Source organism: Ranitomeya variabilis, chromosome 6 (assembly GCF_051348905.1).
Source record: "Ranitomeya variabilis isolate aRanVar5 chromosome 6, aRanVar5.hap1, whole genome shotgun sequence".
Classification (NCBI taxonomy): domain Eukaryota; kingdom Metazoa; phylum Chordata; class Amphibia; order Anura; family Dendrobatidae; genus Ranitomeya; species Ranitomeya variabilis.
In genome coordinates, this window is record NC_135237.1 from 367,744,432 (window position 1) to 367,888,610 (window position 144,179).

The following is a 144,179-nucleotide window of genomic DNA, read 5'->3' on the forward strand; positions in this document are numbered from 1 at the left end:
AAAAAAAGATTTTTTATTTTCACGGCTCTGCGTTATAAACTGTAGTGAAACACTTGGGGGTTCAAAGTTCTCACAACACATCTAGATAAGTTCCTTGGGGGGTCTAGTTTCCAATATGGGGTCACTTGTGGGGGGTTTGTACTGTTTGGGTACATCAGGGGCAAATGCAACGTGACGCCTGCAGACCAATCCATTTAAGTCTGCATTCCAAATGGCGCTCCTTCCCTTCCAAGCTCTGTCATGCGCCCAAACAGTGGTTCCCCCCCACATATGGGGTATCAGCGTACTCAGGACAAATTGGACAACAACTTATGTGGTCCAATTTATCCTGATACCCTTGTGAAAATACAAAACTGGGGGCTAAAAAATCATTTTTGTGAAAAAAAAAAGGAATTTTTTATTTTCACGGCTCTGCGTTATAAACTGTAGTGAAACACTTGGGGGTTCAAAGCTCTCAAAACACATCTAGATAAGTTCCTTAGGGGGTCTACTTTCCAAAATGGTGTCACTTGTAGGGGTTTTTAATGTTTAGGCACATCAAGGGCTCTCCAAACGCAACATGGCATCCCATCTTAATTCCAGTCAATTTTGCATTGAAAAGTAAAATAGCGCTCCTTCCCTTCCGAGCTCTGCTATGCGCCCAAACAGTGGTTTACCCCCACATATGGGGTATCGTCGTACTCAGGACAAATTGCACAACAACTTTTGTGGTCTAATTTCTTCTCTTACCCTTGGGGAAATAAAAAAATGGGGGCGAAAAGATCATTTTTGTGAAAAAATATGATTTTTTATTTTACGGCTCTGCATTATAAACTTCTGTGAAGCACTTGTTGGGTCAAAGTGCTCAACACACATCTAGATAAGTTCCATAAGGGGTCTACTTTCAAAAATGGTGTCACTTGTGGGGGGTTTCAATGTTTAGGCACATCAGGGGCTCTCCAAATGCAACATGGCGTCCCATCTCAATTCCAGTCAATTTTGCATTGAAAAGTCAAATGGCGCTCCTTCCTTTTTTTCTCCTGTTACCCTTGGTAAAATAAAACAAATTGGAGCTGAAATAAATTTTGTGTGAAAAAAAAGTTAAATGTTCATTTTTATTTAAACATTCCAAAAATTCCTGTGAAACACCTGAAGGGTTAATAAACTTCTTGAAAGTGGTTTTGAGTACCTTGAGGGGTGCAGTTTTTAGAATGGTGTCACACTTGGGTATTTTCTATCATATAGACCCATCAAAATGACTTCAAATGAGATGTGGTCCCTAAAAAAAAATGGTGTTGTAAAAATGAGAAATTGCTGGTCAACTTTTAACCCTTATAACTCCGTCACAAAAAAAAATTTTGGTTCCAAAATTGTGCTGTTGTAAAGTAGACATGTGGGAAATGTTACTTATTAAGTATTTTGCATGACATATGTCTGTGATTTAAGGGCATAAAAATTCAAAGTTGGAAAATTGCAAAATTTTCAAAATTTTCGCCAAATATTCATTTTTTTCACAAATAAACGCAAGTTATATCGAAGAAATTTTACCACTATCATGAAGTACAATATGTCACGAGAAAACAATGTCAGAATCGCCAAGATCCGTTCAAGCGTTCCAGAGTTATAACCTCATAAAGGGACAGTGGTCAGAATTGTAAAAATTGGCCCGGTCATTAACGTGCAAACCACCCTTGGGGGTGAAGGGGTTAAGATAAAATACAAAATATTGAAAATACTGTATTCATTGGAAGATTTAGTGTAGCTTGTATTTTATATATTTAAACATCTGTTTATTCTGACCCTAAGAGTCCAGTGGGTGGTCCTATTCAGTGATTTGCAGATTAATATCAATGAGTAACACCACCCACTGGACTCCTAAGGCAGAGATTAAAATGAGTAAAACATATATTTTCTAATATTACTGTATGTTAATGCGATAATGTCTTACTTCATAGCATGCTGCCAATACGTTGAGCTCCATTTTCATAGTGATGGGTTCCCTTTAACCCCTTCATGACCTTGGGATTTTCCATTTTTCCGTGTTCGTTTTTCGCTCACCTCCTTCCCAGAGCCATAACTTTTTTATTTTTCTGTCAATTTGGCCATGTGAGGGCTTATTTTTTGCGGGACGAGTTGTACTTGTGAACGACATCATTGGTTTTACCATGTTGTGTACTAGAAAACAGGAAAAAAATTCCAAGTGCGGTGAAATTGCAAAAAAAGTGCAATCCCACACTGGTTTTTTGTTTGGCTTTTTTGCTAGGTTCACTAAATGCTAAAACTGACCTGCCATTATGATTCTCCAGGTCACTATGAGTTCATAGACACCTAACATGACTAGGTTATTTTTTATCTAAGCGGTGAAAAAAAATTCCAAACTTTACTTAAAAAAAAAAAAATGCGCCATTTCCCGATTCTCATAGCGTCTCCATTTTTCATGATCTGGGGTCGGTTGAGGGCTTATTTTTTGCGTGCCGAGCTGGCGTTTTTAATGATACAATTTTGATGCAGATACGTTATTTTGATCGCCCATTATTGCATTTTAATATCGTGGCGACCAAAAAAACGTAATTCTGGCGTTTCTAATTTTTTTCTCGATATGTTGTTTAGTGATCAGGTTAATGCTTTTTTTTATTGATAGATCGTGCGATTCTGAATGCTACGATACCAAATATGTGTAGGTTTAATTTTTTTTTTATTGATTTATTTTGATTGGGGCGAAAGGGGGGTGATTTAAACTTTTACATTGTTTTTTTTTTTTCACATTTTTTTTTACTTTTTTTTTTAACTTTTGCCATGCTTCAATAGCCTCCATGGGAGGCTAGAAGCAGGCACAGCGCGATCACCTCTGCTACATAACAGCGATCATCAGATCGCTGCTGTGCAGCAGAAATGCAGGTGTGCTGTGAGCGCCGACCACAGGGTGGCGCTCACAGCTACCGGTGATCAGTAACCATAGAGGTCTCAAGGACCTCTATGGTTACTATTCTGAAGCATCGCCGACCTCCGATCATGTGACGGGGGTCAGCGATGCGCTCATTTCCGGCTGCCCGGCCGAAAGCGCCAGTTAAATGCCGCTGTCTGTGTTTGACAGCGGCATTTAACTAGTTAATAGCGGCAGGTGAATTGCGATTTCACCCGCCGCTATTGTGGGCACATGTCAGCTGTTCAAAACAGCTGACATGTCCCGGCTTTGATGCGGGCTCACCGCGGAGTCCTGCATCAAAGCGCGGTATCTGACCTCGGACGTACTATCCCGTCCGAGGTCAGAAAGGGGTTAAGCTCTGTAAGTTGTAAGGTGGAGTTTCCTGGAATCAGACTTCTTTTTCCTGCACATTCCACAGATGCACAATTTGATTAAGATTGAAGAAATTTAATTTTGTCATTTGAGTAATTTTGAGCAATTACTGTCATGCCTTTGTATAAATGCATATGATCAGTTTCACTATGCTTTGTAATAGTATTGCATTGTAGTGTATTGTAATAACATATCAGCACGATCTGTTGACAATGTTGTCTCATTTACAGCTTGTTTATTTCCTGCTTTATTGGTTACTGTGCAATTTCACCTTTGCTCATCAACGCTTCTGTAGTTTCCCATCAGCCTCTGCACTAGCCTTGCCCCTTCTTCTTCAGCAGCCATTTTGACCACATGGATTCTGACATGCTGATTATTTCCCTCTGATTTTCAGCCCATCCAGTTGTTTACATCCATATAGCACAGTTGTTGAGTTTTTATTTCCCCCTTGATAGAGCTCACCATATTGTATGATGTAGCTACTCTGTTCTACATGTTTATTATCTACGGAGTCTTCTGCTATTATAGCTGTTTACACTATTGTTCTATAATCATACCTCCCAACTTTTGAAGATGGGAAAGAGGGACAAATTTTAGGCCACGCCTCTGACCACACCCATTCATAATTAGTCACACCCATATCCACGTCCCAAGCACACCCATTTAGCACTGCTGATCACACTGTTTCATATACAATAGTTATAAACAAAAAAATATGGCCACACAGTGCTCCATACTGTATAATGACCACACATGATGCCCCATACTGTATAATGAACACACATGACGCTCCATACTGTATAATGACCGCATGCATACTGTATAATGGCCGCACATGATGCTCCATACTGTATAATGACCGCACATGATGCTCCATACTGTATAATGACCGCACATGATGCTCCATACTGTATAATGGCCGCACATGATGCTCCATACTGTATAATGACCGCACATGATGCTCCATACTGTATAATGACCGCATGCATACTGTATAATGGCCGCACATGATGCTCCATACTGTATAATGAACGCACATGATGCTCCATATTGTATAATGACCGCACATGATGCTCCATACTGTATACTGGCTGCACATGATGCTCCATACTGTATAATGACTGCACATGATGCTCCATATTGTATAATGACCGCACATGATGCTCCATACTGTATACTGGCTGCACATGATGCTCCATATTGTATAATGACCGCACATGATGCTCCATACTGTATAATGACCGCACATGATGCTCCATACTGTATAATGGCCGCACATGATGCTCCATACTGTATAATGACCGCACATGATGCTCCATACTGTATAATGACCGCATGCATACTGTATAATGGCCGCACATGATGCTCCATACTGTATAATGACCGCACATGATGCTCCATATTGTATAATGACCGCACATGATGCTCCATACTGTATACTGGCTGCACATGATGCTCCATACTGTATAATGACTGCACATGATGCTCCATATTGTATAATGACCGCACATGATGCTCCATACTGTATACTGGCTGCACATGATGCTCCATACTGTATAATGACCGCACATGATGCTCCATACTGTATAATGAACACACATGATGCTCCATACTGTATAATGGCCACACATGATGCTCCATATTGTATAATGACCGCACATGATGCTCCATACTGTATAATGACCGCACATGATGCTCCATACTGTATACTGGCCGCACATGATGCTCCATACTGTATAATGACCGCACATGATGCTCCATACTGTATAATGACTGCACATGATGCTCCATACTGTATAATGGCCGCACATGATGCTCCATACTGTATAATGACCGCACATGATGCTCCATACTGTATAATGACCGCACATGATGCTCCATATTGTATAATGACCGCACATGATGCTCCATACTGTATACTGGCTGCACATGATGCTCCATACTGTATAATGACCGCACATGATGCTCCATACTGTATAATGACTGCACATGATGCTCCATACTGTATAATGACCCCACATGATGCTCCATACTGTATAATGACCGCACATGATGCTCCATACTGTATAATGACCCCACATGATGCTCCATACTGTATTATGGCCACAGTTCTCCATACTGTATAATGACATACAGGCACGCAGCTCACACACATGCAGCATCACACACACAGTATCACACATACACACGCAGCATCACAAACGCAGCTCACAAACACATGCAGCTTTGACACAAATGCATCACACATGCAGCCATCACACACACACAGCCATCACACACACACAGTCATCACACACACACACGCAGCCATCACACACACACACACAGACATCACACACACACGCAGTCATCACACACACACGCAGTCATCACACACACGCAGCCATCACACACACACGCAGCCATCACACACACACACGCAGCCATCACACACACATGCAGCCATCACACACACACGCAGCCATCACACACACACGCAGCCATCACACACACGCAGTCATCACACACGCAGTCATCACACACACGCAGCCATCACACACACACGCAGCCATCACACACACACACGCAGCCATCACACACACATGCAGCCATCACACACACATGCAGCCATCACACACACACACGCAGCCATCACACACACACGCAGCCATCACACACACACACACATCACACACACACGCAGCCATCACACACACACACGCAGCCATCACACACACACACACACACACACGCAGCCATCACACACATGCAGCCATCACACACACACACAGCCATCACACACACCCAGCCATCACACACACACCCAGCCATCACACACACACACACACACACCCAGCCATCACACACACACACACACCCAGCCATCACACACACACACTCAGCCATCGCACACACCCAGCCATCACACACACAGCCAGCCATCACACACACACACCCAGCCATCACACACGCACCCAGCCATCACACACACACACCCAGCCATCACACACACACACCCAGCCATCACACACACCCAGCCATCACACACACACCCAGCCATCACACACACCAGATACCTCATACACACATGACACACACACAAATGCAGCATCACACATCTCACACACACACACACACACAATCTCCTCTGTGGTGCAGGGGCGGCTGATCAGTCCATGTGCACTGCAGCTCTTCAGTTTCTCCGGCTGCTCACAGCTCTGCACTGTCCCGGCACCTCCCCCGTCTCTCCTTCTCTGCCGGGATAGCAGCTAAGAGCAGGAGAAGCCGGAGCTCCGTGCACACACAGGAGGAAGTGAGTTGCTGACCTCTCATCTTGATCACTGCTGGCTCTCTTCCTCAGCGTGGCAGCGCCGCACACACAGGGGGCGGGGGGGGGGCGGGTTCGGTCGGGAGGAGACCCAGCATGTATAAGAAAAAAAAAACAGCCACAAACCTAAGCTACTCAGGTGCCGCCCCCTGCATTGTCCCTGCCCTAGGCACGGGACATTAGTGTCCCGCCCGGGATCCCGGGGCTGGCTGTCAAAATCAGGACAGTCCCGCGGGATCCGGGACGGTTGGGAGGTATGCTATAATTACGGTGTGAATGTTCTGTACCATATATAATACTTTATGTACTTTTGTACCTTAGATATGTTGTATGCCTTGCACTGAGTATTTTCATTTTTCTTGTTATTTTACACTGATCCTATCAATAAAAGTTGTAAAGGGCCCCCTGCATCTACCTCAATGCATCGATAGGAAAGAGTTTACCTGTCTGTCAACTCGCTTTTCTTAAGCACAAAGTTGAGGGTGCCAGAACAAATACTTAGAACACTTTGTCATGTTCCTCAAATAATTCCTGAATAATTTTGCAGTGTGGCAGGGCACATGGTAAGATTTGGTAAAAGTCATGTCTGACCAAACATATCAATTGAACAAAGCGCTCGCCAGGTAGCAAAAATCATTATTTCACCTTATAAGTAAAACCCCTTCCCGCCGCAGCCCTTTATCGTTTTTGCGTTTTCGTTTTTCGCTCCTCTCCTTCCCAGAGCCATAACTTTTTTATTTTTCCGTCAATATGGCCATGTGAGGGCTTATTTTTTGTGGGACGAGTTGTACTTTTGAATGACACCATTGGTTTTACCATGTCTTGTACTAGAAAACGAGAAAAAAATTCCAAGTGTGGTGAAATTGCAAAAAAAGTGCAATCCCACACTTGTTTTTTGTTTGGCTTTTTTGCTAGGTTCACTAAATGCTAAAACTGACCTGCCATTATGATTCTCCAGGTCATTACGAGTTCATAGACACCAAATATGTCTAGGTTATTTTTTATCTAAGTGGTGAAAAGAAATTCACAACTTTGCTAAAAGAAAAAAAAAAGCACCGTTTTCTGATACCTGTAGCGTCTTCATTTTTCATGATCTGGGGTCAGGTGAGGGCTTGTTTTTTGTGTGCCGAGCTAGCGTTTTTAATGATACCACTGCAGATATGTTCTTTTAATCGTCCGTTATTGCATTTTAATGCAATGTCGCAGCGACCAAAAAAACGTAATTCTGGCGTTTCAATTTTTTTTCTCGCTACGCTGTTTAGCGATCAGGTTAATGCTTTTTTTTATTGATAGATCAGGCGATTCTGAACGTGGCGATACCAAATATGTGTATGTTTGATTTTTTTTTTATTATTGTTTTATTTTGGATGGGGCGAAAGGGGGGTGATTTAAACTTTTATATTTTTTTTATTTTTTTCATATTTTTATAAACATTTTTTTTAAACTTTTGCCATGCTTCAATAGCCTCCATGGGAGGCTTGAAGCTGGCACCACTCAATCGGCTCTGCTACATAGCAGCGATCATCAGATCGCTGCTATGTAGCTGAAATGCAGGCTTGCTATGAGCGCCGACCACAGGGTGGCGCTCGCAGCAGGTCGGCATCAGTAACCATAGAGGTCTCAAGGACCTCTATGGTTACCATCCTGATGCATAGCCGACCCCCGATCATGTGACGGGGGTCGGCGATGCGCTCATTTTCGGCACGCAGCCGGAAGCGGTAGTTAAGCGTTTGACAGTGGCATTTAACAGGTTAATAGCGGCGGGTGAATCGCGATTTCACCCGCCACTATTGCACGCACATGTCAGCTGTACAAAACAGCTGACATGTCGTGACTTTGATGTGGGCTCAGCGCCGGAGCCCACATCAAAGGGGGAGACACGACATGCGCAGTGCTAGTACTGCGCATGTCGTGAAGGGGTTATTGTTTCAATCTATGCAGTCTTTTTCAAGCTGCCATAAAAACATCATGATGCAATCTTATATACTGTATGCATTACATGTAGCAATTAGCCAATCATAAAATAGATACTACCACACAAATTCAGCAGATTATAAATACTCCACATAATGGACTTCAGTGCAAAAAAAAATTAATATAGATATGAATAAATATCTACTGTCATGGCCGAAAGTATTGGCAATCTTGAAATTGTTTCAGAAAATGAAGTGTTTTTGCCAGAAAATTATTGCAATTACGCATGTTTTGTTATATACATGTTTATTTCCTTTGTGTATATTGGAACAACACAAAAAAACAGAGAGAAAAACTAGTAAACAACTTTGTTTCAAGCATGTGATGCTCATTCAAACTCACCTGAGACATAAAAAAGCTGGACTACAGTTTCCCAAAATGTACTTGAGAAAGCAAATTTCTTCTGGGAAAGCGTCTTGTGAACAGATGAGACCAAGGTAAAACTTTTGGTGAAGCACATCATTCTACTGTTTACTGAAAATGGAATGAGGCCTACAAAGAAAAGAACACAGCACCTACAGTCAAATATGGTGGAGGTTCAAAGATGTTTTAGGGCTGTTTTGCTGTGATTCTGTGCAATGCATAATGAACAGTATTGCCACCAGGATTTTCAGGGCCCCATACTGACAACATTTTTGGGCCCTCTTGACACTTTGCCTACGTTTCACTTCACCTCTGCTTCCACCCCTTGAACTTTCTACAGTCCCACCACCCACTCTTGGAAAGAATCCACTTCTGCATCAAGTCCTCACTAATCACACATTAACTGTTCCCATCAAACACCATATCACATAGATAGCCATCAGCTTTTGTTTTGGCCAAAAGATTTTTTAAGCCTGCCACCATGGCAATGTAGATTCTTTGGGCAGGGCCTTACTCTACTCTGATTAAAAATTTCTTAAAATACCCAATACTCTTTATCACTGGTAATGTAATAGAGGGGAGATATGTGTCACTGCGCTTAATCGCGTCAGTAATATGAAACCAGAGTGTTTTTCTCCGGCACACTATGTGTTATGAGGGTTAAATTAAAGTTTAATACATGGGCTGTTTTTTTTTTGTGGACATTTATAGAGTGGGGAGATGTCCACCTTATCTTCACCTGCACCGCTGTGTTCTGACAGGACCTGTGTGAGGTCACAATCATGTAGTCACATGATGGAAAGAGTCACATAGTCTGAGGTTTAAACAACTGGGCTCTAGAGGCAGTCTTTGGTCAGCAAGACTGGAGAGAGGATTCTCCAGTGGTTTGTGTTTTGTGGAGGAAGGCTGCAGAGATCCACAGCTCAGGTGGGAGAATCTAGCGAGAATCTTAAGGACAACTATTAGTCGTATACTCCATAAATTTGGCTTTATTGGAGAGCAGCAAGAAGAAAGTAATTTTTTAAAGTAAGCCATAACAAGTCTCTTGTTGCAGTTGCAAAAAGTCAAGCACAGCTAGAATGTGGAAGAAGATGCTCTGATCAGATGAGACCAAAGTAAAAAATTGTGGACTAAATGCAAAATGCAATATCTGATGGAAAACTAACACTGCCCATCACCCTGAAATCATCATCCCCCCCCCATCAAACATAACTGCAGCAGCATCATGCTGTGGGGATGCTTTTCTTCAGCAGGGACAGGGAAGCTGGTCAAAGTTGATGAATGGAGATAAATACAGAGCAATCCTAAAGGAAACCCTGTTATAGGCTGCAAAAGACTTGGCAGGTTAACCAACAACTCTAAACATACTGAGCTACATTGGAGTGGTTTAGATCAAAGTATATTCATGTGTTTGAATAGCCCAGTCACAGTCCAGACCTAAATCCCATTGAGAATTTGTGGCAAGACTTGAAAATTGCTGTTCACAGACGCCTCCATTCAATCTTACTGAGCTAGCGCTAGTTTGCTAAGAAGAATTGGCAAAAATGTCAGCCTTGTGAAGTGCAAAGCTGGAAGAGATATACCGCAAAAGACTTGCAGCAAAAGGTGGTTCCAGAAAGTATTGACTCGGGCGTTGAGTTGTATACAAATGCATGTTATAATTTTCAAATTTATATTTTTTAAAAATTTAGAAAACCATGTATCATTTCCTTAACATTTCACAAATACTTGCTACTTTGTGTTGTGTGGTGAAACGCTACCTGAGTGGGTTGGGGAACATTCGCTTGGCACGGGATTTAAGCACTCAGGCACGGTTTCTCCACATAAACAGTCTTATTCGGTTTATTAGACATCATAAACCGCATCACAAACAGTTCATTACATAGATCAACGGAACACATTTACCATCGACAGCCTGTTCCAATGGCAGATCCGTGTCTGTCCATAACCCCTTCTTACCTGGAGTTACCTTACAGGAGCTCCGGCTCCACACACTGACTCCTGCCAGTGCTGGTTCACAGGGGAAAGCTGCCTCACTGGGATCACCATCCTTGTGACCAGGGCACCTTGGATAGTCCAGACCCACAGTAGGAATTGTAGCTTCCCCAACACAGAAACCGTCTCAGGCTCTGTAGATGCAGCCTCTCCATGCGCTTCCAGGAAGTCCAACCACAGGCACTTCCAACACACAGGCCATCAGTCCAAGGTCTCACCAGGTGCTTGCAGGACTCCAGTCCATCTCAGGACAATCCAACACCCTGACTGTTCCAGGACTTACACTCTCACCAGGTGCTTGCAGGACTCCAGTCCATCCCAGGACAATCCAACACCCTGAGCGTTCAGGACTCACACTCTCACCAGGTGCTTGCAGGACTCCAGTCCATCCCAGGACAATCCAACACCCTGAGCATTCAGGTCCACAGTCTTTCTAGGTGCTTCCAGGACGTCTCCACTCCTTGGAGACTCCAACACCGACCACCAGGTCCACGGGCTCTCAGGTGCTTCCAGGAAGACTCCACTCACAGGAGCTTCCAACACCGACCGTCCAGGACCTTGCACATGGACCAAACAGATCCATTCACTCTGACCATGTGACCAGACCACAGTTACATTATATGGTTGTAACCACTCCCCTAGATGGGAGTATGTGTGGTTACCCAGTCCTGCCCAGCTCACCAGCTAGCCCTATAAGCCCGTCCTTATAAGTAAACACAACAAACTCTTGTGGAACTATAAGTCCCAGCATACCCATATCATTTTGGGCGTACAGCGCAGAGCACCTCTGCGACACATACCGGCCATTTACAATCCTGCTGGACTTTGTCTCATCACCATAATTATGCCTCCAAGCGCATCCTGAAGCACACACACAGCACCCCCTGGCTGTAACATGGGTTACCGCACCACAGTTGGTACATCACATAAAATCCCAATACATTTAAGTTTGTTGGTGTAAAGTGAAAAAATGTTGAAAAGTTCACAAGGTATGAATACTTTTTCAAGGCACTGAACACTTATTTTATTTTTGTAGCTGAGTATGCTTGGATATTTTATATGTTCATACAAGAATAATTTTTACATAATTTCCTGGAATCTAGTTTACTAATATTATAACTATGCCGGAACAGTGATGGAGAGTGCATGCACTGATACATTGTAGAAGACCTCAGGGTCTGTACGATCAGCGATGCTAGGTAGGGAGAGACACTATCCCCAATTTATGTGGAACAAACATGCATACTTAGCCATCATAGACACCAACTTAGAAGCGATGTGATTACTGCTGCTGGGCAGGGAGACGCTATTCCTCTTTCATGTGTAACAAGCATGTACAATCAGCCAGTACGGATACCGGCTTTGGGATGGATGTTCATGGTAGTATCGTTATTTATATAATTCGATTATGATTCATCTCTCATCACAGATCATAGATATTCATTGATATCAATGTAATATTGATTGTACCAAGGTCCATTATGTGGGGTATTTATAATCGAATTTGTGTTGGCATATACAGCTCTGGCAAAAATTAAGACACCACTGCAAAATGTTCAGTTTGTCTGATTTTTCTCTTTTTTGGTATATTTTTGAGTAAAATGTAAATTGTTCTTTTATTCTATAAACTTCTGACAACTAGTGATGAGCGAGTGTACTCGTTGCTTGGGTTTTCCCGAGCACGCTCAGGTGACCTCCAAGTATTTGTTATTGCTCGGAGATATAGTTTTCATCACCTGCATGATTTACGGCTTCCAGATACGCTGAATACATGTGGGAATTCCTTAACAAACAGGCATTCCTCACATGTATTCAGCGTATCTGGAAGCCGTAAATCATGCAACTGAGGCGATGAAAACTATATCTCCGAGCAATAACAAATACTCAGAGGTCACCCGAGCAACGAGTATACTCGCTCATCACTACTGACAACATGTTTCCGAATTTCCAAGCAATAAAATGTTGTATTTTTTTCTGACAAAGAAAAATGGTCAAAATAAAAAAAAACAGTGCTTTGAGACCTCAAATAATGCAAAGAAAACAAGTTCATAATAATTTAGAAACAACAACACTAATGTTTTAACTCCGGAAGAGAAATCAATATTTTGTGGAATAACCATGATTATTAATCACAGCTTTCATGTGTCTTGGCATGCTTTCCACCAGTCTTTCACACTGCTTCTGGCACAAAAATGTAAGCAGTTCTTCTTTGTTTGATGGCTTGTGACTATCCATCATCCACTTGATTACATTCCAGAGGTTTTCAATGGGGTTCAGGTCTGGAGATTGGGCTGCCCATGACAGGGATTTGATGTGGTGGTCTCTTAATTTTTGCTAGAGCTGTATAGTCTATGATTGGCTAATTGCCATACTTAATGCCTATGTAAGATTGTATCTGTATGCTTTTTGTCAGCTTGAAAAAGACCACATAGGTTGAAATTAGCTGTTTTAGTTTTATGGAGAAATAAATTTATTTTTTTTGTTACTTCCAGGTGAACACTATCTCCAATTGATATATGTGCATCAGTATTTAGGGGATTTGTAAAGTTTTCAGAAAAAATGGCACTCCATAAAATCAATTTCTTTATTTGAAAAAAATTAAAAATAGATAGATGTCATGCGCGGTGTGAGTGATATGCACTCTTAAATGGGTTGTTCACTACTGGGGCAAGCCCTTCTCATACCTCATGTTTGGAAAAAAAACACTTATATTCACCTCCCGTGTCAGCACTCACGTTCCTGGGGCTCACATGATGTTGTTACGTCACGCGAGTCCTACACCCAATCAGCACTGGCGTCACTGTCCCCGCCTTCAGACAAATAGAACATCAAGAAAAAGTCAGTGCAGTGTAGAACTTGGTTTTATGGAGTTCCAGATTTTCTGAGAACTTTACATTATTTGAATTGGAGATAACAAGGAATCCAGAGCACCCATGACACAAAGGTCACAGTCTCACCTCTATGGACATAACATGCAGTGATAAGTTCCTTTTTCTTATTCTTATCAACGGATCTGTTGAGCGTATTTGGACTTTTTGCCTCCTTGAGCACTAAGTATGCTGAGGACAAACCATTTTTTGCTAGTCAAGTCTACCAATGATCTCGCAAAGCTAACTGTAGGCAGTAAATGTGCAGGAGTAGAACAGTGGAGCTTTGCATCTATCCCAGGCATCACGGAATAAGGGCCTTATACCCGGCATAGATGTGGAGTACTGTATGTCACAAGCACTGATTGAAATTCAAAGGAATGGAGCACACTCAGCAAATCATGTGGTGCAGGCTGTACTTGGGAAGAACCCAATACCAGTCAAATAAGCGAGAAAACAGCCGCACTCTCTCGGGTTATAGCTTGCAAAGTGGTGTATTTATTCACATGTGTTTGACATTCAAATATATGTACACATACAGCAGGATAAGAAAAAAAGTGACGTTTCGACCCAGTTCCGGGTCTTTCTCAAACTGCAAGTAAACATAAAATACAATTAGTGTTTATGTACATAGAGCATAATGCGTGAAATTAATATTTACAACTATATATACAACTGTAATCACTAATAAAAATTCCATGAGTCCCCTTGAGGTGAAGGATCTTTTTGAAGGTACAATAGATGCACTGCAAGTCCTTTCCCTGGATTGCCAGTGGATATACACAGTATATGGATGGTTTTGTACCGCGAGATTTAGGACCAGAGACATAATAGTGGAGAGAGTTTGTGTGGTCAAAATGAATAATCTAGGTTGCCCAGTGGTGAACTAAATGCATAGTGGTATATAGTGGATGAAGTGGATGAAAACCTAGTGCACTGACCTGAGTAGCTGATGCTGTTTGAAAATTTGAAATTAGGTCCCAAAAGGGGCTGCGGGTAGAAAAAGGGGGGATAAGAGGGGGAATCCTTAGTAAGGAGAAACGAGGTCTGTGTGGTATGAAGGGAAATATAGATTGTGGGCAAGTTACCAACCTCCTCTTGGTGTGGCGCTGGGGTATCCTGCTTCCTGGAAGTGTGTGGGCTAATGTGAGCATTGTAGCTCCATTTATAATGCCTGCTGGCCATAAAGTGAGGTCATGTCAGGGCGAGCTGTGGAGCACAGAGTGCGAGCTGCATGGATTGTGTCTAGGAGTCAGATGTGATGTAATGGCTGGGTTGCCTGCATAATGCTGCTCATACTTATAAGAAAGGCCCAGAGTGTGTCGGGAGTCCACCTGGGTAAACTGCTAATGTGAAACCCCATAGGAAATGCATATTGAATATAAATAAAAAAATAAAAATAATAATAAACAATAAAAATGGAAAAATGGGAATAAATATACATAGACTGTGGGATGGAAAAAAAACCTGAATAAGCCCCAGTGTAGTCCATATTGGAATAGAAATATAGATTTATGTCTATAAAGGGGTACCAAAGCTAATAATTTCGTAAACAAGAGAAGGGGAGTGCTAAACTTATGGAGCGAAATAAAACAATAAGAAAAAATAAGAAAAATAAGAAAAAATAGGAAAATTGATAAATGAAAAATAAGGGGATTTGAAAAAATGAAAAAAAGAGAGATGGAGCTTTCTATAACTTACCCAAGGCGGGTGTTAGGAATATTTAGTCAGGTCAGTGTGTCTGTAAGAATAAGTGAAAGGTTAGAACTTAGAACCAAAGCAATAGCTCTAGGATATTTTGACCACATACGTCAACTACTAAATACATTTTCTACATGTAGATTTCCACATAAAAGAACAGTTCAATTTTCAAAATCACGAATCACATTACAGAGTATAACAGACACGGCAGTTCAACCCTGTGTATTAAGATAGTAAGTCTAACTCCCTGTTGAGTCCCTTTGGCGTGAGGGTTTGCAATGTGTGTATCCAATAGGATTCCCTTTCTTTAAGTAATCTGTTGTGGTTGCCGCCTCTCCTTGGTCTCTCAACCTGTTCCACAACCTGGAATCTCAGTTGTGAAACTGAATGATTAGCTGTTGCAAAGTGTTCTGGAATGGGTAACCAAGTTTTTTTGCATCTGATTGTAGATTTATGGCTGGATATGCGGTCACGAACGTGTTGTGTTGTTTGGCCTATATAAATAAGGCCGCAAGGGCATTTAACCAGGTATACCACAAAATTGGATTCGCACGTAAAGAAACCCCTTGTCTTATACCTCTTCCCAGAGTGGGGGTGAATGACATCCTCCCCTCTGATAACGTTTGAACAGCATGCACAACTAAGACATGGGTAAGTCCCCACCCGTTTTGAGCCAATGAAACTCTGTTTGGGTTGTTTTATTAGGCTACCTATGTCCGCCCTCACCCATTGGTCCCTAAGGTTTGGTGGTTTTCTTTTGCACATGAGTGCTGGATTTTTGAAGGCTTCGATGTCGGGGTATGACCTATGGAGAAGTGGCCAGTGTTTATTAATGATGTTGTAGAGTTTAGGCATTATCGGGTGGTGGGTATGTACAAAAGGAATGCGTTCGGGTTTAACTAATGTGGTACGGGAGGGTGTAGTTTCAAGGGCTCTCAGTTTCTCGGTGATCAAGAGTTGTTCGGGATACTTCCTATCTCTAAATTTGTCGGACATCTCATTAAGGCGAGTTTCAAGTAAACTCTTATCAGATACAATTCTTTTAACCCTTTGAAATTGGGAACGAGGCAGACTATTTTTTGTAGATTTTGGATGACAGCTGGTGTATAATAAAAGGTTATTAGAATCCGTAGGTTTAGTGAAAATATCCGTCTCTAGTTTACCTGTGTCGTTCTTTATGACCATTGTGTCCAGAAATGAGATTCTAGTCAAGTCCCAAGTCAGGGTGAACTGGAGTTCAGGTCTAATAGAGTTGATAAAGTCATGGAAAGAAGACAGGCTTTCAGGGGTGCCTTCCCATAGACAAAAAATATCGTCTATGAATCTGATCCAGCTCTTAGCATGAGTTCTGAAAAGTTCACTAGTGTAAATGTAGGTGCATTCAAATGCATCCATATATGAGTTTGCGTAAGCGGGCGCCACGTTCGCGCCCATGGCGGTCCCGCAGGTCTGCAAATAATACTGGTCGCCAAAAAGAAAAAAGTTGTTACATAAGACAATTGTCAATAGGTCTAGACAAAACCGTTGTGAGTTATGTGATAAGTCAGAAGTTTTGAGGAGGTCCTGCACTGCTTGGAGGCCTAGGGGATGCTGTATGGATGTGTATAGGCTTTTAACATCAAAAGTGGTCAGGATACATTGTGGCGAAAGGTTATGAAATCCTGCAATAATCTCCAGAAAGTGGCTTGTATCCAGAATAAAGGATCTGGTTTGTTTTGTGAGAGGTGTTAGAATCTTCTCTAGAAAAACGGACAGTGGGGACAGAATGGAATCTGTGGAAGCCACTATTGGTCTGCCAGGGGGATTTGTGAGGGACTTATGTATTTTTGGCAGGATATAGAAAACGGGGGTTACAGGGTGTTGATTAGTTAGAAAAGTTGCCGTTTTTTGGTCTATTGTGTTTGAAGTCAAGTATTTGTTTAATGTAGATTCTATTTTCTTCTTAATGTCACTAGTAGGATCGTGGGGGATTTGTCTGTATGTCTCTGTGTCAGACAGTTGGTTCCTGATTTCCCTGATATAGTCTGTTTGATTCATGATAACTATAGCCCCTCCTTTGTCTGCAGGTTTAATAGTTATAAATTTATTGTTTTTGAGTGACTGTATGGCTTGTTTCTCTAAGTCTGAGATGTTTTGGCGTGTCGGGAAGGCCCCCTTGTTGTGTTGTTCTAATACCTGGTTGATGTCTCTTTTGATCAGGTCTATGTATGCCTCTGTAGCGTGGTAACCTCGTGGTGGGTTGAAGCTGCTTGCATTTCGTAGCCCTACCATAGAGATGGAGAGTTCAGGAATCTGTGGTGTGGCATCCCTTGCTGGTGGGTCTTGTTGAAGTCCGAAATATGTTTTTAGACGAATGCTACGGAAAAAGCGCTGTAAGTCCTGATCAAGTCTGAATTTATCCCACGAAGGGGTGGGGCAAAAGGAGAGCCCCCGTTGGAGAACAGTCAGTTCTGATGGGTTTAGCGTATAGTCGGAAATATTGACAACTGAGTTGAGAGTCCTACCTGTGATCGTGTTGTCATTCGTTCTGGAGCGGTTGTAGTGGCCCCTCCTGGTCGGTCTCCTCCTGTCGTTCGAGGGTTGTATCTCCTGGGCTGACGTCCTGATAAAAAACGAGCCTGTTGATGGCTGCTGGTGGATCCTTCGCTGTCTGAACTGTAGGAATCTGTTCTTCTGTTGCCATAGTTTCCACGTCTGTAGCCCCCGCTTGGTGAATTGTTCCATCTATACACACGGTCCTGTTGGTAATCGTCCGAATCCCTCTGAAACTTTGCTCTCTTCTTCTCTTGTAGACTCTTTCGGTTGTCTTCGATGATTTTGTCGGTTTTGCTTTTCAAGGTTTGCCAATCTGTGGTAGATAAAGTGGAAGTTAGCTGTTCTTCAATCGCGGACACCTTTTTCTCAGTTTCACTGATTGCTGTATAAAGAGAGTCAATAGTTAATAGGATGATATCCAGTGAGCATTTATTCAGTATCTGTTTAAATTTTTCACAATAATCCGGGTTATCTGAGAAAATCGTGGGGCGCAGATGGCATCGGAGCCCCCTAGGTATCCTGCTCTGCCTGTAATACTCTGCCAAAGTAATAGAGTGCAGGTCATAGGACATCAGTTTTCTTCGTTCTTTTTCGTAATCTCTGGTTCTAATTTCGTGGGCGGGAACTTTTAGAAAATCGCCCGGGTTCGTGACCTTAGAAAGGATTCTTGTAGCCGTTGATTCATCGAATGCAAAGGTCTGGGTTGTCATCGGGGTGCAGGTGCTGCTCTCAATTTAGACGTAAATTCAAAGGAATGGAGCACACTCAGCAAATCATGTGGTGCAGGCTGTACTTGGGAAGAACCCAATACCAGTCAAATAAGCGAGAAAACAGCCGCACTCTCTCGGGTTATAGCTTGCAAAGTGGTGTATTTATTCACATGTGTTTGACATTCAAATATATGTACACATACAGCAGGATAAGAAAAAAAGTGACGTTTCGACCCAGTTCCGGGTCTTTCTCAAACTGCAAGTAAACATAAAATACAATTAGTGTTTATGTACATAGAGCATAATGCGTGAAATTAATATTTACAACTATATATACAACTGTAATCACTAATAAATCCTAAATCCTGGTCCTAAATCTCGCGGTACAAAACCATCCATATACTGTGTATATCCACTGGCAATCCAGGGAAAGGACTTGCAGTGCATCTATTGTACCTTCAAAAAGATCCTTCACCTCAAGGGGACTCATGGAATTTTTATTAGTGATTACAGTTGTATATATAGTTGTAAATATTAATTTCACGCATTATGCTCTATGTACATAAACACTAATTGTATTTTATGTTTACTTGCAGTTTGAGAAAGACCCGGAACTGGGTCGAAACGTCACTTTTTTTCTTATCCTGCTGTATGTGTACATATATTTGAATGTCAAACACATGTGAATAAATACACCACTTTGCAAGCTATAACCCGAGAGAGTGCGGCTGTTTTCTCGCTTATTTGACTGGTATTGGGTTCTTCCCAAGTACAGCCTGCACCACATGATTTGCTGAGTGTGCTCCATTCCTTTGAATTTACGTCTAAATTGAGAGCAGCACCTGCACCCCGATGACAACCCAGACCTTTGCATTCGATGAATCAACGGCTACAAGAATCCTTTCTAAGGTCACGAACCCGGGCGATTTTCTAAAAGTTCCCGCCCACGAAATTAGAACCAGAGATTACGAAAAAGAACGAAGAAAACTGATGTCCTATGACCTGCACTCTATTACTTTGGCAGAGTATTACAGGCAGAGCAGGATACCTAGGGGGCTCCGATGCCATCTGCGCCCCACGATTTTCTCAGATAACCCGGATTATTGTGAAAAATTTAAACAGATACTGAATAAATGCTCACTGGATATCATCCTATTAACTATTGACTCTCTTTATACAGCAATCAGTGAAACTGAGAAAAAGGTGTCCGCGATTGAAGAACAGCTAACTTCCACTTTATCTACCACAGATTGGCAAACCTTGAAAAGCAAAACCGACAAAATCATCGAAGACAACCGAAAGAGTCTACAAGAGAAGAAGAGAGCAAAGTTTCAGAGGGATTCGGACGATTACCAACAGGACCGTGTGTATAGATGGAACAATTCACCAAGCGGGGGCTACAGACGTGGAAACTATGGCAACAGAAGAACAGATTCCTACAGTTCAGACAGCGAAGGATCCACCAGCAGCCATCAACAGGCTCGTTTTTTATCAGGACGTCAGCCCAGGAGATACAACCCTCGAACGACAGGAGGAGACCGACCAGGAGGGGCCACTACAACCGCTCCAGAACGAATGACAACACGATCACAGGTAGGACTCTCAACTCAGTTGTCAATATTTCCGACTATACGCTAAACCCATCAGAACTGACTGTTCTCCAACGGGGGCTCTCCTTTTGCCCCACCCCTTCGTGGGATAAATTCAGACTTGATCAGGACTTACAGCGCTTTTTCCGTAGCATTCGTCTAAAAACATATTTCGGACTTCAACAAGACCCACCAGCAAGGGATGCCACACCACAGATTCCTGAACTCTCCATCTCTATGGTAGGGCTACGAAATGCAAGCAGCTTCAACCCACCACGAGGTTACCACGCTACAGAGGCATACATAGACCTGATCAAAAGAGACATCAACCAGGTATTAGAACAACACAACAAGGGGGCCTTCCCGACACGCCAAAACATCTCAGACTTAGAGAAACAAGCCATACAGTCACTCAAAAACAATAAATTTATAACTATTAAACCTGCAGACAAAGGAGGGGCTATAGTTATCATGAATCAAACAGACTATATCAGGGAAATCAGGAACCAACTGTCTGACACAGAGACATACAGACAAATCCCCCACGATCCTACTAGTGACATTAAGAAGAAAATAGAATCTACATTAAACAAATACTTGACTTCAAACACAATAGACCAAAAAACGGCAACTTTTCTAACTAATCAACACCCTGTAACCCCCGTTTTCTATATCCTGCCAAAAATACATAAGTCCCTCACAAATCCCCCTGGCAGACCAATAGTGGCTTCCACAGATTCCATTCTGTCCCCACTGTCCGTTTTTCTAGAGAAGATTCTAACACCTCTCACAAAACAAACCAGATCCTTTATTCTGGATACAAGCCACTTTCTGGAGATTATTGCAGGATTTCATAACCTTTCACCACAATGTATCCTGACCACTTTTGATGTTAAAAGCCTATACACATCCATACAGCATCCCCTAGGCCTCCAAGCAGTGCAGGACCTCCTCAAAACTTCTGACTTATCACATAACTCACAACGGTTTTGTCTAGACCTATTGACAATTGTCTTATGTAACAACTTTTTTCTTTTTGGCGACCAGTATTATTTGCAGACCTGCGGGACCGCCATGGGCGCGAACGTGGCGCCCGCTTACGCAAACTCATATATGGATGCATTTGAATGCACCTACATTTACACTAGTGAACTTTTCAGAACTCATGCTAAGAGCTGGATCAGATTCATAGACGATATTTTTTGTCTATGGGAAGGCACCCCTGAAAGCCTGTCTTCTTTCCATGACTTTATCAACTCTATTAGACCTGAACTCCAGTTCACCCTGACTTGGGACTTGACTAGAATCTCATTTCTGGACACAATGGTCATAAAGAACGACACAGGTAAACTAGAGACGGATATTTTCACTAAACCTACGGATTCTAATAACCTTTTATTATACACCAGCTGTCATCCAAAATCTACAAAAAATAGTCTGCCTCGTTCCCAATTTCAAAGGGTTAAAAGAATTGTATCTGATAAGAGTTTACTTGAAACTCGCCTTAATGAGATGTCCGACAAATTTAGAGATAGGAAGTATCCCGAACAACTCTTGATCACCGAGAAACTGAGAGCCCTTGAAACTACACCCTCCCGTACCACATTAGTTAAACCCGAACGCATTCCTTTTGTACATACCCACCACCCGATAATGCCTAAACTCTACAACATCATTAATAAACACTGGCCACTTCTCCATAGGTCATACCCCGACATCGAAGCCTTCAAAAATCCAGCACTCATGTGCAAAAGAAAACCACCAAACCTTAGGGACCAATGGGTGAGGGCGGACATAGGTAGCCTAATAAAACAACCCAAACAGAGTTTCATTGGCTCAAAACGGGTGGGGACTTACCCATGTCTTAGTTGTGCATGCTGTTCAAACGTTATCAGAGGGGAGGATGTCATTCACCCCCACTCTGGGAAGAGGTATAAGACAAGGGGTTTCTTTACGTGCGAATCCAATTTTGTGGTATACCTGGTTAAATGCCCTTGCGGCCTTATTTATATAGGCCAAACAACACAACACGTTCGTGACCGCATATCCAGCCATAAATCTACAATCAGATGCAAAAAAACTTGGTTACCCATTCCAGAACACTTTGCAACAGCTAATCATTCAGTTTCACAACTGAGATTCCAGGTTGTGGAACAGGTTGAGAGACCAAGGAGAGGCGGCAACCACAACAGATTACTTAAAGAAAGGGAATCCTATTGGATACACACATTGCAAACCCTCACGCCAAAGGGACTCAACAGGGAGTTAGACTTACTATCTTAATACACAGGGTTGAACTGCCGTGTCTGTTATACTCTGTAATGTGATTCGTGATTTTGAAAATTGAACTGTTCTTTTATGTGGAAATCTACATGTAGAAAATGTATTTAGTAGTTGACGTATGTGGTCAAAATATCCTAGAGCTATTGCTTTGGTTCTAAGTTCTAACCTTTCACTTATTCTTACAGACACACTGACCTGACTAAATATTCCTAACACCCGCCTTGGGTAAGTTATAGAAAGCTCCATCTCTCTTTTTTTCATTTTTTCAAATCCCCTTATTTTTCATTTATCAATTTTCCTATTTTTTCTTATTTTTCTTATTTTTTCTTATTGTTTTATTTCGCTCCATAAGTTTAGCACTCCCCTTCTCTTGTTTACGAAATTATTAGCTTTGGTACCCCTTTATAGACATAAATCTATATTTCTATTCCAATATGGACTACACTGGGGCTTATTCAGGTTTTTTTTCCATCCCACAGTCTATGTATATTTATTCCCATTTTTCCATTTTTATTGTTTATTATTATTTTTATTTTTTTATTTATATTCAATATGCATTTCCTATGGGGTTTCACATTAGCAGTTTACCCAGGTGGACTCCCGACACACTCTGGGCCTTTCTTATAAGTATGAGCAGCATTATGCAGGCAACCCAGCCATTACATCACATCTGACTCCTAGACACAATCCATGCAGCTCGCACTCTGTGCTCCACAGCTCGCCCTGACATGACCTCACTTTATGGCCAGCAGGCATTATAAATGGAGCTACAATGCTCACATTAGCCCACACACTTCCAGGAAGCAGGATACCCCAGCGCCACACCAAGAGGAGGTTGGTAACTTGCCCACAATCTATATTTCCCTTCATACCACACAGACCTCGTTTCTCCTTACTAAGGATTCCCCCTCTTATCCCCCCTTTTTCTACCCGCAGCCCCTTTTGGGACCTAATTTCAAATTTTCAAACAGCATCAGCTACTCAGGTCAGTGCACTAGGTTTTCATCCACTTCATCCACTATATACCACTATGCATTTAGTTCACCACTGGGCAACCTAGATTATTCATTTTGACCACACAAACTCTCTCCACTATTATGTCTCTGGTCCTAAATCTCGCGGTACAAAACCATCCATATACTGTGTATATCCACTGGCAATCCAGGGAAAGGACTTGCAGTGCATCTATTGTACCTTCAAAAAGATCCTTCACCTCAAGGGGACTCATGGAATTTTTATTAGTGATTACAGTTGTATATATAGTTGTAAATATTAATTTCACGCATTATGCTCTATGTACATAAACACTAATTGTATTTTATGTTTACTTGCAGTTTGAGAAAGACCCGGAACTGGGTCGAAACGTCACTTTTTTTCTTATCCTGCTGTATGTGTACATATATTTGAATGTCAAACACATGTGAATAAATACACCACTTTGCAAGCTATAACCCGAGAGAGTGCGGCTGTTTTCTCGCTTATTTGACAAGCACTGATTGCACATAACAGCTCTTATCTCACAGCATGAAAGCATGTGAGATGAGAGCTGTAGTGTGTCACATGCAGCTCTCTGCATCAGTTACAGGTCCTGGCGCATTATTCCCCAATACCTGGGAGAGGTACATAGATCTGTATGCGGTAAAGGCGCTTCACACACACTACAGCTCTCATCTCACAGAGCTGTCATGCCGTGAAATTAGAGCTGTTGTATGCAGTCAGTGCTTGTCACATAAGGCACATAAATCACTCTGCATCTATAATGGGTACAGGAGCATTATTCGTGGGCACCTAGGATAGATGAAGAGCAATTTTTGTATTGACATATAGCTCCTCTCTTACCCTGCAGAGTAATCGGCAGCAGTGAGACCTGTGTGACCTGCTTAGACATGAACCTTACCATATCACACAGTGACAGACAGTTCTGACATTGTCCAGGTGGAGGGGGTTTAGGGGATTGTTTGGGATTTCTACCTGCATGACACCTCCTGCTTATGATGATTGGGTAACACCATGCAGGTGAAAAATTGCACGCACCCATAGAAGAATGTCTGCAAAGCTTTAGCAAATAAACTTTACAAATTAATGCCTTGGAGCCAGAGATGAAAAATAAAAAAAATGTTTTATTCAGAACTTCAGTCAGGTCATCATAATGTGGCCAATAATGTGTTTTTTGTGGAACTGTAACTCCAGATGAGCTAAAAGCCAGTACTGCATTCAGCAGTAGCTCATAGTCACTGTAATTCTCGTGACTGTAACTTTTACCATAGTGAGAATACAGCTCAGTATACCTGATCTATGCAGCCAGTCTGTTATAGTAGACATATGGCAGTGACACCAGCCAAACAATAGGACTTGTGATAAGGCTGCCTGGACTTTACCCTGCAGCATATGCCACAGCCGCACACTGCCTGCTGCAAGCAACAAGTGTCAGAGGAGGAGGCAGAGGAGCTCTATATAGAGCAGAGGACAGAGGACAGAGGACAGAGGACAGAGGACAGAGGACAGAGGACAGGGAAGGCTCCGCTCTGCGCACGGACACAGCAGCACCAGGAGCAGCAGCAGCACCAGGACCATGGACAGCGGCTTTCTGAAGCTGGACGCCGCACAGTTCTTGGAGATATGGCAGCGCTTTGACTCAGATGGTAAGAAGCAGAAAATTCACAAATAGCATTAACTGCAGGTTATTAGTGCAATGCACACAGCAGAAAAGTAGAGAAAAGTACTCTGTACACACAGAATACACGGATAGTGGATACATTCATATAAAACAGATGATAAAGAGATAGAGAGATATGAGATAGATAGATATATGAGATAGATAGATAGATATGAGATAGATAGATAGATAGATAGATAGATAGATAGATAATAGATAGCGATATATAGATAGATATATGTGTGATACAGAGATAATTAGATAGAGATATGATATATAGATAGATAAGTTATAGATAGATGTAGATAGATAGTGAGACAGAATAGAGCAATAGTTAGAATACAAAGATGTGTGATAGATATGTAGATAGATAGATGTAATAGATAGATGATAGATAGATAGATAGATATCAGATTGATAGACACATACATAGATAAATAGATGATAGATAAGTGATACATATATGGATAGGTAGATAAATTGATATATAGATACATTATAGATAGATAAATAGATGATAGACTTAGATTGATAGATGACAGATACATATGTACATAGATATGTGATAGATAGATAGATAGATAGATAGATAGATATGGGATAGATAGGGGATCGATAGATAGGGGATAGATAGATCCATAGATAGCTTGGACTTACTGAAGAATGACCTAACTTTGGAAACACGGTTGATTCAACTCTCTGCAGTAAGATTATGAATTCCATTATCTGCAATACCTTCTCTGGGTTTTCTTCATTAAAGTGACTTTGACATTTCCTTTCCCAGGCAGATAAGGAAATCACATCTGTAACGAGATATTTTCTTTTGCCAAAGTCACATGTTTTCCATTTACAAGGAAATTGCTTTCAGATTAATTTTATTGAGGAAATAAGTTTAGGATCCTGGGACCTATTAGCCAAATGCCTGACCTGATGTGACCCTGAAGATCTGACCTGTAAGAGCCTAGACGTTTTTATACAGCAGATCAGCAAACATTAGTTATAATCTGTTAATCAGTTTTATGTCACACTTCTGACTATAGCTTCTGTTGTAGAATAGGTTGTTAGAGCCAGGGGACCTTACATCTTGTGTATGGAGCTAAGGGATAGATTAAAAGGTATTATCTTTATGTTTAGATAATGGCTATATTGAGGGTAAGGAACTCGATGACTTCTTCTGCCATCTTCTCAAGAAATTGGGCACGGTGAGTAAATATTTTTATTATTATGATTAATAATGATGTGAAAATAATGATTACATTCTTTCAGCCTATATTATTATATGTACAACTTTACAATGTGAACGTAGCATTACGGGTTACACTTACACGCTGTGTGTGCATCCCACTCATCTATAATATCTGAATAATCTAAATTCCCTATTTCAGCCATACATGCACTCTAGGATTTGACACACATCATTATTATTCCATATTTCTCTTTTAGAAAGTTAATTGTTCTTTACAGAAAAAAAAAGTTTGCTATACAACAATATTCATATTCTAGCCCCCCACTGCACATTGATAAATGAACTAGCCTTCCCATGCCTATAATAGTAGTACATAAGGCAGTTGATCTAGGACCTGGGGCCGGACACCCAAGGGCAGCAACATTTATAAAGGTAATCCAGCAACCAGACTTGTTTTCTCTTGTCACTCTGTGTGTGATGAGTCAAATAAAGCTAAACTATGCTATGTATGCTTTGTAGAAGGAACAGAAGTTTGCCATTTTGGTTTCAGCCCCAGGCAGGGTCTTACGTAAAAAAAACCATTTGGGCCCCATAACAGAAGTCCTAACTGCGCCACCGACTCCACCCAAAAAAAAAAAAATTCAGTAGAGTAGGCTAGATCGTTACAAATACACGCTGTCACAGAAGGGCATACCTCCTATTTTTTACAGACAAGGTGATGGACATGTGTTGTAGCATGTTCATAGTAATTGTGCCCCTACTGATTTCACTTAGCATTCTCACCCAGTTCCCTACCGCTGTCATGGTACCCATAGACTATGATGCCCCACAAAATGCTCATCCCACAAACAGTATGAAACCACCACTGTAAATTCACACCAAAATTTAGCTTCCACAGTATACTTTCAAGCACAGTATGACCTAAGAGTAAACCCAGCAAAGTATGATGTCCCAACTGTGCCCCCACACAGAATGATGACCCCAGAATATACCCAGCAAAGTCAAATGCCCCAACAGAGTATAATGTCCTTACAGGTTCTACTCACAGTATGATGTCCCCACAGTGACCCTCCACAGTCAGTATAATGCCACCACAGTGAGTCCCTTTACAGTATGATGTCCCCAGACAACCCCCACAGTATAATGTCCCCAGACAACCCCCCACACAGTATAATGCCTTTACTGCTTTGCAACTCCCCTATGCACAATATGATAGCCTTTACAGCTCCCTTGTACAGTATCATAGCTGTCACAGCCCCCACACACGTTACGATGCTTGCACGCACCCCTATTCACAGCGTGATGCCTGCACAGTTCCTCTATACACAGTATGATGCTCTTGCAGCCCAACAAACAGTATGATGGCCTCCACAACTCCCTTTTCACAGTATGATCACCTTAGAGCTCTCTTGTACACAGTATGAAGCTCTTATAACTCCCTTATACACAGTATGAGGTTCTCATAGCTCTCCTATATGTGTTTTACTCATACAGCTCCTATATGCATAGTAGTACAGTCCCACAGCTCTCCTATACACAGTATACCTAGCCTTGTTTTCCCAATGTGCTGCTCAGCTCTGTGCAGCATGTGGTCTAAGGCTCCGCACAGCAGGCATGATCTAATAACATCATCGTGACAACCGTGTCCAGCCTAGGCACTTAGGCTTAATGGTAGATTACAGAGCCTAGGGCTCTCTTCTACCCCATTGTATTTAATTGTACCTGTATCATGAGGATGCAGATACTGCTGAAATCCTGACACTTGGGGAATGGGGGCCCAGTGTCATTCTGTACTGGTCATCCCTGACTCACGGGTTCCAGAGCGGCTTCATAATCTACTTCTATGAGCGCTATGACATTGGCCCCAGCTACAAAAGAATAGCATAATACATCACTGTCATAATTAAGAGTTAAAGTAATCAAACATTCCTTATTCTTGATCTGAATTATATGTTGGAAAGTTATTGTTTAACGAAACAGAAAATAGATCTGTATAGAAGAAAATATCTAATATTGTGCATATTATGTGAATTCCCAACAATGACAAAGTATAATAAATGACAATTATGTTTGCGAATGATGCGTAAGGTCACGATATAACCAACAGGTCAAAGCCAGGACCTCAGTAGAATAAAACATCCAGTTATCTTGTAATAAACTGTACACAGTGTACACAATCAGTCTAAGGCCGGGGTACACTAGCGTATAACGCGGACGAGTGCTATGCGAGAAAACATCGCATAGCACTCGGACCAGTGTTAATCTATGGGGCAGATCACATCGGATACCATACACTAGTATGACCCCGGCCTAACAAAGACTCCATGAATATTGAACCTCAATGTTCACAAGTCTATAGACGACAGTAATTTATCTAGAAGCCCTTACATCTTTATGAATGCTAACATCTGACAGATGATCAAATGAAAAACCACCACAGTGCTAAAATAGCAATATTATTTTTTAAAATATTTTTAAAATGTTTACTTCTGTAGCTTGCATGTATTCTCATACATTCCAGGCTGTTCAGTTCTATTCAGTATGAAAGTCATTAGAAGAGATCTCTGACCGCTTGGGCTGTAACTCCTCTGACTTCTCTCCTGAATCTTCCTAAAGCTGACATCCCTTTTGATTTAAGTGTAGTGTATTTGGTTTTGAAGGTGCCAGCTTAGAGAAGAAGAATATATACAGGCTAGAGAAGACAAACATGGACTTTATTTTAATGAAACACGTTTGCAAAAAGGATTTTAGGCCAAGCCATAAATTAATCTCAGCAAAAAAATGTCCCCAAGGATGTGTATAGTCTTTAAAAGGGTTGTCCACCATTCTGTCAACCCCTTCTGAATATCTATGTTGTCCCCAGTAAAATAATACCAGTTATACTGACCTCTGATGTTGGCACCATTCCAGCAGTGTCAGCACTGGCTCTCCTGCTGCCTGCATTACCTTGTTATGTCATGCAATCACTGCGGTTAATCAGCGCTGGCTTCACTCTCCCCTCCAGACAAATCAAGACTATTCAATTCGTAGGAGACGAGAGTGAAGTCAGTGATGAGTGGCCACAGGAATCATGTGACATGAAAATGTCACACATTCTCCAGGAAAGCCAGTGCCAACAGCGCTGGAACAGCGCCGGCACTGGAAGTGAGTATGTGTTATTATTTTATGGGGGGAAGTCTAGGGATTCAGAAGAAGTTATCCGAGTAGTGGACAAGCCCTTTAAGTTTAAGTTCATATGTGTTTGTTTCAATGTTACTTTAGAAAATAGATTTGTGCACAATTTCATAATGGGCCAGAATTCAGTGAACCAAAAAGGGTGTCGTACATGGCATACAACCATCTGAAAAAGTGTGGAAAATTGTGCTATGTTTGCTATATTGATTAATTGTCTGAGCAGAGTGGTCTTTAGATTTCAGAAGATAAGATTTAGCATGTTTGCTTTCAAATGTAAATGGATTGTCCAGAATTATATTATCGGTGAAGTTTCTTTCAGATATGACCTCAATATCTGATTGCTGGGGGTCCAACAAGCCACCAATCCACAAGCAGTACAAGTACAGTGTACAGAGCGTGAACAGCGCATCTCCGTGCACTGTATAGTGGCCCCAATTACTTCAATAGTACCTGAGCTATAATTTCCAAGAATGATCCATAGATAACTATATCTGAATCACAGGTGTTGGGAACCTAATATCGGCCGATTAGTGGTGGTGCCTGACTTCTACAATCTGATCTTGATGACGTATCCTAAGTATGTCATCAATATCATAGTCTTACACAACTCCTTTAACTAAGAAATGCAACACGTATCACTGTCCTACATATTCGTATAATTATTCTCTGCTAATAACAGCTGAGTATACAGTATATATAGTATAAAGCAGAGACATTTCCAAATCCATTCCTCATCTCACCAACAGAGTATGATTCACAAAGGGACAATGACGCAAACCAAGCACGCTTCCATCCCCTTTTACAGTACTTCAAGTCCTATAAATAGCGATCTTCGAGGCTTCTAAAAGGCCACCAGATAATAGTAGGTTAAAATATTATAGAAAATTGTAAGAAGAGAAGAACTTAAACATATAATGTAACAGAGCACAGAAAATTACAATTTCATTAGTAGACTTTTTATTAATAATGACCATGACCTGCCTGGTAGAATGAGCTATCCTAGTAATAGCAGCGCCATCCATCCACCTGTCTACATTAGAGCTTACAGTCTCTATTCTGTGCATTGCCTTATCTGGTGGCTGTGTGTTCTGCAGTGATTCTTATTCATAGAGCTTGAGAATAAAATATACAATAATAGGATTTTTTCTTAAATGATGCCATGTTCTGGCACACTACTGTGTGCTTGTTAAACCATGTTCTGCAGTTTTACTTTGGTCTAGATTGCATATTCATGATCCACGTCCTAGATGAACTGCAACTCTTGTTACCATTTCAAAGGCCTAATATTGTACAGCTTGTTCTGTACCAGCACACATACAAATGGGAACATCCTAGATGATTGGCCAATTAATATTTAATACATGATTCAAATGTGTCTGCAATTCAATTGACCACATCTCAGTCTGTAAAGAGAAAATAGAAAGTGCCAAACAAACAGGAAGCTGCTTGATCTGACCCATTATCTATGGTAATACTCTAAACAAATTCCCCATTGATTTTTTAAATGGATTGAGAAAGGTTGGCTACTTTCAATTTAATTCCGCAACAAACACTGCATAACTGAAATATAATAAATTATAAGAGCAAATGAGCTACAAAACACTTTATCATTTTAAGTAGTAATAGAAAAACATCAAAAGTAGTGAGATTGCAAATATGTATCACATGCATCAGTATCGTGGGAGCTTCTAATGGCAGCTTTTATGGCTTACAAACCCTATAAATCATAACCGATAAGTGCGAAAATGGCCAAAAGGGGTGGTTCGAAGTCCAAATGAATTTTCCTCCTAAATCCCTATCTATTTAGTGCCATGATCTAAACTATTTTGTAATATACTTGAATTAAAAATGCCCCATCCGTCCCTAGCTACACTGCTTTTCTTTTTTTTCCACTTTGTTTTTGAAGACGCTTTGAGAATCCCAATGAATGCAGTGTCACTGCTGCAGCCCCTGCAACACTCCCTGAAAGTCATCATTGATGCTCTTTTGGGGGCTGTGCTAGGTGCACTCTGGGTCGTGCACAATGACCACGCACTGTCTGTTGGCAACTCAGATCGGCAATATCAGCAACAGAGCACGTTATCAGAATTCCGGCGAGCAGAGATCACTGACGTTACTTACTGGGGTGTCACTGGTTTTTGCACGCCAAATATTCTAACACTGCCTACTAACAGTGCACTTTGCTCTGGTGCCAGCTCATTACGGCTGAACTGAGCTGGCAACAGAGAGTGCGCTGTCATTGTGCGCAGTGCACATAGCGCAGGGACTAGATTAGCCCCTGAAACAAGCAACAACTCAACATTAGTCTTATAAGACTATAACATGCCTTCTCTCATGCTTTTGGTAGACTTGATGAACATTTTGGCAAAATATACCAAGGCTTGGATGTTTTTCCTTGTAAGAAACGACTTCCGTCTTATCAGTCTACACCACAGGCCATTATATGAAGCATACAGGAGATTGTTGGCCCATGCAGTACACAAACAGTACTTGTCGGAAATTCCTGTAGCTCCTTTAATGTTGATTCAGGCTTCTTATGAGCCTCCTGTATCAAGTTTTCAGGGATGTCCAGTTCTAGGCAATGTCACTGTTATGCAAAACTTATGCCACTTTTTGAAGACCATCTTCGCTGTTTTCCATGGCAAATCTAATGCCTTGTAAAAAAATTTCTACCTTTCTACTGACTGATAACTTTCAACAGTAAGATAAGTTTGCTGTGTTGTAAGCTGTTTACAGACCATGTCCTTTGTTGTGAAATGTAACTAAGAAAATGTCAGTAAAATTCTACTAAAACACCTAAACTTTATATAATAATAATAATAATTTTTATTTATATAGCGCCAACATATTCCGCAGCACTTTACAATTAAGCGGGGACATGTACAGACAATAAATTCAATACAAGTTAAGACAATTTAAACAGTGACATTAGGAGTGAGGTCCCTGCTCGCAAGCTTACAATCTACAAGGAAATGGGGGGACACAATAGGTGAAAAGTGCTTGTTATTTCTGGTCTGGCAATTATAATAAATAGGGATTTTCATACAAAGCAGCATGATCCGGTCATCAGCCCGTGTGTTTAAGTGCAATAGTCAAGTATCAAGTGCAGTTATCATGTCCATGGAGGGTGTGGAGACAGATGAATAGTAGGGTGCAGATTAAGAATAATATTTGGAAGGAGAGAACAGGGCAAAGTTAGTTTGAAGATATGGGCTTTCAAAGCGCGCTTGAATAGGTCGGGGCTAGGTATCAGTCTGATCATCTGGGATATACAGTTTATATATATATATATATATATATATATATATATATATATATATATATATATATAAGAGAGAGAGAGAGTTAATCAGAACTACCTGTAAATGATGGCAGCTGTGAACTGACCACTATTTAACATAAGTTTAAATGTGATTGACTAATTCTGAAAACAACCACATTCCGAATTATGCACTTATGCAACTACATTATTGTAGTTTTTATATTTTTATTTCCACCACTCTAAAATGATTTGTTTCTCAATGGATTTGTACAGATTATGGGTGACATTAAAAGTAGAAAAGTTTTGAAATTATTTTTCTGGGAATTAATTTTTTACATGACAAAACCTGGTATTTTAACAGGCTTGTGCAGACTTTTTATATCCATTGTTAATGCTAGCTATCGGTAAGGATTACGAGGCCCATTAGAGTCATTGGGCATTGCTAATAGATAGCAAAGGATCAGTCAAATTGATCTAACATATCATTAGCAAAATCTGTGATTTTCAGAATGCTATATAGGGTAAATATTGTAAGCGCCTTGGCATTGCTTACAATAATCTAGTCACAGCATTTCAGGTATAGGGACTTTCTAACCAATAGGGATTTGTCTAAAACTAAGTAATAAAATAGTAATTAAATAGTGTCAAAGGGCAACTGAGTTCTCTAATAAAGACCTCATTTATTTATGGAAATCAGTGTTCTGAAGGCACAGACCTTAAGATTTCCTTTCAACTATTCAGTTTCACAATGGCCACTGAGGCTATTCTAGAATCATACTTCTGTTTTTAGGAGATTCCTATGCACAGTCATGGCCAAAAGTGTTGGCACCATTGAAAATGTTCCAGAAAATGCATTATTTCTCCCAGAAAATTACTGCAAATACATATGTTTTGTTATACACGTTTATATCCTTAGTGTGTATTGGAATAATACAAAAAAAATAGAAAAAAGGCAAATTGGACATAATGTCACACAAAACCCCCAAAATGAGCAGAACAAAATTGTTGACACCCTCAATTTAATATTTGACTTCACACTATTTGGAATAAATAACTGCAATCAATCACTTCTTATAATCATCAACAAGCTTCTTACACCTCTCAACTGGAATTTTGTACCTCTTTTCTTTTGCAAACTGCTCCAGGTCTCTCATATAAGAAAGGTGCCTTGTCCCAATAGCAACTTTAATATCTCTCCACAAGTGTTCAATGTGATTTAGATCCAGACTCATTGCTGGCTACTTCAGAACTGTCCAGGGCTTTGTTTGCATTCATTTCTGGGTGCTTCTTGAAGTATGTTTGCGGTTATTGTCTTGCGGGAAGATCCATGACCTAGGACGCAAATGCAGCTTTCTAACACTGACACTACATTGCGACCCAAAATCCTTTGGTAATTTTCAGATCTCATGATCTTGCATACAGTTAAGGCACCCAGTGTCAGAGGCAGCAAAGTAACCCTAAACATCTTTGAACCCCCACCATATTTGACTGTAGGTTCTGTGTACTTTTCTGTGTAGGCTTCATTCAGTTTTCGGTAAACAGTAGAATAATGTCCTTTACCAATAAGCTGAACCTTGGTCTCATCTGTCCACAAGAGGTTTTCACAGAAGGACTTTGGCTTACTTACATACATTTTGGCAAACTGCAGTCTAGCTTTTTATGTGTGAGCAGTGTTGTCCTCCTGGTCTCCCGCCATAGCGTTTCATTTAATTTACATGCCAACAGATATTTCACGCTAACACCGATGCACCCAGAGCCTGTAGGACAGCTTCAGTTTCTTTGTGTTGCAACCTTTCAGTAATTTTTCTCTGTCGTCTACATCCAGGGAGATTAGCTACAGTGCCATAGGTTGTAAACGTCTTGATTCTGTTGCATACTGAGGACAAAGGACTTGTAACCTTGAGATTGTTGATATTTTTTAACAATTTTGCTTCTCAATTCCTTGGACAATTCTCTTCTCGTCTTTCTGTTCTCCATGCTTAGGGTGGCACACACAGATACACAATGCAAATATTGAGTCAACTTCTCCCCTTTTTATCTGTTTTCACGTGTGATTTTCATATTACCCACACCTGTTACTTGCCACTGGTGAGTTTGAACAAGCATCACCTGCTTGCAACAAAGTTGTCTACCCAAATTTTTGGAAAGGTGCCAACAATTTTGTCAAGTCCATATTTGGGGCTTAGTGTGAAATAATGTCCAATTTGCCATTTTTCTTTGTTTTCCTGTGTTGTTCCAATACACGCAAAGGAAAGAAACATGTGTACAATAAAACATGTATAATTGCTATAATTTTAGGGGAGAAATACTTCTTTTTCTTGAACAATTTCAAGGTTACCAACACTTTCGGCCAAGACTGTACATCAGTTGCAATAGACTCAGATCCTATATTTTGTATTGAAGCATGAATTGAGCATTTGTAAAGGTCAATATGAAAGGAGGGGTAGCAGAGTAAGCCGTGACATCCCCTATTGTGATTGGTAGATCCAGTGTTTTCATGATATCAAGAATGCTGAAAATGTTCCTGTAATGAACAGAATGTGTGAGCACAGAATAACACCTGTGTGAAAATAAAATTCTCATGTTATTTAATACAGATTGTACTATGAAAGAAACATTGTGCATTTTTCAAATGCACAACACAAAAATCTAAATTTAAACAATAGGTTATTTTGCTCCCTAAAAACTAAAAAAATTTGTTGTTTTTTTCAAATTTAGCATTACGTCACTCACCACATACATTAAATGACGTTCTAAATTTAATCTGTGGATCAGCACAATTGAGGAGACACCATTTTTTTTATGTCTTCTCACTAAATTAGAATATCATCAAAAAGTTAATTTATTTCAGTTCTTCAATACAAAAAGTGAAACTCATATATTATATAGAGTCATTACAAAAAGAGTGATCTATTTCAGTTGTTTATTTCTATCAATGTTGATGTTAATGGCTTGACTGCCTGAAGTCTGAAAGCCATGGAAGTCACCAAACGCTGAATTTCCTCCTTTGTGATGCTTTGTCTGTCCCTCACTGCAGCTGAGTTCAGTTGTTGGTGGTTTGTAGGTCTCTCTGCCTTAAGTTTTGGCTTAAGCATTTGAAATGCTGCTCAATGGGGTGGAGATCTGGTGATTGACTCGGTCATTGCACAACATTCAACGTCTTTCTCCTGATTTGCTTTCACAGTTGTGAAGCACTGTACAATCAAACTTGCTACAACTGGTTGCATATGAGCTGAAAGTGTCGCTCTTTACACTTCAGAAATCATCCTCCAGCTTCTGTGTTCAGTCACATCATCGATACGCACTATTGACCCAGTGCCATTGGAAACCATGCATGCCCATGTCATCACCTGCATCCACCATGTTTTTCAGAGGATGTGGTGTGCTTACGATCATGAGCCATTCCAAACCTTCTCCATACTCTCTTCTTCCCAACTTTCTGGTACAGGTTGATATTTGTTTCCTCTGTCCAATTAATTATCCAGAGCTGGTCTGGTTTCTTTAGATTTTTTTTTTTGGCAAAGGCTAATCTGGACTTTTTGCTTTTTAAGTCTGATTAATAGTTTGCACGTTGTGGTGAACCCTCTGTATTTGTTCTCATGATATCTTCTTTTTATGGTAGACTGAGATAATGAAACACCTACAGTGGCATGTAAAAGTTTGGGCATCCCTTGTCAAATGTACTTGCAGCGCCCCAGAGTCCTGGTCGTTGCAGTACTGTGGCGCCGCCACTATGGGGAGCTACGGTGCATCCGATGGCACTGAAGGAGTTCATCTGAGCAGGTATCACAGACACCAATACACTTCACAGCTGGGCCTCCGGGGGGAGCTAAGGGTGCTATTCATTAGGCCACTCCCCACCATAGTGGGTAAACTGGGGGTCAGGCAGGAAGTTAGATCAGAAAGCTGACTGGATTGGACGAAGCAACACCTGGTGGCAGAGGGTGTTGTGGAGGAAGAGACAGTAGGGTCTCTGTCAGGGGTGGGATCCTGACAGAGGCTTGGCATTGGAAAGAACGTAACGGGTCCGCGCCTGCTCCGGGAAGCGGCGGTGCCCAAGAAAGGACTAGAAGCGAGATAGATTGTGCTGAGTGAGAAACGAGATCAAGCGATAGGAGAATACCAGTAGGGGTCGTGCTGTAAGACTGGAGCAACACCCTACTGAGGCGCACTACCGGTGGCCGGAACGCCGAGGGAGTATCATAACATTCAGCTTCAAGCAATACTCTAAACAGCGGCAGGACAGTCAGTCTAAGGCGGGCTGTCTCACACAAATCACCTATGAAGTCTTGGGGGGCACCTTGTGGAGAGGGGCGACTCTAGGGTCCCGGAAGAGCTCCGAGCCTACCCGTCAAACGGGTGCCGTCCCAACCAGAACAACAGGGAGGGACGGAGGATTAGAAGAACATCATTTAATCGAGTTGTGAGGGAACTTAAGAAACAGACACAACGGTTGTGGTGACTTTCCGTAAGCACAGCAGGGGAGGACCGCAACACATAGCGCTAGAAGGAAGGCACCGATTTCCACCTGTGAAGTGAGCTCTAGAGGTGCCATCGGACCGGCCGGACTTGCGCAGCCTGGTGAACCGTATTCTGGACTGAGGACCCAGAGATCTTCAGTAAAGAGGTAAAGAGACTGCAACCTGGTGTCCTCGTTATTTACTGCACCACCACCACTGTCATTTACACGTATTATAGACTGTGCGCCCCACGGCAGGGTCACGGACCGGGGCCTAGCCGCCGTGACAACCCCAGAGCAGAGACTCCGAGGCCCGGTACCGGGTCACCCCTCGGCCCTGCGGCGGTGGGGGCGCTACAACTTGGCGTCACGAACAGGATCTACTTAAGCCTGAAGAATCAGGTCATGTGTGCCTTGGAACTGTGATTTGTTGCGCTTGGACTGTACTTTATTGCAAAGACTGTGCTGCGCCATTTACCGCCAAAATCCGCCGCCATTGCAGTGCTGAAGAGAGGAGGGGCGTGAAGTAGGCGTAGACAAGCTGGAGAGCGCGAACAGCAATGGCCGCCCAGTCTAAGTATTTCTATGTCCTGAGGACGTGCCCGTCAACCGCCGAGGTCCGCCTCCTGATCCTGGTTGGAGGGTGGAGACCATGGGGACGGGGCCGCCCTCGAAAGAGACCGTGGGAAGAGGACATTGGAGAGAAGGCAAAGATGGCGACACCAGGAACTCCGCGTGGGACTGACCCGATCCGGCCTGAGGCTGCGCAACCCGACACAGCCCCAGAAGCGCCGACGCTGCGGGGTCTGACCCTTACGGAACCACCAATGGGCTGACCCCCTTTGCCGCTGTCTGAGGAGTGTGTGGCTGCAGCCGAGGCCCGACAGCTAGCCCGCCGGCTGGAGGCTGATGCCCGCGTGCTTACTCGGCTAGGCCAGCCCACGGAGATCCGTTTGTCCCCAGTGTCCCCTGTTCCCTCCCGCCTGGCCGCGGCTGGAGGTACGCTACAGATGCCGGACCTGAAGATCTTGCCGGACGCCGAACATCTACGGCGTCTGATGGCAGCATGGCGGAGCCAGCCCCAGCCTGCAGCATCGATTGACTTGGTCAGAGCTCCGGAGATCCCGCTGTCCCACTGGGGTGTAGTGGTCTCCTTCAACCCCCGATATGGGTGCGGGGTTATCCAGGAAATCGGGGAGCCGCTACAAATTCACGTGGATCGGGAGGAGGTGGAGCCCTGCAGCGGAAGATTCCCCCGCGACCTGGAGCCAGGTGATGCGGTGACTTACACCAGATGGAGGAGGGCTACGGGAGAGGCTGGCTGGATGGCGCGAGGCGTGCAGCGATGCATTGCCCTCCAGGCTGCTGCCGGAACACCGGAAGAAGATGATCCCGTGGGGAAAGCAGCAGAGCCCGGCCCCGCGGAACCGCGAGAAGCCCGGCCTCGCCGTGCCCCGGAGGAACGTGTGCACCTGCCAGCGAGAAGGGCCTCCCGGCGAGGGATTTTATCGCTGCTGGGACCGGAACCGCTTCCTGGCTCACCAGTGCGATCCGTTGGCCTGGTGAGGCCAGATCGGAGACCACCACAGTAAGATTTTACTGTTCTTTCTTACTTGTAAATAGTTACTGTTTTACTGCTTTTATGTTGCTGCTAAACCCGTTCAGGGTAAACTCTTAAAGGGATCCCTATTGTTTTTGGTTATTTTCTATTTTTTCTACGTTATTTAAAAACTGCTGAAATCATGAACAGTGCATGATCCGAACTTCTTGTATATAGTTTGCACCTTATTAAAGGCGCTCCCTACTGGTTTTACTTCAAAAAGGACTCTTTGCGAAGATACCGCACTGGAACCTTTGCTGAGTATGGACTGGTAGCTTGAGAAGAAACGCTACCTCATAGAGACTTGGTCCCCTCTTAAAGGGGATGTTCATTTGTTATGCTTAAACTGTGATATTGCTTAAGATAGGAAGCAATAATGTCTTGACCAAAGAAAGAGATGATAATGCTTATATGAGAAAAGTTATATGTGTTTTATTAGTTAAATGTGAAGAAATACTGATGATGTGCTCTGAGAAGTAAAAGGTGAAAGATAGAAGAAGGATGCAGTGGACCCGTAGGGATAGACGTGGTGTCCAGCATGCAAGAAAGAAAGATAATGAGAAGGCTTAATGTTCAGAAGAAAATGCTTGATAATGTTGATAGATAGTTAGGATAGAAGGTAAACCCTGAATCCTCATAGGAGTCATGTAGAGATGACTTAGTGCTCTTAAACTGAAAGTAATGTTATGTTCTATACTGTGTATAGTAGTTGAAATGGCAGTAGGCCCTGGCTGAACGGGGCGGTCCTGTAACAGAAAGGAGAGGCAGTAGGTCTGGTGCCGATAGGACAGGCGGTCCTGCAGATTTAAAGAAGGAGAACGAAAAAGTTAAAATACCTTATAATGTGATTATAGGAAGGTCTTTAGTGGATTAAGAGTGTATGTCCTTAAAGGCAAAGTTAAATTATTGTTCAACAATTTTTGCACTTAGTAGAATACCCGGTTGGGTAAGAAAAGTTAATTATAGCATGTTGCTATGATATTTAACCATGTTTGTAACGTTCAAGTGTCCTCACCTCCCATAAAGGGAAGCCTGTTCAAGTATACTTATCGTTATTGCACTCAACAAAATTGTATGTCTTTTTGCTAACTTGTATTGTTGTTTTCTTCCCAGTCCCGGAGTACTGTGTTTAACCAGGGGGGAGTGCAGCGCCCCAGAGTCCTGGTCGTTGCAGTACTGTGGCGCCGCCACTATGGGGAGCTACGGTGCGTCCGATGGCACTGAAGGAGTTCATCTGAGCAGGTATCACAGACACCAATACATTTCACAGCTGGGCCTCCGGGGGGAGCTAAGGGTGCTATTCATTAGGCCACTCCCCACCATAGTGGGTAAACTGGGGGTCAGACAGGAAGTTAGATCAGAAAGCTGACTGGATTGGACGAAGCAACACCTGGTGGCAGAGGGTGTTGTGGAGGAAGAGACAGTAGGGTCTCTGTCAGGGGTGGGATCCTGACAGAGGCTTGGCATTGGAAAGAACGTAACGGGTCCGCGCCTGCTCCGGGAAGCGGCGGTGCCCAAGAAAGGACTAGAAGCGAGATAGATTGTGCTGAGTGAGAAACGAGATCAAGCGATAGGAGAATACCAGTAGGGGTCGTGCTGTAAGACCGGAGCAACACCCTACTGAGGTGCACTACCGGTGGCCGGAACGCCGAGGGAGTATCATAACATTCAGCTTCAAGCAATACTCTAAACAGCGGCAGGACAGTCAGTCTAAGGCGGGCTGTCTCACACAAATCACCTATGAAGTCTTGGGGGGCACCTTGTGGAGAGGGGCGACTCTAGGGTCCCGGAAGAGCTCCGAGCCTACCCGTCAAACGGGTGCCGTCCCAACCAGAACAACAGGGAGGGACGGAGGATTAGAAGAACATCATTTAATCGAGTTGTGAGGGAACTTAAGAAACAGACACAACGGTTGTGGGGACTTTCTGTAAGCACAGCAGGGGAGGACCGCAACACATAGCGCTAGAAGGAAGGCACCGATTTCCACCTGTGAAGTGAGCTCTAGAGGTGCCATCGGACCGGGCGGACTTGCGCAGCCTGGTGAACCGTATTCTGGACTGAGGACCCAGAGATCTTCAGTAAAGAGGTAAAGAGACTGCAACCTGGTGTCCTCGTTATTTACTGCACCACCACCACTGTCATTTACACGTATTATAGACTGTGCGCCCCACGGCAGGGTCACGGACCGGGGCCTAGCCGCCGTGACAACCCCAGAGCAGAGACTCCGAGGCACGGTACCGGGTCACCCCTCGGCCCTGCGGCGGTGGGGGCGCTACAACTTGGCGTCACGAACAGGATCTACTTAAGCCTGAAGAATCAGGTCATGTGTGCCTTGGAACTGTGATTTGTTGCGCTTGGACTGTACTTTATTGCAAAGACTGTGCTGCGCCATTTACCGCCAAAATCCGCCGCCATTGCAGCGCTGAAGAGAGGAAGGGCGTGAAGTAGGCGTAGACAAGCTGGAGAGCGCGAACAGCAATGGCCGCCCAGTCTAAGTATTTCTGTGTCCTGAGGACGTGCCCGTCAACCGCCGAGGTCCGCCTCCTGATCCTGGTTGGAGGGTGGAGACCATGGGGACGGGGCCGCCCACGAAAGAGACCGCGGGAAGAGGACATTGGAGAGAAGGCAAAGATGGCGACACCAGGAACCCCGCGTGGGACTGACCCGATCCGGCCTGAGGCTGCGCAACCCGACACAGCCCCAGAAGCGCCGACGCTGCGGGGTCTGACCCTTACGGAACCACCAATGGGCCGACCCCCTTTGCCGCTGTCTGAGGAGTGTGTGGCTGCAGCCGAGGCCCGACAGCTAGCCCGCCGGCTGGAGGCTGATGCCCGCGTGCTTACTCGGCTAGGCCAGCCCACGGAGATCCGTTTGTCCCCAGTGTCCCCTGTTCCCTCCCGCCTGGCCGCGGCTGGAGGTACGCTACAGATGCCGGACCTGAAGATCTTGCCGGACGCCGAACATCTACGGCGTCTGATGGCAGCATGGCGGAGCCAGCCCCAGCCTGCAGCATCGATTGACTTGGTCAGAGCTCCGGAGATCCCGCTGTCCCACTGGGGTGTAGTGGTCTCCTTCAACCCCCGATATGGGCGCGGGGTTATCCAGGAAATCGGGGAGCCGCTACAAATTCACGTGGATCGGGAGGAGGTGGAGCCCTGCAGCGGAAGATTCCCCCGCGACCTGGAGCCAGGTGATGCGGTGACTTACACCAGATGGAGGAGGGCTACGGGAGAGGCTGGCTGGATGGCGCGAGGCGTGCAGCGATGCATTGCCCTCCAGGCTGCTGCCGGAACACCAGAAGAAGATGATCCCGTGGGGAAAGCAGCAGAGCCCGGCCCCGCGGAACCGCGAGAAGCCCGGCCTCGCCGTGCCCCGGAGGAACGTGTGCACCTGCCAGCGAGAAGGGCCTCCCGGCGAGGGATTTTATCACTGCTGGGACCGGAACCGCTTCCTGGCTCACCAGTGCGATCCGTTGGCCTGGTGAGGCCAGATCGGAGACCACCACAGTAAGATTTTACTGTTCTTTCTTACTTGTAAATAGTTACTGTTTTACTGCTTTTATGTTGCTGCTAAACCCGTTCAGGGTAAACTCTTAAAGGGATCCCTTTGTTGACCCGGGATCCCTATTGTTTTTGGTTATTTTCTATTTTTTCTACGTTATTTAAAAACTGCTGAAATCATGAACAGTGCATGATCCGAACTTCTTGTATATAGTTTGCACCTTATTAAAGGCGCTCCCTACTGGTTTTACTTCAAAAAGGACTCTTTGCGAAGATACCGCACTGGAACCTTTGCTGAGTATGGACTGGTAGCTTGAGAAGAAACGCTACCTCATAGAGACTTGGTCCCCTCTTAAAGGGGATGTTCATTTGTTATGCTTAAACTGTGATATTGCTTAAGATAGGAAGCAATAATGTCTTGACCAAAGAAAGAGATGATAATGCTTATATGAGAAAATTTATATGTGTTTTATTAGTTAAATGTGAAGAAATACTGATGATGTGCTCTGAGAAGTAAAAGGTGAAAGATAGAAGAAGGATGCAGTGGACCCGTAGGGATAGACGTGGTGTCCAGCATGCAAGAAAGAAAGATAATGAGAAGGCTTAATGTTCAGAAGAAAATGCTTGATAATGTTGATAGATAGTTAGGATAGAAGGTAAACCCTGAGTCCTCATAGGAGTCATGTAGAGATGACTTAGTGCTCTTAAACTGAAAGTAATGTTATGTTCTATACTGTGTATAGTAGTTGAAAAGGCAGTAGGCCCTGGCTGAACGGGGCGGTCCTGTAACAGAAAGGAGAGGCAGTAGGTCTGGTGCCGATAGGACAGGTGGTCCTGCAGATTTAAAGAAGGAGAACGAAAAAGTTAAAATACCTTATAATGTGATTATAGGAAGGTCTTTAGTGGATTAAGAGTGTATGTCCTTAAAGGCAAAGTTAAATTATTGTTCAACAATTTTTGCACTTAGTAGAATACCCGGTTGGGTAAGAAAAGTTAATTATAGCATGTTGCTATGATATTTAACCATGTTTGTAACGTTCAAGTGTCCTCACCTCCCATAAAGGGAAGCCTGTTCAAGTATACTTATCGTTATTGCACTCAACAAAATTGTATGTCTTTTTGCTAACTTGTATTGTTGTTTTCTTCCCAGTCCCGGAGTACTGTGTTTAACCAGGGGGGAGTGCAGCGCCCCAGAGTCCTGGTCGTTGCAGTACTGTGGCGCCGCCACTATGGGGAGCTACGGTGCGTCCGATGGCACTGAAGGAGTTCATCTGAGCAGGTATCACAGACACCAATACATTTCACAGCTGGGCCTCCGGGGGGAGCTAAGGGTGCTATTCATTAGGCCACTCCCCACCATAGTGGGTAAACTGGGGGTCAGGCAGGAAGTTAGATCAGAAAGCTGACTGGATTGGACGAAGCAACACCTGGTGGCAGAGGGTGTTGTGGAGGAAGAGACAGTAGGGTCTCTGTCAGGGGTGGGATCCTGACAGAGGCTTGGCATTGGAAAGAACGTAACGGGTCCGCGCCTGCTCCGGGAAGCGGCGGTGCCCAAGAAAGGACTAGAAGCGAGATAGATTGTGCTGAGTGAGAAACGAGATCAAGCGATAGGAGAATACCAGTAGGGGTCGTGCTGTAAGACCGGAGCAACACCCTACTGAGGCGCACTACCGGTGGCCGGAACGCCGAGGGAGTATCATAACATTCAGCTTCAAGCAATACTCTAAACAGCGGCAGGACAGTCAGTCTAAGGCGGGCTGTCTCACACAAATCACCTATGAAGTCTTGGGGGGCACCTTGTGGAGAGGGGCGACTCTAGGGTCCCGGAAGAGCTCCGAGCCTACCCGTCAAACGGGTGCCGTCCCAATCAGAACAACAGGGAGGGACGGAGGATTAGGAGAACATCATTTAATCGAGTTGTGAGGGAACTTAAGAAACAGACACAACGGTTGTGGTGACTTTCCGTAAGCACAGCAGGGGAGGACCGCAACACATAGCGCTAGAAGGAAGGCACCGATTTCCACCTGTGAAGTGAGCTCTAGAGGTGCCATCGGACCGGCCGGACTTGCGCAGCCTGGTGAACCGTATTCTGGACTGAGGACCCAGAGATCTTCAGTAAAGAGGTAAAGAGACTGCAACCTGGTGTCCTCGTTATTTACTGCACCACCACCACTGTCATTTACACGTATTATAGACTGTGCGCCCCACGGCAGGGTCACGGACCGGGGCCTAGCCGCCGTGACAACCCCAGAGCAGAGACTCCGAGGCCCGGTACCGGGTCACCCCTCGGCCCTGCGGCGGTGGGGGCGCTACATACTATTATTGTGAACAGTTAACCAAGTTGAAGATGAAATGATCTCTAAAAAGCCTAAAGTTAAAGATCAAAATATTGTCATCTTTTACATCTTAAAAATTATTAAAAGGAAAATAAGCATATGCAAAAGTTTTGGTACCCTGTATGGTTAGTACCTAGTAGCACCCTCTTTGTAAGTATCACAGCTTATAAATGCTTTCTGTAGTCAAACAAAAGTCCTTCAATTCTTGTCTGTGAGATTCCTGGGTCGTCTTGCATGCCCTGCTATTTTGAAGTCTAGCCACAGATTTTCCATGAAGTTCGGATCAGGGAACTGTGAGGGCCATTGTAAAACCTTCAACTTGCACCTTTTGAGGTAGTCTATTGTAGATTTTGATGTGTGTTTAGGATCATTATCCATTTGTAAAAGCCTTCCTCTTTTCAACTTCAGATTTTGACGGATGGTGTTATGTTTGCATCAAGAATTTATTAAAATTATTTCCCGTGAAATGTTCCCCTTGCCATTGTATGAAAAAAGCATGATTGATCCACCCCCATGTTTAATGGTTGGCAAGATGTTCTTTTCCTGAAATTCTGTTCCCTTTTTTTCTCCACACATACCATGGATCATTGTGGCCAAAGAGTTCTATTTTAAGCTCATCACATCACAGGACTTGTGCATCAGGCTTATTTAGATGTTCTTTTGCATACTTCTGATGCTGAATTTTATGGTGAGGGTGAAGGAGAAGTTTTCTTCTGATGACTCTTTCATGATGGCCATATTTATGCAGATGTCTCAGAACAGTAGGACAATGTACCACAATTCTAGAGTCTGCTAAATTTTTCTGAAGGTCTTTCACAGTCAAGCGGGGGTTCTAATTTGCCTCTTCAGCAATCCTATGAACAGCTCATTGAAATTTTGCTTGGTTTTTCAGGACTTATCTTGACCTCCACTATTTCTGTTAACTGCCATTTCTTAATTTCCTTTCGAACTGAGGAAAGGTCAACTTGAAAACGCTTTGCTATCTTCTTATTGCCTTCTCCTTCTGTGTGGACCTCCACCATTTTCATTTTCAAAGTGCTATGAAGGTGTTTAGAAGAACCCATGGCTGCTGTTTTTTGCATCACTTGGCCTTTCATAGTGACGATAGTGAACAAGCCATAAACCTAACATGCTAATTAAGGTCTCAAACCTTGGTCAAAGTTATCAGAGCATTCAAATCTCCAAGGGTGCTCAAGCTTAAGGTACCTTCACACTCAGCAACTTTACAACAAGAACGACAACGATCCGTGACGTTGCAGCGTCCTGGTTAGCAATCTCGTTGTGTTTGACACGCAGCAGCGATCTGGATCCCGCTGTGATATCGCTGGTCGGAGCTAGAAGTCCAGAACTTTATTTGGTCGTCAGGTCGGCGTGTATCGTCGTGTTTGACAGCAAAAGCAACGATGTCAGCAATGTTTTACATGGAGCTAAAGACCTGTGAGAACGATAAGTGAGTCACCGTTACGTCACAGGATCGCTCCTGCATCGTTCTGGAGCTGCTGTGTTTGACGTCTCTACAGCGACCTAAACAGCGACGCTGCAGCGATCGGCTCGTTGTCTATATCGCTGCAGCGTCGCTAAGTGTGACGGTACCTTTAGTGAACTGTTTGTTTTACCTTTTTCAAGGAGAGCTGATAATATTCCAAGAATAGACTATTAGGCTGCCATCACACTAGCAGTATTTGGTCAGTATTTTACATCAGTATTTTTAAGCCAAAACCAGGAGTGGGTGACAAATGCAGAAGTGGTGCATATGTTTCTATTATACTTTTCCTCTATTTGTTCCACTCCTGGTTTTGGCTTACACATACTGATGTAAAATACTGACCAAATACTGCTAGTGTGACGGCAGCCTTAGAGAATTCAGGATCAATTTTAACTTAAATCATGCAGATATTCTCTATGCTTATGTTCATGCTAGTCATGATTTTCACTACTATCAGAGTAATTATGATAACAGTAATGATCATAACAGATCCCCATAGATACATATTGTGTTTGTCAGGAATATATTTATTTTACGTCTGGCTATAGAAGAGGTATGTAAAGAAACCCAACAGAATATAGTAGTGTGTGACAATAGCATAAGGCTTGACTAACAACATGCTTTCATTTCATTTAATTTCAGAGTCTTTTTCTATAGACTTTTGGGTGTTCAAGTGGTCAACACTCTACAGATACACAATTCTGTATGTTGAGAACAACCCTTAAATAAAGAATATCTGCTTTAGCAATATATTCTTTGGTCATGCCTATAGTTATTGCAGTTCCATCAAGGTTGTAACCTTTATAAAATTCTGTATTACATATATAAATAATCTCACTGGCATGTTATTCAACTTATTTATTTTTATATACAGTAGTCACTTTAACCTCTTGAGAGAAAAGAGCTTCATAGGAGGTATTGGAAACTTGCACACCCATTAAAGAATGAATGTGTTTGTTCAATTGTAGAATCCAATAACTGCAGAAAAAGTACAAAAGGTGAAGGACCGATTTATGTCTGCATATGATGTCACTTCAGATGGACGCCTTCAGATACAAGAAGTAAGTGTGAAAGAGCTGTGCAGTTCTCGGGTAGTATTAGTATAACTTGTCATACTGAAGAACATTGGGCCCATCGGAGGATTTGATTCTGAGGGGCCACCTTTCTCCCCAACTGAAGAGCCCCATAGCAACTGCAAGATTTGCACTATGAACTCTCCTGAAGGAGAAGCCAGGTCCCACCGGAGGATTCTCCGGTTCTCTGGTGGGCCAGTCCAACCATGAGTATAAGTCAAGAAACAAGTATTGAATTCTTATTATACAGGGACATAAAAGAAACCATCAAATGTGAGCTAAATGTATAATAAATAAGTTCACCTATGTGAAACATGGTTTAGCCCCTTACTGACAGGGCCAATTTGCAGCTTAATGACGAGACCACTGTCACTTTATGAGGTTATAACTCTGGAATGCTTTAATTGATCCCACTGACTCTGACATTGTTTTTCCATGACATATTGTACTTCATGTTAGTGGTAAAATTTCTTTGCTATGACTTGCGTTTTCTTTTATGAGAAAAACTGAAATATGGCAAAAATGTTACAATTTTCAAACTTTTAATTTTTATGCCCTTAAATCAGAGATATGTCACACAAAATAGTTAAGAAATAACATTTCCCACATGTCTACTTTACATCAGCACAATTTTGTAAACAATTTTTTTTGTTAGGAAGTTATAAGGGTTAAAAGTTGACCAGCGATTTCTCATTTTTACGACAAAATTTACAAAACCATTTTTTTAGGGACCACATCACATTTGAAGTCACTTTGAGGGGTGTATATGACAGAATATACCCAAAAGTGACACCATTCTAAAAACTGCGCCCCTCAAGGTGCTCAAAACCACATTCAAGAAGTTAATTAACCATTTATGTGCTTCACAGGAACTGAAGCAATGTGGAAGGAAAAATTAACTTTAAACTTTTTTCACAAAGATTTTATTTCAGAACCAATTCTTTTATTTTCACAAATGTAAAAAGAGAAAATGAAACTTTGTTGTGCAATTTCTCCTCAATACGCAAATACCCCATATGTGGGGGTAAACTACTGTTTGGGCGCACAGCAGAGCTCGGAAGGCAAGGAGCATGGTTTGACTATTTCAATGCAGAATTGGCTGGAATTAAGATCAAATGCCATGTCGCGTTTGGAGACACCCTAATATGCCTGAACAGTTGAAATCCCCAACAATTGACACCATTTTGTAAACTAGACCCCCCCAAGGAACTTATATAGATGTGTGGTGAGCACTTTGAACACCCAAGTGCTTCTCAGCAATTTATAACGTAGAGCCATGAAAAAAAAAAAAAATAATAATATTTTTTCCACAAAAATGATCTTTTTGCCCCCAAACTTTTATTTTCCCAAGGGTAACAGGAGAAATTAGACCCCAAAGTTGTTGCGCAATTTGTCCTGAATACGCCGATATCCCATATGTGAGGGTAAGCCACTGTTTGGGCGCATGGCATAGCTCTGAAGGGAAAGAGCGCCGTTTCACTTTTTCAATGTAGAATTAGCTGGAATTGAGTTCGGACGCCATGTCGCGTTTGGAGAGCCCCTGATGTGCCTAAACAGGGGAAACCCCTAAAAGTTACCCTGTTTTGGAAACTAGATCACACAAGGAACTCATCTAGATGTGTGGTGAACACTTTGAACCCAGAATTGTTTCACTAAAATGTATAATGTAGAGCTGTGAAAATAAAAATATTTTTTTTTCCGGAAAAATGATATTTAAGTCTGCAACTTTTTATTTTCCCAAGGGTATCCGGAGAAATTGGACCCCAAACATTGTTGTGCAATTTGTCCTGAGTATGCTGATGCCCTATATGTGGGGGGGAACCACTGTTTGGGTGCATGGCAGAGCTTGGAAGGGAAGGAGCGCCGTTTTGGAATGCAGACTTTGATGGAATGGTCTGCCGGTGTCATGTTGCATTTGCAGAGCCCCTGATGTGCCTAAACAGTAGAACCCCCCACAAGTGACCCTATTTAAGAAACTAGACCCCCAAGGAATGTATCTAGATGTGTTGTGAGAACTTTGAACCCCCAAGTGTTTCACTAAAGTTTATAACGCAGAGCCGTGAAAATAAAAAATATATTTTTTTCCATACAAATGAATTTTAGCCCCCATTTTTTAATTTTCACAAGGGTAACAGGAAAAATTGGACCCCAAAAGTTGTTGTTCAATTTGTCCTGAGGACGCCAATACCCCATATGTGGGGGTAAACCACTGTTTGGACACACGGCAGAGCTCAGAAGGGAAGGAGCACCATTTGACTTTTTCAACGCAGAATTGCCTGCAATTGAGATTGGACGCCATGTCGCGTGTGGAGAGCCCCTGATGTGCCTAAACAGTGGAAACCCCCAATTCTAACTCCAGCACTAACCCCAACACACCTCTAACCCTAATCCCAGCCCTAACCATAACCCTAACCCCAACACACCCCTAACCATAACCCTAACCACAAACCTAACCCTGACACACCCCTAACCCTAATCCCAGCCCTAACCCTAATCCCAACCCTAACCCTAATCCCAACCATAAATGTAATCCAAACCCTAACCCCAACTCTAGCCCCAACCTTAACCCTAACTTTAGCCCCAACCCTAGCCCTAACCTTAACTTTAGCCCAAACCCTAACTCTAACTTTAGCCCCAACCCTAACCCTAACTTTAGCCCCAACCCTAACCCTAATTTTAGCCCAACTCACTTTAGCCCAACTCTAACCCTAATGGGAAAATGAAAATAAATACTTTATTTTATTATTTTTCCCTAGCTCAGGGGAAGATAAAGGGGGGTTGATTTACTATTTAAAATTTACTATTTTTAATTTTGATCACTGTGATAGGGTTTATCACAGTGATCAAAATGAACCAATAGGAAAAATCTCCAATCGTTGCCAAGTGCCAGCCGGCAGATCTCGGCGGGCGCACTGCGCAGTGCAACTGCCATTTTCTTACCGAAAGAAGATGATGGTGGCCATGGGGGGGAAGCAGGAGGACCCAGGGACACCAGGAGGTAGCGGGGGGATCATGGACCCTATTTCTCTATTCATCTAATGTGCGAATCACATCAGAGGAGAGAGAAATTAAATGGCAAATCAGCCTTTTTTTGTGGTCGCCGTTATATAGATAATAATGGCGTGTTTCGGCGGTGCGCCTTCGTCAGGGGGAAAGCGCACCACTGAAACACGTGTAGGGGAAGTGGCACCATTGCATGGTGAGGAAAGATATGTTTATTACATTCATTACATCAATGTAGGATACTATGGTCTTCACATCTATGCTCCAGTGTTCTATCCAATGTGTATTGCAGGCACTTTAGTAATTTTGAGAGTTATGGGAATATAGTCAACTAGATGGCAGCCCGATTCTAAAGAATCGGGAGTCTAGAATCCATATATACTTTATTTATTCAAATGTAAGAATAATACAATTAATAAATAATAGTAAGAAAGAACAAAGAATGGCTGCACTCACCAGCTCTTGACAATTCTTGACAGTACGGCACATTTCTGATTGGTCGCTCGCGGCAGGCGGCAACCAATCAGAAAAGTGCCGCGCACCACGAAGGCATATATCTTTGTCCACCCTGAGCGGGTGTAGGACGCTGGTGACGTCACTTATCTCCGGACATTATCTCCGGACAAAGCCACGGAAGTTGGCACAAATTGCCGGAAGTAGTATTCTAGGCAATTATATATTAGATTTTAATGTTATCAGTGTTTACCTTTGAACGTTTATATTGTATTGTCCTGTCACCAGCCATGTGTACGATTATCGGCCGAAAGCCTCTCTGGAACCAATAATCACCCCATGTAAAGGTATCTTTATAAGTTAAAGATTCAGAATACTATGACTTTTATCATATTCTGAACAGTCAAGTTTTTTATGAACCGTTAAGGTTTTTTGGTTGAAGTAAAAAAAACTCTGAGTGTTTACAGTTTGAAACCATAAAATGTTGAAAAATTATGTCATTCTTGAGTATATCACTCAATGGTGCTCATAAACGTGTAAAATTTGATCTATAATATACTTTAATATACATTACTTTAATCTTTAATATACTTAAGAACAGGGCCCCAGACATCACACAGGGGGTCTGAAACACCGCACAGTGGTCCAAAATATCGCTGTGCTCTGCCTGGGGCCCCATATGCTGCCTGGGGCCCCTGTGCTCTGCCTGGGGCCCCATATGCTGCCTGGGGCCCCTGTGCTCTGCCTGGGGCCCCTGTGCTCTGCCTGGGGCCCCATGTTCTGCCTGGGGCCCCTGTGCTGTGCCTGGGGCCCCATATGCTGCCTGGGGCCCCTGTGCTCTGCCTGGGGCCCCTGTGCTCTACCTGGGACCACTGTGCTCTGCCTGGGGCCCCATATGCTGCCTGGGGCCCCTGTGCTCTGCCTGGGGCCCCTGTGCTCTGCCTGGGGCCACATGTTCTGCCTGGGGCCACTGTGCTCTGCCTGGGGCCCCATAGGCTGCCTGGGGCCCCTGTGCTCTGCCTGGGACCTCTGTGCTCTGCCTGGGGCCCCATATGCTGCCTGGGGCCCCTGTGCTCTGCCTGGGGCCACTGTGCTCTGCCTGGGGCCCCATATGCTGCCTGGGGCCCCTGTGCTCTGCCTGGGGCCCCATATGCTGCCTGGGGCCCCTGTGCTCTGCCTGGGGCCCCTGTGCTCTGCCTGGAGCCCCATGTTCTGCCTGGGGCCCCTGTGCTCTGCCTGGGGCCCCATGTTCTGCCTGGGGCCACTGTGCTCTGCCTGGGGCCCCATAAGCTGCCTGGGGCCCCTGTGCTCTGCCTGGGACCACTGTGCTCTGCCTGGGGCCCCATATACTGCCTGGGGCCCCTGTGCTCTGCCTGGGGCCACTGTGCTCTGCCTGGGGCCCCATATGCTGCCTGGGGCCACTGTGCTCTGCCTGGGGCCCCATATGCTGCCTGGGGCCCCTGTGCTCTGCCTGGGGCCCCATATGCTGCCTGGGGCCCCTGTGCTCTGCCTGGGGCCCCTGTGCTCTGCCTGGGGCCCCATGTTCTGCCTGGGGCCACTGTGCTCTGCCTGGGGCCCCTGTGCTCTGCCTGGGGCCCCTGTGCTCTGCCTGGGGCCCCATATGCTGCCTGGGGCCCCTGTGCTCTGCCTGAGGCCCCTGTGCTCTGCCTGGGGCCCCATATGCTGCCTGGGGCCCCTGTGCTCTGCCTGGGGCCCCTGTGCTCTGCCTGGGGCCCCATGTTCTGCCTTGGGCCCCTGTGCTCTGCCTGGGGCCACTGTGCTCTGCCTGGGGCCCCATATGCTGCCTGGGGCCCCTGTGCTCTGCCTGGGGCCCCATATGCTGCCTGGGGCCCCTGTGCTCTGCCTGGGGCCACTGTGCTCTGCCTGGGGCCCCATAGGCTGCCTGGGGCCCCTGTGCTCTGCCTGGGACCACTGTGCTCTGCCTGGGGCCCCATATGCTGCCTGGGGCCCCTGTGCTCTGCCTGGGGCCACTGTGCTCTGCCTGGGGCCCCATATGCTGCCTGGGGCCCCTGTGCTCTGCCTGGGTGTAGGACACTGGTGACGTCACTTATCTCCGGACATTAGCTCCGGACATTAGCTCCGGACATTATCTCCGGACATTAGCTCCGGACATTATCTCCGGACATTAGCTCCGGACAAAGCCACGGAAGTTGGCACAAATTGCAGGAAGTAGTATTCTAGGCAATTATATATTAGATACACTATATGATTTTTTTCTAATCTCTGGATGCAAGTTTTATTTATGTTGGTACTTATTTGTGTATTTACAATCTTTGACTACGTTGTCTACTAGCATTACTTCTTTCTCTTGCCTGTCATCTGGTGGTGCCACTTGTTTTCTTTGGCACATCACCTTGCACTATATTGGCACTTTTGTAACATTGTTTGTCTTTTAAATTATTTCTAATAAAATATTGTAATTTTATTGTTCATCTTACGCCTGTTCTTATATGCTCTCTCTGTTGTAGCGTAGAACAGCTTTTTATAAAGTCCTATTTGGATGCTAGAAAACTTTTTGTCCCACTGGACCATATAATTATTTTTGATTATTATTAGCATTATTTGCTAGGAATTCAATCTCCTTTTGTTCTGTTCTTTACAACCAGACTCTTAAGTTTTCAATGGCTCCTTGCTTAGAAACATGTGGCATGATATGTCATTCATAAACACAAACTGTGCCTTCTTCTGTGATAAACAATATTGCAGGGATTGTCCAGGACTTTAATATTGATGATCTTTCCTTAAATTACCTATCCTTAACCCCTTCATGACTCGGGGTATTTTCATTTTTTCGTTTTCGTTTTTCGCTCCCCTCCTTCCCAGAGCCATACATTTTTTATTTTTCTGTCAACATGGCCATGTGTGGGCTTATTTTTTGAGGGACGAGCTGTACTTTTGAACCACATCATTGGTTTTAGCATGTCATGTACTAGAAAATGGGGAAAAAAATTCCAAGTGCGGTAAAATTGCAAAAAAAGTGCAATCCCACACTTGTTTTTTATTTGGCTTTTTTTGCTAGGTTCACTAACTGCTAAAACTGACCTGCCATTATGATTCTTGAGGTCAATAGGAGCTCATAGACACTAAACATGTGTAGGTTCTTTTTTATCTAAGTGGTGAAAATAAATTCCAAACTTTGCTGAAAAAATGAAAAAAAATTGCACCATTTTCCGATACCCGTAGCGTCTCCATTTGTCCTGATCTGGGGTCAGATGAGGGCTTATTTTTTGCATGCTGAGCTGATGTTTTTAATTATACAATTTTGGTGCAGATACGTTCTTTTAATCGCCTGTTATTGCATTTTAATGCAATGTTACGGCGACCAAAAAAGTAATTCTTGCGTTTTGAATTTTTTTCTCGCTACGCCGTCTAGCGATCAGGTTAATCTTTTTTTTATTGATAGGTCGGGCAATTCTGAATGCGGTGATACCAAATATGTGTAGGTTTGATTTTTTTATTGTTTTATTTTGAATGGGGTGAAAGGGGGGTGATTTAAACTTTTATAATTTTTTTCATATTTTTTAAAACATTTTTTTTTACTTTTGCCATGCTTAAATAGCCTATGTGGGAGGCTAGAAGTTGGCACAACTCGATCAGCTCAGCTACATAGGAGCGAAGCTCAGATCGCTCCTATGTAGCTGAATTCCTGCATTGCTATGAGCAATGACCACAGGGTGTCGCTCATAGCAATCCGGCATCAACAACCATAGAGGTCTCAAGGAGACCTCTGGTTGTTATGCGGACGCATCGCTAACCCATGATCATGTGACGGGGGCTAGCGATGCGCTCATTTCCGGCCCGATGGCCGGAAGCGCTAGTTAAATGCCGCTGTCAGCGTTTGACAGCGGCATTTAACTGGTTAATAGCGGCGGGTGAATTGCGATTCCACCCGTCGCTATTTCAGGCACATGTCAGCTGTTCAAAACAGCTGACATGTCCCGGCTTTGATGCGGGCTCACCGCTGGAGCCCGCATCAAAGCAGGGGATCTGACCTCAGACATACTATCCCTTCTGAGGTCAGAAAGGGGTTAAATAACTTTAACATTGATGACCTAAGAATCGGTGGGAGTGCGACACCCAGAACCCAAACCGATTGGCTGTTCCCAGTGTCAGCGGTGACCTGAACTGCTCAGTTACGGAGCTGCATAGCATTGACAGCTGTATAGTGACCGCTGTCTGGTACTGCGCATCCGCTGCCTATTGAAAGACAAATGGCTTCAAAGAGTTAAATGTCTTTTCAGTTAAATAAAATCTATATATGCATTACAAAATAATCGACGTATGTTCATATACAGACGCTATGTAGAAATTTCTGTGACGGAATAATCCATGATGTATTTCTGAATTGGGTTCTTTCTGAAAGCCTCTGCATCATGATCATCTTTGAGAGCAGTGGTGTGATACCAGTGGAACACCTATAGCTCAAAGTCTGGATCGTAGCTCAATTTCATGCAATTGCCTTCTCATGGTTTGCGTAGACACTCTATGACTTCTAGTGTTTTGTTACACAATGTGGGCTCACTGGGTGAGATGAATCCTCTAAGCCCAAGGTCCAGGCAGGTACACGGGCGTCAGTGCAGCAGGTAGGTGGAGCACAATGGAGCACGGACAGCTGATGGAGTGTAAATCACTGGTAGACAGAAGGAATGCTGGATGCTGAAAACCACAGGCAAGTGGAACACATCCAGGAGACTACAAGAAAGCAGGTAGACAAGTAGAAGGCAAGCGAAAAGTCTTGCTAAAGTCCTAGAAACCAAAAGCGGACAGGAGAGGTCCTGGAAGCCACAAGAGGACACATAGAAGGCAAACTAAAAGCTAAAAGTCGTAATAACATCCTGGAAGCCAATAAAAGGCAGGCAGGATGCTGGGAACAGCAGGCAGGCGGAAAAAGTCCAGGAGAACGCAGACAAACAGGCTGGATGTTGCAAACCACAAGTAATAGTGAAACATCCAGGAGACCACAGCAAGCAGGTGGGATGCTTATTTAACTAAATAATTTTTTTTAAAAGTTTTTGATAACCAATCAAGCAAAAGCAGACAGCTCCTTTAGATTTGCTGGTTGTCAAAAATGGGTGGGACCCCACAGACTTTTTTTTAAAGTTAGTTATCTAAATAATTTAAAATACAGCATGGGACCCTTCTGATCTTGATAACCAACCTTGCTGACACTGTCAGCTGAGGGTTGCAGTCCCAGCTGTCAGTTTTGCCTGGCTGGTTATCAAAAGTACAGGGGAACCCACGTCATTATTCAAAAAAAATATTTATTCACAGCACAGGCATCGGCAGATGAATACTCCTTTAATCCGCTCCTGCTCTTTCTGATATTAGCAACAGCAGGTGTCGGCTGATGGAAGCAGTAGTCTCATCAGTAGTGTTGAGCGATACCTTCCGATATTCAAAAGTATCGGTATCGGATTGGATCGGCCGATATTCACAAAATATCGGATATCGCCGATAGCGATACCCGATATCAATGCAAGTCAATGGGACAAAAATATCGGAATTAAAATAAACCCTTTCTTTCCTTGCAGGTTAATTCTACATGAAGGAAAACAACTAAGAATAATGTCGGATGTATTGGGGGAGGTGGAGGAGACATTAAAGGCATAAAGGTTTAGGCAAATCAAATGGAATAGCAGGATTTTTTTTTTTTAAGACGTTCGGAGTTACAAAGATATTGACTATGTTAAGATTTTTTATATTTTGTCAGATATTTATGTTTCACTACTTCCATGCTCTTCACCTTCTTTTTTACTTCTCCCACACTTTCTTCTTCATCATCCTCAGCAGCAGCATCTTTTTCATCAACTTCTTCTTCACCTTATTCATCTTCTTCTTCTTCACCTTCTTCCTATTATTCTTTTTTTTTACATTCTTCATATTCTTTTTATTCAACTATTATTCTTCTTCATATTCTACTTCTTCATCTTCTTCATATTCTTCTTCTTCACCATATTCTTATTTGTGACAGGCATTCCTGTAGTTGTTATCTATAAAAGTTTGAAGATTACACCTTCCGTTCTGCCTGTCACAAAAGATTTACAACAGGATTTGTCCGTGTTCAGTTTGGCCTGCAGCAGCAGGTCTTTTCCAGGGGCACCACGAGGAGGAATGGACTCACCATCATACACTGCTTAGTCTTCTGCTTATAATTTAGATAATATATTTTGCTCTGATTTTTAGTCTTATGCTTAATGTTCTTCTGCTTTTTGTTCTGCTGCTTCTTGTTCTTCTGCTTCTCGGTCTTCAGGGTCGTCGTCTCCAAGGTCGTCGTCTTCTTCGGGGTGGTCTTCAGGGTCATTGTCTCCAGGGTCGTCGTCTCAGGGGTCATCGTCTCCGGGGTCCTCGTCATCTACGGGGTGGTCTTCAGGGTTGTTGTCTTTAGGGTCTTGAACTTGGAAATGTAGCAGAAGGTACAAGAAGGCTGAGGAACTGCCGAGAACCAGCTGACGGTACTGGAACTCAGATGGCTACCCAAAGGTACAAGACCAACCAACTCCTATAATTATCCCTAGTAAAGCTGCCGTGAAGGGAGCATACAAAAAACCAAAAAGAAAAAATTCTTCACATGAAGGCAACACCATAAAAAATTAATATAATCTTTATTGAAATACACAACACATGTTGCAATAAAATATTGGCGGGTAGGGTACACAGAACACAGGACAAAAGGTGGGTAACCCAAAATACAGCTCCATAAGTAACTCAATAAAATAAGTAAAAAAGTGCAAATGTGCAGTTACTCATATATGACACACGTCATAAAAGTACATAGCAGTATAACCATTATTACTACTAAGGCAAAGTAGGCCAGTAAAGTGACAGTGTGCAAAAAATAACATATAGATATACTACATAAGAGCAGACAGTGGCATGAGTATTAATATTTACCAGTAGGAGCGTTCCTGGGGACCCACCACACCCGACGCGCGTTTCGCACCGAAATGCTTCGTCTGGGGGTGGTTAGGTGTCTGACAAAGATCTTATTTATATCCAAATAATCCAATAGGATTGATGTTGCCATTAGAATCTGACATAGAACCGCTGTGAGCGCATGCGCAGTGTATGCAGCGCAATTAAAGTAAGGAGCTGGCACCAGATTGTAACTTAATAGTGTGCGCGATTGTGGATCCACAGACCGGATGTTTATGAGGTACCCGGACGTCATATCCGGCTCGACGCTTAGCATGAACAGCCAGGCACAATGCCTAGCAACCAGCGCCTAACGATGACGCCTACAAATGGGCGTGGCAATGCAAGATGGATCCACAGACCGGATGTTTATGAGGTACCCGGACGTCATATCCGGCTCGACGCTTAGCATGGACAACCAAGCCCAATGCCTAGCAACCAGTGCCTAACGATGACGCATATAGATGGACGTGGCAGTGCAAACCACTCGGACGTAACACCTAATCAGGCGCTAACAAGTTCAGTGGTCCGCCCCTCAATTAAGAGCCGTAACCTGGGAAAACATATACAGAGATAACATAGCAACACCATGTGTCATCTAATACGTTCAACATCCGGCCACCACATTAATGGAAACAAATTCCAACCGCACAGGTAAGCCATAACACCCATAACACAACTGATTACACTGCAGAACCTAAACCGCGAAAAAGTCCAAGGCAAGGATATATCCGTTAAACCACTAATAGACTATAAAGAACCGCACAACACAGGAAAAGGGAGTGCAGAGTGAAGGAGGTGCGCAGTGAACAAAAGTGCCTGTAGGAGAAAAGAATTATTTAAACAAAAAATAAATGGACAACTCGATTAAAAAATAAATAAAACAAAAATAAAAATAAGATAAGGAATAAATAAAGAAAAAACTGAATAGATAAATACATACATATACATATCAGGTCACATACTGATTAAAGTGACAAGTGACAATAAATAGTATAAACACATCAATTATTATGAACCATACATGAGTAAATGCACATAATGCACCTAGCAAAAAATCATATAGGTCAGTTATATCCTTATGCTGAGGAGAAATTCGACAGTCCATGCACTTGTGATAGAAAGCATCAATCCTATGGAAGAGATTAAAAATAAAATAAGGGGAAGTTAAAAACACATAAACAAAAAGACACCAATAAAATAAAAAAATAAAAAAATTAACAAAAACAGAATATAAAAGAAAAAGACTGCACCAAGCATTATAAATATCTAACACAATTAAATGTCGCACTGCAAATGAGACTTAGGGGCAAACGCAAGAATTAAGGTCAGTCCAAATTAACATAAGAGGACTGGCGACCCAAATGTGATCAGATTATTTGGGTAGGAAAGGAGAGAAACTATTATACTCATTGAGCCCCAGAGGGGCAAGGGTACTTAGTTTGTAAATCCACCGCACCTCCTTCTGGGCTAGCATCTTTTTCCAGTTGCCCCCTCTAAGTCCAATGAAGACCCTATCAATGCCCCTGACTTGTAGCCCAACTGGGTCGCATCCATGATACACCTTAAAGTGGCGTGGAATCGATTTGAGTTTAGATATGTCCGTTTCAGTGACAGCATCCTCAATGTCCAGTACGTGTTCGCGCACTCTTCTACGGAGCTCACGTGTGGTCATACCTATATAAATTAGGCCACACGGGCACGTGGCATGATAAATGACCGCTTTGGTGGTGCAGGTGATGGTATGTGTGATGCGGTATTGCTTATCTCCATTAGAATTAAGGAAGTACTGGGCTGTCACGATATTGCAGCAGGCAACACATTTGCCACAATTCGAACAACCCCACGCCGGGCCCTTGGCCCCGAAGATGTATTTAGAACTGGGTACCCCGTGGTAACTATGTACCAGTTGATCCCTAAGATTAGGCGAACGTCTGTACGTAATTGATGGATAAGGCCCAATGCAACCCGCAACTGTCCTGTCCATCCGAAGCACTGGCCAATGTTTGATAATGGCCTTTCTAACCTCCTCACTCCTAGAATTAAAGTCTAGGATACAGTGTACCTGATCTTGATCTTTCTTGATTTGACATTTTTGCAAGAGAGTGCTTCTTTGACTGCAATGGGCCCTCTGGTATGACCGACATATAGTTTTCTTGCCATACCCCCGATCTCTGAAACGTGTCCATAGGTCTTTAGCTTGTTGTTCAAAAGATACGTCTTGGGAGCAAATCCTCCTGGCACGCAAAAATTGTCCTGTGGGGATGTTCCTGATTAGATGGCGTGGGTGCTGTGAGGAGGAATGTAACAAAGAATTAACAGAGGTGGTTTTTAGAAACAAATCTGTATGTATGGTACCATTGTCCCCCACTCGTATCGAGACATCCAGGAAGTCAATCTGTTGAGTATTATACTTATATGTCAGTCTGATATTCTTGTTGTTAGAATTCAATATATTGATGTATTCCTCCAAATTCTTTTCAGTCCCCTGCCACACCATCAGAACATCATCAATATACCTCCACCATGATACTACCCCCTCACTTAAGGGGTGGGGGTTCGTTTGAAAGATGTCACGCTCCCATAGTCCTAGGAATAAATTAGCATATGGGGGCGCACAGGACGCCCCCATTGCTGTACCCTGCATCTGGAGAAAAAACGACTCTCGAAACAAGAAAAAATTATGTGTTAATACAAAGTCAAGGGCCCTGATCAAAAAAGAGACCAATTCTTGGTCCAGACCACTACTGGATAGGAAAAAGGAAGCTGCTTCTATGCCATCCTGGTGTCGAATCGAGGTGTATAATGATTCGACATCACAGGTGACCAAAGCCATATTCTCCTCCAATTGTAACCCATCCAGTTTCAATAAGACGTCCGTAGTGTCCTTAAGGAACGAAGGCAATGTTTCCACTATGGGTTTCAGATGGAAATCTATTAATTTAGATATAGGATCACATAGACTATCTACACCAGATACTATGGGCCTACAAATAGTTCATAATAATTGATGTGTTTATACTATTTATTGTCACTTGTCACTTTAATCAGTATGTGACCTGATATGTATATGTATGTATTTATCTATTCAGTTTTTTCTTTATTTATTCCTTATCTTATTTTTATTTTTGTTTTATTTATTTTTTAATCGAGTTGTCCATTTATTTTTTGTTTAAATAATTCTTTTCTCCTACAGGCACTTTTGTTCACTGCGCACCTCCTTCACTCTGCACTCCCTTTTCCTGTGTTGTGCGGTTCTTTATAGTCTATTAGTGGTTTAACGGATATATCCTTGCCTTGGTCTTTTTCGTGGTTTAGGTTCTGCAGTGTAATCAGTTGTGTTATGGGTGTTATGGCTTACCTGTGCGGTTGGAATTTGTTTCCATTAATGTGGTGGCCGGATGTTGAACGTATTAGATGACACATGGTGTTGCTATGTTATCTCTGTATATGTTTTCCCAGGTTACGGCTCTTAATTGAGGGGCGGACCACTGAACTTGTTAGCGCCTGATTAGGTGTTACGTCCGAGTGGTTTGCACTGCCACGTCCATCTATATGCGTCATCGTTAGGCGCTGGTTGCTAGGCATTGGGCTTGGTTGTCCATGCTAAGCGTCGAGCCGGATATGACGTCCGGGTACCTCATAAACATCCGGTCTGTGGATCCATCTTGCATTGCCACGCCCATTTGTAGGCGTCATCGTTAGGCGCTGGTTGCTAGGCATTGTGCCTGGCTGTTCATGCTAAGCGTCGAGCCGGATATGACGTCCGGGTACCTCATAAACATCCGGTCTGTGGATCCACAATCGCGCACACTATTAAGTTACAATCTGGTGCCAGCTCCTTACTTTAATTGCGCTGCATACACTGCGCATGCGCTCACAGCGGTTCTATGTCAGATTCTAATGGCAACATCAATCCTATTGGATTATTTGGATATAAATAAGATCTTTGTCAGACACCTAACCACCCCCAGACGAAGCATTTCGGTGCGAAACGCGCGTCGGGTGTGGTGGGTCCCCAGGAACGCTCCTACTGGTAAATATTAATACTCATGCCACTGTCTGCTCTTATGTAGTATATCTATATGTTATTTTTTGCACACTGTCACTTTACTGGCCTACTTTGCCTTAGTAGTAATAATGGTTATACTGCTATGTACTTTTATGACGTGTGTCATATATGAGTAACTGCACATTTGCACTTTTTTACTTATTTTATTGAGTTACTTATGGAGCTGTATTTTGGGTTACCCACCTTTTGTCCTGTGTTCTGTGTACCCTACCCGCCAATATTTTATTGCAACATGTGTTGTGTATTTCAATAAAGATTATATTAATTTTTTATGGTGTTGCCTTCATGTGAAGAATTTTTTCTTTTTGGTGTTTTCCAAAGGTACAAGAGCCAATGGAACTACCGAGGACCAGCTGACGGTACTGGAACCCGGTTTCTAAGCAGGAGGTACCCGTGCCAGAAAGCACTACCAAGGACCACCAGACGTTGGTGGAACTCGGATACCCAGAAGGAGGCACCTAAGTCAAAGGCTCTGCCCAGAACCAGCTGATGGTACTGGAACCAGGATGTGGAGCAGAAGGTACAAGAGCAAAAGACACTGCCGAGAACCAGCTGATGGTACTGCAACCCTGATGGCTAGCCGAATGTGCAAGAGCCAATGGAACTACCGAGGACCAGCTGATGGTACTGGAACCCGGTTACTAAGCAGGAGGTACCCATGCCAGAAAGCACTACCAAAGACCACCAGACGTTGGTGGAACTCGGATACCCAGAAGGAGGCACCTAAGCCAAAGGCTCTGCCCGGAACCAGCTGATGGTACTGGAACCAGGATGTGGAGCAGAAGGTACAAGAGCAAAAGACACTGCCGAGAACCAGCTGATGGTACTGGAACCCAGATGGGTAGCCGAAGGTACAAGAACCAATGGAACTACCGAGGACCAGCTGATGGTACTGGAACCTGGTTACTAAGCAGGAGGTACCCATGCCAGAAAGCACTACCAAGGACCACCAGACGTTGGTGGAACTCAGATACCCAAAAGGAGGCACCTAAGCAAAAGGCTCTGCCTGGAACCAGCTGACGGTACTGGAACCCAGGGGGACCTTTTCAAGATTGACTTCTAAAGAACCAGCTAATGGTGCTGGAACTCAGATAGTCAGCAGAAGGTCCACATAAAAAAAAATTGCAAGGCCGCGAGCCGGCCAGAGTTACCGAAACCCACAGTCCTACAGGGGGTGCTTGTCCTATTGGCACTACGGAACCAGGCTTCATTGCCAGATACCGCAGCCCACATAAGAAACACCTAAACTGCAGGCACCATAGAGTCAGCTAACCGGACCGCAACACGACAGGACAATGGATTGGTGGCAAATTGACTTGGACACTGCCCGGAAACAGCTGGCGTGCTGGAACCAGGCTGGGCAGGAGGGAGTACCCGTGCCAAAGACACTTCTGAGCCGAAACTGGCGGTGTTGGAGCCCAGGGATTACATGAGAAACAGAGTGTAGGCTGAGGCCTAATTTTAGCAAGTTGAAAGGGAACCTTTAACACCCCCAGGCGTTTGCAACTAAAACAGCCACCTTGTGCAGCACTAATGCTGCACAAGGAAAAGGTGGCTGTTTTAATTATGCTCCTTGAAGTTAACACCTATAAAATGTGTCCCCTCATACCGTGAAACTGTCCCGGAGGCGGCACTTCATACCCCCTTGGCGCCGTGCGACGCCTCCTCAGTGTTGTTTGAATCTGTCCTGGAGACTGCGCTCTCATGTTATCCCTTGGCCATGAGCAGTTAGCGCTGCTTGTCCTCAGACATCATTTGTTGTCAGGCTGGCTGCGGCCGGGGCTGCCGCCCTGCCTGAGATCCCGCCCCGCAGTGTCTTCAAATTTATTCACACTGCGGGGCTGGGATTCCGGGGCATGCGCAGTGCATATCTTGGACTCTCACTCATCTCCTTCCGTCTTCTTCTGACTGTGCAGCATCAGCTGATCCCTAATCGCATGCCACGACCGTGATGCGGCACAGTCTGAGGAAGGCGGAAGGAGATGAGTGAGAGGCCAAGAAATGCACTGCACATGCCCAGGAATCGCAGCCCCGCAGTGTCTTCAGATTTATTCACACTGCAGGGCTGGGATTCCGGGGCATGCGCAGTGCATATCTTGGACTCTCACTCATCTCCTTCCGCCTTCTTCAGACTGTGCGGCGTCAGCTGATCCCTAATCGCATGCCACGACCGTGATGCGGCACAGTCTGAAGAAGGCAGAAGGAGATGAGTGAGAGGCCAAGAAATGCACTGTGCCTGCCCAGGAATCCCAGCCCCGCAGTGTGAATAAATCTGAATACACTGCGGGGCGGGATCTCGGGCAGGGCGGCCACACAGGCTCAGCCAGCCTGACAACAAATGATGTCAGAAGATGTGCAGCGCAAACCGCGCATGGCTAAGGGATAACATAACAGCGCAGGCTCTGGGACAGATTCAAACAATGCTGAGGAGGCGGCGCCTGGCGCCAAGGGGATATGAATGACAGCTGTGCTGCGTCTCATAAAGAAGGAAAGTCCCGCCTCCAGGACGGTTTCATGGTATGAGGGGACACATTTTATAAGTGTTAACTTCAGCATGTGCAAGGAGAATAACTAAAAGAGCCACCTTGTCCAAATGCAGCAATAGTGCTGCAGAAGGTGGCTATTTTATTTACAAACGCCTGGGGGGGGACAGGTTTCCTTTAATTTCTGTAGTAGTGTGAGTGTGGAGGGAGCATGTGAAATTGCCGGATACACAGCAGGGGATCAGCTGACGTTACTGAACCCCAATAACACGGCAGCAAGTGTTGACTCTGCAGACAGCACTTCCGGGCAGCAACTGGCGGTGTTGGAGTCCAGGGATTACAGAACAAAAAGAGTGTAGGCCAAAGCCTAATTGGAGCAAGTTTAATTTCTGAAGTTGTGTGAGTTTGGAGGGAGCAGGAGCAATTGCCGCACACACAGCAGGGGAGCAGCTGGCGTTTCTGAACCCCACTAACACAGGAGCTAGTGATTTTCACTGTGCAGACAGCACTTCCGGGCAGCAACTGGCAGTGTTGAAGCCCAGGGATTACAGAAATAAAAGAGTAGGCCGAAGCCTAATTGGAGCAGGTTTAATTTCTGAAGTTGTGTGAGTTTGGAAGGAGCAGGAGCAATTGCCGCACACACAGCAGGGGAGCAGCTGACGTTACTGAACCCCAATAACAGAGGAGCAACTGTTAACTGTGCAGACAGCACTTCCGAGCAGCAACTGGCGGTGTTGGAGCCCAGGGAAAGCAGGAGGAGCAGACTGGAGGTATTGCCGCACACACAGCAGGGGAGCAGCTGACCTTACTGAACCCCAATAACAGAGGAGCAACTGTTGACTGTGCAGAGAGCACTTCTGAGCAGCAACTGGCGGTGTTGGAGCCCAGGGAAAGCAGGAGGAGCAGACTGGAGGTATTGCCGCACACACACAGCAGGGGAGCAGCTGGCGTTACTGAACCCCAATAACACGGCAGCAAGTGTTGACTATGCAGACAGCACTTCCGAGCAGCAACTGGTGGTGTTGGAGCCCAGGGAAAGCAGGAGGAGCAGACTGGAGGTATTGCCGCATACACAGCAGGGGAGCAGCTGGCGTTACTGAACCCCAATAACACGGCAGCAAGTGTTGACTGTGCAGACAGCACTTCCGAGCAGCACCTGGAGGTGTTGGAGCCCAGGGAAAGCAGGAGGAGCAGACTGGAGGTATTGCCGAACACACAGCAGGGGAGCAGCTGACGTTACTGAACCCCAATAACAGAGGAGCAACTGTTGACTGTGCAGACAGCACTTCCGAGCAGCAACAGGTGGTGTTGGAGCCCAGGGAAAGCAGGAGGAGCAGACTGGAGGTATTGCCGCACACACAGCAGGGGAGCAGCTGGCATTACTGAATCCCAATAACATGGCAGCAAGTGTTGACTGTGCAGACAGCACTTCCGAGCAGCAACTGGCAGTGTTGGATCCCAGGGAAAGCAGGAGGAGCAGACTGGAGGTATTGCCGCACACACAGCAGGGGAGCAGCTGACGTTACTGAACCCCAATAACAGAGAAGCAACTGTTGACTGTGCAGACAGCACTTCCGAGCAGCAACTGGCGGTGTTGGAGCCCAGGGAATAAAGGAGAAGCAGAGTTTAGGCTGAGGCCTAATTGGAGCAAGTCAAAAGGGAACCTTTAACCCCCCAGGCGTTTGTAACTGAAAGAGCCACCTTGTGCATCACTAATGCTGCACAAGGAAAAGGTGGCTCTCTTCGTTATGCTCCTTGCAGACGATGAACTTAACACTTACAAAATGTGTCCCCTCATACCGTGAAACCGTCCCGGAGGTGGGACTTTCCTTTGGAATGAGACGCAGCACAGCCATCATTCATACCCCCTTGGCGACGGGCGCCGCCCTCTCAGCGTTGTTTGAATCTGTCCCGGAGCCTGTGCTGTTATGTTCAACCTTGGGCATGGCAGTTAGCGCTGCCCGTCTTCTGACACCATTTCGTGTCAGGCTGACTGCGCCTGTGCGGCCGCGCTGCCCGAGCTAGCGCCCCGCAGTGTCTTCTGATTTATTCACACTGCGGGGCTGGGATTCCTGGGCATGCACAGTGCATTTCTTGGACTCTCACTCATCTCCTTGCGCCTTCTTCAGACTATGCGGCGTCACGGCCGTGGCATGCGATTAGGGATCAGCTGACGGCACACAGTCTGAAGAAGGGGCAAGGAGATGAGTGAGAGTTCAAGAAATGCACTGCGCATGCCGGGGAATCCAAGCCCCGCAGTGTAAATAAATCAGAAGACACTGCGGAGCGCTATCTCGGGCAGTGCGGCCGCACAGGCGCAGTCAGCCTGACACAAAATGGTGTCAGAAGACGGGCAGCGCTAACTGTACATGCGAAAGGTTGAACATAACAGCGCAGGCTCCGGGACAGATTCAAACAGCACTGAGGAGGCTTTGCCCGGTGCCAAGGGGGTATGAATGATGGCTGTGCTGCGTCTAATTACGAAGGAAAGTTCCGCCTCCGGTACGGTTTAACGTTATGAGGGGCAACATTTTATAAGTGTTAAGTTCATCGTCTGCAAGGAGCATAACGAAAAGAGCCACCTTTTCCTTGTGCAGCATTAGTGCTGCGCAAGTGTCTCTTTCAGTTACAAACACCTGGGGGGGACAGGTTTCCTTTAATTTCTGTAGTAGTGTGAGTGTGGAGGTAGCAGGAGCAACTGCCGGATACACAGCAGGGGATCAGCTGACGTTACTGAAACCCAATAACACTGGGTCATGTGTTGACTGTGTAGATGGCACTTCTGAGCAGCAACTGGCGGTGTTGGAGCCCAGGGATTGCAGTTCAGGTGTTAGAAACATGAACGCAACAGGAGACCTGGATACTGTTGCCAACCAATTATTTAATCTGGAAGGGGAGTGGCAAATTCCTGCAAGATCCAGGCCTTGTTCATTTTCAGAAAAGTAAGCCGGTCAACGTTATCGGAGGATAGTCGCATGCAACGGTCTGTTAGCACACCACCTGCGGCACTAAAGACGCATTCCAATAATACACTAGCAGCAGGGCAAGCCAGCACCTCCAATGCATACTGGCTAAGCTCTGGCCATATATCCAGCTGAGAGACCCAAAACTTGAAGGGGGAAGAGCCGTCTGGGAGTACACCGAGAGGGCAAGACATGTAGTCTGTCACCATCTGACGGAAACATTGCCTCCTGCTGACTGGAGCCATCTGTGATGGTGTAGACATTTGTGGCCGGCACACAAAACTTTGCCACTGTTGGGCCTTCCTGGTCTTGCCTTGTACTGAGGCACTGCTTCTGCTCCCTCTTTGTGCAGAGCTTCCTCCACTGCCTCGAAGCACTGATCTGCTTTGTAATGCACTAGCAGCACTGCTCTCGATTGGACTGGAGAAGATGATGGACTGCGCCAGTGTGTCTTGGTACTCCCGCATTTTATGCTCCCGGTTCAACGGTGTTATGAGGCTTTCACAGTTATTCCGGTAGCGAGGATCTAGGAGGGTGTACACCCAATAATCAGCCGTGTTGAGAATGTGGGCGATGTGGCGGTCGTTTCTTAGGCCAGGCACTGCAGCATGAAATCAACCATGTGCTGCAGACTGCCAACTGGCCAAGAAACGCTGTCCCCTGCTTGAGGCGCGATCTCTGCCTGCTCTGCATCACCCCACTCTCATTCTACATACTGACTACTGGAGATTTGTGTAACTCCCTCCTCTGGATAGATGTCTTCCTCCTTCATTGACTCCTCTTCATCCTCCGCACAAACTGTTCCCTGCCTAGGCCTTTGTGAGGAACCATGTTGCGCAGACTGTCCAAAAGCGGATGGTGTTTGTGACTCCTCAACCTCCACCTCTTCCACAACCTCATCCCTTAGCGCTTGCAGTGTTCTTTCAAGCAGGCAGATGAGGGGGATAGTCATGCTGACTAGTGCATCATCTGCACTCGCCATCCGTGTGGAATTATCGAAGGCACGCAAAACCTGGCAGATGTCCTTCATAGTTGCCCAATCAGTGGTTGTGAAGTCTGAATGGCGCACAGTGCGACTTCTTTGTGCCTGATGCAGCTGGTACTCCATTACTGCTGGCTGCTGCTCACACAACCGCTCCAACATATGTAACGTAGAATTCCACCTGGTGGGTAGGTCACATATGATGCGATGTTCCGGAAGGCGAAATCGGCGCTGCAGAGCCATGCTGGAACGCCGCAAGTGAGCACACTCTAGGCGGACCTTGTGCACCAGTGCATCAAGATCCGGATAGTCCCTCAAAAAACTCTGCATGACCAAGTTGAGCACATGTGCCAGACATGGGATGTGAGTGAGGTTGCCTAGGCCCAGAGCTGCCACCAGATTTCGGCCATTATCACACACTACCATGCCTGGCTGGAGATTCGCTGACACAAACCACATGTCGCTCTCCTGCTTGATGGCCTTCCAGAGCTCCTGCGCTGTGTGGCTTCGATTCCACAAATAAATTAATTTCAATATGGCCTGTTGATGTTTGGCCACAGCTGTGCTCATATCGGTCATAACAGGTAAGCGTTCACGGGTCCAGGTGGAGGTGGACTGTGACGGCTCCTGCAGCGCTGATTCAGAGGAACTTGAGTATGAGGAGTCAATGTGTACAGACTAGATTCCTGCAATCCTTGGAGTTGGCAGAACACGTCCAGCGCCACTCTCACGATCTGTACCCGGCTCCACAACATCAACCCAATGGGCAGTGAGGGAAAGGTATCGTCCCTGTCCATGGTGACTGGTCCACGCATCGGTGGTGAGGTGGACCTTGCTACTGATTGTGTTTAGTAGCGCATGTTTAATGTTTCCCTCCACATGCTTTTACAGGGCAGGGACGGCTTGCCTGCTGAAATAAAAGCGGCTGGGCATGTTGTATTGTGGGACTGTCAATGCCATCAATTAATGGAAGAGATAAGTCTCCACCAGCCTGAATGACAGCATTTCAAGGGGCAGTAGTTTGGAATGCCAGCATTCAGAGCCTGTGCTCGGGGGTGGTTTGCCAAGAATGGCCGCCTTTTCTCCCATGCCTGTGCTACCGATGGCTGTAGACTGGGCTGGGAGTGTGAGGATGACTGGGAACGTGGTGCTGTGGGTGGAATTACACTGGGTCTCTGGACAACACCGAACCAGCTGCGTGTGAGCTGGAGGAAGAGGCTACAACACGAGCTGAAGAAGTGGTATGTGCCGCTGTAGGTTGGCCTAGGTCTTCAGTGTGTTTTTGTAACTCCACCGCGTGCTTGGACCGCACATGTTTCCACATATTTGTGGTATTGAGGTGGCTGACACTTTTCCCTCTTTTGACTTTCTGATGACATACCTTGCATTTGACTAAGCAAATGTCATCTGCAACTGTGTCAAAAAAGGACCAGGCACTGCAAGTCTTGGGAGCGCCTGTTTTGGCTTTTGGAAGAGACATGCTCCTAATGGGTGCCGAAGGGGAGGCTACTGTCACGGGGATACAAGGAGGGCGAGAGCTAATAACCCGGGCCCCTGCAATTTCCCTCAGACTAGGGAATCTCTGTCTGACCCTCTACCTGAAGTTTACACTGAAGGTGTGCATGTTCAGGCCTCCACCCTCACCCTGACTTCTGATTCAGCCCTAGACTGAACACCACCGCCCACCACCCAGTGAATGCAATAGACCAATACCCACAGTTATAACAAACAAGGATAAAGGAAAATATACACCACGCCGCAGTCACTCAGGAATACACTATAAAGGTGCAGGGCAAAATAAATACAAATATAGGAAGGAGTAAATATGACAAGGGAAAATACACCACCAGCAACGATTCTCCAACAACCAGCTCTCCACTCCGGACCGAGATAACTACGGATAAGACAGAAGCTATAATCGGCGACGCCCAAAGATCAGGAGAACCATTGAAAGGAAATGGGCATGGCCCAGCTTCCAATCCGAGGATCAGATAAATTAACCCCGGAGCAGCCAGACGAAAACTAGCCAACGCCAATGAGCAAACAGTGGTCAAACGCGGAATTACCGCTGTCTGTCAGACGACCTGGTCTGAACAGTGTCTGACATGACAGCTACAGGCAACACAGTCTTCCCCCTCCCTCTCCCTCTTTGGGCCATTCGGGGAATCTCTTCCTCAGAGCTGCTCCCACCACCTTCCTGTCCCTCACGCCATGATGGGTCAAGGACCTCATCATCTACACTACCCTCTTCCACCAACTGCTTCTCCTGGGTAGTCTCGGCAGCACATTACGCACAGGAAAGTGGCACCTGAGTCTCATCATTATCAGATGCTTACTGAGGTGTGCAGACCGGAGGCACTGGCCCACCTGCCTCTTCAGATTCAGAGAGACAAAGCAGTTGGGCATCACTGCATACTGGCTCTTCTTCCATTTCTCGAATGCTGCTTGGCTGGCCCCCACTTTCCAAGCCAAGAGATTCAGAGAACAGAAGTAGAGATGGCTCCTGTCCTGGGCTCTATGACTGCCTGGGCAATTTGGCAGGTGGTGAAGAGACAGATGGGTGCTCTTCAGTGCCCTGTGCCTGAGAGGATGTGGCACTAATTGAAGTCGATGCATTAGCTGCCATCCATCCGACAACGGCTTCAATTTGTCCTGCAGCAGCGGGGTACGGCAAGCTCCAACAAAGCTGTGCATGAAGGACTGTTCCCTGCTAAATCTGGGGGATGATGAGTCACCGGTGCCCGCAGCAGGCCCAGAATCCCCATGTCCTCTCCCTGCTCCACCTCCACACCCACGCCCACGCCCACATGCCTTACTCCCTGCCTTCTTCATCTTGGTAGATTGATAAAGATATGCAGAAAAGCACTAATTGCTTAGTGTGCTTATTCCTGAACAGCTGCTAACAGGTATAAGAAACACTAATTTTATCAAGTGTGGACTAGACTTTAATATGAGCTAATGTGGCCTACACAACAGTAAAGTGGAGTGTTTGGTGAACTTTATAAACTTTTTTTTTTTTTTCCCAGAACACACTACAGAGTGAACCGCACTCACACAGAGACCGTGCAGACAGCCGTGAATGATGCTGCAAGGCCAAGAAAAGCTCCTCTATGTAATCCTATATAGTGTTTTTCCACAATCTAGCAGGAAACGGATGGAAAGCCACTAATAGGATAAATTTGAAAAAATGTGCAGCAGGCTGCACTAATTGAAAAAGGACAATGGAACGGTATGAAGCAGTGACGCACCCTGAGCTGACTACAACCGGCTGTGGCGGCAGAACAGACTACAGAGTGAGCTGCACTCACACAGAGAAAGTGCAGACAGCCGTGAACGGTGCTGCAAGGCCAAAATAAGCTCCTCTGTGTAATCCTATATAGTGTTTTTCCACAATCTAGCAGGATACGGATGGAAAGCCACTGATAGGATAAATTTGAAAAAATGTGCAGAAGGCTGCACTAATTGAAAAAGGACAATGGAATGGTATGAGGCAGTGACGCACCCCGAGCTGACTACAACCGGCTGTGGCGGCAGAACAGACTACAGAGTGAGTAGCACTCACACAGAGACCATGCAGACAGCCGTGAACGGCGCTGCAAGGCCAAAAAAAGCTCCTCTATGTAATCCTATATAGTGTTTTCCACAATCTAGCAGGATACGGATGGAAAGCCACTAATAGGATAAATTTGAAAAAATGTGCAGCAGGCTGCACTAATTGAAAAAAGGACAATGGAACGGTATGAGGCAGTGACGCACCCTGAGCTGACTACAACCAGCTATGGCGGCAGAACAGACTACAGAGTAAGCTGCACTCGCACAGAGACCGTGCAGACAGCTGTGAACGGTTCTGCAAGGCCAAAAAAGCTCCTCTATGTAATCCTATATAGTGTTTCTCCACAATCTAGCAGGAAACGGATGGAAAGCCACTAATAGGATAAATTTGAAAAAATGTGCAGCAGGCTGCACTAATTGAAAAAGGACAATGGAACGGTATGAAGCAGTGACGCACCCTGAGCTGACTACAACCGGCTGTGGCGGCAGAACAGACTACAGAGTGAGCTGCACTCACACAGAGAAAGTGCAGACAGCCGTGAACGGTGCTGCAAGGCCAAAATAAGCTCCTCTATGTAATCTTATATAGTGTTTTTCCACAATCTAGCAGGATACGGATGGAAAGCCACTGATAGGATAAATTTGAAAAAATGTGCAGAAGGCTGCACTAATTGAAAAAGGACAATGGAACGGTATGAGGCAGTGACGCACCCCGAGCTGACTACAACTGGCTGTAGCAGCAGAACAGACTACAGAGTGAGTAGCACTCACACAGAGACCATGCAGACAGCCGTGAACGGCGCTGCAAGGCCAAAAAAAGCTCCTCTATGTAATCCTATATAGTGTTTTCCACAATCTAGCAGGATACGGATGGAAAGCCACTAATAGGATAAATTTGAAAAAATGTCCAGCAGGCTGCACTAATTGAAAAAAGGACAATGGAACGGTATGAGGCAGTGACGCACCCTGAGCTGACTACAACCAGCTATGGCGGCAGAACAGACAACAGAGTAAGCTGCACTCGCACAGAGACCGTGCAGACAGCTGTGAACGGTTCTGCAAGGCCAAAAAAGCTGCTCTATGTAATCATATATAGTGTTTTTCCACAATCTAGCAGGATACGGATGGAAAGCCACTAATAGGATACATTTGAAAAAATGTGCAGCAGGCTGCACTAATTGAAAAAGGACAATGGAACGGTATGAGGCAGTGACGCACCCTGAGCTGACTACAACTGGCTGTGGCGGCACAACAGACTACAGAGTGAGTAGCACTCACACAGAGACCGTGCAGACAGCCGTGAACGGCGCTGCAAGGCCAAAAAAAGCTCCTCTATGTAATCCTATATAGTGTTTTCCACAATCTAGCAGGATACGGATGGAAAGCCACTAATAGGATAAATTTGAAAAAATGTGCAGCAGGCTACACTAATTGAAAAAAAGGACAATGGAACGGTATGAGGCAGTGATGCACCCTGAGCTGACTACAACCAGCTGTGGCGGCAGAACAGACTACAGAGTGAGCTGCACTCACACAGAGACAGTGCAGACAGCTGTGAATGGCGCTGCAAGGCCAAAAAAGCTCCTCTATGTAATCCTATATAGTGTTTTTCCACAATCTAGCAGGATACGGATCGAAAGCCACTAATAGGATAAATTTGAAAAAATGTGCAGCAGGCTGCACTAATTGCAAAAAGGACAATGGAACGGTATGAGGGAGTGACACACCCTGAGCTGGCTACAACCAGCAGTGGCTGCAGACCAGACTACAGAGTGAGCTGCACTCACAAAGACACCTTGCAGACAGCCGTGAACAGCACTGCAAGGCAAAAACAAGGTTCTCACACAGCGGTTGCTAAATTAGCCTGGGTAAAGCACAATGAAGCAAATCGCTATCTCTAAACTGGCCCTCAGTCAGAACACAGCATCCTGTCCCTAGCTGAATTCACAGCAGAGTGAACCCAAAATGGCGACTGCGACTTTTATAGTGCATCATGACATAATTTCAGCAGCCAATCACAGCCATGCCAGTAGTTACATGCCTAACATGCAGAACAGGATGTGCCCACACTTCTAATGATACCTCATTGCCTGAATTCTAGCTCTTTGAATTATGGGAACTTCCGATTCCGGTATCCAATATACTGAAAGTATCGGAACTCGGTATCGGAATTCCGATACCGCGAATATCGGCTGATACCCGATACTTGCGGTATCGGAATGCTCAACACTACTCATCAGCTGACACCGGTGACCAGAGGTAAACTTTATACATCCGATCACAGCTGCAGCTCACACTGTCATTTGACAGCATGGAACCGCGGCTATCTGACTGGTGGTGATTTTACCACCGATCAGAAGTGGTTTTTGCCACGCTGTCATGCGCATGACAGTGCGACAAACACCTGGTGTTCAGGGGGCCGAACCCGAATAGTACCATGGACTTCCTGGTGAAGTTCGTGCTTGGTGTCCTTGAAGTAGGTGTTTGGTACGGATGCGGAACTATAATGTTCGGGTTTGCTTATCTCTAGTAAAGACCCTTCCTTATGGGACTGTTTTGGGAAGAGACTTGCCCCTCTTCTGGTCTCTGGTTGTCAATAATGGGGGGTAACCCCACTCTGTTTTTTTAAATTATTCATTTAAATAATTTAAAGATACAGCTTGGGGACCCCTCTATTCTTGATAACCAACCTTGCTAAAGCTGACAGCTGAGGGTTGCAGTCTATTTCTCCAAAATGTCCTTGGAGCTGTTTTTCAACATGACAATGCCAGGCTGCATGTTGCTTGTGCTATGTGGGCAGCCTGGGTGGACTAAAAGTGCTTCCAAGGCATGCAGCACTGCCAGACTTGTCAACCATCGAGCACATATGGGACGTCATTGGTCGGCAATTGAAAAGGGAGCTACCAGTAACGGATATTGAAGATTTGCATGCTCAAGTACATTAAGTGATGAACATTCATCAACCCTTAGTAACATCCTTGATAGTAGCCAAGGCGTGTAAGTGTGTGCATATATCTGAATTAGTGGAGATTATTTGAAGATTTAGTTTCCATTTTGTTCATCATTTGGTTATTATTTAAATTACTATAGATTCCGTGATTTTTCATTCTTAGCATTACAATTTCAATGTTGAGGAGTGTATTTTATAATGCTTTTAAAAAGTCATTCTTCATATGTGATCTTATTAAATCTGCAAGTCATAACATAGTTTACAATCTAATTCAAAATATACAAGCGTAGCATTCATATAACCTGAGCAATATGAACCAGTATTCACTTATTGCAACTAATAGAAGTGCAATAAAGTCCAAGTTGGGTTGGATATCTCATATGCTATGCCTGTTCACTTCTTAACCTATAAATTCTGGCTAATGCCAAGCAAATGTCCTTTCTCTCTCCACAAAAGACCCTATCACTAGAATCTCAGAGGGTGGCCAGTGAGCTGAGAAAGCAGGTGCTGGCAGCACCTGGGTTGTTAACTAGACCAATGAAGGACCATGGATTTCAGAGGTCTAAGAATAATGTTGCATGTCTGAGAAATCAATCCAGTTCGAAGAAGCATGTTTGTTTAGCCCTTTTTTTTAAATGTTCTTCTTCAGTTCTGATGAAGGTCTATATGTAGGACCAAAACATTAACAACTTTAAGAATTGCCAAATAAATTTGTTTTCTTTGGATTTGAGCTAAGCATGGAAATTGAAGCTCTGCATGAAACAGAATCTCTGTATATACAGGTGCTTCTCACAAAATTGGAATATCATCAAAAAGTTAATTTATTTCAGTTCTTCAATACAAAAAGTGAAACTCATATTATATATAGTCATTACAAACAGAGTGATCTATTTCAAGTGTTTAATTCTGTTTATGCTGATGATTATGGTTTACAGGCAATGAAAACCCAAAAGTCATTATCTCAGTAAATTAGAATACTTACCAAAAAACACCTGCAAAGGATTCCTAAGCATTTAAAAAGGTCCCTTCGTCTGTATCAGTAGGCTCCACAATCATGGGGAAGACTGCTGACTTGACAGATACCCAGAAGGCAGTCATTGACACACTCCAAAAGGAGGGTAAGCCACAAAAGGTCGCTGCTAGGTCTCCAAGCATTTTAGTGGAAAGGTGATTGGAAGGAAAAAGTGTTATAGAAAAAGGTAACAAGCAACCGGGATAACCACAGCCTTGAAAGGATTGTTAAGAAAAGGCCATTAAAAAATTAGGGGGAGATTCACAAGGAATGGATTGCTGCTGGAGTCATTGCTTCAAGAGCCACCACACACAGACGTATCCAGGACATGGGGTAAAAGTGTCACATTTCTTGTGTCAAGCCACTCATGACCAATAGACAGCGCCAGAAGCATCTTACCTGGGCCAAGGACAGAAAGAACTGGACTGTTGCTCAGTGGTCCAAGGTGTTGTTTTCAGATGGAAGTAAATTTTACATTTCATTTGGAAATCGAGGTCCAAGAGTCTGGAGGAAGAGTGGAGAGGCAAACAATCCAAGCTGCTTGAGATCTAGTGTGAAGTTTCCACAATCAGTGATGGTCTGGGGAGCCATGTCATCTGCTGGTGTAGGTCCACTGTATTTTATCAAGACCAAAGTCAGAGCAGCCGTCTACCAGGAAATTTTAGAGCACTTCATGCTTCCCTCTGCCATCAAGCTTTTTTGGAAATGGAAATGTCTCCAGCAGGACTTGGCACCTGTCCACACTGCCAAAAGTACCAATACCTGGTTTAAAACCAACAGTATCACTGTGCTTGATTGGCCAGCAAACTTGCCTGACCTTAACCCCATAGAGAATCTATGGGGTATAGTCAAGAGGAGGATGAGAGACACCAGACCTAACTATGCAGATGAGCTGAAGGCTCAAAGCAACCTGGGCTTCCATAACACCTCAGCAGTGCCACAGGCTGATCACCTCCATGCCACACCGCATTAATACAGTAATTGATGCAAAAGGAGCCCCAACCAAGTATTGAGTGCATTTACTGAACATATATTTCAGTAGGCCAACATTTCGGATTTTAAAATAATTTTTCAAGCTGGTGTTACAAAGTATTCTAATTTACTGAGTAGACTTTTGGGTTTCCATTGTCTGTAAGCCATAATCATCAACATTAACAGAAATAAACACTTGAAATAGATCATATGAGTTTCACTTTTTTGTATTCAAGAACTAAAATAAATTAACTTTTTGGTGATATTCTAATTTTGTGAGGAGCACCTTTACAAGGTGGTATATACTTCTGTTAAACAAACCCTAATTATGTTACCTTAAAATAATAAAACAAAAAGAAGAAACTATAACTGCACATATGGATATAAAAATATACATACACATATGATCTCTTTGATTAACTAGAACAATATACTATAGATTGTTTAACAACATTCTTTTGATGGGTACATGCAAGATCACTTGACAGTTATCTAAATGTTGATATATTATTTCAGATTATCTGATATTGACAACATTTTAGACAAACAAATACTTTTATGTGATTTTGCTCATAATAAGAATATTTTATTTTCTAACATATGTTATACTGCTTCCTCTGGCTCATCAACTATTCTTAAAGTAAAAAAAAACCCATGAAGCTGCCAAAAACTGACTAATGCAGAACACCTTTAGCTGTGGATTTGACATGAGACAGACAGCACACATGCCCCCTGTCCACCAGACCTTTTCCAGCAGCTGAACTGTAGCTGCATTTACTTAGTATCTGAAATACTCTTGGGGACAAACATGCCCAAATCTTGACATAAAATCAACATTAACTTCAGGTGCAGAGAAGCATTTTTATGCCTCAGCACACTTTACACTTGCTTTTGAAGGTTTGAAGACTATCTAACTCAAAGCAACATAATAACAATCCGCCCCCAAAATCTGTCTAGATTACATATTTAAGAGGGTCTAATTTTAGGAAATAATACAAGTGAAATGTATTAGCAAATATTCCACAAGTTGTAGATGCTGTTCACATCTCTGTTTTATTATTCTAGTTGTCTGTTCCTTTTAGAACAGACTAACGAAATATACAAAAGGATTCAGTGAATTCCTGATTCAAACAGGGTCCGTCTGGTGTGAGTTTGGTGTCATTCTTTTAGAATAGAAAACAAGTCCCTGAATGCAGACATGTTCTTTTGTTCTAAAAATAATCAACAAACAAATAAATCAATGGAGCCCCTTCTGTTCGAAAAAGGAATGCACAGGATCCCAATTCCGTTTGTTCTCTTTGGAACAGCCATATGGAATAGTAAAATGGACAGGTGAACAGAGACTTATATGAACACGTCCAACAATTGATTCCATTGTTATCTTTGTATTCAAAAGTAGTCTATATTGCTTTTTACAAACTAGCTTCTTTTTGTAGTATGTTGTTATTGAAAGGTGCTTGGGAATTCTCTAACATTTAGTGATATTACATACTGACTGGCATTGCTAATTTTTGCCTTGGATGCTTAGACTTGATCCAATCTAACATGAGAAATTCTCATTGAGAATCTATTAAAAATCATAATCAGATGTACAATATTTATAGAATGGCTGTGCTACCCCAATATTATTCAATTTGTATTAATACAAAGAGCCTCTTTAGAGCAGAAGAGGACTTGAGCTCTAGCACCAACTATTGGATGTAGCAATCCAAAAAGTCAATATGGATGCTTTAATGGGCTTTGCCACAAGTATTAACTCCTTTCTGGCATTGGACGTACTATACGGAATACTACTATAGACCCCTCAAAGTGACTTCAAATGTGATGTGGTCCCTAAAAAAATGATGTTGTAAAAATGAGAAATCGCCGGTCAACGTTTAACCCTTATAACTCCCTAACAAAAAAATGTTTAGTTCCAAAACTGTGCTGATGAATTCAAAGTTGGAAAATTGCAAAATTTTCAACATTTTTGCCAAATGTCCATTTTTTCACAAATAAACGCAAGTCATATCACAGACATTTCACGAGAAAACAATGTCAGAATCACTGGGATTCGTTGAAGCATTCCATAGTTATAACCTCATAAAGGGACAGTGGTCAGAATTGTAAAAATTGGCCTGGTCATTAACGTGGAAATCACCCTTGGGGGTAAAGGGGTTAAAGGGGTATTGCCACAAACAAAAGTTTATTTTAATCAATAGATCTTGGAATAATGAGAATTTCCACAATTGGATGCGTTTAAATACAATGTGCCCCTGCTGTGTACTGTGTAATGGCTGTGTCTTAAGGCCCCATCACACATAGCGATTTACCAACGATCACGACGAGCGATACGACCTGGCCGTGATCGTTGGTAAGTCGTTGTGTGGTCGCTGGGGAGCTGTCACACAGACAGCTCTCTCCAGCGACCAACGATCAGGGGAACGACTTCGGCATCGTTGAAACTGTCTTCAACGATGCCGAAGTCCCCCTGCAGCACCCGGGTAACCAGGGTAAACATCGGGTTACTAAGCGCAGGGCCGCGCTTAGTAACCCGATGTTTACCCTGGTTACCAAAAAAAACAAACAGTACATACTCACCATCTGATGTCCGTCAGGTCCCTTGCCGTCTGCTTCCTGCTCTGACTGAGTGCCGCCGTACAGTGAGAGCAGAGCGCAGCGGTGACGTCACTGCTGTGCTGTGCTCTCACTGTACGGCCGGCAGTCAGTCAGAGCAGGAAGCAGACGGCAAGGGACCTGACGGACATCAGATGGTGAGTATGTACTGTTTTTTTTTTTTTACATTTACGCTGGTAACCAGGGTAAACATTGGGTTACTAAGCGCGGCCCTGCGCTTAGTAACCCGATGTTTACCCTGGTTACCAGTGAAGACATCGCTGGATCCTTGTCACACACACCGATTCAGCGCTGTCAGCGGGACCTCAACGACCAAAAAAAGGTCCAGGCCATTCCGACACGACCAGCGATCTCGCAGCAGGGGCCGGGTCGCTGGTACGTGTCACACATAGCGAGATCGCTACTGAGGTCGCTGTTGCGTCACAAAACTTGTGACTCAGCAGCGATCTCGCTAGCGATCTCGCTATGTGTGACGGGGCCTTTACCACGAAGGAACATGGTCTAATCATACTACATCTCCTGGGCAGGGGAGGAAACAAAATAAAGTATACTGATATTACCGCAGGAAATCACATCTGATTCTTTCTTTGAAGTAAAACATTGTTTAAAAGCAGGCAGGAAAATGTTTTACCTCACAAAAAGAATCAGCTGTTATCCCATACTGTCCTGTCTGTATACTCCCGTTTGCTTCCTCCCCAGCCCAGGACCTGTGGTATGATCAGACCATGTTCCTGTACAGTCAGACACAGCCATTACACAGTACACAGCAGGGGCACATTTATAAGATTATCTCAGCACAGGAACATTTTATTTATTAAACACATCCAATTGTGGAAGCTATTATGATTCCAAAATCTAATGATTAAAATTAACTTTTGTTTGTGGAAAAATCTCTTTTAGGTAAGAAGCCAAAACAGACATTCCATTTGCAGAGACTTGTTTAGGAATGTTTGCCGATCATGAGTGCAAAGCAGAAGATATGATTTGGCTAGGTGAGAAGACTGACTGTGGGGCTAAAGGGGAATGTTTTTCCTTAGGCCAGAATTCCGTGGGCTCACATAATGGAGAAGACAGAGAAATTATGTTTTCTATCTGCGCCTTCACAGTGTGCTACAGTTCACTCATCCAAGAGAATCGCATCACATTAATCTGACACTCTGAGCAAACTCAAATCAGAGTTTGATCGGAGTGTCATTAGCATAATCGACCCAATTCATATCTACAGTCTTGTGACTCTGGCCTTATGAAGAGTGCAAAGTCACCCTAAGGAGGTTCATAGGCCACGCAATTCTTCTCTGGGAAATTAGCTATGCAAATTACTTCTTCAGAGAGAAAGATTAATTGAAATAGATCATTATGTATTGGATGTAGCAGTCCTTAAAGTCAGTATCAACGTCGTCTCACCTAGCCCAAGCAAATCTTCTTCTTTGCACTGATGAGGAACAAACACCCCGAAACACGTATCTGCAAATTATGGTAAGTGCCTAGTTTGCATTGATATCTTATGCCATGTTAAAAGGGTAGAAATTGACTTTCAGGATTGCAACATCCAATAAGTTGTGATAGAGTTCAACTCCTCTTCCTTTCTGAAGAGGCTATTTGCATATTTTATTTCCCAGGGAGCATTGCATGGTCTGTAAGTTTCCTTACTCTGGCTTGGCACTTTTCACAAGGAGAAATGTTCCCCCTTAGGTCCTCAATCTGAATTTGAAACTCACACAGAGGCATATTTGTTATTGTAAAATTACACAAATAGGGATTTTTATGGGTTTACTGAAGTCTTTCTACTAATATTATTTTTTTTTGCTCCAGCTTGCCAACATGATTCTACCAGAGGATGAAAATTTTCTGTTACTTTTCCGTAGAGAAACCCCTTTGGATAATAGTGTGGAATTTATGCGGGTAGGTATGACTGACTTGGTAATGTCTGTAAATGCATGTAATTTCTACATTTATTAACAGTCTAAGAAAATCATTGTACACTAAGATTTAAAGGAGTGGGTTGTTCAGAATGTAAAATAAAAAATATATAAAGAAGGAGGGGTCTTTGATTTCTAGAAACAAGACCACACTTGTCCAAGAAAAGAAAGGCTTTGCTAATTTAATAATAAATAACTAATCTAATATTACTTATTTATATTTTGCAAAACACTGTATTATAAAACATATTTTTTTCTTCAGATTTGGCGGAAATATGATGAAGATAGCAGTGGATTTATTTCTGCTGTGGAGCTCAGGGTATTTATCTTTTGCTTATTACTGTTACATTATTTTCTAACCATATGTCTTTAATTATTCAGTAACAATAAATATAGATTATGACAATGCCAACGTAATCAGTCATTAATAGTGTTGAGCATTCCGATACCGCAAGTATCGGGTATCGGCCGATACTTGCGGTATCGGAATTCCGATACCGAGATCCGATACTTTTGTGGTATCGGGAATCGGTATCGGAACCATATTAATGTGTAAAATAAAGAATTAAAATAAAAAATATGGATATACTCACCTCTCCGGTGGCCCCTGGATCTTACCGCTGTAACCGGGAGCCTCCGTTTCTAAGAATGAGCGTGTGAAGGGCGTTCGATGACGTCGCGGCTTCTGATTGGTCGCGTGGCCGCTCATGTGACCGCTCACGCGACCAATCAGAAGCCGCGACATCAGCCGCAACGTCACCGAAGGTCCTTCACGGGCTCATTCTTAGGAACTGAGGCTCCCGGTTACAGCGGTAAGGTCCAGGGGCCACCGGAGAGGTGAGTATATCCATATATATCCATATACTCACCTCTCCGGCAGCCCCTGGACCTTACTGCTGTAACCGGGAGCCTTCGTTCCTAAGAATGAGCCCGTGAAGGACCTTCGATAACGTCGCGGCTGACGTCGCGGCTTCTGATTGGTCGCGTGAGCGGTCACATGAGCGGTCACGCGACCAATCAGAAGCCGCGACGTCATCGAAGGCCCTTCACGCGCTCATTCTTAGAAACGGAGGCTCCCGGTTACAGCGGTAAGATCCAGGGGCCACCGGAGAGGTGAGTATATCCATATTTTTTATTTTAATTCTTTATTTTACACATGAATATGGATCCCAGGGCCTGAAGGAGAGTTTCCTCTCCTTCAGACCCTGGGAACCATTCCGATACTTTGCGTCCCATTGAAATGCATTGGTATCGGGTATCGGTATCGGCGATATCCGATATTTTTCGGGTATCGTCCGATACTATCCGATACCGATACTTTCAAGTATCGGACGGTATCGCTCAACACTAGTCATTAACCATTAACCCAATAACGGCCAAGCATCATAAATTTACAGTGCTTGATCCTGGGCTTTAACCCCACGACATTTACATTGTGGTGTTAAAATTTGTGCTCTAGCAGAAGCAGGTTTAGTGTCTGGCTATGATACACAGCCATAAATTTAGGGAAAAGATAGAAGGGGTTTATTACCACTTCTGTCTTCTCTTTAGCCAGCTATGTAGCAGTCAGTGAGTGCTATATATAGAACAGAAGCATCAGCATTCCCATGGGTCTCTGCCCATCATACCAGTGGTGCTTGATCCTAGCAGACCCAGATTAGCTCTGCCAGGGGGTGCAGTGGAAACAAACAGCTATAAATAAAACATATGCACCCCAGAAATCTTGCATGATAGCCTGGAGGGCAAATTGTGTAATATATACAGTGGGGAAAAAAGTATTTAGTCATCCACCAACTGGGCAGGTTCTCCCACTTAAAAAGATGAGAGAGACCTGTAACTGACATCATAGGTAGATCACAATTTTATTTTTGGCAAGATTTATTTTGCAAATTATGGTGGAAAATAAATATTTGGTCGGTCATTATCAAAAGTTCATCTCAGTATTTGTTATACAGTATATCCTTTGTTTGCAATGACAGAGGTCAAACGTTTTCTGTAAGTCTTTACAAGGTTGGCACACACTGTTGGTGGTATTTTGGCCCATTCCTCCATTCAGATCTTCTCTAGGGCAGTGATGTTTTGGGCCTGTCGCTGGGAAACACGGACTTTCAACTCCCTGCAAAGGTTTTCTATGAGGTTGAGATCTGGAGACTTGCTAGGCCACTCCTGGACCTTCATATGCGTCTTAGGAAGCCACTCCTTAGTTGCCCTGTCAGTGTGCTTGGGATCATTATCATGCTGAAAGACCCATCCACGTTTCATATTCAATGCCCTTGAAATATATGCAGTAGGTATGGTGTTCTTTGGATGCAACTCAGCATTCTGTGTCCTCCAAACACAACGAGTTTTGGTTCTACCAAACAGTTCTACTTTGGTTTCATCAGACCAAATGACATTATGCCAATGCTCTTCTGGATAATCCAAATGCTCTCTAGCATACTTTAGATGGCCCAGACATGTACTGGCTGAACCAGGGGAACATGTCTGCACTGCAGGATCTGAGTCCCTGGCAGCGCAGTGTGTTACTGATGGTGGCCTTTGTTACGGTGGTCCCATCTCTTTGCAAGTCATTCACTAGGCCCCCCGTGTGGTTCTGGGATTTTTGCTCAATGTTCTTGTTATCATTTTGACCCCACAGGGTGAGATCTTGCGTGGAGCCCCAGATCAAGGGAGATTATCAGTGGTCTTGTATGTCTTCCATTTTCTTATTATTGCTCCCACAGTTGATTTCATCACACCATACTGCTTACCTATTGCAGATTCAGTCTTCCCAGCCTGGTGCAGGTCTACAGTTGTGTTTCTGGTGTCCTTCGATAGCTCTTTGGTCTTCACCATAGTAATGCGCTTTTTTTAACTTTTTGTTGAGGGGCCTTTTTTAAAAATTAATTTTACTATTATATATGCTTTATGCATATATATGTATGCTTCAGTATATATATATATATATACGGTACAGACCAAAAGTTTGGACACACCTTATCGTGTAAAGATTTCTCTGTATTTTCATGACTATGAAAATTGTACATTCACACTGAAGGCATCAAAGCTATGAATTAACACATTTGGAATTATATACTTAACAAAAAAGTGTGAAACAACTGAAATTATGTCTTATATTCTTGGGTTTTCAAAGTAGCCACCTTTTGCTTTCCCTGGTCCATGCGGTCTCGAGCCTGCGGACTAGGGCACCCGCTGAATCCCGTGTTTCCACAGTCAGGTCCTTTAAAAAAGGGGATAAGGCATTAGTTTTAGTGCCCACTGCAGTAAATAAGTTCTTGGGCCAAGTCCACAAAAACGTTGGGAGGGTAAATTACAGGTATATCAGCTCAGAAAGCGGAAACCTAAGCAACTATATAATGTAAATCTGTTAAAAGTATGGAATGACCAGGAATATATGGTTACAGACACGACGCCAGTCATATGTCTGTGGATCCTCTCACACCGGCCCGGGAGGAGGCCGGGAACAAGGTAAAGATAAGCAATTCTTTCTCTAAACAGCAGCAGGAGGCTTGGAAATTAGTGCAGCAGAATACAGATGTATTCTCAGAACTGCCCAACCGTACATCGGTGATACACCATGACATTGTCACTGAGCCTCAGGTAAGGGTACGCATGAAACCGTTCCATGTGTCGGAGGCAGGGGGCAAGCCATCAAGGTTGAGGTGAAAAAAATGCTTTAGCTAGGAGTTATTGAGAAGTCCAGTAGTGAATGAGCTGGTCCCATTATACTGATTCCTAAGCCGGATGGATTGTTCCGATTTTGTAACAATTTCTGAAAATTGAATGAAGTGTCAAAATTTGACCTTTATCCAATGGCTCGGGTTAATGAACTTACTGAGAGACTAGGCAGACCCATTACTTCACGACACTCGATCTGACTAAGTTACTGGCAGGTGCCTCTGACAGACTCAGCAAAAGAAAAGACTGACTTCATAATGCTGGATGGTCTCCATCACTATGTCTTCTTGCCTTTTTTCTTACATGGGGATCTGGCCACATTTTAGAGGTTGATGGACATAGTTTTAGAGTCCCATCCGAAGTATGTGTTACATAGTTACATATATAGTTACATAGTTATTAAGGTTGAAGGAAGACTGTAAGTCCATCTAGTTCAACCCATAGCCTAACCTAACATGCCCTAACATGTTGATCCAGAGGAAGGCAAAAAAAACCCATGTGGCAAAGAGTAACTCCACCATGGGGAAAAAAATTCCTTCCCGACTCCACATACGGCAATCAGACTAGTTCCCTGGATCAACGTGTTGGCGTACTTGGATGAAATTGTCATCTATAGTACCGACTAGCATACCCACCTGTCTCAGGTCCAAATGGTCAGGGCCGTATTTAGAGTTTATGCTGCCCTAGGCACTTTTCGTGCTGCCTCCCCCATTGGTGAGTATGACTAATGCAGAGACTGTCGGCAGTGACTTACGCTACTTTCACATCAGCGATTTTTGCCATTTGCGGCAGATCCGGCAGTTTTTCCGCATCTGCCGCATAACGGATCACTCACGGTAACACTGCATTCGGCCTCATTCATTCCCTATGGGACTTGCAGACATGTGTGGCACTTGCGGTTTTGCTGTGATCCTGCAAATGCGGTACTTGCAGCAATGGAAAAAAAACGCCGCTAGCGGTATTTTTTTGTCTCACCAAAAGTGCAAAACCGCAAGTGCTGCACATGTCCGCAAGTCCCATAGGGAATGAATGAGGCCAAATCTATGTATATGCCCATGTAGCTCTCTATTTTTTTTTTTTTTTCGTGCTGACAGTGGTCATTTAACTAGAGCTTCCGTCACGCAGCCATAAATACTTGCAGCGCTGACCCCCTTCACGTGATCGGGGGTCAGCGCTGCGTTGCCATAACAACCTGAGGTATCCTCGAGACCTCTATGGTTGTTGATGCTGGATTGCTATAAGTGCCACCGTGTGGTCGGCGCTCATAGCAATGCTGTAATTCTACTACATAGGAGCAATCTATGCATCACCTTTATGCAGCAGAGCCGATCAGGCTATGCCAGCTTCTAGACTCCCATGGAGGCTACTGAAGCATTTCAAAAGTTAAAAAAAAAAAAAAAGTGTTTAAAAATTAAAAATAAAAAAACATAAAAGTTCAAATCACCCCCTTTCACCCAAATCAAAATAAAAATCAAACTTACACATATTTGGTAATGCTGTGTTCAGAATCACCCGATCTATCAATAAAAAAAAAAATGAATTAACCCGATCACTAAACAGCATAGCGGGAAAAAAAAAAAATCAAAACACAAGAATTACTTTTTCTGGTTGCCGCGACATTGCATTAAAATGCAATAATGGGCGATAAAAAGATCGTATCTGCACAAAAGTGGTATCACTAAAAACGTCAGCTCGGCACGCAAAAAATAAGCCCTCACCCGACCCCAGATCATGAAAAATGGAGACGCTACGGGTCTCGGAAAATGGCGCAAATTCTTGGTGAGATAGCACTTTTGCAATTTCACTGCGCATGGACTTTTTTTCTCCCCGTTTTCGAGTACACAATGTGGTAAAACCAATGGTGTCTTTCAAATGTACAACTAGTCCCACAAAAAATAAGCCCTCACATGGCCATATTGACGGAAAAGTAAAAAAGTTATCGCTTTGGGAAGAAGGGGAGTGGAAAACGAAAAAAGTTCCAGTCATGAAGGGGTTAATATAATCAAACAAGTCCCATTGTGTTGATAAAGGAGATTCTTAGACTTGTAGTTCCACTAACTGCTGAGCCCTGTCCTCTTTTAGAGAGGGGAGATGGGACACATCAGAGGCGGATAGCTGCACATAACTGTAAACCATCAGATGTAGCAGAGCTGAAGCTGGGACATTAGTACAAGACGTAATGTGAGCAGAGGCGTCTGATGCCCAATAAATGTGGTATATAAGAAACCACAATAGTACGATTCCCCCAGATAACACACGACTCCCTCAGCTCTGCTACGTCCTTACTGATGCCGCCTCTGCTCTGCTACATCCATACTGATGCCGTCTCACGACTCCCTCAGCTCTGCTACGTCCATACTGATGCCGCCTCTGCTCTGCTACGTCCATACTGATGCCGCCTCTGCTCTGCTACGTCCATACTGATGCCGCCTCTGCTCTCCTGCGTCCATACTGATGCCGCCTCTGCTCTGCTACGTCCATACTGATGCTGCCTCTGTTCTGCTACGTCCATACTGATGCCGCCTCAGCTCCGCTACGTCCATACTGATGCCGCCTCAGCTCCGCTACGTCCATACTGATGCCGCCTCTGCTCCGCTACATCCATACTGATGCCGCCTCTGCTCCGCTACATCCATACTGATGCTGCCTCTGCTCCGCTACGTCCATACTGATGCCGCCTCAGCTCCGCTACGTCCATACTGATGCCGCCTCTGCTCCTCTACGTCCATACTGATGCCGCCTCTGCTCCGCTACGTCCATACTGATGCCGCCTCTGCTCCGCTACGTCCATACTGATGCCGCCTCTGCTCCGCTACGTCCATACTGATGCCGCCTCTGCTCCGCTACGTCCATACTGATGCCGCCTCTGCTCCGCTACGTTCATACTGATGCCGCCTCTGCTCCGCTACGTCCATACTGATGCCGCCTCTGCTCCGCTACGTCCATACTGATGCCGCCTCTGCTCCGCTACGTCCATACTGATGCCGCCTCTGCTCCGCTACGTCCATACTGAAGCCGCCTCTGCTCCGCTACATCCATACTGATGCCGCCTCTGCTCCGCTACGTCCATACTGATGCCGCCTCTGCTCCGCTACATCCATACTGATGCCGCCTCTGCTCCGCTACATCCATACTGATGCCGCCTCTGCTCCGCTACATCCATACTGATGCCGCCTCTGCTCCGCTACATCCATACTGATGCCGCCTCTGCTCCGCTACATCCATACTGATGCCGCCTCTGCTCCGCTACATCCATACTGATGCCGCCTCTGCTCCGCTACATCCATACTGATGCCGCCTCTGCTCCGCTACATCCATACTGATGCCGCCTCTGCTCCGCTACATCCATACTGATGCCGTCTCTGCTCCGCTACATCCATACTGATGCCTCCTCTGCTCCGCTACATCCATACTGATGCCGCCTCTGCTCCGCTACATCCATACTGATGCCGCCTCTGCTCCGCTACATCCATACTGATGCCGCCTCTGCTCCGCTACTTCCATACTGATGCCGCCTCTGCTCCGCTACATCCATACTAATGCCGCCTCTGCTCCGCTACTTCCATACTGATGTCGCCTCTGCTCCGCTACATCCATACTGATGCCGCCTCTGCTCCGCTACATCCATACTGATGCCGCCTCTGCTCCGCTACATCCATATTGATGCCGCCTCTGCTCCGCTACATCCATACTGATGCCGCCTCTGCTCCGCTACATCCATACTGATGTCGCCTCAGCTCCGCTACATCCATACTGATGTCGCCTCAGCTCCGCTACATCCATACTGATGCCGACTCTGCTCCGCTACATCCATACTGATGCCGACTCTGCTCCGCTACATCCATACTGATGCCGCCTCTGCTCCGCTACATCCATACTGATGCCGCCTCTGCTCCGCTACATCCATACTGATGCCGCCTCTGCTCCGCTACATACATACTGATGCCGCCTCTGCTCCGCTACATCCATACTGATGCTGCCTCTGCTCCGCTACATCCATACTGATGCCGCCTCTGCTCCGCTACATCCATACTGATGCCGCCTCAGCTCCGCTACATCCATACTGATGCCGCCTCTGCTCTGCTATGTCCATACTGATGCCGCCTCTGCTCTGCTACGTCCATACTGATGCCGCCTCTTCTCTGCTACATCCATACTGATGCCGCCTCTGCTCTGCTACACCCATACTGATGCCGCCTCTGCTCTGCTACATCCATACTGATGCCACTTCTGCTCCGCTACATCCATACTGATGCCGCCTCAGCTCCGCTACGTCCATACTGATGCCGCCTCTGCTCCGCTACGTCCATACTGATGCCGCCTCTGCTCCGCTACATCCATACTGATGCCGCCGCTGTTCGGTCTCCTAGTAACAATTTTGCTCAAGTCTTGACACCTGGAGATCAGTTACATTGTGTAGTAATTCTGTGTTACATTTAGTAAGACCATAGGCTTCTCACTAGGTTTCTAATGCATGGAGCCGGTTTGCAGCATCCACTAAGCTTTGGCTCTGCAGTGTGTGCTGGGACCTGTAGTTCCACTCAAGCTGCACAGGTATAAGCTAGTAAGTAACCCCTGCCACAGAGACTGGGGGCTGCATATCCCTCCTGTAGCTTCTAAAACTCCCAGCACAAAGTCTGCCTCCCATTCTAATAAGTAAAACAAGTTGTGCAGTCCACCCCCTTCCCCCACACCAGCTGCAGCAGACTGAGGAGCCAGACCGGACACACAGCACTGACCTGCTGGAGGTCACTCGGCAGAGCAAGGAGCCAGGCTGCATCTGCAGTGAACCGGAGAAGCTCCTGCTAGGTGTTGAGGAGAACTAGGAACCACGTGACACAGGCAGGTCACATGACTCTTCCCTGCAACATCTCCGCTCTGAAGACTGACTGAGCCGAGGTGGGTGGGCGAGCCGACCCCAGACTAAGAACCCGAACTAAAATAAAAAAAAAAACAAAACACCTTGCTTGGGTGCCGCCCCCCAGCATGCTGCCGCCCCAGGCACCTGCCCTCCTGTGCCTAATGGCAAATACGGCCCTGGTTAGGGGTGTGTTGGGGTTAGGTTTTGGATTAGGGTTGGGATTAGGGGTGTGTTGGGGTTAGGGGTGTGTTGGGGTTAGGGTTGTGATTAGGGTTATGGCTAGAGTTGGGATTAGGGTTAGGGGTGTGTTGGGGTTAGTGTTGGAGTTAGAATTGAGGGGTTTCCATGGTTTAGGCACATCAGGGGTCTCCAAACGCAACATGGCGCTACCATTGATTTTAGTCAATCTTGCATTCAAAAAGTCAAATGGTGCTCCCTCCCTTCCGAGCCCCGACGTGCACCCAAACAGTGGTTTACCCCCACATATGGGGTACCAGCATACTCGGGACAAACTGGGCAACAATTATTTGGGTCCAATTTCTCCTGTTACCCTTGTGAAAATAAAAAATTGCTTGCTAAAACATAATTTTTGAGGAAAGAAAAATTATTTTTTATTTTCACGGCTCTGCGTTGTAAACTTCTGTGAAGCACTTGGGGGTTCAATGTGCTCACCACATATCTAGATAAGTTCCTTGGGGGTCTAGTTTCCAAAATGTGGTCATTTGTGGGGGGTTTCTACTGTTTAGGCACATCAGGGGCTCTGAAAACGCAACGTGACGCCCGCAGACCATTACATCAAGTCTGCATTTCAAAAGTCACTACTTCCCTTCCGAGCCCCGACGTGTGCCCAAACAGTGGTTTACCCCCACATATGGGGTATCAGTGTACTCAGGACAAACTCGGCAACAACTATTGGGGTCCAATTTCTCCGGTTCCCCTTGTGAAAATAAAAAATTGCTTGCTAAAACATCATTTTTGAGGAAAGAAACATGATTTTTTATTTTCACGGCTCTGCGTTGTAAACTTCTGTGAAGCACTTGGGGTTTCAAAGTGCTCACCACATACTGTATCTAGATAAGTTCCTTGGGGGGTCTAGTTTCCAAAGTGGGGTCACTTGTGGGTGATTTCTACTGTTTAGGCACATCAGGGGCTCTGCAAACGCAACGTGACGCCCGCAGACCATTCCATCAAAGTCTGCATTTCAAAAGTCACTACTTCCCTTCCGAGCCCTGACGTGTGCCCAAACAGTGGTTCCCCCCCACATATGGGGTACCAGCGTACTCAGGACAAACTGGACAACAACTATTGGGGTCCAATTTCTCCTTTTACCCTTGGAAAATAAAAAATTGTGGGCTAAAAAATAATTTTCGAGGAAAGAAAAATGATTTTTTATTTTCTCGGCTCTGCATTATAAACTTCTGTGAAGCACTTGAGGGTTTAAAGTGGTCACCACACATCTAGATTAGTTCCTTGGGAGGTCTAGTTTCCAAAATGGGGTCACATGTGGGGAAGCTCCAATGTTTAGGCACACAGGGGCTCTCCAAACGCGACATGGTGTCCGCTAATGATTAGAGCTAATTTTTCATTCAAAAGTCAAATGGCGCTCCTTCCCTTCCGAGCCTTGCCGTGTGCACAAACAGTGGTTTGTGACCACATATGGGGTATCGGTGTACTCAGGACAAATTGTACAATAACTTTTGGTGCCCAGTTTCTCTTTTTACCCTTGGGAAAATAAAAAAATTGTTGCTAAAACATCATTTTTGTGACTAAAAAGTTAAATGTTCATTTTTTCCTTCCATGTTGCTTCTGCTGCTGTGAAGCACCTGAAGGGTTAATAAACTTCTTGAATGTGGTTTTGAGTACCTTGAGGGGTGCAGCTTTTAGAATGGTGTCACTTTTGGGTATTTTCAGCCCTCAAACTGACTTCAAATGTGAGGTGGTCCCTAAAAAAAAATGGTTTTGTAAATTTTGCTGTAAAAATGAGAAATCGCTGGTCAAATTTTAACCCTTATAACTTCCTAGCAAAAAAAAAAATTTGGTTCCAAAATTGTGCTGATGTAAAGTAGACATGTGGGTAATGTTATTTATTAACTATTTTGTGTCACATAACTCTCTCGTTTAACAGAATAAAAATTCAAAATTTGAAAATTGCAAAATTTTCAATATTTTAGATAAATTTCCATTTTTTTCACAAATAAACACAAAAATTATCGACCTAAATTTACCACTAACATGAAGCCCAATATGTCACGAAAAAACAATCTCAGAACCGCTAGGATTCGTTGAAGCGTTCCTGAGTTATTACCTCATAAAGGGACACTGGTCAGAATTGCAAAAAACGGCCAGGTCATTAAGGTCAAAATAGGCTGGGTCATGAAGGGGTTAATGCAAGCGGGCGGGCGCACAGGGGGTGGGAGGCGGGAGGTGACCACGAACTTTATTTTAAACACAAAAAAAACCCCTTGATTTTTCATTCCTTCTCTCCAGCGAACGCTGCAGGGGAGAAGGAATGAATGCCGGCTTCAGCACCAAAAGCAGGGGACAGCGCTTAACTCTAGCACACGGAGGAGAGTGCACACTGTTCTCCGTGTGCACGTGTGCGGGACGCTTTGCGGACCGTGCTGCCGAAGAAACGTAGACATGTCTCCGTGTTTTGCACACGGGAACACGGTCCGCGAAAAATCACTGACATGTGCAGAGACACATTGATTTTAATGTGTCTGCGTGTGTCAGTGTCTCTGGTATGTGAGGAAACTGTCACCACACGTACCGGAGCCGCTAACGTGTGAAACAGGCCTTCTGTACAGGGGTTAAAGGGTGGAGGCCAGGGAATCCCCTGGGACCTGGTAAACTGGATTGTGCTATGCCTGTTCAGGGAAGTGCTGTTAACAACTACTAGGCTGTCAAGAACAGTGCGACCATGACACGCACGCTTAACCCCTTAGTGACAGAACCAATTTTGTACTAATGACAAGCCAATTTTTACAATTCTGACCACTGTCAGTTTATGAGGTTATAGCTCTGAAACGCTTCAACGTATCCCACTAATTCTGAGAATTTTTTGTGTTACATATTGTACTTCATGTTAGTGGTAAAATTTCTTCAATATAACTTCCGTTTATTTATGGAAAAAACAGAAATTTGGCAAAAATTTTGAAAATATTTCAATTTTCAAACTTTTAATTTTTGTACCCTTAAATAAGAGAGTGATGTCACACAAAATAGTCAATAAATAACATTTCCCACATGTCAACTTTACATCAGCACAATTTTAGAAACATATTTTTTTTATTAGGACGTTATAACGGTGAAAAGTTGACCAGTGATTTCTAATTTTTCCAGCAAAATTTGCAAAACCATTTTTTAGGGACCACCTGACATTTGAACTGAGTTTGGGGGGTCAACATAACAGAAAACACCCAAAAGTGACACCATTCTAAAAACTGCACCCCTCAAGGTGTGCAAAACCACATTCATGAAGTTTATTAACCCTTCAGGTGCTTCACAAGAACTAAAGCCATGTGGAAGGAAAAAATTAACATTTTAAATTTTTCACTAAAAATTACTTTGTAACTATTTTTTTATTTTTGCAAGGATATCAGGAGAAAATGGACCTCAAAATTTGTGCAATTTCTCCTGAGTATGCTGATACCTCATATGTGGGGAAAAGTCACTGTTTGGGTGCATGGCAGGGCTCAGAAGGGAGGGAGCACCGTTTGACTTTTTTAACTCAAAATTGGCTGGACTCAATGGTGGCGCCATGTCGCATTTGGAGACCCCCAATGTACCTAAACAGTGGAATTCCCCCAATTCTAACTCTAACGCTAACCCCAACAAACCCCTAACCCTAATCCCAACCCTAACCATAACCCTAACCACATCCCTAACTCCAAGATGCCCCTAACCCTAATCCGAACCCTAACCCTAACCACAAACCTATCCCCAACACACCCCTAACCCTAATCCCAACCATAACCACAAACCTAACCCTAACACACTCCTAACCCTAATCCCAACCCTAACCGTAATCTCAACCATAACCCTAACCCTAGCCCAACCCTAACCCTAACTTTAGCCCAACCCTAACCCTAACTTTAGCCCAACTCACTTTAGCCCAAACCAAACCCTAACTTTAGCCCAACTCACTTTAGCCCAACCCTAACCCTAACTTTAGCCCAAATCACTTTAGCCCAACCCTAACCCTAACTTTATCCCAACTCACTTTAGCCCAACTGTAACGGAAAAATTGAAATAAATATTTCACATTTATCACAGTGATCAAAATGAAGCAATAGGAAAAATTTCCTAATGTTGCAGGGTGCCAGCCATTTTCTCCCAAAACAAGATGCCAGCGGTCTGGGGGACTTCATGGGGGTTTGCAGGGACAATGGAGGTACCGGGGGAGATTGCGGGACCCTATTTGTCCTCTGATGTTCAATCACATCAGAGGAGAGAGAAATTAAATGGAAAATCTGAATTTATTTTTTGCGGTCACCGTTATACCATTAGTAACAGTGATCGTAACATCAATGTCGGTAAAAAACAACCCGAATCATGTTCTCTGGCATCTCTGCTACCCCCGGTAGCCAAGACCCCAAAGAAATTCTGATTCTGTGGAGTGCTATACCCTTATTCTACAGTGCCGTTAAAAAGCGTCTCTGGCTTAAGTACCCTTAACTGTCGCCGTTAAAAGGTGTATCGGTGGTCGTTAAGAGGTTAATAAACATTCCCTCTCACCTATATACATATTATCAGTCACTACATTATCCAAACTGTGAATAAAAATTTACCTTCATGGTCTTGGTTCTGACATGTATTATGGCATTGGTAATCAGAAGTTATAATAAAATCATCTCACTGCTAGAGATAATGCCACATAACATAATAATATGCTGTCCTTACACCAAGCAAATCGCTCCATACATTGAAAGCATGTCGAACAATGCAACGTTTATTAATAAATGTTAAATGCTTTTTTTTGCAGAACATGTATTATATGAAAATGTACTTATTATCTTACATGACACTGGTGTATCACATCAAGGTTTGGATCAAGAAGAATAGCTAGACTTTGGATAGGGTATTAATATTTCATTATTGGATGCAGTGTTGTAATTCTCTTTTGGAAACTTCATTTTTACATAGCCTAAGCAACACTTGTGATTGAGGTGGTATCTCATATTGGGGAGCATAACAAATGTCCTGAAGATTGCAATGGCTTCCTTGCCCCATTGATTATACAGTATTTATTGCTTCTTAAATCAGAATTTCCTGCAAGATCTCTTCTCACAACATAAAAAGCACATCCCTGGTGATAAACTGGATGAATACACCGATACAATGGTAAGTTGTGCTATTATTACTATTATTATCATTATTTATATCTACTTTTAGACAATCCTTCTTCCAATTGGTGGTGCTAAAATTCTAGTCCTCTTCCTCTCTGAAGAGATAATTTGCATATTTAATTACCCAGAGAAGCATGCATGGCTTATCAGTTTCCTACTCTGACATTACATACTTGGCTTGTCACTCTCATCAAGGAGAAATGTTACCCCTTAGTCCTGAGCCTATCACTTAGCTAAATCAGATCTCATACTTTGCACTGATGAGATTCAACACCTCAAAACACTGTGTCTGCAAATTGAGATTCTGGCTTGGCTTTTATCCTAAGTAATATGACAAGGCTCGTTAAAGGGTTGATATTAACTTTAAGGATTGCTGCTTATAATAGGTGAAGCTAGCGTTCTTGTCCTCTTCCTCTCTGAATTGACAATTTGCATAGTTGGATTTCCTGAAATTCACAGTTCCAGTGAATTTGGATACTATGATATTCAATTTTCCATACTGCCTAAGCATCAGTAAATAGGCCAATTTAATTTTGCATGGCCCCACTTACTTCCTCGTAATGTTCTGTAGTGTGACATCTAACGGTTTTTCATACCTTGTACATTGGTGGTCAGTGAAATGTGTTCCCAATAGAGCACCGTAGGACACAGGACTTTCAGTTTGTTCGGAAAAGTCAATTTCCATCTCCATTCCAAGATCTATTAATTAATATGAACTTTGTTCATGGGAAAACACATTTAAAGTGTATTATCAACATTGCAAATTATGACATATGATTTGGACACGTGATCATGTTCTGATTTGGCGAAAGTCTGACTTCTGGGATCTTCTATGATTTCAGTAACAGAGCTCTGAAATAACCCATTAGAATTGAACTATAGCCACTAGTGATGAGCGAGTGTACTCGTTGCTCGGGTTTTCCTGTGCACGCTCGGGTGACCTCCGAGTATTTGTCAGTGTTCGGAGATTAAGTTTTCATTGCCGCAGCTGAATGATTTACAGCTATTAGCCAGCTTGATTACATGTAGGGATTCCCTAGCAACCAGGCAACCCCCACATGTACTCAGCCCGGCTAATAGCTGAAAATCATTCAGCTGCCGCGATGAAAACTAAATCTCCGAACACTAACAAATACTCAGAGATCACCCGAGTGTGCTCTGGAAAACCCGAGCAACGAGTATACTCGCTCATCACTAATAGCCACTCATGTGCCACTGCTTTATTCAAAAGGGCTCGGCTTTCTCTGGCAATCCTGTACACAATAAGCAAACCAATAAAAGTGCATTTAGAGCTCACTAAGGTATATGGGAACATTAAATATATACACTCACTGGCCACTTTATTAGGTACACCTGTCCAACTTCTTGTTAACACTTAATTTCTAATCAGCCAATCACATGGCGGCAACTCAGTGCATTTAGGCATGTAGACATGGTCAAGACAATCTCCTGCAGTTCAAACCGAGCATCAGTATGGGGAAGAAAAGGTGATTTGAGTGCCTTTGAACGTGGCATGGTTGTTGGTGCCAGAAGGGCTGGTTTGAGTATTTCAGAAACTGCTGATCTACTGGGATTTTCACGCACAACCATCTCTAGGGTTTACAGAGAATGGTCCGAAAAAGAAAAAAAATCCAGTGAGCGGCAGTTCTGTGGGCGGAAATGCCTTGTTGATGCCAGAGGTCAGAGGAGAATGGGCAGACTGGTTCGAGCTGATAGAAAGGCAACAGTGACTCAAATCGCCACCCGTTACAACCAAGGTAGGCCTAAGAGCATCTCTGAACGTACAGTGCGTCGAACTTTGAGGCAGATGGGCTACAGCAGCAGAAGACCACACCGGGTACCACTCCTTTCAGCTAAGAACAGGAAACTGAGGCTACAATTTGTACAAGCTCATCGAAATTGGACAGTAGAAGATTGGAAAAACGTTGCTTGGTCTGATGAGTCTCGATTTCTGCTGCGACATTCGGATGGTAGGGTCAGAATTTGGCGTAAACAACATGAAAGCATGGATCCATCCTGCCTTGTATGGAGCATCTTTGGGATGTGCAGCCGACAAATCTGCGGCAACTGTGTGATGCCATCATGTCAATATGGACCAAAATCTCTGAGGAATGCTTCCAGCACCTTGTTGAATCTATGCCACGAAGAATTGAGGCAGTTCTGAAGGCAAAAGGGGTCCAACCCGTTACTAGCATGGTGTACCTATTAAAGTGGCTGGTGAGTGTATATACAGTGGGTACAGAAAGTATTCAGGCTCCTTTAAATTTTTCACTCTTTGTTTCATTGCAGCCATTTGGTAAATTCAAAAAAGTTCATTTTTTCTCATAAATGTACACTCTGCAACCCATCTTGACTGAAGAAAAAACATAAATGTAGAAATTTTTGCAAATTGATTAAAAAAGAAAAACTGAAATATCACATGGTCATAAGTATTCAGACCCTTTGATCAGTATTGAGTAGAAGCACCCTTTTGAGCTAGTACATCCATAAGTGTTCTTGGGAATGATGCATTTTTGAAACAATTGAACTGGCAGGGAATCAGACCAACTAACAAAAAATAAACCCTAAATCAATTAAGGATGTGTAAGATAAAGTATAACTTTTTGTACATACCCAGGTGCTTCTCACAAATTTAGAATATCAACAAAAAGTTAATTTATTTCAGTTCTTCTATACAAAAAGTGAAGCTCATATATTATATAGAGTCATTACAAACAGAGTGATCTATTTCAAGTGTTTATTTCCGTTCATGTTGATGATTATGGCTTATCCTAAGTAATATGTCATTATCTCAGTAAATTAGAATACTTTATAACACCAGCTTGAAAAACGATTTTAAAATCTGAAATGTTGGCCTACTGAAATGTATGTTCAGTAAATGCACTCAATACTTGGTCGGGGCTCCTTTTGCATCAATTACTGCATCAATCCCGCATGGCATGGATGCAATCAGCCTGTGGCACTGCTGAGGTGTTATGGAAGCCCAGGTTGCTTTGATAGCAGCCTTCAGCTCATTTGCATTGTTGGGTCTTGTGTCTCTCATCTTCCTCTTGACAATACCCCATACATTCTCTATGGGGTTAAGGTCAGGTGACTTTGCTGACCAATCAAGAACAGTTATACTGTTGTTTTTAAACCAGGTATTGATACTTTTGGCAGTGTGGACAGGTGCCAAGTTCTGCTGGAGAATGAAATTTCCAAAAACTTGTCAGCAGAGGGAAGCATGAAGTGCTCTAAATTTCCTGGTAGACGGCTGCGCTGACTTTGGTCGTGATAAAACACAATGAACCGACATAAATAGATGACATGGCTCCCCAAGCCATCACGGATTGTGGAAACTTCACACTAGACCTCAAGCAGCTTGTGTGCCTCTCTACTCTTCCTCCAGACTCTGGGACCTTGATTTCCAAATGAAATGCAAAATTTACTTTCATCTGAAAACAATACCTTGGACCACTGAGCAACAGTCCAGTTCTTTTTCTCCTTGGCCCAGGTAAGACGCTTCTGGCATTGTCTATTGGTCATGAGTGGTTGGTCCCCACCATTTTTTGCTCCACTAATCCTCACTCTCCTCCACTAACCCCATACCCTCGCACCCTCAAACCACATAACTATCTCCCCTCTCTCTTACCCCCCGCCTCATTCATCACTAATCCTCACCCTATCCTTCTCACACTATGAGAAACTATCGCAACTTTTCACACTTAAAATCTGTGCCACTGACCCCCAACCCCCCTGCTTCCTCTCTCTGGGGCACTTTGGAATGCCCGCTCTATATGCAACAAGCTCCACGTGATCCACGATCTCTTTACTTCCCGCAACCTTTCCTTCCTGGCCCTCACTGAGACCTGGCTGACGCCCCCTGACACGGCCTCGCCTGCAGCACTGAGTTACGGTGGCCTCCAATTTACCCACACTCCTCGCTCTGGCAACAGACACGGTGGATGAGTGGGTATCCTTCTTTCTAAAAACTGTTTTTTCAACCCTATCCAACCCCCACCCTCCCTTATCCTCCCTTCTTTCGAGGTCCACTCTGTCCGTATCTACACTCCCTCCAATCTCCAAATGGCTGTCATATACCGACCACCGGGCTCAGCCACTGCCTTCATTGACCAATTCTCCACCTGTCTCCTTCACTTTCTCTCCGCTGACATCCCCACCATCTTCATGGGTGACTTTAATATCCCTACTGACACCCGCCAGCCAGCAGCCTCCAAGCTACTGGCCCTTACTTCATCCTTTGGACTCACCCAGTGGTCCTGCACAGCCACCCACAGATGGACATACACTAGACCTCATCTTCACCCGCCTCTGTTCCTTATCTAATCTCATAGCCTCTCCCTTCCCCCTATCTGACCACCATCTACTCACCTTCTCATCCTTGTCCTCCTCACCTGCCCCCCATGTCCTGCCATTACCACATCCTCGCAGAAACCTCGCACATCTAGACATTCACAGACTCTCAGACTCTCTCCTACCCCTGTCCTCCATATCTTCACTCCATGACACGGATAGCGCCACCGCGTTCTATAACTCCACTCTCACATCAGCCATAGACTCAGTCGCCCCTCTCATGCATGGCACAGTGCGACGAACCAATAGGCAACCTTGGCATAACAATCTCACAAAAAAACTTCGGCAATCATCAAGGGTTGCGGAGCGGCATTGGAAGAAAACACGCCTGCCAGACGACTTCACTGCTTTCAAACAAGCTACATTTGACTACAAATTAGCCCTCACATCCGCTAAACAGACCTATTTCACTAACCTTGTATCTTCACTATCCTACAACCAAAACAACTATTCAGCACATTTAACTCCCTCCTCCGCCCACCAGTGCCACCTCCATCTCCCCTCATTCTCCTCCGAGGACTTTGTCACCTACTTCAAAAACAAGATTGACCAAACAAGGCAAACCCTAACTGTTCCACCACACCAACCACTCCATATACCAGACCTCTGCCCTTCCCTAATAACCTCCCTCTCCAACATAACTGAAGGAGAGCTTACTCACCTCTTTTCCAAATCACACCTCACCACCTGTGCACTTGACCCCATCCCCTCCCAATTGCTCCCCAACCTCACTAACATGCTCATTCCAGCCCTAACCCATCTCTTTAACCTATCGCTATCTTCTGGTACCTTCCCCTCTGCCTTCAAACATGCCACCATCACACCCATCCTCAAAATAACTAACCTTGACCCAACTGCTATGCCCAGCTACCGCCCCATATCATTGCTCCCGTTTGCTTCAAAACTCCTTGAGCAGCATGTCCATGCTCAAATTTCCTCCCACCTCTCATCTAACTCTCTCCTTGACAACCTCCAATCTGGCTTCTGCCCCACCACTCCACCGAAACTGCCCTGACAAAAATTACTAATGACTTACAGCCAAAGCTAACACAGTTCTCCATCCTCCTCCTTTTTGACCTGTCCTCTGCTTTCGACACAGTCGATCACTGCCTACTGCTACAGATTCTTTCTTCCCTTGGCATCAAAGACCACCTCCTCATCCTGCCCTCTCTCTGTTGGAGTACCTCAAGGCTCTGTCCTAGGGCCTCTACTTTTTTCCATCTATACCCTTGGTCTAGGGCAACTCATAAAGTCCCATGGCTTCCAGTACCACATGTATGCAGACGACACTCAGATCTACCTCTCTGGCTCAGATGTTGCCTCTCTTCTGTCCAGAATCCCTGAGTGTCTGTCAGCCATATCCTCCTTCTGCACCTCTCACTTCCTAAAACTCAATGTACACAAAACCGAACTCATCATCTTTCCCCCATCTCACGTATCCCCCCTTCCTGATCTATCTATCATGGTAAACGGCATCACGCTCTCTCCCGCACCTGAAATCCACTGCCTCGGGGTAACTCTCGCCTTGTCCTTCAAACCGCACGTTCAAACTCTTGCCACCTCCTGTCACCTCCAACTCAAAAATATTGCCAGAATCCGTCCCTTCCTCACCCCACAATCTACTAAGACTCTTGTGCATGCCCTCATCATATCCCGCCTTGACTACTGCAACACCCTCCTCTGTGGCCTCCCCGCTAACTCTCTTGCACCACTCCAGTCTGTTCTCAACTCTGCTGCCCGGCTAATCCACCTCTCTCCTCGCTACTCCCCTGCTTCTCCCCTCTGCGAATCCCTCCACTGGCTCCCAATTCCCCAACGAATCCAGTTAAAACTACTAACACTGATCTACAAAGCCATCCACAACCTGTCCCCTCCCTATATCTCTGAACCAATCTCCCTATACCTTCCCTCACGTAATCTACGATCCTCCCAAGACCTCCTACTCTCCTCCACACTTATTCGTTCCTCACACAACCGCCTCCAAGATTTCTCCCGAATATCCCCCATCCTCTGGAATTCCATGCCTCAACACGTCCGACTATCCACCACCCTCGGATCCTTCAGACGGAACCTGAAAACCCATCTCTTCAAGAAAGCCTACAGCCTGCAATAACCATTCTGCAGCCTCGCCATCGCCAAAGCCGCCGCCTCGCCATCGCCAGAGCCGCCGCCTCGCCCCCTACCTTCGGCCTCTTCCCCACTATCCCATAGAATGTAAGTCCGCAAGGACAGGGTCCTCTCCCCTCTACCAGTCTGTCACTGTAAACTTGTTTACTGTAAACGATATCTATAACTCTGTATGTAACCCCTTTCTCATGTACAGCACCATGGAATTAATGGTGCTATATTAATAAATAATAATAATAATAATAATGAGTAGCTTCACACAAAGAATGTGACACTTGTAGCCCATGTCCTGGATATGTCTGTGTGTGTGGTGGCTCTTGAAGCAATGACTCCAGCAGTAGTCCACTCCTTGTCAATCTCACCCCAAATTTTTGAATGGCCTTTTTTTAACAATCCTTTCAAGGCTACGGTTATCCTGGTTGCTTGTGCACCTTTTTCTACCACACTTTTTCCTTCCACTCAACTCTCCATTATTATGCTTGGATACAGCACTCTTTGAACAGCCAGCTCCTTTAGCAATGTCCTTTTGTGGCTTACTCTCCTTGTGGAGTGTGTCAGTGACTGCCTTCTCGACATCTGTCAAGTCAGCAGTCTTCCCCATGATTGTGGAGCCTACTGAAACAGACTAAGGGACCTTTTTAAACACTTAGGAAGCATTTGTAGGTGGTTTTTGTTAATTATTGTAATTTACTGAGATAATCAAGAGGATGCGCTGGCTCCTCTTCTCATATTCAAATGTAATCGCGTTTTTCAGACGTGAATACATTTGAACACTGCGGGGCTCAGACTGTCACAGAGGAGTGCTTGTCAGCCCCCACTCCAACGTGCAGAACCCTGATGAAGTCTTCCAGCACAAGGGCTGCAAAGGCAGAGGAGATGTCTGGCACTGGTAAGTGCTCCATGGAAGGGCCAAAGATTAAATGTCATTATTTTAGATGAGGGGCCGGGAGAGGGAAGAGTTGTGTTACTGCAAGGGCATATAATGTGGCAATTTGGGATATTATGGTGCAATTTTGGAAATTATGGCCAATTTTGGACATTATGGGGAAATTTGAGACCTTATGGGGACATTATGGAAGAAACTATGGAACAATTTGGGACATTATGAGGGACATTATGGGACAATTTGGGACATTATGGGGCAATTTGGGACATTAGAATGGATTGTGAAAGGGGGCGTAGTATAGTGAGTGGCAGTGGGGTGGGGAAGACTTGGAAAGGGGCAGCTTGGGGGACATATGGAAAAGGGCAGTATGTGGGGAGATATCATAGAGAGGAGTTGTATGGGGGATGTTATGTGGGGAGATATTATACAGATGGGCAGAATGGGAGATATTTTGGAGAAAGGCCATGTGGATGTGGGAGTATTTTATAGAGGGGCATTGTTGGGGAGTATTTTGAAGAAGAGCAGTGTGTGGGGGTGAATTTTGTGCAGAAAGTGCAGTGAGGGGCAATTATCTATTTAAGGGCAGAGCATGGGAGATATTTTTATTTATGGAGCAATATAATGATGCTTTTATTTTTAAGGGCACCGTGTCGGGACGTGCTACTAAAGACAGAAAAGTAACAAGTCTAGTGGGAGAAGCTCTGGGCTTGAAATCTCATCATGATGTCTGTGCTACATGGGAAAAGGGATGGGAATGACTCCATTCAGGGAAAAGGTCATTTATAAGGTACATGGATGTGAATGTTTTTGTGATACTGACTACATCTCATCAGTGCTGTGGTTCCTGCATGGTCTGCAGACTGATGATGGCTGCTAACAGCAACTTCCAGCATCTTCTTAACATTGTTAAGGACATACTAGGAACTGCATGTTTATGCAATACAAATTTATGTATGGCAGACCTGAAATTACATTTGATCACTGTACTAAGCTTGGTGCTGCATTCATGCCCTAATGGAGGTTATTTTGCTGCATTCATGTACTGATGGTATTTCTGGCACAGCATTCATGTTGAGATGGTGTTACTGGCACTTCATTCATATACTGGCTGTGTTTCTTTTGGTGCATTCATATATTGACGGTTGTCCTGGTGCTTCATTTATGTACTGAAAGTGGTTCTGCTGCTGAATTCATGTTCTGGCAGTGTTTCTGGTACTGCTTTCATGTACTGATGGTGGTACTGATGCATCATTCATTTACTGACGGTGGTTCTGGTGCTGCATTCATGACCCGATGATAGTTCTGGTGCTGGACTCATGTGCTGACAGTGGTTCTGATCTTGCACACATGTAACAATCCATAACGTGTATGTTAAAAATGTAAAATTGTCAAAACTTAGAAATTTGAGATTCTGAGGAGGATTTGGATAGTTTCTGCTCAAAAAAACACAGTTTAAGTTAGCGTGTGTTCACCCTGATTTCTTTGGAGCAAAAATGGAGCAGAAACTCTTGAAATCCTTATCAAATGCTCAAAATTTGGTTTACAAAAATTTGTGGTCCTTGGGATTGGTTTAGTATGGCAATGTGGCCCTTGTACTAAAAAATGCTGTGCTCCCTTACTCTATATGTTTGTCTGTACATTTAATAAATGCTGTCACTGCAACCTGCGCCTGTACTTTTATTTCATTTTAACAGGAGGTGCATGTCAATTTTGTTTTCTGTACCATAGGCAATAAATTTCAATTCAAAGCTCTGTTCTCTGGCTCGGAATTGTTGAGGGTCTAAGAGGTCAGACTTAATTTGCTTTTAGATGCAACATTGTACTTTTATAAAAGAAGAATGCTAAACCCATTTAATTCCTTGCATAGTTATTGATTTCTAATGTGAAGGCCATCCGCTAAAAGCATTTCTGTGTAGCCCCCATAATAGCCATATATATTCTTCCAGCCATCCTCCGCCGCCATCATTTGTAGAAATGCACATTTTTAAAAAAATTAGTATGGGAGATTTACTATTAAATTGCCAAAAAATATTTTACAATTTACAGTCATAGGGTTTGTGCATTTCCTTTAATTTCTTTTACTAACGGAAGATGAAATGACTCACAGTGTTTACCTGCTTTAGATGAAACTCTTCGACAAGAATAAAGATGGCCGCCTGGACCTGAACGATTTAGCAAAGTAAGTGTCTTACACTGACATGTTAGATATGCCTTCCTATTTACTGTATTAGTAGCGGAAGCTCTTGGAGACCTTATATTAGACTTGTGATACGAGGTTACGTGCTGTAAATGCTTTCCCTACACAAGAGATTGAATTTTTTATTTTGTCTGTAGACTCAATTGGATTTTCTTTATGACAACCTTCAAACGCATACTAAGCAGTCATCCCCTCCATTAATTGGTAGGCTGTGAGTGGCTGTCTATTTAGTATTTTGCACCTGTGTTGCCAACATTATGACAACCTTTACTTTTCCAATTACAGGATAAGTGTTTGTAGAGATATTATAGAATATCAGTAATTCTTTCATCAAGTTGTATATACTCTATTTATACATAAAATAAAGCCAAGTGGAATTTGGTAAAGTTCATGTTTTTGTAAATTTCTTTATAAAACATTTCTATGCCATTTTTATAACACTCAAATGCTTATATGTCCAATTAATGAAATGTAGCTGTTCTCACTCAAACCTGTTCTCTTTCTCTTAAACATTTAATATGACTTGTATTGTTCTTATATAAGAAAACATCATGTTAAAACCCATTTTTTTCTAATCAGCTTTTTTCTTATTTTGTAAAGTTCTCTTCTACTTCATTTTATGTACCTGATTATCAGGCAAGCAACTTGACAGCATTGCTGGTTTATTTAGAGCAATCTGATGTTGGGAAAGGAATTACTAACTTCTGGGAGAGTTTTGTGTGCATGTTTTGTAGCTTGTGCAGGGGACATTGTGCAGAGAGGGGAGGGAGGTTATGGTATTATCACCTATTAATGGTGTTAAATTCTATGATATCTTTCTCCAGGTTTATAATAAAGTTGTTATCTTTTGTTGGACTAAATCCTGTGACGATCAAGAGATGACTTTTTAGAAGTAATCTCTGTAAAACAGGAAAAGGCCTCCTTTTATTAGGCACAGTGGACAATTTACAAATGATCAATGTTTCAGGATAATTTTTAAGATAATGACATAGAAAACTAGAAAAAATAACTGAAATAAAAAAAATTATATGTTACATTTTGGATCAGAAACTGCAGTGTTTGACAATGAAGAGCTCTTTGGTCGTGTGCTCACCTCACATGATTACAAAATGTACACAGACTTCTCACTGCTGTCTTATTTGTCCCCTCGTTTCCCTCCATGTCATATTTTTTCTACATTACCCTTCAGTTACACCACATATATTCTATATTTACACCTTAACTAAATTAGGAATGCCCATATAACAGGTTGCATGTTCCCGGTGAGTTGCTAATACAGTCTTCTCATTTTAGGATTTTTAATCCTTTTAATGGAAAATAGAATGCGTACTGTTATAATTTTAAGATGTTTCATATTATTAAAATCAAGATATTGAGGTAGATTAATCACGTGAAATGCTCCATAATTCTGGTGAATTTTGCACCAAAAAAACTGTCTGTTATGACTTGCACCCTATTTTCTATGTTTTAGACACTTGTTCCTCGGGGGTGGGGTTTATCGATAAAAGGGCTGTGTACATTTCTGGCACAGAGTAAACCAACTAATAGATGTCGAAAAATTGGACTAGACTGTCTTAACATATTTATTAAATACAAAAATTGAAAGGAACGGATGGCACTCACCGATATTTATTAAATAGCATGAACCATTGTGATAAATCTGGCACATGTTAAGACTGTCTAGTCTAAGTTCGCACTGTATAAGAATTAGACAGTATTGATAAACATGCCCCATTGCTTTTTAATACTAGATCCTAATAGGTCAGATAGACAGATTGCTTTGTACAGTGCACTGCCATACAACCCACTAAAAGCACCCAATGTCCACTTCTGCAGCAAAGAAACAAATTATATCTGCAATATTTAAAAACATTATTTTTTTTTTCAGGATACTGGCACTTCAAGAGAATTTCCTTCTTCAGTTTAAAATGGATGTAAGTATTCGTGAACTGGTATTATCACAGTTTTTCTTTACTCTTGTGAAGGAAAGAGCCCTAACAAATGTGTCACTAAAATATATATAAGTGTTTCAAGATTTACTCCTGTACGGGTCAATGTAGACTCACAGACAGCAAAGAGCTAATAATCAATAGGGAAGGTGGCACACCCTTAGTATATGGTATGAATTTATATAGGGCACTAATTCCTTTGGATCCAGCCCATGAGCTCCGGTAGATCTGTAGTAAATAGAAGGAAGGAACTGCACACCAAAAGGCATTCGACGATACGTATTAAGGTTTTATTCAGATTCTCTCATATCCAGAGATTACGCTGCATTCAGTATAGAAAAAATGTAACATTTCAGGTACCGTAAGTACCCTTGATCAGACATGTCTGGTATGATAAATGCTCTCAAAATCAGGGTGGTCCAGGATTATGGGGGGCTTCCCCAGAGCAAAAAGGCAAACTAGGACCAAATATTGTACAGAGTGAGCAATACTTGGTCCTACTTTGCCTTTTTGCATTGGGCAAGTTCACCTTAAATACTGAACATTTCTAATTTTTACAGCATTTACCCCAACAAACACATATGATGAAGGATATGTATTCAAAACAGCAGTGTAATCTAAGGATATGAGATATTCTGAATACATCCTAATAAAAGGGGTTGTTCAGTATTAAATCATAAGTCTACAGTTACTCTATGTGACTGGAGACTTGTGAATCCTTACGTCGTGTGCACTGCCTGCTGTGAGTATTCGCTGGTGCAGGTGCTGGAAACTGCAGTTATGTGGCCGCAAGTATGCAATATAAATACTCCCTGCCACATTCCGACTAGACTGTTTCTGGCCTAGATCAATGCACTTACATTGAGTAAGGCCGCACTCATTTAGTTAGAACGTGGCCGGAAGTATCCATATTGCATGCTCTTTTTCACATGACTGCAGCTCTAGGCCCCAGCAGCGGAGAATCTGCACACTCTGAGGATTCTCAACTCTGCAGTCACATACAGTGACAGCAGACTGGTAGTTTAAGCCCAGACAATCCTATTAAGCATCTTCACATGCCTTAGGCTATGTGCACACGTTGTGGATTTGCCTGTGGAATTTTCTGCGCGGATTCTTCCTCTCTTGGCAGAAAACGCAGTTGAAAATCTGCGCGGATTTGATGCCGATTTTCATGCGTTTGTTTCATGCTGATTTTCATGCGTTTTTGTAAGCTAAATAAAGATATATTATTTAACAAAAAAAAAAGAATTGTGATGCCATGTCTTTGTCCAACCTCTTCTTTTACATACTCCATTGAATACCATAATATCATCACATACCATGTTCAAATATAATGTTTATACACACAAAACAAATATAAGTGAATATCTATAGATAGATATATCTATAGATAGACAGATACACTCCCGCAGTGCAGTTAACCGGAGTTCGTGCTCTCACTTTACAGCTCTACCGCTGTGTGAGAATTTTCTCACGCAGCGGTGCCGCAAGTGACAGCATGAACTCCTCTAGGCAGCAGAGTGATACAGTGCGGATACCTCCGGTCACTGTATTACCGAAGCTGTGTAGAGTGGTCACATCTCCCGATGTGCCCGCTCTACACAGGAAATCGTCTATCTATCTATCTATCTATCTAGAAAAAGAAAACAAAAAGCAACACCAAAAGAAAACAAAGGGTGCAAAAAAACCTCCCAGGTATGTACCAAACCTCATGCTATTATGCAGAAAAATGAAGGCAGCACTCCAATAGAAAAAATAAATGTGATTTATTGGCCCATGTGCGACATTTCAGTCCAGGATGTGGACCTTTCTCAAGCAGTGCTTGAGAAAGGTCCACATCCTGGACTGAAACGTCGCACATGGGCCAATAAATCACATTTATTTTTTCTTTTGGAGTGCTGCCTTCATTTTTCTGGATAATATCTATCTATCTATAGATAGTCACTTATATTTGTTTTGTGTGTGTAAACATTATATTTGAGCATGGTATGTGATGATATTATGGTATTTAATGGAGTATGCAAAAGAAGAGGTTGGACAAAGAAATGACATCACAATTCTTTTTTTTTGTTAAATAATATATCATATATCTATATTTACCTTACAAAAACGCATGAAAATCCACATGAAACAAAAGCATGAAAATCCGCATCAAATCCGCGTGGATTTTCAACTGCATTTTCTGTCAAGAGAGGAAGAATCCGTGCAGAAAATTCCACAGGCAAATCCGCAACGTGTGCACATAGCCTAAGGCACGTGAAGATGCTTATTGGGATCGTCTGGGCTTAAACTGCAAGTCTGCTGTCACTCTATAGATAGATAGATAGATAGATAGATAGATAGATAGATAGATAGATAATACCAAGCCTGATGATTAGTAATGAACATAATAAAATGGTACATAAAGAGTTAAATAAAGACACACACACACACAAAATCTGCAATAGGATGGGGTCACACTTGCGAGAAATTCGCAAGAGTCTCGCACCTCCATACCCGGCACTGCCGCCAGCTCTTGGACCGGAGCGTTCAGCTGCATAGAAATACATGCAGCTGCACACTCCGGTCCCGAGTGCCGGCGGCAGTGTCGGGTATTGAGGTGCGAGACTCATGTAAGTTTCTCAAAAGTGTGACCCCGGCCTTAAACACAATATCTGTTTAATTTTAAAAAAAGGAAAAAAATTGCGTGGGCTCCCGTGCAATTTTCAAAACCAGAACAGGGAAGGCCAGCGACTTCGGGCCGATGTTTATAGCCTGGGAAGGGGGTAATACCCATGGATCTTCTCAGGCTATTAATATCAGCTCACAGCTGTATATTTAGCCTTTACTAGCTATTAAAAAAGGAGGGCCCCCAAAAAAATGACGTGGGGTCCCCCTATAATTAATAACCAGAAAAGGCTGTGCAGACAGATGCGGGCTGATATTAATAGCCTAGGAATGGGCCATGGATATTGGAGACACCTATCCATTACTAATCCTATAGTTGTTACATGTTAAATAAAGACACAGCCAGAATAAAGTATTTTAATGAAATAAAACACTACACAGTTTTCCCATTTTATTATACGCCTAATTCCTGCGATGCCCTCGTTCTCTTGCAAAAAAATAAAATAATAAACCAACACAAATATATCCCTGTTCCGATGTATTCCATTTAATAATGAGTGCCCCACGACGATCTCTCGAGTAGAGCTGTCACATCGGGAGATTTGACCACTCTACAGGGGCCTCCGATGATACACTGACCGGAGATAATGCTCCCGCAGTGTAGTTAATCGGAGTTCATGTTCTCACTTTACGGCTCTACCGCTGTGTGAGAATTTTCTAACACAGCAGTGCCGCAAGTGACAGCCTGAACTCCGGTGACCTCTAGGTGGCGGAGTGATACAGTGCGTGAAGATACCTCCGCTCACTGAATCACCAGAGCCGTGTAGAGTGGTCACATCTCCCAATGTGACCACTCTACTCGGGAGATTGTCTTGGGACAATTGTTATTAAATGGATTACATCAGAACAGGGAGTATTAGATTGGTTTATTATTTTATTTTTTTGGCAGGCGATCAAGGGCATCGGGAATTAGCTGTTTGGTGAGTTTGTACTGTATGTGTATATGTACAGTACAGACCAAAAGTTTGGACACACCTTCTCATTTAAAGATTTTTCTGTATTTTTATGACTATGAAAATTGTACATTCACACTGAAGGCATCAAAACTAAGAATTAACACATGTGGAATTATATACTTAACAAAAAAGTGTGAAACAACTGAAATTATGTCTTATATTCTAGGTTCTTCAAAGTAGCCACCTTTTGCTTTGATGATTGCTTTGCGCACTCTTGGCATTCTCTTGATGAGCTTCAAGAGGTAGTCACCGGGAATGGTTTTCACTTCACAGGTGTTCCCTGTCAGGTTTAATAAGTGGGATTTCTTGCCTTATAAATGGGGTTGGGACCATCAGTTGTGTTGTGTAGAAGTCTGGTGGATACACAGCTGATAGTCCTACTGAAAAGACTGTTAGAATTTGTATTATGGCAAGAAAAAAGCAGCTAAGTAAATAAAAACGAGTGGCCATCATTACTTTAAGAAATGAAGGTCAGTCAGTCCAAAAAATTGGGAAAACTTTGAAAGTGTCCCCAAGTGCAGTGGCAAAAACCATTAAGCGCTACAAAGAAACTGGCTCACATGAGGACCGCCCCAGGAAAGGAAGACCAAGAGTCACCTCTGCTTCTGAGGATAAGTTTATCCAAGTCACCAGCCTCAGAAATCGCAGGTTAACAGCAGCTCAGATTAGAGACAGGTCAATGCCACACAGAGTTCTAGCAGCAGACATATCTCTACAACAACTGTTAAGAGGAGACTTTGTGCAGCAGGCCTTCATGGTAACATAGCTGCTATGAAACCACTGCTAAGGACAGGCAACAAGCAGAAGAGACTTGTTTGGGCTAAAGAACACAAGGAATGGACATTAGACCAGTGGAAATCTGTGCTTTGGTCTGATGAGTCCAAATTTGAGATCTTTGGTTTCAACCACTGTGTCTTTGTGCGACACAGAAAAGGTGAACGGATGGACTTTACTTGCCTGGTTCCCACCATGAAGCATGGAGGAGGAGGTGTGATGGTGTGGGGCTGCTTTGCTGGTGACACTGTTGGGGATTTATTCAAAATTGAAGGCATGCTGAACCAGCATGGCTACCACAGCATCTTGCAGCGGCATGCTATTCCATCAAGGTTGCGTTTAGTTGGACCATCATTTATTTTTCAACAGGACAATGACCCCAAACACACCTCCAGGCTGTGTAAGGGCTATTTGACCAAGAAGGAGATGAGGTGCTACCCCAGATGACCTGTCCTCCACAGTCACCAGACCTGAACCCAATCGAGATGGTTTGGGGTGAGCTGGACCGCAGAGTGAAGGCAAAAGTGCCAACAAGTGCTAAGCATCTCTGGGAACTCCTTCAAGATTGTTGGAAGACCATTCCAGGTGACTACCTCTTGAAGCTCATCAAGAGAATGCCAAGAGTGTGCAAAGCAGTCATCAAAGCAAAGGGTGGCTACTTTGAAGAACCTAGAATATAAGACATATTGTCAGTTGTTTCACACTTTTTTGTTAAGTATATAATTCCACATGTGTTAATTCATAGTTTTGATGCCTTCAGTGTGAATGTACAATTTTCATAGTCATAAAAATACAGAAAAATCTTTAAATGAGAAGGTGTGTCCAAACTTTTGGTCTGTACTGTATGTACTGTATGTGTATATGTGTTTGTTTTTTTTACTGTTCAACACAGTAGCTGGGTGCTGGGACTACTATCCCATCATCGGATAATGCTGTCACTGTTTTATGTGACAGCAGACATAGCCGGATGCGACTAGTAGTCCCATCGGATGATGCCTGCCTACACACAGACACACACACACAACCACACACACACCCGCACACACACACACACAGACACACACAGACACCCGCAGACAGAAACGCACATTTTCTCCACACACATAGTCTCTGCCCACACACATAGTCTCTGCCCACACACTCCTCCTCCTCTATATCTGCAGCGTTTTCCGCATGCAGCTCTGCAGCAAAACCGCAAATCTTTTTACACCTGCGGTTTTGCTGCGGATTTGACTGACTCAATGGAAGTCAGTGGGTGCAGAAACGCTGCAGATCCGCAAAAAGAATTGACTTGCTGCGGAAAATAAAACGCTGCAAATCCGCACGGATTTTTCTGCAGCATGTGCACACTAATTCTAGATTTCCCATTCATTAACATTGGTTGTGCACTACACTGCGGATTTGATGCAATTCTGCGCGTCCAAAAACGCTGCGGATCCACATCAAAATCTGTAACGTGTGCACATAGCCTTATGGTATCCAGTTCCTTCCTTCCATTCTGCAGAAAGCTCCTGCCCTCAAAATAGCAGTTAGTGGAGGAGCATGTGTTGAGACTGGTCGTCAGCCTCCTTCAATAGAAAAAAGCTTCTGTATGTAAAATGTTTTTCAGTTGGAGAAGACTGATGGGCTGGTTGAAGAAAAGATTGTGTAATACTTAAATTAATAAGTGCCACAAGGTCTCCAACACATTTGTTAAAATATATAAAGTGGCCAGTCCCTTTAAAAGGGTTGTCTAATTTCATCCAGACCACTTGCACTCCTCCCGATATGGCCTATATTTATTATAAATGCAGATCGAGCCCTGCATCTATCTTGAAAATAGTGCTTCATTATGAACTCTTTATGAATGTGGAAAAAGGTCCACATGTGCAATGTTTCGGAACTCCCATACAAATGATTTGAGAGTCGCTCATACACAGCCACCATTCCACTCATACTGGCATGTGACCTGTAAATGTAATGGTGGCTATGTATGAGCGGCACTCTCAAATAATTTCTATGGGAGTCAGTGTCGGATTGGGGTGGCAAGGGCCCATCAGTAACATTGATTTGGGGGGCCCACTGTTCAGCTTCATGCAAATATTATAATACCCTTTTTCGCAAATTTACTTGGGCTTCTATATAAACATAAACTAGGTAATTTGTTGAATGATTGATGAGATGATGCTTTTGTCTGTACATAGTGAATTAATGTATTGGCCAACTACTGCTCATGTTTGGGGTTAATAGTTTACTCTTGCATGGGGGCCCACCGGAGGTTTCTCCTGTTCTCATGTGGGCCAGTCCTAGCCTGATGGGAGTTCCGAATCTTTGTGCATGTGGGGCCATTTCTCCATTCATAAAGAGCTCCTAATAAGGCACTGATGTCAAGATAGATACAGGTCTAGGAGATGCCGAGGTGGGACTTTTCAGCTTCTATGGGTGTATGCACCAAGATGCCTCCTTGTCACCTTTCGTATATACTCGAAGCTCTACAAGTAATGTCAGATAGTAGTGATTTGTCTTACATGAATACGTAAGATATCACCTACATTTTAGACTGATACAATATTAAACATTGTAATTTAGAGCAGTTATAACCTAAGTGACCACTGTAGTCCATTAGATGAGATACATCTGTAATAAGAGATTTCATTGCAGAGATTTTGAGGTTGGCGTGTGACCCTGAGAGCACATTACCGCTTACATTGTTTACTTGTGGTAAATGAGGTGAGCATTGTGCTTGTAAAGCAAGGCTTAAAACCTTTTATACTCTGATGACCTTCATCAAGTTGGCACTTAATGGAAATGTTATTTGCTTTAAAACAAGTCAATGTGTTATCTGTAATCTTTCTTCACTACATAACACAAGTGTTCATGGAGACGAAAATATATACAAATAATTTTTTATTGTTAAGCAGTACAAATACACATTGGCATTGAGATTATTTTTGTTCAGGCTGGTTTCTACAGCATTTCCTACAAAAGATTGCGATTTTATGGCATTCTGGCACAATATGTCTAAAACTGTTACACTTTAACACTTTAGTCCATAGAGATAGTCAGTGCCAGAAAAAAATATTGGACCTTTACAGTTGGATTTAAAATATCCACTTAATCTCATAAAGACATATAGGTATAGTCAGAATATCAAGGCTTTTAAACATCATAAATGGAGGCATGTCCCCTGATAATTACTTTATATGAAAGAATGGAGCGTCTCTCTGTAAGACACCTCCCACTCTGGTGGATCGGGCACTTCTATACATGTGTGGATAGTGGATATGGGGACATTATATTGTTACATTTTCCCTGTAGATTCTACTGTAGAGAAAATGAGCAACCAGTCTAAGTGTAAAAACAGAACTTTTCTTGTGAGACAACCCAATTAACCCCCTTAAGGATGAAGTAATTTTAAGGTACCTTCACACTAAGCGACTTAACAACGATAACGATAGCGATCCGTGACGTTGCAGCGTCCTGGATAGTGATATCGTTGTGTTTGCGATCTGGATCCTGCTGTGATATCGCTGGTCATTGCTGAAAGTCCAGAACTTTATTTGGTCGTCAGATCGGCGTGTATCGTTGTGTTTGACAGCAAAAGCAACGATGCCAGCAATGTTTTACAATGGTAACCAGGGTAAATATCGGGTTACTAAGCGCAGGGCCGCGCTTAGTAACCCGATATTTACCCTGGTTACCATTGTAAAAGTTAAAAAAAAAACAGTACATACTCACCCTCTGATGTCTGTCACGTCCCCCGGCGTCCGCGCTGCTGCTCAGAGCTTCCTGCACTGACTGTGAGCGCCGGCCGTAAGGCAAAGCACAGCGGTGATGTCACCGCTGTGCTTTAGGGCCGGCGCTCACACAGTGCAGGGAAGTGGACGCGACAGACACCGGAATGTAAGTATGTAGTGTTTGGGTTTTTTTACATTTACACTGGTAAGCAGGGTAAACATCGGGTTACTAAGCGCGGCCCTGCGCTTAGTAACCCGATGTTTACCCTGGTTACCAGGGGACTTCGGCATCATTGGTCGCTGGAGAGCTGTCTGTGTGACAGCTCTCCAGCGACCACACAGCGACGCTGCAGCGATCGGCATCGTTGTCGATATCGCTGCAGCGTCGCTTAATGTGACGGTACCTTTAGAATAGGCAAACTGTAGGGGAACAAAAGTGGACAAGACCATCTGGTGATACCCTTTTGGATGCAAGGAAAGTGAAAGGAAGGTGCTCACCTTTGAAATTTGTGTGCATGCACAACTCTAATGAACACCCAAAAATATCAGCTGCTGCTGCATCATGGCTGGGGGGTGATCTCCTGCAGGATAGCCGACCAATTAGTATGATAACACGATATCGGCTACGCTGCTGTAATGAAGAATCTTTGGGACCAAGATGAATTAAACTGTTTTAATTTCCACTTGAAGTTGCCTATTTTCAATGTAGTTGGAATGATTAAGGTCACGGTGGCCGGGTATTTTTTTATGTAGTAGTAGAGCACAGCACTTCTAAAAGTAGGTGCACAAGTAGAAGCCCAATCTGTAGTATGATATCTATGAAGAACTTGGCACTCAGTTGATGTAGAAAAAAAAGATTTATTTGCAATCCACAGTGAACATACTGCATATGACGTTTCGGTCTCAGCTTAGAGCTTCTTCAAATATACGGATTGCCATAGAAGAATATAGGAATCAATGGTGAAACTATATACAGGATACAGTGTGACTAGAAAGTGGGAATACCACTAAAGGTATGGCACCCATGCTGACTTCTATGGTTGCCATACCTTTAGTGATCTATCCACTTTCTAGTCGCCCTGTATCCTGTATATAGTTTCAGCATTGAGTCCTTCTATTGCAGTCTGTATATTTGAAGAAGGTCTAAGCTGAGACTGAAATGTCATATATGTTCACTGGGGTATTTTTTTAGATGGCTTGGAACCAAGATGTTTTTCAAGGTGGGTGCACATCTAAAAATTAAACCAGGTGACGTGGGAATGACAAAGCCAAGTATTGGATCATTCAATAATAAATGCCAATTTGGGTATAAAATGGTGCTCAGAGTTGAACGTTGTAATAAAATTGTTGTTACATTTCTTATCCTTGTTTGGTTTGACGGTATTCATTGTGTAATAATGTTACTTGGAAGCAATATGAGGTTTCACAGGAACCGTTTCTATTCAAAGTTCAGTTGGTTTATTTCAGTCCTTATAAACTACATCACAAGAAAACTTAAACGTAGCTTTTGTCCGATACAAAGTAAAACATAAAGTAATAAGTTCATGCAATAGTTCTGGCTTAGAGTTTAGCTTCTCTGTCCTTTAGCCAAGGCACTCAATCCAGGAGATTGGTACACCTCCATACACACCAACAGTGTGAGACAAAACAGGTCTCATTTTACATTTAGTGAACCACACCCAAGCGTGGAGATATAGTGAGCAGCCGTCTCTCACAACTTTTCAGCTGCAATGTTGCAGTCAACGTGTTATGGCCAATTAACCCCTTTTAGTCCTATATGTTTGCTCATGTTTAATGTATCTTGTCTATATTTGCCCCCTTTTTCACATGTAAAGCGCCATGGAATAAATGGCGCTATAAAAATGTATAATAATAATAATAATAATATGTACTAGAGCATAACTCCAGGTTTATCTCTCATCCACTAGGTGTCCTACAGCCTCCTTACAGTTGATAAACATTTATTTTGTGTAAGACATCTGGTTTTATGGTAAACCCTTAGGGTAGTTATATTTGTTAAAATGCTCCCACTTGTAAACAAAAATCATCATCATGCAGTTTTGCTTGATCTGTTGGTATTGATTGAATGCTAGTTTAGAAAGCCATTCATGGTAATGCCCGCTAGTGTAATAAATGTAGCTGTTTGCATCTACCTCTTTGAATAATGTTTTAGCAATAAAACATCTGTTTTCATGTGAAATGGTAAAAATGTATACATTTTTATTAAATAATATTAAAAAACACATTAAAAGAGGGGAAAACAAAAGACATCAGGACAATACAGAAAACCCCCCATTGTGCAATAATTGGAGTGGGCTCAAGGACATAATAATACGTAAATAAGAGAGTACAGAAAAATGAATCCTCTAGCACATAGCCAAAATCAATTCTGCAGACACGCATTCAATAAAGATTAAAGTGAGGCAAAAGGAGAGGAGTAGAATAACATAGGTACCCTATAACATAAAGCAGTCCATACCCAGTAATATCCTGCTAGCTCCAACGCATGTTTCGCCTGGACGTGGCTTTTTCAAGGAGTGCATTTTAATGTTGCGGCGACCAAAAAAAACTAATTCTGGCGTTTTGACATTTTTCTCACTACGCCGTTCGGCGATCAGGTTAATCCTTTTTTTATTGATAGATCGGGTGATTCTGAATGCGGCAATAACAAATATGTGTAGGTTTGATTTTGTTTTATTGTTTTATTTTGAATGGGGCGAAAGGGGGGTGATTTGAACTTTTATATGTTTAATTTTTTTATAGTTTTCAATACATATTTTTTTACTTTTGTCATGCTTCAATAGTCTCCATGGGAGACTAGAAGCTGTGATCGACTGTGCTACATAGAGGTGATGTTCAGACAGCAGCATTTAAGGGATTAATAGCCACGGGTGGATCACGATTCCACCCACGGCTATTCCGGTCACATGCCAGCTTTTCAATACAGCTGCCATGTGCTGGGAAAGATGTGGGCTCACCGCCGAAGCCCACATTAAAGGGAGGGAGTCCGACGTGGGCGCGCTATTATGGCCAATGTCAGAGAGGGGTTAAATTGCTAAAACTAAAAGGTCCTCTTTAAAATTATTTGAATTATATCACCACATTCCAAAAGCCAGAACTCTTCTTTCACCATGAATATAGCTGAGTATTTCGGTTTTTCAGGATGAGTTGAAGTTCTCATTGGTACCATTTATTTGTACATAGGATTTATTGATTACCGTAAGTTTTTTTCCGTTTTGAGATGGTTATGAACAAAGCAAATTAATGATGCAGTTGTGTTTGACAAAACAGTGCAAAGAATCGATCAGTCTGCAGCACTTACCCAAGCTTTATGGTGCACCAGAAATGCATTAGTGTTTTTTTATTGTTGCTAAGCTAATATGGATGTTATTTGGAATTTTAATGTATACCAAAAAAAAAAAAAAAATCTAATGAACACCCATTTGGCCACTACTCCATCTTTTTTACAGCACAGTACTGAAATATAGAAAGATGTTATCCTCTGTTATTTAAAAAAACAAAGAACAAAAACAAAGAAATTATTTTTACATGGAAATGTTATACAACAATACACCATCAAATGTTTTAAAACTGTCTTTTCACATAATGTTATTCACATAAAATTTTCTGATTATGCGTTCTCTGTTATTTCTTCTATTTAGGCAAGCAGTCAAGATGAAAGAAAAAGAGACTTTGAAACCATATTTGCACACTATGATGTAGTGAGTATTTTTTGTTTCCGATTGCCGATGAAAAAATTGCGCGAACAGTAAAAAAAAAAAAAAAAAAAAGCTACAGCACAAATATTTTATTTCCTAGAGTAAAACAGGAGCACTGGAAGGTCCTGAAGTAGATGGATTCGTGAAAGACATGATGGAACTAGTGAAGGTATCTTTGTCACCAGTAAAAGTACCAAATACATTCAGCCAAGCAGCACATTCAAATAAAGAAGGTTGTGTTGAGAAACATTAGGAATTATTCTTGTCTCAGGATAGATATTGGTGGTATAGTGTTAGGACACACACCAATCTTCATCAACACACACAAATTGCTAGAAAAAGTAGAAATGTCATTAAAAAGTTGCTGTACTGCTCAATACCTTGTTGGGTTTATTCATATATACAACAAAAATGTGAGATGCAAGATCCATGTCAAGCCAATAGGAGACATAGTAGCATGATGTAAGCTACTGCCGTTGTACTCCTGCTAATAAGACATTGGTGACTTATTTTCGAAATATGTCACCAATGTCTATCAGGAGACAGATCCTGTACATTATATACTTTAGGCGTTTTCCCGTCAGCTTCTGTTATTAGAGTTTTACTTTAAAAGCGAGTCAGTCTGGTTTAGAGCCCATTTAAACTGGGCGACCACAGTCTGTAAACAACAGCTAATCGTCTTCTTGGCATATGTACATGGGCCTTAGGTTCAGATTTGTTTAAGTTTCCAAAGAATACTCTTGGATACAACTGAACTATAGTTCTCATCTAGTTACCTCCCTATGTAGATCCAAAACCCGATATAAATCTAAGGCTTGTTCTTCTGAACTTACCAGCACTTAAGATCCATAAACAGTCCAATGTGCTGTAACTTTCCATAGTAATTTTAACTTAAGTATAGTGCATATTGCAAGCCTTTGGGACTTGATTTCCACATTTCTGAAACCAATGTATTGTTCCTAAGCATGTGAACTAGCTCTGCAGGTGGTTTGTATATTATTTCCTTTCACATGGTTATGTAAGTAAAGTAGCTCATTCACACATTTACAGGATTTATAGAATTTGTCTTATAGTTTATTTAATTTAGGAATATTTATATTTTTAGCAAATCTCACACTGGTTACTTACTGGGCAAAATTGTTATTAATTTCACAATATAGTTGCTGCAATCTAATGTTCTTTGAATCTCATTCTTATTGTACTCTATACTGTAGTTATACTTTTCCAGCAAAAAGGCTACATTTCTTTTGTTGCAAACTTGACCTCACAAAGTGATGTTCACATCTACATTTTGTAATTCATATAAGAATAGATTATTTCCTGTTTTTAGAGTTCTACATTTTAATTATGTTTCATATCTTTTGCTAACAGCCAAGTATCAGCGGTGTGGATCTCGATAAGTTCCGTCAAATTCTGCTAAACCACTGTGATGTCAACAGGGATGGCAAAATCCAGAAATCTGAGCTGGCACTTTGTCTTGGTTTAAAAGTAACCCCATGAATCATGCAGAACCTGCCTTCTCGTGCCTCTTACACCAGAACATGGTGGTTTAATGTTAACCATGATCTGCTACAGTACCTTGTCACACTGGTCATTGTGGAAACTCGGAGTGTATCCAGTTAAACTGCATGAGTGGTGCAGACACAGTTGAGTGCATGACAGGCTTTTGATGAATCCAAGTTGTCTCTGCTGGAATTGTCTTTCTTCTATTAATACAAATTGAAAGCTCTATTAAGTAATGCTCTTGAGGCCCAGATTACACAGCAATTTCTAGCCCTCGATAGTTGCACATTTTTTTTGTCCAAAACTTAACAGTAAGTAATGTATAACACGTTACTATCAACTTTTACACTCACTGCAATGTAATAATTTTTTATTTCTATAACAACATATTCAAGCATTTTGTGATGTTGCAGACAATGACAACTTTTGTACAGCTTTGATTATTGCTTGCATTTGACTTTTATTTAAGAATGAGACAGTTGTGCATTTTTTGAAGCTTTGCTATAATTCGAAGTTGCAGTGTAGCCCCAGCCTTATACTAACCTAGTGGAAAAATGATATGTAATTTACCGGTAGTTGTGTGTGTATGTGAATTGTGTAACATTTGTTGAAGGTATAAGATTCAGTAAATGGAAAAAAATGCTTATATTAATTGTCATTTATTGCTGCTTGCGGTGGATAATAAAGTTGTATGTTTTTTCAAAGTAAAAGTAACTGGTTCATGTGTTTTCTTCAAAACAGACATTTCACAGTAAAAAATGTTAATCAAGGCTATAATGATTTTCTTTGGCTTTCCTTTTTGCAAATTCATCTTGCAGATGACTCATGCAGTAGATGTATAGAAATAGTTTAAAAAGATGAATTTTTTTTTTTTTTTTTATACATTTATTTAAATACGCTCCTCAAGATTGAAATTGAAACACCAAGAAGGAAAAGTCATTACATTGTGGAAATCAAAGGAACGATAGACATGTTGATGACATGAAAAAATGGAAACAATATTTTCAAAACATATCAATTTCTTCAGTGATTAAAATGGTTTTTCAATCTAGCAAGGCGAGTTGAAAGCAAAAAATTATTTATTGTGACTTCATTAAAATAGCAGCATGGGCAGAGAAAAATATTGACTCGTTTCAAGTCTGGCTGACTCTTAATCCTTGATGAGATATATCAGATATTTTTTGTGCTCATGCTACTATTTTAATGAAGTCACAATAAATAATTTTTTGTTTTTAACTTGCTTTGCTGGATTGAAAAACTTTTATTGTCACTTAGAGCTAAGTGGTTTGATACCGTACAAGCCTTATCTGTGCACAGTGGAGTGGATTGCCCAGGAACCATATTAAGCAACATACATGTATTTGATAGGCTAAGCTGTATCCACAAACTTTCTTATATTACTATTCAATTTATTGAACATTGAGCATGAGTGCCAAATTGCAAAATACACTTAATTACACATATTGGCATGCTATCAATGATGTTATTAATGGTTGAATGAGGTATGTTTTGCCACGCTGAATGTACTTGGGCACACAAATCATCAAGATCTGCTGCTATCAGCTGCCTTTGCAACTGCAGACCAATGAAGTCCTTGATATGCTTGGCTGGTGACATACATCTCAAAAGTCCAAACATATATTTGTAACCTCCAAATACTTAATACTAACCAAATCCCCCATGTGTACCACAGAGAAAAGAGAGGCAAAAACAAAATACCGTACTATTAAAATCCAATAATTTATTTCACATATGTATTTTAAAATAAAACAAGGGAATTTCACATAATAACTGAGTGTAAAACAAAAACTTGACTATGAGCAATGGAACATATATAATTAATGCCGTATTACACCTAATCAATTTTACTAATCAGCCAAAAACACTTTGTAAAGGTGCCCAGTGCAATGAATCATTGTTATGCTAACTGTATTACAATATAATGTAGGATGTAAAGTGCCTAGTGCAAGTAGGTGCATTACCATATGCTAATGCCCATGGTCTCAACTGAATCATGTTACTTACATAAGTAATAGTCCCGTTGTATCCACCCTCAGATACCCCAACAGCGCCGTTTCGCTGTACTGGCTTCCTCAACAGGAGCCATGTTTGCTGCCATTAGAACTGCCCGTCTATAAATATCCCCGTATATATAAATAAATATATACCGTAAATATACCGTAATAGTACAGTATTTTGTTTTTGCCTCTCTTTGGCTGGTGACATGTCTGGAGATGCTGCAGGCCATGGTAGCATTTTTAGGCAAAGGAAGCTGCTCACAGCAACACAAGCAGCATGCAGCATGGTGTTATCATATTGAAAAATTGCTGCTATAACACTTTGGAAAAATGGCCATACTACTGATGTCATAATAATTGATCCATCCTGTACTGCAAATACGATTGGACATCACCTACCAAGCCAAAGGCAACAACAATGTCTACACAAACCATCGGAAGGCATCTGCATAACATTGGGATATGAATCAGACATCCAGCTACAGATGATCAAATGACTTGATGTCAATGCTCTCAAAGTCTTTCATGATTCAAATCAAGATGGCTATGAAGGCTGGAATGGAGATCTTTCTTCTTCCGTAAGGATCACCAAATCTTTTTACTTTGAGAGACACATTCAGCTCTGAAAGATGGTCTGGTGCCAAATTCTTTTTGAAGATATTGCAGAAGTCCGCTGTGGGCCTCTGTAAAGGTCATAATTCCCCAAGTACTCCCTTTTAAAGTAACAGTGCTCCGAGGAGTGCCAACTTATAAAGTAATGATGGCCTAAGTTCCCCCTTATAAAATACTTATGCTCTGTGTACCCCTTTATAACACATTATGACCCATGTGTCACCTTATGAAGTAATAATCCCTCAAGTACCCTCTTAAAATAGAGAATAGGGCACATATCACGTATTTAAGTATTCAACTGAGTGTATCCGTGTCAAGGTACATACATGGAACTTATAACTAGGGTTAAAACACCACAATGCATTATCCTATACAAAAATGTGTACAAAAAGGACCATGGTAAAAGTTAAAGCTTTATTAAAAATTATCGATATGCAAATATTTTAAAATATTAATTAAAATGTGGGAGACCAGTAGATGGCACAACAGCACAAATGTGTAGCAGAAGTTATGAAAAAATACAATCATTATTGAGTAGGAATAATAGGCAAAACAGACAGCTTGTATTACATATAATCAAATGCGATACAAAATTGTAGTCATATATAGCAAGTGCTACAGACATATAAGTAAGTTGATACGTAGTTATTAGCTATCACACTATAATGTTGTTGCCTGTCATATAGTTTCTAACCACAATGCAGAATCATGTAGAGGCAGGAGTGCAGAAAACAAAAAACAAAACAAGAGAGTACAATTACCTCTTGCAGGATGCGGTGCTTACTCCGACGCGCGTTTCAGCAAATTGCCTTATTCTGGGAGTGAAAATGCAGTGTTTGCAGCTTTCCTACTCCCGTTCATATCTGTAACCCTTTAGACCTGTTCTCTCCATTTTGCTAATAACCTATGACCGTCATCCTGACTTTTCAAAACCCTCTTTATTTCCAAGATGTCAACCCTTTACTTTAGCACACGATTGTAGTAATTGATATTCACTTATTCTGTTTTTCATTGCTAAACTAATATCTGATAGTATTCAATGCAGAGGTACATGCCTGGATAATTCATCATTATTTAGCCCCTATTATTTACAATATTAACCAAAGACAAAAACAGAAAAAAATAGAGTATTAACACAAAATCAATGACAAACTAGATAAATAATTTTTGGAAAAAACAAGATACTGTGAGATAGCACTTACTGCATGTGTTGGGGGAAACTCGCTTAGCAACGGGATTCAGTCACACAGGCACGATTTTCTCTATTAAACAGTCCATGCGGTTTATTATGCAGTCATAAACCGGATCATGCACAGTTCATTATATACTTCATAGAACACAATAGGCACCAATAGATGACATTAAGTTGCAGCTTTATCTTAGATACTTCATATACGGCTTTAACTCACAATTCAGACATTACACACACCAGTCCTCCTTGACTAGTTCACTGTCTCTACTCATATAGCATGCACAACATTGGTTCACAGTCTCTAAACATGCCGGACCTCACTTCGTCCAGTTACCTTGGGAGACCACACAGTTCATTACTGACCCTTGTCAGTGCACACAGTTCTCCAACTCTGGGTTACCTTTCTGGAGCTCCTGCTCCACACACTGACTCCTGTCAGTACTCTCTCTCCCAGGGAAGCTGCCGAACTGGGATCACCCTCCCGGACAATGCCTTGCTCACCAAGCCACCTGACAGTCCAGATCCTCAGACAGGCTGTAGCTCCCCCAATGCAGTGCCATCGCAGACTCTGCATACATGCCTTTCCATGTGCTCTTCAGGAAGTCCTACTCCCAGGATCTTCGAACACAGGCCTCTCGGTGAGCTATTCAGGGATCTGATCCTACTCCCAGGATCTCCCAACACACAAGCCTTCAAGTCCACGGCCTCTCAGTGCGCTATTCTGGGATCCGATCCTACTCCCAGGATCTTCCAACACACAAGCCTTCCAGGACCTACACACTCTCTTCCATGTGACCACACCATGGTCACATTATGTAGTTGTAACAACTCCCATAGATGGGAGTTGTGTGTGTGGTTAGTCAGACCCGCCCAGCTCTCCAACTAATCCTGCAAGCCTCCCTTTACAACTATACAAATACTTGTGGGACTACAGGTCCCAGAACAACAACATTACTGTCTTACAGCGCAGACTCCTTCTGCGACACATACGGGCCATTTACAATAATGACAGTCACTATCTCATTATCAGCATTACAGTTACATCTCCATGCATATCCTGCGGAGCACATACCTAGCCCCCTAGTTGCAGCTTGGGTCACTGCATCACAATAAAAATAGAAAAATTAACTGACATGCATTTGTAAGATATTTTCATCTAAAAAAAAAAGTTTTTACTGTTACTTCATTATGTCCCATAAGTTGCCAATATCTGTCCAATGGAACCAATATCAATCTAAATTGATGTGTGTAAAAGGCTATTCTGATTACTAAAAACCTAATCTGATGTGTGAAAAAATGCGTTTGTTATTCACAATGATTGTAGCTTGTAGAGATGTGCGAGCATGCTCGCCACTACTCGGTACTCGCCCGAGCATCTCACTGCTCGAGATGCTCAGAGCTCACTGAGTATTTCCGGGGTTGCTCGTTGGGAGCTCGGGTCCCCGTCCTGAATGTTTGGTGCTCTTTAGAGAGCCAATGAACATTCACGGATTGTCTGCCACACACTGTAATGCTGCAGCCATGTTGGTTGTGGCATTACAGTGATTGGCTGGCCGCACAGCATCATCAGGTCTATATCAGACCTGGCACCGCCATGCTCGTCACAGTGTATTCTGGAATCAGGCAGTGTAGAGAGAGTTATATATCCTACACAGAAAAATGGAGTACAAGTCCAAACAAAAAATGTTGTGTCTTAGTGTAGGTATACCACAATATATTAGACAATTAGACACATATCCATCTCAACTAACAGTCCTCCTGAGGACTAATCCAGCTGCACAGATATCAGTGCTAGGCAGGCAGTGTATGTGGCAGACTGCAGTGCATATAACAAGATGGTCCATTCCAGTTCTGTCTGCTGCTGCTCCTTTGACAGATATTTTTAGACATAGCCCCAGGTATCAGGGGCCAGGAATATTTTTTTTTTTAGATCTTAATCCTGGTTATTTGCCTAAAAAGCAATCCAGAGAACACCATTATTCTGCTCCATTTGCTTGTTGGCACTGCAGAATACAGCCAGATCCTTTCCATATTACAGCACTAAAAATCAATCTATTTAAAACTGTGGTTTGTCCGTCACACGGATCACATATAATTGCGCTCAAAATTCTGCCATTTCTGGCCTCCATTTAAATTTTGTTGCAGTGTGTTAGTGAAGTTATTGACAGATCTAAAGATAACGAGAGGTAGGGAGACAGTGGGGTGTGAAGAGACTTCTGTTGTCTAATATCCAGATGCTGCAATGAATGGTGGAGGTGATAACAACAGTAAATAACAGGTTAATCAGGTAAGTATTAGTGGTGAGTGAACGTTCTTGCCACTACTCAGCTGAGTATCACTATGCTCGGTGTACTCGGCAATCCATAGCCCCCTTATTTCAACATTTGTTTGCTTGGTCACGCTGCCTACTACAGCCAGGTCATTGTAGTTAAAGAACGAGCAAATCTACCATTCTTTTTTGTCCCAGACAACAGATCTGAGTGCATCAAAAAATCTATATTTTTTTGGGGGGTCATAGCCAACATGCTGACACAATTTAGTTGTGCCCAGAGGCGTAGCTAGGGTTTTGGCTCAGGGGGGCGAAGCTTCTGAGTGGGTCCGTAACCAGGTAACCTTGATTACCTCAGTAGATAATCGCTCTGTTACTGAAGATAATCTCTACATAACAACCAACATGGATATTACCGCCATATGGTCAGTGGTAGATATCAGCCCTACAGAACATATAAGAGATTACAGTACAGTTACAGATAATGACTTACCGCTGACATTCTTTATGATGGAGTCGTCACTTTTCCCGTCTTTTCCATCTGACCCAGACCGACATTCCAGAAACGACTCGGCTGCAGAGAATACACCAAAGACACATTTCACTTCTCATATTCCAGCCCCATCACCATCTATTCCCAACCTGCACAAACCCCTCATCCTGCTGATACCCCAATACTGAGCCGCTGCTGCCATATGTGTCCCTATTACTCCACCTGATACCTCAATACTGAGCCGCTGCTGCTGTATGTGTCCCTATTACTGCACCTGATACCCAAATACTGAGCCGCTGCTGCCATATGTGTCCCTATTACTGCCCCTGAAACCCTAATACAGAGCCGCTGCTGCCGTATGTGTCCCTATTACTGCACCTGATACCCCAATACTGAGTCGCTGCTGCTGTATGTGTCCCTATTACAACCCCTGATACCCCAATATTGAGCCGCTGCTGCCGTATGTGTCCCTATTACTGCACCTGATACCCCAATACTGAGCCACTGCTGCCGTATGTGTCCCCATTACTGCACCTGATACCCCAATACTGAGCCGCTGCTGCCGTATGTGTCCCTATTACTGCCCATGATTCCCCAATACTGAGCCGCTGCTGCCGTATGTGTCCCTATTACTGCCCCTGATTCCCCAATACTGAGCCGCTGCAGCCCTATGTGTCCCTATTACTGCACCTGACATCCCAATACTGACCCACTGCTGCCGTATGTGTCCCTATTACTGCCCCTGATACCCCAATACTGAGCCGCTGCTGCTGTATGTGTCCCTATTACTCCACCTGATATCACAGTACTGAGCCGCTGCTGCCGTATGTGCCCCTATTACTGCATCTGATACCCCAATACTGAGATGCTGCTGCCGTATGTGTCCCTATTACTGCCCCTGATACCCCAATACTGAGCCACTGCTGCTGTATGTGTCCCTATTAGTGCCTCTGATACCCTAATACTGAGCCTCTGCTACCGTATGTGTCCCCATTACTGCACCTGATACCCCAATACTGAGTCACTGCTGCTGTATGTGTCCCTATTACTGCCCCTGAAACCCCAATACTGAGCCGCTGCTGTATGTGTCCCTATTACTCCACCTGATATCACAGTACTGAGCCGCTGCTGCCGTATGTGCCCCTATTACTGCACCTGATACCCCAATACTGAGCCGCTGCTGCCGTATGTGTCCCTATTACTGCCCCTGATACCCCAATACTGAGCCGCTGCAGCCCTATGTGTCCCTATTACTGCACCTGATACCCCAATACTGAGCCGCTGCTGCCGTATGTGTCTCTATTACTGCCTCTGATACCCCGATACTGAGCCTCTGCTGCCCTATGTGTCCCTATTACTGCACCTGATACCCCAATACTAATCCCCACACTGTATGATGCCCCTCCAGATAGCCTCCATATAGTATAATGCACCAGATCATCCTCAATATAGTATAATGCACCAGATAGTCCTTAATATAGTATAATGTACTAGATAGTCCTCAATATAGTATAATGCACTCCCCATAGGCCTACTCTATATTGTATAATGCACCCCCATAGGCAGACTCTATAGCACAAGGCAGCACACATAGGTAGACTCTGTAGTATAAGGCAGCACCTTATAGGCAGACCCTGTAGTATAAGGTAGCACCCGCAGGCAGACCCTGTAGTAAAAAGCAGCACCCCTATAAGCAGACCCTGTACTATAAGGCAGCACCCCTATAGGCAGACCCTGTAGTATAAGACAACACCCCCATTGGCAGACCCTGTACTATAAGGCAGCACTCTTACAGGCAGACCCTGTTGTATAACGCAGCACTCCCATAGGCAAACCCTGTACTATAATGCAGACCCCCATAGGCAGACCCTGTAGTATAATGCAGACCCCCCAAAGGCAGACCCTGTAGTATAAGGCAGACCCCCCACAGGCAGACCCTGTAGCATTAGGCAGACCCCCCATAGGCAGACCCTGTAGTATTAAGCAGACCCCCATAGGCAGATCCTGTAGCATTAGGCATACCCCCCACAGTGTGAACATGTAGTCCCTTAAAAAAGTCCTTTTATTATATAAATCTAAAAATACCAATTTCCCAGTGAAATATACCCTAAACAGGATCAGACTGTGCACCTATCCTAACATATGTCCCTACACTTAGCTGCTCTCCCTTCCTAGCAGTGGAGGTTGGCACCCTGATAGAGACGATTCTGGCGCCCCCACTCGACGGCGGCTATCCACTGCTCACCCTAATGACCAGCTATTGCACTGAAGGTGAGAAAACAATGAGCAATAAAAAGAGATGAAATATAGTGTAGAGAGGCCACGCTAGCTGCACAGAATATAGCCCCAATATTGTCCAATTGTCCAACAATAATTGTATAGATATTGCGAATGGGCACTATTGTGGATGCAAATCTATATTCGCTCATAGCATCTTACCTATTAATCTATAAATATATTGGTGTCTCAAAATGTAGTTTGATGCATAAAGGACAATAGTGACACGGGGAATAATAATCCAATGGTAAAAAATGGTTCAAAAAGAATATGTATATACTAAACTGTACAAAAACAGCCTCACTTAAGCCTCAGGCAAGGTAAACTCAATGTTGACCTCAATAGCACAATCAGTGCAACATTATGGCCCTGTGGCATGCGGCTTTAAATTGTTGCCTTCAAAATATGGATAATTGACAATGGCACACAACCCTAGTGTACAGTCTGATATCAATAACAAACTATTATGGATAGCAAAGAGGGGGTCATAACCCCAGATGAAACACTTAGCTTCCCAGCAGTCGCCTCGACGCGTTTCCCCGAACTACGGTTCATGAGGAGGCAGTCAAAATAGGAACCATTGATACATAGATGCAGGTGCTATGATGTTCGGCAGACCGAACGTCATGCGTCGTGGCCCTCGCATTATATAAAATTTTGGCGACACTCATTACTGGTTGGTGACACTTCTAGACCCACGGTACAAGGAGAACTTTCAATCTCTTCTGCCAGAGGCAGAGAGGTGTACTAAAATGTTGCAGTACCAGAGGGCCCTTGTAGCGGAATTACTTAGAAAATTCCCATGTGAGAACGCTGGTAGCAGACGTCAGAGTTTGTTGTACAAGGAGTCCAAGCGAGAGAGACAGAAGTACAATCCAGCTCAGACAGGGGAACAATGGCAAAGTTCTGGGACAGTTTTCTCAGACCCTCCCATCGTGCCGGCCATGAGGCAAGGGGTGATGTCACAAGAAGTGCAATGTTTGGGAAGATGCTGAGGGAGTTTCTTGCAGATCGTACAAACATCCTCAGTGATTCCTCTGTGCCTTTTAATTATTGGGTATCCAAGCTGGACACATGGCATGAACTGGCTCTCTATGCCTTGGAGGTCCTGGCCTGCCCTGCTGCTTATCATCATCCACGACCAGTACAACAGCAGGGTGAACATATTCCGTGATGCAAAAGTCACTCAATTTTTGTACAAGTATGTTTTTCAGATGCCCGTTACTAATTATAAACTAAAATAAACTCCCCCAGGGGGAACTGTCATCAAAATGAGATGTACGTATATTTTTCCCATTTATTCTTATATATTCTAGTTTTAATATCTCAGCATCTTCCTTTTATGACCCAGTGTATACCTCTACAATATGAAAATATTGAATTGCTATTATATATTTTTTTATATCCCTGTCTCTGAGCTGTTGCTAGGGACAAACATATCACGCTGGGCACAATCTGGCATCATATATATGAACCTGTGTTCGCCCCTCCCTTTTGTTATTTACTTTCATCGGTGGATTCACATCCTTTTTTCATTATTATTTCATTATGATTTATCTTTATGTCTCCTCATTCTCCACAACTAGATCACCAGGCTTAACGTCTTCTGTGCCGCTACAGGCAGTCCAATTTTTGGCAAGGGTGTCTATGATGCCTATAATATATTTTTTAAAAATGTATCCCCCTTGGGGAAATGTTTGTCAGCCCATGCACTGCGTGTATGGGCATTACAAGTGTAGGAGACACTCCTTTACATTGTGCCTATTTTTTCATGAGGCCTTCAGCAATGTCTCCTCATTCTCCACCAGTAGATCACCAGGCTTAACGTATTCTGTGCCGCTACAGGCAGACCAATTTTTGGCACGGGTGTCTGCAGCGCCCCAGAGTCCTGGTCGTTGCAGTACTGTGGCTCCGCCACTATGGGGAGCTATGGTGCGTCTGATGGCACTGAAGGAGTTCATCTGATCAGGTATCACAGACACCAATACATTTCATAGCCGGGCCTCCGGGGGGAGCTAAGGGTGCTATTCATTAGGCCACTCCCCACCATAGTGGGTAAACTGGGGGTCAGGCAGGAAGTTAGATCAGAAAGCTGACTGGGTTGGAACCAGGCAACACCTTGTGGCAGAGGGTGTTGTAGGGGAAGATACAGTAGGGTCTCTGTCAGGGGTGGGATCCTGACAGAGGCTTGGCAACTTGAACGAACGTAACGGGACCGTGCCTGCTCCGGGTAGCGGCGGTGCCCAAGGAAGGAGTAGAAGAGAGATAGATTGTGCTGAGTGAGAAACGAGATCACGCAAAAGGAGAAATACCAGTAGGAGTCGTGCTGTAAGACCGAAGCAACATCCTACTGAGGCGCACTACCGGTGGCCGGAACGCCGAGGGAGTATCATAACATTCAGCTTCAAGCAATACTCCAAACAGCGGCAGGACAGTCAGTTTAAGGCGGGCTGTCTAACCTAAATCACCTATGCAGTCTTGGGGGGCAACTTGTGGAGAGGGTCGACTCTAGGGTCCCGGAAGAGCTCCGAGCCTACCCGTCAAACGGGTGCCGTCCCAACCAGAACATCAGGGAGGGACGGAGGATTAGCAGAACATCATCTAATCGAGTTGTGAGGGAACTTAAGAAACAGACACAACAGTTGTGGGGGACTTTCCGTAAGCACAGCAGGGAAGGACCACAACACATAGCGCTAGAAGGAAGGCACCGATTTCCACCTGTGAAGAGAACTCTGGAGGTGCCATTGGACCGGCCGGACTTGCGCAGCCTGGTGAACCGTATTCCGGACTGAGGACTCAGAGATCTTCAGTAAAGAGGTAAAGAGACTGCAACCTGGTGTCCTCGTTATTTACTGCACCGCACCACTACAGCATCACCACCATCGTCCATATCTATTATTCACTGTACGCCCCACGGCAGGGTCACGGACCGGGGCCTAGCCGCCGTGACAACCCCAGAGCAGAGACTCAGAGGCCCGGTACCGGGTACCCCTCGGCCCTGCGGCGGTGGGGGCACTACATGTCTATGATGCTCATAGTATATTTTTAAAAAATGTATTCCCCTTGGGGAAATGTTTGTCAGCGCATGCACTGTGTGTATGAGCATTACAAGTCTAGGAGACACACTCCTTTACATTGGGCCTAGTTTTTCATGAGGCCTTCAGCAATGTCTCCTCATTGTCCACCACTAGATCACCATTCACCACGCTTAACGTGTTCTGTACTGCTATAGGCAGTCCAATATTTAGCAAGGGTGTCTGTTAGGGCTAGCAGAACGCACCAAATAATTAGAATAGATAGAGTAAGGTGCGTTCGCAGCCCGGGGTCCACCGTGCAGAGATGGAACCTGCTGCTAAGTAATGATGGACTATATGGCGGTACAATGTGGATGCACACACGGGTTAACCTCACCCTGTGTGAAGGAAGCGAACCCTAACAAGATCAAAGAAAAAAGATATGCACAAAATGGGATCAACCATACAAATTAGTCTTTATTATGACAAATCTCTTAACACAGAGGCAATGAAAAAAGACACACAATTAAAAACATTTAAAACCAAAGGACGGACCAACCCACATCCCCCAGGACATAGCAATGAGAATACATATAATAATATGACAAAGCACACAATATGTGCAAATGGTACAGGGGGAATAAGATCAGACAGCAGTTTCACAATAACAGTGGAATTACTCAATGCCCCGTACTGCCAGCTGACCTAACCCCTAATCACACCAATTCAAATGCAGCCAGCAAGGAAGCGAACCCTGTTACGTCACAGGGCCGCGGTACCGCACCTAGAGCGCAAGCAAGGAGTCTCAGAACTCAATCCCAAGACACAGGATTTGAGTTCATATAGACCTCTTGCACTCGACACCGCAACTGAGGTGTCAGAGTGAAGGAAACAACGTTAATAAAGATGCACGAGAGTGCATGCGGTGCCGCACTGGCAGATGCCAGTAACCACCCAGGCTTAGGTCAGGAAAGCGCTGTGAAAGCGCACGGTGCCGCACTGGCGGTCACAGCAATAGACGCTGTTTTGTGTGTTATGTGCTGATGGCTAAGTCGGGCGCTAGAACGCAAACATCCACCTTACGCGAGCAGTCATACCATAGGGATGGGATATTTAAGGACGACTTGCACTCATCAACACATACTCATGTACACTAGCACATGGCGGTGCGGTCATGCAAACCCTTTATAGCTGCGGCATGTACAGGACCTTCCCAGAAGGACCAATGGGAAGCTGCCACAGAAGTTGAGCACCTTCAGGACCTTCCTGGAGGACCAATGGAATCTGCTGCAGTATCTGAGCATGTGACCCTCGATCTCCAATGGGAGATCTTACCTTGGGCATGCTCAGAAGGGGAAAAGCAGTCCCAAAAGCGTCTGCTCGCCGCTGCCCAGCACCGGCTTCAATGGCAGAAGCTGGAAAAGCAGCAGTAACCCTATGCACAGAGTGAGACTGAGCAAGACACTGGGACTGATGTCTCAGCTGAGCAGGCTCCACTGCAGCTGGAGAAGAATGGGAGACTGCAGCGGAGATGGTTCAAGAGTCCCCCTGTGCAGAGGTGGGAACTCGAAACCTAACAGGTGTCTATGATGGCCATAGTATATTTTTAAAAAATGTAACCCCCGTGGTGAAATGTTTCTCAGCCCATGCACTTTGTGTATGGCCAATACAAGCCTAGTAGACACGCTCCTTATCATTGGGCCCAGTTCTTAATTGTGCTAGTTGGGCAGGGGAGTCTATGTGCACATATCCACAAAACTGCAAGGCTTGCAGGCACTGTATGTGAGTGTATAGATCTCCCAGCATACATCAAAAGGCTCCATTACCGTCTGCTGCTGCGTATTTTATATATACCTAGCTGCAGTTATCCGTGGCAATTTTTTATTTTTTTATTTTTAAGATTATACCTGCTCATTTTGTTATAAAGCAATGCATAGTCCCCTTTTTTCAACATTTATTTGCTTGGTCACGCTGCAGACTACAGCCAGGTCATTGCAATACAAGAGTGTGAAAATATAATTTTTCACCTATTTGGATGGGGGGGGAGCCAGGCATCAGATTTGAGTTGACTTAACAATCTGTCCTTTTTGGGTGTACTACCTAATATTTTGTAGTGTCTTATAACATTTTTGGACACCATTTTGCTTCCCCAAAAAACTTTAGCTGGCCCCCCAAAAAATTAGCTACAGTTGTTATATTTATCACTGTGTGTTGTACGCCACATGCATCGCATATCATTGCGCTATGTATCTTAAAATTTTAGTACTCCAATTTTATTTTTGGGTGTCATAGTCAACTTTTTGGCAAAATTTCGGTGTGCCAAAAAAGGCCACATTTTGATCAGTCTGTTATCTCTGGCTGACACCTGGTGTATCAGTGGTGTCAAAATCCGTGCTTTGCAAGCATACGTTGCATTCTTCTGTCTGCTACCTTTGGTCTACTCAGTATTTATTGTTTTAAAAAAAAATGTAAAAAAATTATACAGTCTGTTATCTCCGTCACACGGCTGGTGTATCTGTGGTGAAAAAAAATTCTGTTTGCAGGCATAGATTGCATTGTTCTGTCTACCTTGGTGTACTCAGTATTTATTATTTAAAAAAACAAAAACAAAAAAACAACTAAAGAAAATTTATAGTCTGTTATGTCAGGCTGAGGACTGGTGTATCTGTGGTGGAAAAATCGTAGCTTTGAAAGCATAAGTTGCATAGTTCTGTCTTCTAGCCTTGTTCAACTCATTTTTATTTTCTTTCAAAAAATCAGAAAACAACAAAATAATTTATACAGTCTGTTATGTCACGCTGAGGCCTGGTGTATCTGTGGTGGAAAAATCGTACCTTAGCAGGCATAAGTTGCATAGTTCTGTCTGCTAGCCTTGTTCTACTCTTTTTTCTTTTTTTTTAAATTCACAAAAAAAAAAAAAAATGTCCTTGACTTCAACCAACACTGCCCGGTTCATCTTGATGCGCATTTGCTGTGTGATCTTGAACAGGTTCTGCAGAAGAGCGTTCGCCGCGTCCTAATTTCTCTGGGTGTAAAAGAGCAGCCAATTATTCGTATTTCGGGGGCTGATCAGGACGAGACCCCTCTGCTCTCACAACTGCAGCGCCCCAGAGTCCTGGTCGTTGCAGTACTGTGGCTCCGCCACTAAGGGGAGCTATGGTACGTCTGATGGCACTGAAGGAGTTCATCTGACCAGGTATCACAGACACCAATACATTTCACAGTCGGGTCACCAGGGGGAGCTAAGGGTTCTATTCATTAGGCCACTCCCCACCATTGTGGGTAAACTGGGGGTCAGGCAGGAAGTTAGACAGAAAGCTGACTGGGTTGGAACCAGGCAACACCTTGTGGCAGAGGGTGTTGTGGGAGAAGATTCGGTAGGGTCCCTGTCAGGGGTGGGATCCTGACAGAGGCTTGGCAACTTGAGCGAACGTAACGGGACCGTGCCTGCTCAGTATAGCGGCGGTACCCAAGGAGGGATTGGAAGCGAGATAGATTGTGCTGAGTGAGAAACGAGATCAAAGCAAGAAGGAGAATACCAGTAGGAGTCGTGCTGTAAGACCGAGGCAACATCCTACTGAGGCGCACAACCGGCGGCCGGAACGCCGAGGGAGTATTACAATATTCAGCTTCAAGCAATACTCTAAACCAACGGCAGGACAGTCAGTCTAAGGCGGGCTGTCTCACCTAAATCACCTATGCAGTCTTGGGGGGCAACTTGTGGAGAGGGGCGACTCTAGGGTCCCGGAAGAGCTCCGAGCCTACCCGTCATACGGGTGCCGTCCTAACCGTAACATCAGGGAGGGACGGAGGATTAGCAGAACATCATCTAATCGAGTTGTGAGGGAACTTAAGAAACGGACACAACAGTTGTGGGGACTTTCCGTAAGCACAGCAGGGAAGGATCACAACACATAGCGCTAGCAGGAAGGCGCAGATTTCCACCTGTTAAGAGAACTCTGGAGGTGTCATTGGACCGGCCGGACTTGCGCAGCCTGGTAATCCGGATTCCGGACTGAGGACCCAGAGATCTTCAGTAAAGAGGTAAAGAGACTGCAACCTGGTGTCCTCGTTATTTACTGCACCGCACCACTAGGGCATCACCACCACCATCATCTATCCACATCTATTACTGTACGCCCCTCAGCAGGGTCACGGGCCGGGTCTAGCCACCGTGACAACCTCAGAGCAGAGACTCAGAGGCCCGGTCCCGGGTACCCCTCGGCCCTGCGGCAGTGGGGGCGCTACACAACCAATAAGCAAACTGTGGATTATATTCAGCAGATTTGTCTTTTTGCATGATTTATTTCCGGAGGTGCGATTCTCCCTTCAAACTGTAGCAGTTAGGTATCGAAATTCAGCCCCCAGTCACGTAGCTCTTTCTGAACGCTCTCATCCTATGTGTATGTAGTTCATGAACTTCCCAACTTACCGCTCCCTCTGTTCTGGTGGCAAGCGGGTGAGAACAGCCAGGTATTTAATGACATTGAAGTCGTTTCCCATTCTTTCGGTCAGACCTGTTAGGTTAGAGAACTCTGGCACCAGTATGATGGCTCCGTCTGTGGCTCCTGGCTTGTGCCTTGGGGGATGTTCATGATTAGCGGCTGGATCATGTCTTTCACTTGTTCATTGTATTGGTTCTTATAGTAGTCCACAAAGCTGATCTCGCTTCCGTCTGCCTTCCTGAAGGTGAACGCTGTAGTCATGTTCCAGGTGATCTCGTCTATATGGTAGGTTTTAGTGTTGGACTTGGTGAGGACGATCTGTCCGATTAGCTCCTTGCAGCAGGTGTCCTGGAACCTCTGAGGGCCACACAAGGAGTAGAAGCTGCTCATGATGTCATGCAGTCTCGCTCCTGAGGAGTTTATGGCTGACATCAATGCTCAACATGATGCTGCACTCGTACTGGAGGATGGAGGTGGAAATCTCCTGGCAGATGGCGAGTCGGTAGGCTCTGACTTCGGTGGCGTCGCGCGGGTTGTAATAGTTGCGTCCTATCTGCTTCATATCCATTATCTTCAGGAGTCTTCTGGAAATGATGTTATAGAAATGGAAGCAGGTGGGCGAGGTCGGTGGAAGCTCGTTGGTCAAGGTGATTGTTATCCTCACGTTCTCTCCATTTCGAGTTTGGCTGAACACCTCGGTGACCTTACTCAGTCTTTTTGGTAAAAACAACACGGTTCCATCAAATGCCCGCGCCTTCTGGATGGTTTCTTCATCCTGGTACAGGAGGCAATACAGCAAATGCTTGGACTCCATGGCAGGGTTGAAGTCAACATGATACTGGTATAGGGCCTGCTGTGGTTGGGACATCAGCTTGATGTGGTTGGTGACAAGAGCAATCTTGGTTCCAGAGGTGCCAGCTTTCGATTTTTGGACGTGTTCACCCTGACGTCATGGAAATCACGCCTACGGCCGCCCCGTTCCCCGATAAACATTTCTGCAAGTCCAGCTGACACATGCAGAACCTTGGGCAATGGTCTCTCTGCTGCCACTGCCGGCGGACCTCTCTGGCGGCCTCTTCGACGAGCAAAGGCTCAGGCGCTGGCTGCTGAGATCTGACTGCTGGCGGGGTCTTTGGGACTGCTGTACCTGTCCAGGTGGTCTTTGTGGGACCTGCTCTTGCACACGAGCTCGACCGCGGGCCCGGGATCTTGCTTGCATGCTCATCTTTTACTTCGTACACAAACCACGCACTAGTGTGTATTGTGCCTAGTTTTTAGTGAGGCCTTCATCAATGTTTCCTCATTCTCCATCACTAGATCACCATGGTGAACATGTTGTATGCTGCTACAGCCATTAAATTTTTGGGCAATGGTGTCTATGATACTACCCATAAATAATTTTTAAAGCTGTAACCCCCATGGGGAAGTGTTTGTCAGCCCATGCACTTAGTGTATGGGCATTGGAAGTCTAGGAAACCCGCTCCTTTAAAATGGTCCTAGTTTTTAATGAGGCCTTCCTCCACCTCTCATCATTTTCTACCACTAGATCACCAGGGTTCACGTGTTCCGTGCTGCTACAGGAAGTACATTTTTTGGCAAAGGTGTCTGTGATCCCCATATCAAATATTTTTAAAAATTTACCCCTCCATGGGGAAATATTTGTCAGCCCATACACTTAGTGTATGGGCATTACGAGTCTAGGAGACCCGCTCCTTTTTAATGGGACAGTTTTTTATGAGGCCCTCCTCCATGTTTCTTCCAAGGGGTATGGGGTGCCTGTAAATTTGGATCAAGGCGGCCCTTGCATTCAATGCATAAGGAAACAGTATGGCAGGACCAACTAAAGAATGTGAAGTGGGTTTTCCTGTCGCCATCCAGTACCTGGATTCAAAGGCTTTTTGGGGTGCATATGACTTGGTAGCAGGGCAGGCCTTGCAGGTAATAAATAAGAAAACAGTATGGCAGGACAAACTGAAGAATGTGAAGTGGGTTTTTCTGTGGCCATCCATTACCTGGGTTCAAAGGCTTATTGGGGTGCATATGACTTGGTAGCAGGGCAGGCCTTGCAGTTAATACATGGGAAAACAGTATGGCAGGACCAACTGAAGAATGTGAAGTGGGTTTTCCTGTCGCCATCCATTACCTTGGTTCAAAGGCTTATTGGGGTGCATAAGACTTGGTAGCAGGGCAGGCCTTGCAGTTAATACATAGGAAAACACTATGGCAGGACAAACTGAAGAATGTGAAGTGGATTTTCCTGTGGCCATCCAGTACCTGGGTTCAAAGGCTTATTGGGGTGCATATGACTTGATAGCAGGGCAGGCCTTGCATTCAATGCAACTAGTGTTGAGCGATACTTTCCGATATCGGAAAGTATCAGTATCGGAAAGTATCGGCCGATACCGTCAAAATATCGGATCTAATCCGATACCGATACCCGATCCCAATGCAAGTCAATGGGACGAAAATATCGGAATTAAAATAAACCCTTTATAAACTTGTAGGTTCATTCTACATGAAGGAAAACAACTAAGAATAATGTAGTATGTATTGGGGGACGTGGCGGAGACATTAAAGGCACAGAGGTTTAGCCCAATGTAATAGAATAGCAGGATTTTGGTTTTTTTTATGACGTTCGGCGTTAGAAAGATTTTGACTATGTTAATTTTTTTTTTATTTTGTCAGATATTGATGTTTCACTACTTCCACGCCCTTCACCTTCTTTTTTACTTCCCCCACACTTTCTTCTTCATTATCCTCATCATCAGCTTCTTTGACATCAACTTCTTCACCTTATTCATCTTCTTCTTCATCTTCTACCTATTATTTTTTTGGTTACATTGTTCATATTCTTTTTATTTTACTATTATCTTCATCATATTCTACTTCTTCATCATATTCTTATTTGTGACAGGCATTCCCGTAGTTGTTATCTATAAAAGTTTGAAGATTACACCTTCCGTTCTGCCTGTCACAAAAGAGTTACATTTGTCCGCGTTCAGTTTGGCCTGCAGCATCAGGCTTTATCCAGGGGCACCACGAGGAGGAACGGACTCACCCCCATACACTGCTTAGTCTTCTTCTGCTTATAATTTAGATCATATTTTTTGCTCTGATATTTAGTGTTATGCTTAATGTTCTTCTGCTCTTTGTTCTGCAGCCTCTTGTTCTTCTGCTTCTCGGTCTTCCAGGTCGTCGTCGTCTCCAGGGTCGTCGTCTCCGGGGTCGTCGTCATCGGGGTGGTCTTCAGGGTCGTCGTCTCCGGGGTCGTCGTCATCGGGGTGGTCTTCAGGGTCATCGTCTCCAGGGTCGTCGTCATCACGGTGGTTGTCGTCTCTGGTGTCGTCGTCATCTTAGGGGTGGTCTTCCGGGTCATCGTGTTCAGTCTCTTGAACTTGGAAATGTAGCAGAAGGTACAAGAAGGCTGAGAAAATGCCGAGAACCAGCTGATGGAACTGGAACTCGGATGGCTACCCGAAGGTCCAAGAGCCAATGGAACTACCGAGGACCAGCTGACGTTACTGGAACCCGGTTACTAAGCAGGAGGTACCCGTGCCTGAAAGCACTACCAAGGACCACCTGACGTTGGTGGAACTCGGATACCCAGAGGGAGGCACCTAAGCCAAAGGCTCTGCCCGGAACCAGCTGACGGTACTGGAACCAGGATGGGGAGCAGAAGGTACAAGAGCAAAAGACACTGCCGAGAACCAGCTGACGGTGCTGGAACCCGGATGGGTAGCCGAAGGTCCAAGAGCCAATGGAACTACCGAGGACCAGCTGACGTTACTGGAACCCGGTTACTAAGCAGGAGGTACCCGTGCCTGAAAGCACTACCAAGGACCACCTGACGTTGGTGGAACTCGGATACCCAGAGGGAGGCACCTAAGCCAAAGGCTCTGCCCGGAACCAGCTGACGGTACTGGAACCAGGATGGGGAGCAGAAGGTACAAGAGCAAGTGTCTGCGTGGCTTTTGCAGGACACGATGCCGGCTGCACAGCAGGGGAACAGCTGGCGGTGCTGAACCCCACTGACACATTGGCTGGTGTTTTTCTCTGTGCAGCTAGCAGTACCGGGCCCCAACTGGCGGTGTTAGAGCCCGGGGGTCAGCAGGAGGAGGAGAGGGAGCAGAGTGTAGGCCGAAGCCTGCACTGGCGGCAGCTTTGGGTCTGTTGTGCCTGCGTGGCAGTTGCAGGACACGTTGCCGGCTGCACAGCAGGGGAACAGCTGGCGGTGTTGGAGCCCGGGCTCTGCAGGGGGAGCAGAGTGTAGGCCGAAGCCTAATTGAACCAATTTCAAAGGTAACCTTTAACCCCCCCTCAGGGGTTACAAAGTAGAAGAGCCACAGCTTATGCAGCAGTAGTGCTGCACAAGTCAAAGGTTGCTCTTTTAATTTTGCTCCTTGCACACGCTGAATGAAACACGTATAACATTTAGCCCTTTATACAGTCAAACTGTGTTGGAGGCGCGAGTTCCCTTTGTAATGAGACGCAGCACAGATGTCAAGAATCCCACCTTGGTGCTGGGTGCAGCCTCCTGAGCGTTGTTATTTGCTGTACAGGAGTCTGCGCTGTCGTGTTATCCCCTGGCCTAGCGCTGTTAGCGCTGCCCATCTTCTGACATCATTTAATGTCGGCCGGTGCGGTTCACGATGACCATGAATCCCAGCCCCGCAGTGTCTTAACATTGTTAAAACACTGCGGAGCTGGGATTCATGGCCTGGCGCAGCACATATGTTCGCCTCTCACACTCGGGTCCTTACACCCGCTTCAGACTGTGCGGCGTCAGCTGATCCCTAATCGCATGCCACGGCCATGAAGCCGCACAGTCTGAAGAAGGCGGAAGGAGATGAGGGACAGGCGAACTGATGCACTGATCATGCCCATCAATCACACCCTCGCAGTCCCAATAAATAAGACACCGAGGGGCGTTGTGTGGGTCAGGGCGGCCGCAGAGGCGCAGGCAGCCAAACAATGATGCCAGAAGACGGGCAGCGCTACCAAGGGGGTTGCAGCGTGTCATTACAAAGGAAAGTCACACCACCGGGACGGTTAAATGGTCACACAGAGGACACATTTTAGACGTGTTTTCAGTTCCACATGTGCGAGGAGAATACGTTTATGAGCCACCTTGCACACATGCAGCATTACCGCTGTACAAGGTGGCTGTAAAACGTACAAACGCCTGGGGGAGGGGGGACAGGTTCCCTTCAATTTCAGTTCTGGTGTCTGCGTGGCTTTTGCAGGACACGATGCCGGCTGCACAGCAGGGGAACAGCTGGCGGTGCTGAACCCCACTGACACATTGGCTGGTGTTTTTCTCTGTGCAGCTAGCAGTACCGGGCCCCAACTGGCGGTGTTAGAGCCCGGGGGTCAGCAGGAGGAGGAGAGGGAGCAGAGTGTAGGCCGAAGCCTGCACTGGCGGCAGCTTTGGGTCTGTTGTGCCTGCGTGGCAGTTGCAGGACACGTTGCCGGCTGCACAGCAGGGGAACAGCTGGCGGTGCTGAACCCCACTGACACATTGGCTGGTGTTTTTCTCTGTGCAGCTAGCAGTACCGGGCCCCAACTGGCGGTGTTGGAGCCCGGGCTCTGCAGGGGGAGCAGAGTGTAGGCCGAAGCCTAATTGAACCAATTTCAAAGGTAACCTTTAACCCCCCCTCAGGGGTTACAAAGTAGAAGAGCCACAGCTTATGCAGCAGTAGTGCTGCACAAGTCAAAGGTTGCTCTTTTAATTTTGCTCCTTGCACACGCTGAATGAAACACGTATAACATTTAGCCCTTTATACAGTCAAACTGTGTTGGAGGCGCGAGTTCCCTTTGTAATGAGACGCAGCACAGATGTCAAGAATCCCACCTTGGTGCTGGGTGCAGCCTCCTGAGCATTGTTATTTGCTGTACAGGAGTCTGCGCTGTCGTGTTATCCCCTGGCCTAGCGCTGTTAGCGCTGCCCATCTTCTGACATCATTTAATGTCGGCCGGTGCGGTTCGCGATGACCATGAATCCCAGCCCCGCAGTGTCTTAACATTGTTAAAACACTGCGGGGCTGGGATTCATGGCCTGGCGCAGCACATATGTTCGCCTCTCACACTCGGGTCCTTACACCCGCTTCAGACTGTGCGGCGTCAGCTGATCCCTAATCGCATGCCACGGCCATGAAGCCGCACAGTCTGAAGAAGGCGGAAGGAGATGAGGGACAGGCGAACTGATGCACTGATCATGCCCATCAATCACACCCTCGCAGTCCCAATAAATAAGACACCGAGGGGCGTTGTGTGGGTCAGGGCGGCCGCAGAGGCGCAGGCAGCCAAACAATGATGCCAGAAGACGGGCAGCGCTACCAAGGGGGTTGCAGCGTGTCATTACAAAGGAAAGTCACACCACCGGGACGGTTAAATGGTCACACAGAGGACACATTTTAGACGTGTTTTCAGTTCCACATGTGCGAGGAGAATACGTTTATGAGCCACCTTGCACACATGCAGCATTACCGCTGTACAAGGTGGCTGTAAAACGTACAAACGCCTGGGGGAGGGGGGACAGGTTCCCTTCAATTTCAGTTCTGGTGTCTGCGTGGCTTTTGCAGGACACGATGCCGGCTGCACAGCAGGGGAACAGCTGGCGGTGCTGAACCCCACTGACACATTGGCTGGTGTTTTTCTCTGTGCAGCTAGCAGTACCGGGCCCCAACTGGCGGTGTTAGAGCCCGGGGGTCAGCAGGAGGAGGAGAGGGAGCAGAGTGTAGGCCGAAGCCTGCACTGGCGGCAGCTTTGGGTCTGTTGTGCCTGCGTGGCAGTTGCAGGACACGTTGCCGGCTGCACAGCAGGGGAACAGCTGGCGGTGCTGAACCCCACTGACACATTGGCTGGTGTTTTTCTCTGTGCAGCTAGCAGTACCGGGCCCCAACTGGCGGTGTTGGAGCCCGGGCTCTGAAGGGGGAGCAGAGTGTAGGCCGAAGCCTAATTGAACCAATTTCAAAGGTAACCTTTAACCCCCCCTCAGGGGTTACAAAGTAGAAGAGCCACAGCTTATGCAGCAGTAGTGCTGCACAAGTCAAAGGTTGCTCTTTTAATTTTGCTCCTTGCACACGCTGAATGAAACACGTATAACATTTAGCCCTTTATACAGTCAAACTGTGTTGGAGGCGCGAGTTCCCTTTGTAATGAGACGCAGCACACATGTCAAGAATCCCACCTTGGTGCTGGGTGCAGCCTCCTGAGCGTTGTTATTTGCTGTACAGGAGTCTGCGCTGTCGTGTTATCCCCTGGCCTAGCGCTGTTAGCGCTGCCCATCTTCTGACATCATTTAATGTCGGCCGGTGCGGTTCGCGATGACCATGAATCCCAGCCCCGCAGTGTCTTAACATTGTTAAAACACTGCGGGGCTGGGATTCATGGCCTGGCGCAGCACATATGTTCGCCTCTCACACTCGGGTCCTTACACCCGCTTCAGACTGAGCGGCGTCAGCTGATCCCTTATCGCATGCCACGGCCATGAAGCCGCACAGTCTGAAGAAGGCGGAAGGAGATGAGTGACAGCCTGGCGAAGATATGCACTGTTCATGCCCATCAATCACACCCTCGCAGTCAAAATAAATAAGACACCGAGGGGCGTTGTGTCGGGCAGGGCGGGCGCAGAGGCGCAGCCAGCCAAACAATGATGTCAGAAGAAGGGCTGTGCTACCAAGGGCGTTGTTGCGTGTCATTACAAAGGAAAGTCACACCTCAGGGACGTTTTAATGGTCTCAGGGGACACATTGTAGACGTGTTCTGTTCCACGTGTGCAAGGAGAATAAGTTTATGAGCCACCTTGCACACATGCAGCATTACTGCTGTACAAGGTGGCTGTAAAACATAGAAACACCTGGGGGAGGGGGGACAGGTTCCC

At 44.0% G+C, this 144,179-nt stretch overlaps 3 protein-coding genes across 3 annotated transcripts; 2 read left to right on the forward strand and 1 right to left on the reverse strand.

Annotated features, from left to right (window-relative positions):
* Positions 1-15,484: 15,484 nt before the first annotated feature.
* On the reverse strand, positions 15,485-19,073 carry LOC143781183 (uncharacterized). Its single transcript, XM_077267671.1, has 2 exons — positions 17,989-19,073; positions 15,485-15,524 (listed from the first exon to the last, which is right to left on the reverse strand). Exons 1-2 carry the CDS (start codon positions 18,727-18,729, stop codon positions 15,516-15,518), a joined length of 750 nt encoding a protein of 249 aa, XP_077123786.1. The 5' UTR covers positions 18,730-19,073; the 3' UTR covers positions 15,485-15,515.
* Positions 19,074-19,103: 30 nt separating this feature from the next.
* On the forward strand, positions 19,104-22,826 carry LOC143781184 (uncharacterized). Its single transcript, XM_077267672.1, has 2 exons — positions 19,104-20,322; positions 22,787-22,826. The coding sequence occupies exons 1-2, from the start codon at positions 19,582-19,584 to the stop codon at positions 22,793-22,795; spliced, it is 750 nt and encodes a 249-aa protein (XP_077123787.1). The 5' UTR covers positions 19,104-19,581; the 3' UTR covers positions 22,796-22,826.
* Positions 22,827-24,789: 1,963 nt separating this feature from the next.
* Positions 24,790-120,687, forward strand: SCGN (secretagogin, EF-hand calcium binding protein). Its single transcript, XM_077270004.1, has 11 exons — positions 24,790-25,243; positions 26,392-26,459; positions 47,229-47,321; positions 81,137-81,226; positions 81,506-81,562; positions 95,048-95,125; positions 104,620-104,675; positions 106,582-106,627; positions 118,418-118,477; positions 118,575-118,643; positions 119,846-120,687. The coding sequence occupies exons 1-11, from the start codon at positions 25,174-25,176 to the stop codon at positions 119,972-119,974; spliced, it is 816 nt and encodes a 271-aa protein (XP_077126119.1). The 5' UTR covers positions 24,790-25,173; the 3' UTR covers positions 119,975-120,687.
* Positions 120,688-144,179: the final 23,492 nt, after the last annotated feature.

Bases quoted from the DNA above. Each gene is read 5' to 3' on its own strand.
- LOC143781183 (XM_077267671.1), bottom strand. From the start codon at position 18,729: ATGACAACCCAGACCTTTGCATTCGATGAATCAACGGCTACAAGAATC.
- LOC143781184 (XM_077267672.1), top strand. From the start codon at position 19,582: ATGACAACCCAGACCTTTGCATTCGATGAATCAACGGCTACAAGAATC.
- SCGN (XM_077270004.1), top strand. From the start codon at position 25,174: ATGGACAGCGGCTTTCTGAAGCTGGACGCCGCACAGTTCTTGGAGATA. The intron at 81,227-81,505 runs GTAGGTATGACT...TTTTTTCTTCAG, and splicing joins ATAGTGTGGAATTTATGCGG to ATTTGGCGGAAATATGATGA. The intron at 118,478-118,574 runs GTGAGTATTTTT...TTTATTTCCTAG, and splicing joins TATTTGCACACTATGATGTA to AGTAAAACAGGAGCACTGGA.